This window comes from Carassius gibelio, chromosome A8 (assembly GCF_023724105.1).
Source record: "Carassius gibelio isolate Cgi1373 ecotype wild population from Czech Republic chromosome A8, carGib1.2-hapl.c, whole genome shotgun sequence".
Lineage (NCBI taxonomy): Eukaryota > Metazoa > Chordata > Actinopteri > Cypriniformes > Cyprinidae > Carassius > Carassius gibelio.
The window spans coordinates 27421106-27565284 of record NC_068378.1 but is presented as its reverse complement, the minus strand read 5'-3'; the positions used below and the strand labels follow the sequence as shown (position 1 = coordinate 27565284).

At 42.9% G+C, this 144179-nt stretch overlaps 4 protein-coding genes across 6 annotated transcripts in view; all 4 read left to right on the top strand.

Annotated features, from left to right (window-relative positions):
• LOC128019104 (phosphatidylinositol 4-kinase alpha) overlaps positions 1–13868 on the top strand; it is a 152436-nt gene extending 138568 nt beyond the window's left edge. Inside the window, exon 56 of the mRNA XM_052605110.1 lies at positions 13723–13868. The gene's annotated coding sequence lies outside the window, so the exon portion shown is untranslated. The remainder of the gene's footprint in view (positions 1–13722) is intronic.
• Positions 13869–15158: 1290 nt separating this feature from the next.
• LOC128019103 (thyrotropin-releasing hormone receptor) lies at positions 15159–20572 on the top strand. Of its 2 annotated transcripts, XM_052605107.1 has the most exons (4): positions 15159–15316; positions 16014–16832; positions 18153–18413; positions 20169–20572. In XM_052605107.1, the coding sequence occupies exons 2-4, from the start codon at positions 16062–16064 to the stop codon at positions 20262–20264; spliced, it is 1128 nt and encodes a 375-aa protein (XP_052461067.1). In that variant the 5' UTR covers positions 15159–15316; positions 16014–16061; the 3' UTR covers positions 20265–20572. The 2 variants fall into 2 exon arrangements, with proteins under 2 accessions (XP_052461067.1, XP_052461066.1); XM_052605106.1 differs by lacking the exon at positions 20169–20572 and having other exon boundaries at positions 18153–18576.
• A 9108-nt stretch (positions 20573–29680) lies between these two features.
• On the top strand, positions 29681–107082 carry LOC128019166 (fibroin heavy chain-like). The gene is made up of 16 exons (XM_052605219.1): positions 29681–29768; positions 30655–30742; positions 30866–32583; positions 32758–32961; positions 40849–41004; positions 42593–43180; positions 45083–45286; positions 56175–56450; positions 64027–64266; positions 64615–64770; positions 72559–73008; positions 81111–81386; positions 81507–81704; positions 81771–81992; positions 85033–85293; positions 106184–107082. The coding sequence occupies exons 1-16, from the start codon at positions 29681–29683 to the stop codon at positions 106903–106905; spliced, it is 5847 nt and encodes a 1948-aa protein (XP_052461179.1). The 3' UTR covers positions 106906–107082.
• An 8976-nt stretch (positions 107083–116058) lies between these two features.
• Positions 116059–144179, top strand: part of LOC128019101 (E3 ubiquitin-protein ligase DTX1) — a 29435-nt gene continuing 1314 nt past the window's right edge. Inside the window, exons 1-10 of one of the 2 annotated variants that reach the window (XM_052605105.1) lie at positions 116059–116283; positions 117730–118437; positions 126455–127169; positions 132015–132076; positions 133068–133229; positions 134563–134624; positions 134752–134910; positions 136600–136761; positions 140570–140659; positions 140765–144179. The exon at positions 140765–144179 is cut by the window's right edge and continues 1314 nt beyond it. In XM_052605105.1, coding sequence (XP_052461065.1) covers positions 118182–118437; positions 126455–127169; positions 132015–132076; positions 133068–133229; positions 134563–134624; positions 134752–134910; positions 136600–136761; positions 140570–140659; positions 140765–140989 — 1893 coding nt within the window. In that variant the 5' untranslated portion in view covers positions 116059–116283; positions 117730–118181 and the 3' untranslated portion in view covers positions 140990–144179. Of the gene's footprint in view, positions 116284–117726; positions 118438–126454; positions 127170–132014; positions 132077–133067; positions 133230–134562; positions 134625–134751; positions 134911–136599; positions 136762–140569; positions 140660–140764 lie in introns of both variants that reach the window. The other variant, XM_052605104.1, reaches the window with a different exon arrangement.

The following is a 144179-nucleotide window of genomic DNA, read 5'->3' as shown; positions in this document are numbered from 1 at the left end:
CTCACAGAGACTGTAACATCCTATATTAGTTTCTGTGAGGATGTTTGCATTCCTACCAGGACTTATTTAACATTCAACAACGATAAGCCATGGTTTACAGTAAAACTCAGACATCTTCGTCAGGCCAAAGAGGATGCCTACAGAAATGGGGACAGGGTCTTGTACAATCAGGCCAGGAACACACTGAACAAAGAGATCAGAGCGGCTAAAAAGACCTACGCTAAAAAGTTGGAAGACCAGTTTTCTTCCAACGACTCAACTTCAGTTTGGAGAGGACTGAGGGCCATCACTGACTACAAGACACCATCCCCTTGCACTGAGGCTAATCAACGGCTTGCTAACGACCTGAATGAGTTTTATTGCAGATTTGAAACCCCCAACACCCATTCTGACCATCTCCCTGCACAACCATTAACACCTCCTGCAATCCCCCTCTCCATACCTACTGCTCTTCAAATCTGTGAAGATGATGTGCGCCAGGTCTTCAAGAAGAACAAAAGAAGAAAAGCACCAGGCCCAGATGGTGTTACACCAGCCTGTCTGAAAATCTGTGCTGACCAGCTGGCCCCCATCTTTTCACAGATCTTCAACAGATCCCTGGAGTTGTGTGAAGTACCTTCCTGCTTCAAACGCTCCACCATCATCCCGATCCCAAAGAAACCCAAGATAACAGGACTTAACGACTACAGACCTGTGGCTCTAACGTCTGTCGTCATGAAGTCGTTTGAAAAACTGGTTCTGGGTTATCTGAAGGACATCACTGGACCCTTACTGGACCCCCTGCAGTTTGCTTACCGAGCAAACAGGTCCGTGGATGATGCAATCAACATAGGATTGCACTTCATCCTGCAACATCTGGACAAAACAGGGATCCTGTTTGTGGACTTTAGTTCGGCTTTCAACACCATCATCCCAACAACCCTCCAGACCAAACTGACCCAGCTCTCTGTTCCTAGCTCTATCTGTCGGTGGATCACCAGCTTTCTGACAGATAGGCAACAGTTAGTGAGACTGGGGAAATTCACATCAAACAGCTGCTCCACCAACACTGGCGCCCCTCAGGGATGTGTTCTCTCCCCTCTGCTCTTCTCGTCGTACACCAACGACTGCACCTCTAAAGACCCCTCTGTCAAGCTCCTGAAGTTTGCAGATGACACTACAGTCATCTGCCTCATCCAGGACGGTGATGAGTCTGCTTACAGACAAGAGGTTGAGCAGCTGGCTGTCTGGTGCAGTCTTAACAACCTGGAGCTGAACACGCTCACTTTAGGAGAAACCCACCTGCACTTTCCCCACTCACCATCATGAACAGCACTGTGACTGCAGTGGAGTCATTCAGATTCCTGGGAACCACCATCTCTCAGGACCTGAAGTGGGACAATCACATTGACTCCACTGTAAAAAAGGCCCAACAAAGGTTGTATTTCCTTCGCCAGCTGAGGAAGTTTAACTTGCCACAGGAGCTGCTGAAACAGTTCTACTCAGCCGTCATTGAGTCTGTACTGTGTACTTCTATAACTGTCTGGTTTGGCTCAGCAACAAAATCGGACATCAGAAGACTACAGAGAACTGTTCGGACTGCTGAAAGGATTATTGGTGCTCCTCTGCCCACCCTTCAAGAACTGTATACATCCAGAGTGAGGAAAAGGGCTCATAAAATCACTCTGGATCCCTCACATCCAAGTCCATTTTTGAACTTTTGCCATCTGGCCGGCGTCTCAGAGCCGCAAATACCAGAACAGCAAGGCACAAAAACAGTTTCTTCCCCCAGGCAATCTACCTCAAAACAGTTAAATGTTCCCCACTTATGCTTATGCAAACAAAAGTGCAACATCCTTATATTTATTTGTTACCCCCTCCATCCTAGTACATCCCTGCATCTTTTTCAATCCTATCCCATTATCATTTATAGCACAATTGTTTATACACTTATTTATTTGACTACATTTTTTTTTTTTTTTTGTCTGTGTGTTGGTGTCTCTGTGTACTGGAAGCTTATGTCACAAATTCCTTGTATGCGCAAACATACTTGGCAATAAAGCTCTTTCTGATTCTGATTCTGATTCTGACAACATCTCCAGGACACTTCGCTCCATGTGACTAGTAAGACAATTCTCAAATAACTATTATGATGACTTTCGTTCCACCCGCTTAAATGATAAAAGTACTTGCGCTGTAAAAACTATTAAGACTGTGTCTGTTCCCCGAATAGTGAGGTATAAATATAAATATAATGTAGGATCTAGAAAAAATCTTATCTTGATTAAACCAGAAACATGTAAAGTAAATGAACAAAAACAATTTTTAAAGTTTGGGCTCACTCACACCCAAAGCAGTTATTGTAAATGATATGATCACAGTTAATAGTTTTGATTTACTCTGCTTGATTGAAACCTGGCTAAAACCAAATGATTATTTTGGTCTAAATGAGTCTACTCCACCAAACTACTGTTATAAGCATGAGCCCCGTCAGACTGGTCAACAATATATAGTGATATTCTCAATGTTACCCAGAAAACGGGATACAGGTTTAACTCATTCGAAATACTTCTGCTTAATGTTACACTGTCAGACATGCAAAATAAATCTAATGTATCTCTTGCTGCCTTAAAGGGATAGTTCACCCAAAAAGGAATATCCTGTCATTTACTCTACCTCATGTCTGTCATCTTGCATGGTGCCGTCTCAGCTTCCCCTGCGGTCTGTGTTGTCCTGTCTGTTCGAAAGCTCGTGGTCGGAGCAATCAGCGCTGATCGTGGTGGGGTTGTGCAGATCATGAGCGGATTCTTCCCCAACTATCGCTCGTTTCCCCACTCCCTTGTATGTCTCTGCTTTTCTGTCTGTCATCGTGAGTAGATTGTTTTGTCTTTGCCCAGGTTTTGTATGGTATCCAAGTCTCAGTCTCACCTTCTGTTTTCCTGTCTAAGGATCCATAGTTCGGAGATCTGGCAGCGTGAGTGGTCCGCAGGGTGGGGAACGGCCATGTAGTAGAGCCCTGCACGGGCCTCAAATCTAGGCCCGAGCCCGTGTTTTTATTTATTTATTTATTTTATTACACAGCAGAAGCCTGTCCTATTTGCAGCAATTAAAAAAGGGGCCAGTTTTGTGTTATGTTTCTTTTCATTTCTTTATCAAGTTAGTTTAGAAAAATGTTTGAAGCATTTAAAAAAAAAAAAGACAATTAACATTAAACAGCCGAGCCGACAGCAAGTAGCCTAAAACATATTTAATCAATTAAGGCTCTCAAATTAAGCTAATACTTTACTTGGCTACAATAAAATCCATAGATCTAAAACACTTCAAGCATATCACACATACAGTTAGTTTAATACATGATTATTTATTAAACCACAGTGGAAAAAAAAGTTAAATACTGAGGAAGGCTCGCAACAGCGCTCGCAAACGAAAGGAGAAAAAAGCCTACAATCAAAACAAATTAAATTAATTTAAAACAAACTTGCAGGTTATCTTACCTCAAACATGCACCACAGAACATGTCCATTCTTTTTTCCATTAGTTTCCAACAGTTAAACGAAAATAAAGTCCAGTCAAATGAAAAGTTAGAACAGTCTCTTACAGAGCATCGTGGAGAAAATGAATAGGCTCCAGAGTGTAAGGTTTTAACCCCGTCCTCCTCTCTTCCCGCTGCGCTGAAGACACGTTCGCTGCTGCTGCTGGCGGGACACTAAACACAGAGCGAGCCAGCCTTGACAGTCGCAGGGTCTCGTGCTGTTTCCACCATAGCAGTACATCTCGTCCATCACCTTCCATGTTGTGATTGAGGCGCATATATTGCTGTACATCATCGTCGTCATCCTCGTCCTGCCCCACAATGTTTTCAAACTCGGCCAGCGCTCTCTTCTTTGCTGCGTGGCCCGCAGCAGTAGGTGCAGACGCAGAAATGCATGCTCGCCGCTACATGGGCTGAAATGCAGGGCTTTTACCATGTAGACAGCAAAAGCATGACTGTTGTGCGTCGTTTGAGGCATTCTCGAAGGAGCTGTGCAAGGTGTTTGACCCGCCAGCACGCGGTATTGAAGCAGCACGAGCGTTGTTGCTGCTTCAGCAGGGAGAGCAGTCAGTGTCCGGTTACTGCATTCAGTTCTGCACGCTCGCCGCGTCCTGCGGCTGGAATGAGAAGGCTCTCTGGGATCACTTCCTCCATGGCCTGGCTGAGCAGGTGAAGGACGAGATCTATTCACTAGAGCTTTACTCTCTGTCTGGTCTAGAGTGGGAAGCCATGGAGGTATATACATGATTCTCTGGTAGAAGGCATTATCCGTCTCTTGTCCTCTCCAGCCGGGGTGGGGTTCTTCTTCGTGGAGAAGTAGGATTGATCGATAGTCAATGCAGTGCCCCTGCATTGACTAACGGGGGTTGAATGACATCACGGTAAAGAATCCTTTGCCGTTGATGTCATCGGTCTTCAAGCTCCTTCAGGGGGCAACCATCTTTACGAAGTTGGACCTTCGCAGTGCTTATCACTTGGTTTGGATTAGGGAGGGGACGATTGGAAGACAGCCTTTAACACCCATACAGGGCATTTTGAATATTTAGTTATGCCATTTGGGCTTTCCAACACCCCGGCGGTCTTTCAGGCACTCGTCAACGACGTGCTCCGAGACATGGTCCCGAGATGAGGGGAGGCTCTGGTAGTTCAGATGAGACGAGTAGAGGCCATCGGTCTCTGTAGTCTCCTGTGTTTATCCTGAGCTGGAATTGACTTCGGCCTCTGTAAAGGAAGAGAACGAATATGAGCGATCTGAGACTGTGGCTGTGACACTCCTGAATCAAGCATACTCACCTGTCTATGATCCAATCCCCTGTGTGCATCGTACTGCCTGCACTTGTAAACACGGAGTATTCACCGAACACTTGAATCACTGATAAACACTGTGTACTGAATTCACCTACCTTTGACTCCTGTGCATGTCCTGACAAAAACATTATCAAAAATAGTTCCTGTTAATATCATTAAATGGAAGGTGAGCTACCATGAGCTAACAATGAACAGATGTATTCATTACTAATAAATTAAGTACTCATTTTTAATGCATTAATGGGAACTCATAATAATCTAAATCTAAATTTGTAAGTGAGAGCATGAGCTCAATGCACACGTCTTTTCCAGTTAAACTCAATAGTTAAAAGTCCAGTTAAATGACAAACCTACGGAAATAACTAATGCTTTTCTCTGTTTTTGTTTGTTTTGTATTTTGTTTACTTGAACCTTTTTTTTATGTTCAAATAAATAGAGGGCAGTATATTAAACTGGAAGTATTTGTAGTTTGTTTGACCTCAGTGATAAGTCCTTTTGTTTATACATTTTATTCTTTAAAAATGTTAATAAAAATGTTAATCTTTGTCTAATATAATAAAAAGTGCTTTATCGTTCCTAAAAAAAGGAAAATTCTATGTATTAAAAAAGAGAGCATAATTAACAGGTTGAAGCAGGTTTCCGGTAAATGTTCTCCCTTCAAAGAAAACGAAACTGTTGTTTTTCTTTTTTTATTCTTCTGACGTCAAATCACCTGAGATCTCTAAATTGTCATTGGTGCTTCATCGTTTCTGAAAAAAAGGAAAAGCATTCTATGCATCTTGTATTAAGAAAAGGAGCATAAATAACAGAGTGAAGCATGTTTCCTGTAAATGTTCACTCTTCAAACAAAATGAAAAACAAAACAAAAGAAGTGTTCCTTTACTATTCCTTTTTTGTTCTTCATCTTCTGATGTTAAATCACCTGAGATCTTCAAATTTTCATTGGATGTTGTGTACGCTTGCAGGGATGACATCATGAGATTGTCAGAGTGTACAGCTGCAGGGATGACATCATTTTGGATTGAAAATGTTCTGCTTATTGTGGGCGGACACAAGAGCACGGAGGAAGTGGGCGGGGACAAGCTCACAGAGGAAGTGGGCGGAGACAAGCTCACGGAGGAAGTGGGCGGAGACAACATAAATCTGTAAACGCGTCCTACCCTCGCTCATTTGGACTCTCCATCTGCAGGGAGAAAGAAGCCAGGAGTGGTTCAGCTGCTTGTAGAAATTTCTAGAAAACTTAAATAATTTACAGAAAGTCGTCTCGAGTTCACTGAGATAAAAGATATGTCATTGCTAATCAGAATTAAACCTGACTTGGTTACTACAGAAAAGTCACCTGCTTGGCCTTTGGCAAAAATCCGGCGATGGTTTGGACGTTTGAGAGAAGCAGGAAAGCCACTCGAGTCTCTGTTCCAGTTTACTGAACAAGTGTTCCAGATTGGTTCAAGTCTATTCGACTTGGTTAAGATTTTGTCAGCTGGGCTCAGCTGGCTCAAGTTGGCATCGGCTGTTTGCCAAATTATTTCGGGTGTCAACAGATTGATTGAGAAATGGGGAGAGAAAACTGAAACTACCCAAGGAACCAATTACCAATTACCAACCAATTACACTGAAACTATCCGGTGAACTGCCTGAAAATGTCTTGAAAACTCTGAAACCATCCAATGAACCCCTAAAAGGGTGATGAGTGGTGATGAGTGGGCAGACTAAATTGACAATTATTTTAAAATAAAAGAAAACTCTTCTTGTGAGTTTTTGTTCACTCAAGTGTGTGTGTATCTTCTCTGGTGCGGTTGACTTCAGTACAAACTTCAGTATCAAAGACCTTCAACAGGTGAGGAGAAGATCCTTCAGCTTGTTTGCTCTGAGAACAAGCAAAGTCATAATTTATTTGTCTTCAAGAGAGATGGAGTTGCTCTCGAGTTGTGTTTACAGAAGGTTCTTGGGCCATTCGAGATTGAGCTGTTGAGTCCAACTCTTTTGGACATTAGTTCATGTGTGATGTGGGATAAAGCATATTCAGCATCACTGATTTAAAAAAAGAGCAATAAAGAATAGAGTGAAGCAGGTTTCCTGTAAATTTTCTCCCTTCAAAGGAAACGAAACTGTTGTCAGATGATAGGGGAACTCCAGTTTTTTTTTATTTTTTTTATTCTTCTGACGTCAAATCACCTGAGATCTCTGACTTGTGATTGGATGTTGTTGAACTCTCTGGCACATGTTCAGATGGCAGGTGGCTATGAACGGCCGAGTTTGCGTTGAGCTGCACTGAACTGACTGTGCTAGCAGAACTTTACTGCCCCACTGACGTTGTAAGTTCTGTCAAATTTGACGAGCCTCGGGTCAAACCTCTGAGCGTACATCTTCAGGACTGACATCATGAGGTTGTTGGAGCGTACAGCTGCAGGGTTGACTCCATTTTGGATTGAAAAGCCCTTTTAATGGCAGCTGCTGTCCTCCTGTGCCACAGCTCATAGGTTTGGACAGCAGTCAGTGTTTAATGTGAGTGTTTTTTCTGAACTGCTTCAGTGAGGAACACTAGGCACACTTGAACTCTCCAGAAGCTTCTGTGATTGTCAGCAACCAGAACGTCTTGAAGAGCGTTAAGTAGGAAGGAGATCATCAAACGGTAACTAAACCCAATTTGCTTTGCTCTGTTATTCAGTCGGTCTGTCTGTCTCTGTGTTTATGGTTTAAGAGATCATTGGTTCTCTTTTGGGTCCAGCTAAAGATTTCCACCAGCAGATTTGACTCGCCAGTTTCATGGGCATTATAAAGTACTAGAAACACTGAAATCCAGTGAAATCAGAGCAAAAAGCAGCTCAGACCATCATCCTGAATCCCATCATCCTTTTCAGTCCCCATTTCCCCTCCATTACACTGTTCTCAGTAACATTCAGACCATTATCCAACAAAATCTGACATTAAAGATACAATCCTCCATTAAAAAGTGTACCTGCAAGCACAATATGACTCATGTCTCAAATAAACCTGTTCTACAGGTTTTCCCTAAGATCCCAGTTCAAACACACCCTGTTCAGCCCAGTCCCGCTAACCAGTGTTTGATCCATCAGTTAACACACACTCCTGTCTGTTTCAACACAAGCACTTCATTCAGAACTAGGGGTTCATCTGGTTATTGTGCTTATGCTAACGAGACATCCTCCCTGTTCTTAAACCCCATTTATTTGTAAAACGGATTATAACAAAAGGTCCTGCAAATGAAAAATATATTGCACAATGAAAAGATTTATATATATTGAAAGTATAATTTGACTACTCCACCTCCTAAAAAAGGCAGGAGGAGCCTCTATAAATCCCCAAACTCTATTATAAATAATCAAACTGAGAATTTAGCAAATATACTTTTATTGTCCTGAAATAAAAACATCTGTTTGCCAAAAATAAATCCATAAAAGTATGGATTCTCTCTCTTCAAGACTGAAAGAAGGGGTGGGCCTGTTCTCACACACATTCAGTCACCAGTAAATGACAAAAAGGAGATTAACACACAGATAACAAAAGACAAATAACACAAACAATATTTAATATTATCCAAAGAAATCAAATATGTAATCAAAATAAAATAAAAAACAGATAAAATACAGAAAAAACTTAAATGTACAAGAAACAGTGACAGGTCTGCCCTTTTAAAAAAGGAAACAAAAAACAAGTTATTTACCAGTCACCTGAAGTTTTAATTTACATGAACAACAAGACACAACATGCTTCAGCGAAAGTACACTGCAGTAAACCAAACCATTTGTACAGTACACAATCTCGGTGCTCAGTCCCAAAGCCAATCTCCAAATACAGAGAAAATACTCTACGCCAAAGACACCATTATTAACCACATCGACAATGAACATTTAGTGTAGCAGTTACTTAAATCTCATAACTAATCAACTTCAATGAAACAGGCTTATTTAATTTAATGATTGTTCAGAGCTTATACACAGCCATCATAACACTACTGAGGTACCACAATAGTAGATATTTTTCTGCCTCACTTCCCCCAATTTGAGTAGAACCGCTGTCAGTAAATCACCCTAAAAAGCATCATCACATAAGCAGGAAGTTGTGGGCTCAGCATAAACAAATCATACCGTTAACCCACATCCTGTATGTATATATATATATGTTTGTGTGTGTGTGTGTGTGTGTGTGTGTAAAGACTATTCTATCTGTTTTCTTTTTATTTATTATATTATTTAAAATCCCATGCTACGTGTACTGTGTTAAGCTAACTGAGACTTGTTATAGCACTTATATATCATTGCTCTTTTTGTTGTTTTTGATTGCTTCCACTGTCCTCATCTGTAAGTCGCTTTGGATAAAAGTGTCTGCTATATGAATAAATGTAATGTAATGTAAATGTAAGAGAGATAAAAGGCTGCATGTTAAGCACAACTTCAGTAACAAACCAGAATTCACCATGTGTCGCCGTGACCATGGACCACAAAACCAGTCTAAAGTATTCGTTTTTCGAAATTGAGATTTATACATCACAAGAAAGCTGAATAAATAAGCTTTACATTGATGTATGTTTTAAGATAGGATCATATTTGGCATATTTGCTTTTGTGCTCTGGGGTAACACAGATACCCACAACTGAAATGAATTTATCCCCCTCACACATTTATATTTTTAGATGACAAAAAATTAAAAACATCAATTTTTTTTATTACTTATTTTAATGTTTGGAGGTTACACTGTTAAATACATTAAACATTGTAACTGACATTATATTGTGTATAATATACAGTATATACACACCTGGATTGCTTGTCCTATTTGTAAGTTTCACAAGCACATGTTGGTGTTGTTTTTAATTTAGGGCAAATTCATTTAATTTAGGCAAAGATCAGTCAAAGGACTGGCATTAAAGAAAGGCGTCACTTCCTGTTTGTTGTTGGCATCTGTCCTGTGTTTGAGCACCGTCACTATATTCTTTTTATCGACTATTTTTAACTTTCAAATCAATTTTATACATCATCGTTTCAGTTTATATAACGTGTGAATATATCCTCTATTGTATTCTACAGCAATAACAATCAGAGTGCCTCGCTATCACTAGTTTTATTTTGATCTCCCGGGTCTGCTATTAGCTTATAGCCCGTTAGCATCAGCAAGCGTGGTTGTTGCTAAACGCGCTTACATTTCTTATACTCTATTCACACACATTACCATTGCTGTTATCCATGAATTTTCAAATGTACTGTTTTATAAGAAAAAATAGTAAAGCATAGGAAATCACAAGTATGTATTACAAGCACAACTAATGTGTGGTTAAAGAGATGGTGTACCCAAAAGGTAAATGTTCCCCTAATCCCATCCTCAACCTTAATCCTGGAACATACCTGTAGGATGTTTTTGGAACATAGGAACAAAGAAGGACTTTGTTCCAATCCCATTTGACTCCTGTTCAATGAAGGTGACTCGTTTATCTTAAGTTCTTCTTACGTGGTATGGACTTTAATCTTATTACCTTTAACTTTATTATTCTTAGGTAAGGTAAATCAGTCAATTCCGGCCTATATTTTAAGCCTTTTAAATTGCTTACAATTTGGTCAGAAGAATCCCTGCACTTCACTCAAAACAAGTTTAATCTTGCTAGCAGCTTAAGGCTTTAAAACACGTCATGTTAACGCCCCATATTTCCCCCCACCTCAAATGTCTCATTTTCTCACACAGTAATTCTGTGTTTAAAAAGCAAACTTTCTTTCATTAAGAAAGATACACAGGGCATGTTTTTTTGGAAGATTTTCTAAATTTTTTTGTTTCAGATAAATATGATGTAATAGTGTCTGTGAGCTCATCTGCACCCTGACAAGATTGGAAGAAAATGTCCCAGTTAGTCTAATAGAAGCAGTCCCTTAGTTGCTCTTTACACCTATCAGAGCACACCTGAATTTCCTTGAGAACAGAATTCACTCTCTTCACAGCCTCATATTGGAGCAGGACATGAATTACATTGTGTCTAATGTCTTTGATTTCATTTCAATAAAATTTACAATGTAACTCAATTTTGCCATTTTACAAAGCATCATAATACATTTTAGTTGTTTCCAAAACACCAAAAGATTAAATGTATGGTAGCAAACATTCCAGATTATTGTTCTGCACTATGGAAAAATTCATGACATTTGTGTTTTGAACTGGCAGTCTGTATTGTGTAAAGTGCTACAGAAATAACGCTGATTTATGACAAACAGAAATTTTGGAATGGAATACGTTTTTTTAAATCTAAATTTATAGGAGGCTCATACCATCACATGACACACTGAACTTTTTCCAGTTTAAACAATAATTTCGACAAGCTAATAATTCCTTTGGAAGGATAAACAGAGAAAACATTAACAGCAATCTCTGTTTTTTAATGTTTATGTTTGCATTATTGTCCATGTTATATTTTTTATTTTAAATTATTCAAATGAATATAAGGCAGTGTATTGAACCAATATAAGTATTTGTTTAAGGTTCACGAGCATAAAAGTGGTGTTTTTAAAGTTACTGTAATTCCAATTTAATATCGGACTAGTAGAAAATAAAGTATTTGCTAAAGTGTTTTTCCAAAAAAACAAATTGCTTGATCATTGATGGAAAGAGCTAGAAGAATGACATCAAACACCTATCCTGCAAATGTTTTCTCTTCCATGAAAATGAAAGTTATTTTGGTGTTGGACTGGAATTTTCCGCCTTCTGACGTCAAATCAGACGTCACTCTATCATCTTTAAGAGCGAGGCCTATGAGGAATGGGATGGGATTGTTTTACAGTTGGAGTTCCAGAAGGTTCCATAGCCTGATAGTTCTTGAGTCATTGAGACTGAGCTGTTGGATTCACTTTGGGCTGGAAAACCCCTTCTAAAGATGGTTGATTCAATCCTTGTGCTGTAACATGTTTGGACAGCACTCAGCGATTAATGTGGCTTGCCTCATGCTCATGGTGATCGAGTTCATTGGTATGAACAGAAAAGAAAAGAAAAGAAAAGAAGGAAGATGCTTCTCATCAAATCTGTTAGCAACTTTCTTCTGTGGAATACAAAAGAACATTCACCAAACACAGATTTATCACTCGTTATCACAGCAAAGTTTCAATTGAAGTATTCAATTAACTTTAACAAACATTTGGCACATAATGTGTTTCTCTGTATGCATGAATGAGGTGTGTGTGTGTGTGTTTCTGCTTCAGTTTTCCAGAAACTTCTGTAAGGCATCGCCCAGACACGTCACAAAACCTCTTGAAGAGCATGAAGCTGGAAGGAGTTTGCCAGAGACCGTAAGTAAACCCCATGTTGAAGATAATTGGTGATATTTGCTTTACTCTTCTGTTCTGTGGGATTTGTGTTTTCTCTAGCTGACAGTTGAGAGCAGCTGGAGCACTTGGTTGAAGAGATCATTGGTTCTGTCTCAGATCCAGCGAAGGATTTCTACCTGGGTGCATTTGACTTCAACATCTCAGTCATTAAAAAGTGTTAGAAACACATAGTGCACAAACAGACTCAGACCATCATGTATCCCACTGTCCCCTTGCTTCACTGTCAGACCGACATCCAACAAAATCTGACAATATGGAGACATTCCTCCAACAGTAATTGTGTCAAAACATACAAGCACAACATGACTCATTCAAAACAGGTGTGTCCCCTTATCATAAACCTGCCATAAAGTTATGTTATGAATTCCCCTTAGATCTGAGGCTGTATAAAACATTGTCATTTCAGCCCATTTACACTAACCAGTGTTAAGTCCATTAGTAAAAATACAATCCTGCCTGTTTCAACACCAGCACTTTATGCACAACTCAAATAATGCTTACTCTTGCTATGGTGTGCTAATGCTCTATGAACATTTTGTGTATAAAGTACTTTAGTTACATCATCGCTGGCCCGGCCCTCTGCCATTCATTTATTGAACTTTCCAACATTCTTCAAAATATTTAAAGAAACTCATACAGGTTTGGAAAATACATGAGGGTGAGTTAAAGTAATTTTTTAGGTGAATTAACCCTTTAATTTTGTGGCCATTTGTTTGTGTTTTTGGCCTATACTTTGTTCTTTAGCTGTAGCATGTTATGCTAGGTGAGTTTTTCAGCTACTATTAGTGAGGTGGCCCCCTCTTGTAGCTGGAGAAGTTTACTACATTTAAAATGTGCTAAATTCAGGTCATCATATTTAAGATCTGGGTCTCATATATTAAAGTATCTACAGATTAACTTAAATTATTTACCTTTTATGAAGTCTTGGTAGTTTCTCTGCAGTTCTGAGAATTACTATCTTTGATCATGTCTGTATTAGTAGTTAACTCTTGCCTTGTTTATGACCTGAATGTAAAAAAAAAAAAAAAAAAAAAAGAGAAATGCTGCCTTAAAGGGATAGTTCACCCAAAAAGGAACATTCTGTCATTTACTCGCCTCGTGTCGTTCCAAACATGTATGACTTTCTTTTTTTTTACTGTAAAAAACAAAAGATGACGTTTTGAGGAATGTTTCACTGAATGGAAACAACAACAACACTGTGATATGTGTTTCATTGTACAATTAAAGTCATGTGGGTTTGGAAAATATGAGTCTGAGTAATTGATGACAGAATATTATGAAGAAGCACTTGGTATGTTGCTCCTTATTAAACATTTGTTTACTTAAATTAATAGTATTTAAGCAGAGTATGTTTAAAATGATGTCCACTCACATGAGATGAAGACATCTATGACCCAGTGATTATTTTAGGGGGAGCAGATCAACTCATGAGGTTCAGGGTTGCCCAATTTGAACCCCCCCGCCAAATTATAACCCACCTCGTTACCTGATTGTTCCAGGAGCAAAACGTATGACATGATCCAGTACTATCAGAACCAGATTCCCTACTGAGTGTGTGTGTGTGTGTGTGTGTGTGTGTGTTTCTCTTACTGTCTCTTAATGCTAAGTTGCACTGTTGTCTCGGTCTGGTGTGTTTGTGCACTTTATACACCTGATATGTGTTTGCATGGATTTATTCGCACTGATTTCAGCACTTATGAGATGTTTTCTGCACACGTCACACTGTCTGCTGCGGTGTGTGACTGTTTATTGATCGGTTGATCGTACAGTTTGACTAATCTTTGTTTATACAGATCGATTTTCTGCCTCTCTTTCTGTTCTACTCTGTTAGTTTGGATTATTTATTCTGTGTGTGTGTGATATTTAATAAATCCCCATAGTAGTTCCCTGTACACATTTGTAATGCTTATTCACTGACATTTAGTACGTTACAATATTACATTTAATGTAAAAACAGTGCTTTCAATATCAAACTCATTTGAGCTGCTCAATCACTTCCTTTAATCAGTCAGTCCCAGCGGGAACCTTGATGCTGAAGAAACAAACATTAACATCAAACACTGATGTCAAAAATGCAAATCAAACCTTTTCACATCCACACACTGATATAAAAAGCCTATGCTATGAAAGACAATTTCTTGAAACTTCAATAATAGAGATGTAAATTCAACATGAAATGCACCTATTCTGATCTCAATCTGAATTGTCTGTGCAACGCTACTCAAAATTGGCCAAATTCTGTAACATTCTGCATTATACAGCAACCCATGGCTTTATTCCTGGATGATAAAGGACGTGTGTGTGGATGTATAATGTACATCGAGTTTCTGATTTGGATATTTGTGTTCTGACATCAGTGTTTGAAGTCGATTCAGAGTTCCCAGTGGGATGGTGGACGAATGCACATCAATGTGTGGATATTAAATGCACATCAAGTTTCTGACGTCAGTCTGATCTGGATATCTGACCTGTGTTTTGACGTCAGTGTTTGATGTCAATATTTAAGGTCTTTTGAACCTCATTTGTCCACTAGGACACGTCTCAAAGGGAAATGCGGAAAATGCATGCTGTTCAAGTCCACATTTAAGAAAAAAAATTGAAATAAACTTAATCAGGCTGACAAAGAATTCATATTATGCAATAAATAAATATCAATAAAAAACACACAAATCACAAATGTAAATGTGATCTGAAATCCATTTGATGTCTAAAGCATGGCACTTATTTTAGTACGTGTGCATCAGGAGAAAACAAGTCAAATAAACGGTTAATGACCACCTGGATAACAAATGAGAAAATTCAGATATTAAGAATAAATTCCAGTAAATAAACGAACAGATAATCTGCTGCACTGAACTCTGAACTATAAAGAGTCTCAAATATGACAATATTTATTTGAAAATCTGGAATCTGAAGGTGCAAAATAATCTAAATATTCTCCAAAAGACACTCTTTTCTGATTGGGCTAATAAAACGTTGGCTTTGTTTGCTGTTGTTTTATGCAATGTAGATTCATGTCGTTTAAAGAGAGGGAGATTGAAGAGGAGGAGAGAGAAGAGAAGAAGAGGACTGATGCTGGCTCTCAGCAGATGCTGCAGATCTCTGGAGAAGAAACACCTTTCGTTCGTGAACTGTAACTGAAGATCCATCGTCTGGAAGATCATCCAGCTTCACGGTGAGGGACATTTCATGCATCTGAGAGCACATGCGTTCATCTGTCCACGAAATATGTGAAACAACTGCATTCATTTCTTAAAAGTTAGATTTTCAACTGTGTATAAAGGCTTTGTCCTAAGTAACTGTTTTAATTTATGTTTTGCATGAAATGTCGCAGTGGAAGTGATGCAGCTCATTAAAAAAAGTGTCTGTGATAAGCCTTCAGCCTGTATTTTTCAGTTAATGTATAAAATGATCTGTACATATTATGGAATTGTGTATCAGGGTTGACTGAAAACAGACTAAAATAACATTTTAAAATAAAATATAAATAAAATACACTTTAATTGAAACAAAGTTAAATATAAAAAGGCATTTTAAAATATATATTAATTTTTATTTATTTATTTCCACTATTTATTTATTTTCCGCTATGCATATTAAAAATATATTTATTCTCTTTCCACTATTAATTTTTTTTTATGTTATTTTATTTAAACTATTTTATTTCTCATTTTCGGAACTTGATGTACTAAAAGGAGCAAAACTAAAATAAATAAAAAATATAGAAATAAAAAACACAATAAAAATACTAAATTTTAACTAATTTTAAAAAAAATAAATATGAATAATATTAATAAAAATTCTGAAGAAATCTAAAAACTCATGAAAGAAATGGTGTGCATTTTTCTGAATTCTTCTCTAACTTTCTCCAGGAGTTTTGTTGAGATGGGTATGATAAGGATATCTTGAGAAACTCCACGATGGACAACAGCACTGACAGAAACTCCAGCGCCGGTCAGACTCTGACCACGATGCCGGAGAACTCTCTGGAGGTCCAGGCGGTCACCATCTCTCTGTCGCTGCTCATCTGTGGCGTGGGAATCGCTGGGAACGTCATGGTGGTCCTGGTGGTGATCCGTAGCAAACACATGATGACCGCGACCAACTGTTACCTGGTGAGTTTAGCCATGGCTGATCTGACCGTGCTGTTGGCCGCCGGTTTACCAAACATCTCTGAGGTTGTGTCTTCGTGGATCTACGGTTATGCCGGCTGTGTTTGCATCACGTACCTGCAGTATCTGGGAATCAATGTCTCCTCCTGCTCCATCACGGCCTTCACCATCGAGCGCTACATCGCCATCTGCCACTCCATCAAAGCCCAGTTCATCTGCACCGCATCGAGAGCCAAGAAGATCATCGCCTGCGTCTGGATCTTCACATCTCTGTACTGCATCATGTGGTTCTTCCTGGTGGACACCAATGAGACGGTTTATTCTGACGGCGTCGTGGTTCGCTGTGGCTATCGGGTGTCCAGGAACCTCTATATGCCCATCTACTTCCTGGACTTCACCCTGTTTTATGTGGTTCCTCTCGTCGTGGCTTTGGTTCTTTACGGTCTGATCGCCAGGATCTTGTTTCGAGACCCGCTGCCAGTGAATCTGTCCGAGCAGAAGCTCTCCGTCCATCGGAGCCGTCGACACAGCTCTGTTAAAGTGTCCTGCAGAGCAAACGCAGCGTCTTCCAGAAAACAGGTGCGCTCTGTCAATCATCTACATCCTAGAAATCATAAAGAAACAAACTATTCTTTTTATTTTATATATTCATGTGAGTCTGGGTAATATATACATATATTTTTTCATTTGTTTTTATGAATAATTTCTAAAGAAAGAAATAAGTATATATTTATGTATTTGTTCGTCTTCCAATGTAGCTTATAGTGTAGAAGAAAAATCTATATATATTATATAGCTTTTTTTTTTTTTTTTTTTTTTTAATAGTTTAAATTATTTTTTATTTTTATTTTGTTTTTGTTGAAGTTGTAGAATTTTTTTGTGGTATTGTTTTTATTAGATTTTTATGTTTATATAGATTATTAAAAAATGTTATTTCAGTAATACTCATTTTAGTTTAACTAAATAAAAATGTGAAGTTTCTTTGGGAACTAGTTAAAATAAGTTTAATGGTTTTAGTTAACTATAATAACTCTGATATATACATTATGAATACTGTGTGTGTGTGCGTGTGCGAGTGCGTGAGTGTGAGTGCGTGTGTTCGTGTGCGAGTGTGTGAGTGCGTGTGTGCGTGTGCGTGTGCGTGTGTGTATATATGTATATGTTTAAGGGTCAAAAATGAGATGTCAACATAAAATTAAGTCCGCTAAAGTAATTTTTTATACACACACACAAAAAAAAAAAACATGTTAAATGCAAGTAAACAGGCTACTTTTATATTTCAAATGACTTTGGTTAAAATATGTCAAAATATGGGGAAAATAATATTCCGAAGTGTTCCACATATATAATTCATAAAAATTGTTTATGTATATTTATTTATATATTGTCATACAAATATGAAAGTGACCTTTAGATTACAAGTCTGTCTCTCAAACCACTGTTTATTATGTTTTTTATGATCCATAATTAAAGCCATAATTTATATTATTATTATTTTTAGGGAGATAATGTTCTGTATCATCTTACAAAAATATGATTTTTACATATATAATCAATAATATGTCAGCAGGAGTGTTTTTGAGACATGTAGACTGTCGCTTTTACCTGACAGATAAATATAAAAGGCTAAAATTCACATTAAGGAGGATCTGAGCAATTTTTTAGAGACCAGCATTATCAGAGAGAGTCCAATCAACCTCCAAAAACTTCAAGCTTCATGTTGCGATTTCCATATTTTGAGAATCAAAGCGCAACTCGCATTTCTTCAGAAAGTGTCAAACTTATGCAATCGTGTGCAACTGCTCTGCATTTAAAAGTAAATACACCAAACCAACGCAGCAGCTCATATTTCTATTTTCTTCTACTCTATCGTATTAATAAAGCAGACTTGTGTTGCAGGTCACAAAGATGCTGGCGGTGGTGGTGGTTCTGTTCGCTCTGCTCTGGATGCCGTATCGGACTCTAGTGGTTGTGAATTCCTTCATGGATCCGCCGTATCTCAACACCTGGTTCCTGCTCTTCTGTCGCATGTGCATTTACACCAACAGCGCCGTCAACCCCATCATCTACAATGCCATGTCGCAGAAGTTTCGTGCTGCTTTTAAGAGGCTCTGCGTCTGTAAACGCAGGTCAGATCAGAGCCGAGCCAGCAAAAGCACTGTAAGTGTTTATTACAGCGTCATAAAAGACTTCTCCGGTGAGAGCAGTATGAAGAAACACGGCAGTGTGAAAACAGACACGCTTAGCCCTGCTTGATCTGAGCACATTAAAGGAATAGTTCAGCCAGAAATGAATATGTGAAGAATATGAGAATGCATCATTGCATCAGTGTCTCATCAATGGATGCTCTGGAGTGAATGGGTGCCGTCAGAATGAGGGTTCAAAGACGCAGCTTTCATCTTCTCCAGATGTTAACTGATGGACTGGGGTGCTGTGATGTTTTTATCTGACTCTCATTCTGACGGCACCCATTCACTGCAGAGCATCCTTTGATGAGACACTGATGCAATGCTACATTTCTCCAAACCTGATGAAGAAACAAACTCACCCTGATCTTGAATAACCTGAGGGGGTGAGGAGATTTTCAGTTTTGGGTGACTTAGAAAAGTAATTTTTACAGTGTATATATTTCTGTATAAAGCGTGGTGGTGTCACAATAATATTACAGTAAAGTTTAATACAGTTATTGCATGTAAATGGTGTATTAGCATATGTCCAGTGCTTTAAGTGCTGTGCTTTTATGCACAGTACTCAGTACCGCCACTTCCAAATATAGCTCTTGAGTGTACCACCACCTCTCCATGCGCCCAGAACGTGCTTTTAGCATACCAGTATGTTCACAATTCTTCCTAGTTCGGAGTATGGAGCGTGAATCATTTGAACCAGTTCGGGAGTTCGGAGCGGGATCGCGATTCATTTGAGTCAGTTCGGGAGTTCAGAGGGGCTTTGCGGATCATTTGAATCAGTTCGGGAGTTCAAAGCGGGTTCGCGAATCATTTGAGTCAGTTTGGGGATCGCGAATCATTTGAATTAGTTCGGGAGTTCGTAGCGGGTTCGCGAATCATTTGAGTCAGTTCGGGAGTTCGTCGCGAATCATTTGAATCAGTTCGGGAGTTCAAAGCGGGTTCGCGAATCATTTGAGTCAGTTTGGGAATCGCGAATTATTTGAATCAGTTCAGGGGTTCGGAGCGTGATTCATTTGAGTAAGTTTGGGAGTTCGGAGCTGGTTCGCGAATCATTTGAGTCAGTTTGGATGTTTGAATGCAGTGATGCAGTAGCTCTTTCTAAGGGTATTTTTTCAAAATCATTTTGCACATTTTATTTATGTTCAGTAGTTCTTTCTAGCTCAAGCAAATCCACAAACTAATACAAGGATTTGTTATTAAGGTTGCCTGTTGACTGCTGTATATAAAACCCCTAAATATAGTTGTTGTTACCTCAGGGGATGAGGGGAGTCATCAAAAAATTTCATTTTTTTTTTTGGCTATAATAGAGTACCGGCACCTCTTTGGGGCCACTTAAAGCACTGCATATGTCACTGTGCTTTTAGTGTTCACTAGTGAGTAGATCCATGGAAAAACAGTATAGTAATGCTGATAAATAGGAGAATAATTCAGTTTGTTCGCATGCCTCTCTGCTGTTTATGAATTCAAACTATTAATAAGAAACTTTAATAGTATCTCAGTGATACTAATATGATAGTATAAAATTGTCAGTGATATGGCTGTTTATTGAACTTGTTCTTCAGTCTCTGTTTCGTTGTATTTTTTGTAATTTTCATCTAAATGCACTGATATCCTGAAAAAAAGGAAAATGCAAAAAAAAAAAAAAAAAAAAAAAAAATCAGAAAGTAAATTTAGCTTGGTGCTTCTTGAATCCTTTACTGGTTTCATCTGTCATTCTGCTTCATTTTAGGATTTCATTCCTGACAGTCACCAGGTAAAAATAGCTGTTTCATCACTCCCAGTGGGAATACAAGCACACGTGTGTCTCTATATCCACCGCATCTGATCAAACACATCTACAGTTCACATTCCTCTGAACTGAAGCTACATCAGAAGCTGCATCATCTCCCGCTCTGTTTTTAGTTATTTGTGTTTGCTTGATTTGAGCTATTTTAGTTCATGCTTTAATTTTTTCACTCTGTTTTGCATTCTGTCATGCTCTTCACGTCAGCGATTGGTTATTCCTAAATAGCACTCTTGTGTTCCCAGAATTCACCTTTTTCACTTTTTACTTGCACTAAATGTTTCAAAGTTTGCAACACTCAAACTTAAGCCTGGTAAACAGACAAACTACTGTCTTTCTGCCATCCATAGATCTCGTCTTGCTTCATGGAAATAATAAATTATTGTTCAAACATTTGGGGTCTTTTGTTGTTGTCTCTCATGCTAAGAAAGGCTGCATTTATTTGAAGAATAATAGTTAAAGAAAAACAAAAAAGCAAATAGCTGTTTTCTCTGAATATATAGTCAAATGTAATGTATTTCTGTGATGCTCCGCTGTATTTTCAGCATCATTCCTCCAGTCTTCAGTGTCACATGATCTTCAGAAATCAGAATAATACATTTCTGATTATTAGCAATGTTGAAAACATTTTTTTATTTTTGTGGAACACTGTGATACATTTTATTTTTCAAGATTCTTTGATGAACAGAAAGTTCAAGAGAACAGGATTCATTTGAAATAGAAATATAAATGCCTTTACTGTCACTTTTGATCAATGTAATGAATAATAATTAACAAAATCTTACCAACCCTAAACTGTTTACTTAGTGTAGATACTCAGTAGATGCATTCTTCATTTTGGTTTGTTTCGATTTCTAATTTACATTTATGCATTAAACAAATACTTTTATTCAAAGTGACTAACAAAAGAGAATAAAAAAACTATTCACAACACACACACACACACACACACACACACACACACACACACACACACACACACACACACACACACAGAGATACTTTTGTTTAAAGAACACACAAAATCAAAACTGACCCCATTTGGTTAAATGCAATTCATAAAAAAAAATAAGTTTGTCTTAAAGAGTCTTTAATCACTATCTAACAACTTGCTCCTTCTCTGAAATTACTGTTCAAGAATAGCTGAAGCCTGGCAGCTCAGAGGTCAGTTTCTCTCAAGACGGTAGGCGGAGATTATTATGCAAAGTGTTCCTAGTGAAGTACATAGAGATGGGCAAAAGATTTGAAATCTATAACGACTCATTTCAGCGATTCAGAGTCGACTCCTTACTTTAGAAGCCAATAACTTTATAAATCATGTACTTTTTGGTTTAATTATTTGCACATTGTTTACACTGATGGACAGCTACATCACACACTGTAATACAGGTAATTTTTGATTTCCCATCTGTGTGGCTCTTTAAGGGACAGTGAACTTTTACCATGTATATAATTATATTATAGCCAATGTATTCCTGTATTTGTTTTGTAAAAGGTCAATCTGGGAGCAGATATGACACCACTATAAATGATTTACAGTTACATAAAAATCTTATTTAGGTTATTTTTTCATACACATTATATCCTCATTTTTTCAGATTATATGAAAACTAGAGCTGGTAAGCGATTAATTATGAAGGGTGAGTAAATTATGACTATTTCATTTATTTTTATTTTTTTGTGAGTTAAAAGCTAAATTCTCGAAAATCCTTCTTGACTCAGGGTCATATTCTGAACTATGTCACCTTTTTGATCTCTTGTGAGTTTGCAGGTATGAAATAATACTAGATAATAAAATTTTTTTAAGTTTAGTTAAATTAAGCATTCTGGTGCGCTCTGACAAGAAAATAAAGGAAAAAGACAACATATGCTTCAAGTAAAAAGAGCACATTATTCCACAAACTATTTTGGACACCTGTGTTCATGCTTCTCTTTGTGAGCAGTGAAGTAATTTATTTTTGCAATTTTTAATGTTCGCATTAGAGTGTGCATACGATTATCAAACTCCCATCTTTTCACTGCAGAGGAAACAGATGTATTTAAACAGGAGGTGGATAAATGCATTTACAACACAGAATTTCAAATGCATAATTTAATAAGATTAATGTTTTAAATATTTTTGAACATACAAGTAAAATATATTGGGAAAAATGCTGTACTTATAAATATGAAACCAAACCACCAGTAGATGATGAAGAATGACTGTTTTTCTTTGATAAATTTTGCGATTGTGACACACACCGATATGCTTTTACAGTCATAAATGCATTCAAGATTAATTTGAAACATATTTCCAAAAGAAGACCAATTAGAGGTTTATCAAAAAGTTGTAACGTCTCTAGAACAGACATAAGTCAAAATTATCACTGTAATAAAGATCAGTGCTTTAAGTGGCCCAAAAGGGGTGCCGGTACTCTATTATAACCAAAAATTATTTTCAGTTTTTTTATTTTTTTGATGAGTCCCCTCATTCCCTGAGGTAACACAACAACTATATTGAAGGGCTTTTATACACAGCAGTCAACACTGGGTCTCGGCCCTCTGTGGGCGCCATCTCCGGCCCCCTGGGGTGCATCGGCAGCATCCTTAATAACAAATCCTTGTATTAGTTTGTGGATTTGCTTGAGCTAGAAAGAACTACTGAACATAAATAAAATGTGCAAAAGGATTTTGAAAAAATACCCTTAGAAAGAGCTACTGCATCACTGCATTCAAACTTCCAAACTGACTCAAATGATTCGCGAACCAGCTCCGAAATCCCGAACTGACTCAAATGAATCACGCTCCGAACTCCCGAACTGATTCAAATAATTCGCGAACCCGCTACGAACTCTCGAATTGATTCAAATGATCGGCGAAGCCGCTCCTAACTCCCGAATTTATTCAAATGATTTGCGATCCCCAAACTGACTCAATGATTCACGAACCCGCTCCGAACTCCCGAACTGACTCAAATGATTCGCGATCCCGCTCCGAACTCCCAAACTGACTCAAATGATTCGCGATCCCGCTACAAACTGCCGAACTGATTCAAATGATTCATGATCACCAAACTGACTCAAATGATTCGCGAACCCACTTGAACTCCCAAACTTGTTCAAATAATTCGCACACCCGCTCCGAACTCCCGAACTGACTCAAATGATCCGCGAAGCCGCTCCGAACTCCCGAACTGGTTCAAATGATTCGCGATCCCGCTCCGAACTCCCGAACTGGTTCAAATGATTCACGCTCCATACTCCTAACTAGGAAGAATTAGTAAGCGTGCATTGTGAAGGGCGCTCTGAAAAGCAGCAGTGCAGGCAAAGGATTATAAACCTTTATTAAAACAGATGTCCAAATGAACGTACTGGTACACTAAAAGCACGCTCTGGGCGGTACTGAGTACCGGTGCATACCTGCCCACTTAAAGCACTGGTAAAGATGTAACAAAATATATATAGACTTATGGCAAAAAAAAAAAAAAAAAAAAAATCCCATGTCCGTTTCTTTTTATTTTTTTGCCATGCAATGTTTATAGAGCTCATTAATTGTAGCTGTGCCTCAAGTGTTTGCAGTGTGTATAGTATGTGTATGCGGTCAGCAGCGAGAGCGCATAAATATAACAAGAAAGCACATTAAAATAATGCAAGAGCGCACGCATATTTCCTTTGCGCTGTCACAAAACCAGACGTGCTTTATCAGATACACGCTGCTCTGCGTGTGCTTACTTAAATATATATATATATATATATATATATATATATATATATATATATATATATATATATATATATATATATATATATATATATATATTATTATATTTTTTTTAGAGGACTAGCAGGCGGTGTGAGCGCTGAGTAAGAAGCAGTAGGCTAATGTTAATGTGTGGTCTTTGAAACTCGAAAAAGATGGATGAAACAAAAAAGCTCTTGGGGGCTAAAAATAGAAAAAGAATGAGGGAAAAGGAGATGACATGTCAAGGGATGCGACAGCAGCTAAATAAGTGATTGGTGAAAGGCAACAGGTAGGACTTAAAATGTGACGTCTTTGCAGTGCCGGCCAGTGCCAGTGTTCTGTCGATTTGTCCTACGCTGTCAGATTTTCCTACCTCCCACCAAAACAGTGGGTAGTACAATTCCACAACAAAAATTCTACTGTAAAGTTATGGTTTATTAACGTCTACACCTACCACAACCCTAATCATACCCTTACAGTACTGCAAATACAGTAATTATGTGTTATATTCATGGTTGTAGCTAAAATGGATACAGTTACAGGAAACCAACAATAAATATTATTTTCTACCAATTAGATTGCGTTTTTATTAAAGTCTACAACTACCCCATTTTTTTTACATATATATTTTTTTATAATAGGCTACTATTTAAAAACCATTAATTCCAAATACTACCAAAAAAAAAAGTCTGGCTTTTCAATCTTCCCCCGCCCTTCGAGTGCTTGAAGTGCGTCAGAAACAGAGCGCGCGCACGATCAGTTGTTGGTAATTTGTTGTGTAGCGTGCTCGACGCCGCATCCAATGTAGACAGCACTGCTTTTGTTAACACACAGCTCGTAGAAACGGGCCTGGCAGCTCGCGCCAGTTCTAGACACGGTGAAAGTTTCCTGATTGTGACGGAAGGCCGAATTTACATGACACATTATAAATGAGCATAGTCTGCGATAGATACAGTGCCAAAAAGAAGAGAAGAGGATAAAGACAGAGGTAAAGAGATGTAGTGAAAGAACAATTTATTGCATAGGAGTAAGATACTATAATTTCATGACTATAATACTCTACAGTTGTGCAGTTTTGGGGGGATACAGTACAGGCCAAAAGTTTGGAAACATTACTATTTTTAATGTTTTTGAAAGAAGTTTCTTCTGCTCATCAAGCCTGCATTTATTTGATCAAAAATACAGATTTGTTTGTTGATTTGTTTTCAATTTATTATACTTTAAATTATACTTTTATTTAATTTTACTTTAAATTATACTTTTATTTAATTTAATTTTCAGCATCATTACTTCATTCTTCAGTGTCACGTGACATCCAGTCTATCACCTGATCCTTTAGAAATCATTCTAATATGAGATGATTTATTATGAGTGTTATAGTGTTATATATATATGCTAAATCATGAACACAATGACAGGGTGAAATGGGCTGTGATGCATGGGGCGCCAGGTAAAATCTTGCCAGATAAAAAAAAATTGAGCGTAAACTGGTGTAAAAACAGTGAGAAGAAGCACATAAAATACAATTTCAATATTTAAGTGTATACATTTTTATTGCCTGTAACAAACTCAACATGTAGGCCTAATACATGTGTACAAATATTTAATCAGATTAAAATTTGGAAGGAGGAGGAGACCTTTTTTTTTTTGCATGAATTAGTGGGATGGATAATCGATTGATTATTTAATGAAACATGCTGAATGTGGCCTTATTTTCTCTCACATATCACACAAGTATGTCTGTGATCATGGGCATCATCACATTTATTAAATCAAGTATTAATACCACACAAATAAATAATGTATTATGTTTAGCGAAACATACCTTTACTTTGAGCCTGCTTTTCTTCATCTGTTTTCTCTTCTTTCTTTTTTCGGCTCAGGAAAGATATCGTATAGCATCAATGTGCATTGCATAAATTAGAAATACGTCGATAAAAATAGCAACCAGACTTATGACGTTATATAACTTTAGACTTATTTAAGACACTTTCTCGAGGAATTTACAGAGTTATGGCAGAGTTATGGCTAAGTGGAATATGTGGAATCTGTAGACTCATAGGAATACGTTACAACATTCTAGTTCACCCAATAGCCCTTTGTGGGAGGTGTTATGCTAAATAGAGTGTGGTGCTGATTTGCATGTTTCTAATCTTTTTTTCCGCTTTTATTTAGACAGTTTATTATTATTATTATTATTATTATTATTATTATCATTATCGTTTTCAGCTATTTGTCATGTGTGAATAATTCAGAGATAGTCTTTTAATAAAATATGTTTTGTATTTTGCTCACCATCATTGTGAATTGTATCGTGTTTAATCGGGTCTGTGCATTACAAAAGCGCTGTAATTGACACATAATCATTCATACTATATGTGGACATTTGAAAAAACAAAATAATTATAAATGCGTGACATCATTCGCGGGGCCCTCAAATGAAAGAGGGGCCCTAGGTGACCGCCTGTTGGACGGGCCGGCACTTCGTCTATGTTCGGAGAATAGAACTGAAATATGAGCAGTCATTTATTACGTCATCACCCGGGTGCTGATAGTGCGCACAGAGGAGACCTAAACAGCACACGTTGATATTTGTGTTTAAACTAAACTAATTTTAACTTTGTCCGTTAAAAACATTTAAGAGGCAGAGTACGCGAGCTCGCGCGCGCAGTGAGAAGTTTGTGCATGCGCTCATCCGAAGCGCGCAAACAGAAGCGCCTCAGAACGCGCGCAAATATAATCTCTCTCTGAAGTATTTCATTTAAATGGACAAATTCAGACAAAAATTATGTCAACATGCCAGTTTTGGTAAGTAGGCCTATCCTACAGCAGACATACCCGCCTGAACGGAGGCCAGTGTATCAGTGCATTATCTTAAAGTGACAGTCTTTATATTAATCGAACAGCAACAACAAAGAAATCACTCACTGCTCTTGATTAAAGAGCTTTTGTAACAGATGTGGAAATCTATGATATCTGAAGTTGTAACTCTAGAAAGATTGAGGTATTGTCGCAATGGTAAATCGCTCCTGTTTAATTAAATTTCTAAAGATTAAATGGTCATAAACAAAAACTGGATAAAATTTAGGTAACTATCCCCTCTAACACTGGATAGTTGCGCCCCTGGCTCATGTGTTAGATATGAATTATTTTCGAGCATTTTATTTCTAGCCTTTTATTGTGTGCAGTGTGAATACTCTGATCCGTTAACATGGGCTCGGAAAAAAGGCGCATCACAGACAGAGTTTGATCCTGGAGTGACAGGCATATGCCCAGTCTGTTCTGTTCTTGCACTAGGCACAGTGCATTCTGATTGGATTGGAGAGCATACTATGGGAGGCCGTATTTATGTAAGATAAATTGGTGGTTTAAACCAATCAGCGAGCTAGAATACTGGAAGCACAGTAACAGTTTAATATATATTTTTTAATATATTTAATTATATATATGAAATGATGTTATGTTATGACTTAGACATTTTTACATTAACAATATTATTTCTTTTAATAGTAATTGGCTCTAAATAATAAACTAAAACTGCCAGTAGGTGGTGGTAAATATCTTAATGATTAAGTCATCGAGTCATTTATTGATTCATTGTATTTGTTTAAATGGCTGATTCATTCAGGATTGAAGAAGATGGTTCTTTATGAATTGTCCATTGGATCCTTAGGCTTCGATTCGAATCCAAATCCAAAATTGATCAATAAGTCATGCACTCTTAAAAGAGTTATTTTTTCATGCATTTTTTGTGTGTGTTGTTTTGTGATAAACGTGTTAAAAATTAAAAAGTTCAATGCAGTGGGTCCAACATAAAAAATGTTATTTATCAGCCAATCACATTGCTGCTTGCATCATTTCATGAACCGCTACTCCACTCAAGAGAAAGTTTATTCACGCTTCAATGAAATTTACAAACCCGATTCCAAAAGAATTTTGGACACTGAACAAATTGTAAGTATAAAAGGAAAGGAATTAAATTAACAAATCTCATAAACTTATATTTTATTCACAATAGAATATAGATAACATATCGAATGTTGAAAGTTCGACATTTTGAAATGTCATGCCAAATATCATTTTGGATTTTATGAGAGCTACACATTCCGAAAAAGTTGGGACAGGTAGCAATAAGAGGCCGGAAAAGTAAAATGTACATATAAGAAACATCTGGAGGACCAATTTGCAACTTGCTAGGTCAATTGGGAACATGATTGAGTATAAAAAGAGCCTCTCAGAGTGACAGTGTCTCTCAGAAGTCAAGATGGGCAGAGGATCACCAATTCCCCCAATGCTGCAGAGAAATATAGTGGAGCAATATCAGAAAGGAGTTTCTCAGAGAAAAATTGCAAAGAGTTTGAAGTTCTCATCATCTACAGTGCATAATATCATCCAAAGATTCAGAGAATCTGAAACAATCTCTGTGCGTAAGGGTCAAGGCCGGAAAACCAGACTGGATGCCCGTGATCTTCGGGCCCTTACACAGCACTGCATCACATACAGGAACGCTACTGTAATGGAGATCACAACATGGGCTCAGGAATACTTCCAGAAAACATTGTCAGTGAACACAATCCACCGTGCCATTCACCGTTGCCAGCTAAAACTCTATAGGTCAAAAAAGAAGCAATATCTAAACATGATCCAAAAGCGCAGGTGTTTTCTCTGGGCCAAGGCTCATTTAAAATGGACTGTGGCGAAGTGGAAAACTGTTCTGTGGTCAGACGAATCAAAATTTGAAGTTCTTTTTGGAAAAATTCGACGCGATGTCATCCGGACTAAAGAGTCATAATATTGTGTATGTTAGTTGCACTAACCTGAGTATTTCCATTTTGAAGTGTATGAAATATGTTTTAAAAGGGAATGTGCAACAGTACATTATTGACTTAGGCCTGTAATTGACTGATTATTGAATTTATATATGAATAATAAGCCTGTGGAAATACTTAATGTTATTTTACTGTTGAAAATGTTCAATTATAGTTGATAGTTTGTGTAGTTAAATATTTTGCTAGTGCTAACAGGCAACAAAGAATCTCAAAGTAGAACTTACATTGTGGCCTTGTTTTTTCATAATTTTTTGCAAGTGGTTGATCGGATTACATTTGGACTTTGGATGTAATCTTGGGCTTGAAAAGGTTGGTGACCACTGGTCTAACTCATAGTGTAAAATAGTCTAACTGATTGTTTTGAGCTGCCCATAACTCCTGGTCTAGGATCTGTTTTCTTAGTAATAATAGCATGATGAAATCTATTTGGAAATTAATCCAGTGTATCTGCCCTTCTGTTTTGGAAAGCGTCATATGATTTTATGAAGCATTTTCACAGAGGGCAGCAAAGTAGCCAATCACAGACATGTTTGTTTACTTCTACAAAGCATTGTATTTAGGTTGGAAACCTGAGTTAAATCATGCTCATAACAAAAAATGAATTTAAAAAAAACTTTCATTGTGTAGACATTTTAAGTGAGTAAAAACACATTGTGTAGACACATTGGTTAACTTTGTGAGGTTGTGATGAAAGAGTGACCTTTTTTAATACATTTAAAGGGAGCGCTCTTTCCATGCTATATACCAGTGGTTCCCAATTCTGGTCCCGGAGAACCTCCAACACTGCACATTTTAGATGTCTCCCTATTCAAATGCACCTGATTTAACTCATCAACTCATTGGTGAAAACTCCAAGACCTCAAATGTGTGCATCAGATAAGAGAGACACCAAAAACGTGAATGGTTTGAATGCAGCTCACCTCATACAACCGCAATCAAACACACCTGAACAAGCTAATCAAGGCTTTCCATTTAGTTACTAGAAAGCTACTGGCAGGTGAGTTTGATCAGGGTTGGAGTTGACCTTATCTCCTTGGATCTTTAAAACCCCATTTACAGAAGTGGCTGTTACAACAACAACACATTTATTTGTTTTAGTTTTATGCCCTTTGGCTGTATTTAGCTATCTGCTTCTTCTGACACGCCAATTCAGCAATTCAATTTTCCAGCAGAGGCCATTGTGAGATTGTAGGCTGGGAGGATGACCGCTCGAATGTATTGCTCGTTTGGTGCGGTTTTATTGTGTCTGTTTGGAAACTTGAACATAACAGATGCTACTCTAGGTGAGTGATCTGTTGACTTCATTACGCAGCCTGAAGAAACCCAAAAAATAAGTGACCCTTCATCTTTGTGTGTAGGATAAGGAATGGGTAGTAGATCTTTTGAAATGCTTGATTTGAAGCAGATAAATCTGTAATGTTGTATTAAGGTATTGGCGGTCTGAGGCTGAAAGACTTGCTATCCCATCGAGGATGTTCTTCTGATAGACCCTGCTCTGGAAGACAATACTGCTCTGAAAGACCTGGCTGCTCTCGATTTCAATGTGATCCTGTTTCCAGTCAGCCTGGTTCAAGTGAGTTACCGTTTATAATCGATGCTAGGGGTCCTCCAAAAAAATAAATAAAAATCTAATGCATGTGTGGGTTTTTTTTTTTTTTTTTTTTTGATTAGAAAGTTACATTTTTGCCTTCTGTTACTCTTGTCTAGATTTAGGTTTGAATTTCTCCTTTTTAGGATGGTTTAAAACCCTGGATGGCTTTACAAAATACACTGGAATAATTCTTGGAATAAAATTCACTCTGTGGCATAAGTCTTTTGCTGTATATTGACATGGCATACAGTCCATGCTCATGAACTAAAGCTGACTGTCTTTGTCCATGCAGTGAAACCCGGTCAATGTCCTGACCCAAAGAACATTCCACTGTCTGCTAAAAACTGTGTCCATGATGGTCAGTGTCCTGCCACACAGAAGTGTTGCCCAACCACCAGTGGCCATGGATGCAGTGAACCAAGCCGACAGGGCCAGGGAAGCTGTCAGAACACGGGCCAGGGCGCCGGACAGGGCAAGGGAAGCGGCCAGGGCAGCGGCCAGGGCCAGGGCAGCGGACAGGGTGCCGGACAGGGCGCCGGTCAGGGAAGCGGACAGGGTGCCGGACAGGGCGCCGGTCAGGGAAGCGGACAGGGTGCCGGACAGGGCGCCGGTCAGGGAAGCGGACAGGGTGCCGGACAGGGCGCCGGTCAGGGAAGCGGACAGGGCGCCGGACAGGGCCAGGGAAGCGGACAGGGCGCCGGCCAGGGAAGCGGACAGGGTGCCGGACAGGGCGCCGGTCAGGGAAGCGGACAGGGTGCCGGACAGGGCGCCGGTCAGGGAAGCGGACAGGGCGCCGGACAGGGCCAGGGAAGCGGACAGGGCGCCGGACAGGGCCAGGGAAGCGGACAGGGCGCCGGACAGGGCCAGGGAAGCGGACAGGGCGCCGGACAGGGCCAGGGAAGCGGACAGGGCGCCGGCCAGGGAAGCGGACAGGGCGCCGGCCAGGGAAGCGGACAGGGCGCCGGCCAGGGAAGCGGACAGGGTGCCGGACAGGGTGCCGGTCAGGGAGCCGGACAGGGTGCCGGTCAGGGAAGCGGACAGGGTGCCGGACAGGGCGCCGGTCAGGGAAGCGGACAGGGTGCCGGACAGGGCGCCGGTCAGGGAAGCGGACAGGGTGCCGGACAGGGCCAAGGAAGAGGACAGGGTGCCGGACAGGGCGCCGGTCAGGGAAGCGGACAGGGTGCCGGACAGGGCCAGGGAAGAGGACAGGGTGCCGGACAGGGCGCCGGTCAGGGAAGCGGACAGGGTGCCGGACAGGGCCAGGGAAGCGGACAGGGTGCTGGACAAGGCGCCGGACAGGGCCAGGGAAGCGGACAGGGCCAGGGAAGCGGACAGGGTGCAGGACAGGGACAGGGTGCCGGCCAGGGAAGCGGCCAGGGTGCAGGACAGGGCCAGGGAAGCGGACAGGGTGCCGGACAGGGCCAGGGAAGCGGACAGGGTGCCGGACAGGGCCAGGGAAGCGGACAGGGTGCCGGACAGGGCCAGGGAAGCGGACAGGGTGCCGGACAGGGCCAGGGAAGCGGACAAGGCGCCGGACAGGGCCAGGGAAGCGGACAGGGCCAGGGTGCCGGCCAGGGAAGCGGACAGGGTGCAGGACAGGGCCAGGGAAGCGGACAGGGTGCAGGACAGGGACAGGGAAGCGGACAGGGTGCAGGACAGGGCCAGGGAAGCGGACAGGGTGCTGGACAGGGCGCCGGACAGGGCCAGGGAAGCGGCCAGGGTGCAGGACAGGGCCAGGGAAGCGGACAGGGCGCCGGACAGGGCCAGGGAAGCGGACAGGGTGCAGGACAGGGCCAGGGAAGCGGACAGGGTGCAGGACAGGGCCAGGGAAGCGGACAGGGTGCAGGACAGGGCCAGGGAAGCGGACAGGGTGCTGGACAGGGCGCCGGACAGGGCCAGGGAAGCGGACAGGGCCAGGGTGCCGGCCAGGGAAGCGGACAGGGGACTGGTTTTGGTCAGGGAAGCGGCTATGGCCAGGGATCTGGTAGTGGACAGGGAGTTGGCCAAGGAAGCGGCTACGGCCAGGGAAGCGGCTATGGCCAGGGATCTGGTAGTGGACAGGGAGTTGGTCAGGGAAGCGGCTACGGTCAGGGAAGCGGCTATGGCCAGGGATCTGGTAGTGGACTGGGAGTTGGTCAGGGAAGTGGCTTCGGCCAGGGATCTGGTAGTGGTCAGGGAAGCGGCTACGGTCAGGGAAGCGGCTACGGCCAGGGATCTGGTAGTGGTCAGGGAAGCGGCTACGGTCAGGGAAGTGGCTACGGCCAGGGATCTGGTAGTGGTCAGGGAAGCGGCTACGGTCAGGGAAGCGGCTATGGCCAGGGATCTGGTAGTGGTCAGGGAAGCGGCTACGGTCAGGGAAGTGGCTACGGCCAGGGATCTGGTAGTGGACAGGGAGTTGGTCAGGGAAGCGGCTACGGTCAGGGAAGCGGCTATGGCCAGGGATCTGGTAGTGGTCAGGGAAGCGGCTACGGTCAGGGAAGTGGCTACGGCCAGGGATCTGGTAGTGGACAGGGAGTTGGTCAGGGAAGCGGCTATGGCCAGGGATCTGGTAGTGGACAGGGAGTTGGTCAGGGAAGTGGCTTCGGCCAGGGATCTGGTAGTGGACAGGGAGTTGGTCAGGGAAGCGGCTATGGCCAGGGATCTGGTAGTGGACAGGGAGTTGGTCAGGGAAGCGGTCTGTGATGTGGTCAGGGAAATTCAGTGCTATGTTCATAAGGATTTTTCCCTTTTTGCTCTAACATTTCAGAAAGACCATCTCTGCCTCCTTCCCTTAAATAAAAAGAAAATTGCTTTATTTGAAAGTTGTGGTGTTTGACTTTCTCACATAACCCAGTTCTGGCATCAGTGCTTTGTGTAAGTTCCTCTCCATGAGACCTGGATATTTGCAGTATTAGACAATTTTTGAGACCAAATATACCACATGTCATGGGGGCTCAAATGGCACCAGCTGTTTTCTGCACCTTCTGCAAACTTTTTTTTTTTTTTTTTGTCTTAAAACAAGCCTATGAATGCCTGAGGTCAGGATCTCATTAATTCTGAATTAAAACTCCCAGTGATGGAGAAGAGCATGCTTTTGTGCATCTGCATTATAAATCAGTGTCATGAGCCTTTTGCACAGGCTGAATAAAGCAAACCAGTAAAGTTCAGATGGATGATGGTTGTAATGGGGGTATAGTTGATTATGGTCGTGTGTCTGGCAAGTGTTTTATAATGGACACTCCCTGAAGAAGTGTGCTATTATAGGAGTTGGCTGCAGTCAGTGGTGTTTATATACATATGAGCAATAACACTAGCTCTGACAGAGTACTGGTCACTGTTGATGACAAGCTGCCTTCAGATCAGCATGTTCGACAAATTAGGGTTTTTTATTTTTGCGCTCTGTTTAATAATTTGCAATGGCTCGGTGTATAAAAAGTCAGGTTAAGGTGACTGGTATAGTGGTCTGTTTGCGTCTCTGTGTGGTCTTGTTTGGTATTGCAGCTTGATTTGTAGTTATTTCTATACTGTCCATAGTTTGAATGTCAGAATCAGAATGCAAATATTTTTTTAATAGAATACTGTTGTCAAAGATGCCATTAGAAGCTAATGAATTTGATTTAAACAATCGTCCTACATACTGTAATATTCACATGCAGTTCATAGGGGACATATTGTATTAGCCCTGCAGTTACAGCATGAAATGGACTACTATTTAAACCTATAACATTAAGGCAACCTATTTTATCTCACAATTCTGACACTTTTTTTTCTCACAAATGCAAGTTTATATCTCTTGTTTTGCACAACTCAATTTAACTCAACGATTGCAATTGTGTCAATTCTCAGAGGGGTAAAAAGCCAAGTGTTGGATATAAATTCATGATTCTGAGTCGAGGGGAAAAGAGAGAATGATGAGTTGATTTTATCAGAAATGTGAAATATAATCTAGGAAAATTACCTTTTTAAATTTTTTTTCCATGGCTACCATATAGACCGCCATACAGCAAGCAATTTTGGCCCAGATCTGGTCCACATTTGGCCCACGTGTGGGCCGGTTCTGGGCCGAAATTGCTTGCTGTCTGGGCTGCTACTTAAAAAAAAAAGGCTTTGTGTTGCCCTTTAAGAAATGTAAGTTTCAAATATCAGCTTTAATTATTTTTGGTAAATATTTTAAAGTGAAAATGTGAAGTTCATATTTACTTTTTCTTTGTCTAACTCATTTGTAAAAATTATATCTTTTGTTTCTTGTGATGAAGTCACTTCCTGTTTAGTCACTTCCTGTTAGTTAAAACAATGAGACAGACATGGTGTGCTCTCTCTGATAATCCGTTGCATCCACTTAAAAGAATCATAGAGGCAATGCCGTAAATTCATTAATATGACACTAGAAAGGCAGAGGATCACCAATTCCCCCAATGCTGCAGAGAAATATAGTGGAGCAATATCAGAAAGGAGTTTCTCAGAGAAAAATTGCAAAGAATTTGAAGTTATCATCAATCAATCAATCACCTTTATTTATATAGTGCTTTAAACAAAATACATTGCGCCAAAGCACTGAACAACATTCATTTGGAAAACAGTGTCTCAATAATGCAAAATGATAGTTAAAGGCAGTTCATCATTGAATTCATTGATGTCATCTCTGTTCAGTTGAAATAGTGTCTGTGCATTTATTTGCAATCAAGTCAACGATATCGCTGTAGATGAAGTGACCCCAACTAAGCAAGCCAGAGGCGACAGCGGCAAGGAACCGAAACTCCATCGGTGACAGAATGGAGAAAAAAACCTTGGGAGAAACCAGGCTCAGTTGGGGGGCCAGTTCTCCTCTGACCAGACGAAACCAGTAGTTCAATTCCAGACTGCAGCAAAGTCAGATTGTGCAGAATAATCATTTGTTTCCTGTGGTCTTGTCCTGGTGCTCCTCTGAGACAAGGTCTTTACAGGGGATCTGTATCTGGGCTCTAGTTGTCCTGGTCTCCGCTGTCTTTCAGGGCAGTAGAGGTCCTTTCTAGGTGCTGATCCACCATCTGGTCTGGATACGTACTGGATCTGGGTGACTGCAGTGACCCTCTGATCTGGACACAGACTGGATCTGGTGGCCACGGTGACCTCGGAACAAGAGAGAAACAGACAAATATTAGCGTAGATGCCATTCTTCTAATGATGTAGAAAGTACGGTGTTATGTGAAGTGTTCCGGTTCCAGTTTACCTAATTAATGCAGCCTAAAAATCCTTTAACGGATTTGGATATTAAAAGCATATTAGTATGTTATGTGTATGCCAGGTTAAAGAGATGGGTCTTTAATCTAGATTTAAACTGCAAGAGTGTGTCTGCCTCCCGAACAATGTTAGGTAGGTTATTCCAGAGTTTAGGCGCCAAATAGGAAAAGGATCTGCCGCCCGCAGTTGATTTTGATATTCTAGGTATTATCAAATTGCCTGAGTTTTGAGAACGTAGCGGACGTAGAGGAGTATAATGTAAAAGGAGCTCATTCAAATACTGAGGTGCTAAACCATTCAGGGCTTTATAAGTAATAAGCAATATTTTAAAATCTATACGATGTTTGATGTTATCATCATCTAGAGTGCATAATATCATCCAAAGATTCAGAGAATCTGAAACAATCTCTGTGCGTAAGGGTCAAGGCCGGAAAACCAGACTGGATGCCCGTGATCTTCGGGCCCTTACACAGCACTGCATCACATACAGGAACGCTACTGTAATGGAGATCACAACATGGGCTCAGGAATACTTCCAGAAAACATTGTCGGTGAACACAATCCACCGTGCCATTCACCGTTGCCAGCTAAAACTCTATAGGTCAAAAAAGAAGCAATATCTAAACATGATCCAAAAGCGCAGTTGTTTTCTCTGGGCCAAGGCTCATTTAAAATGGACTGTGGCGAAGTGGAAAACTGTTCTGTGGTCAGACGAATCAAAATTTGAAGTTCTTTTTGGAAAAATGCGACGCGATGTCATCCGGACTAAAGAGTCATAATATTGTGTATGTTAGTTGCACTAACCTGAGTATTTCCATTTTGAAGTGTTTGAAATATGTTTTAAAAGGGAATGTGCAACAGTACATTATTGGCTTAGGCCTGTAATGGACTGATTATTGAATTTATATATGAATAATAAGCCTGTGGAAATACTTAATGTTATTTTACTGTTGAAAATGTTGAATTATAGTTGATAGTTTGTGTAGTTAAATATTTTGCTAGTGCTAACAGGCAACAAAGAATCTCAAAGTAGAACTTACATTGTGGCCTTGTTTTTTCATAATTTTTTGCAAGTGGTAGATCGGATTACATTTGGACTTTGGATGTAATCTTGGGCTTGAAAAGGTTGGTGACCACTGGTCTAACTCATAGTGTAAAATAGTCTAACTGATTGTTTTTAGCTGCCCATAACTCCTGGTCTAGGATCTGTTTTCTTAGTAATAATAGCATGACCAAATCTATTTGGAAATTAATCCAGTGTATCTGCCCTTCTGTTTTGGAAAGCGTCATATGATTTTATGAAGCATTTTCACAGAGGGCAGCAAAGTAGCCAATCACAGACATGTTTGTTTACTTCTACAAAGCATTGTATTTAGGTTGGAAACCTGAGTTAAATCATGCTCATAACTTCATAAAAAATGAATTAAAAAGAACTTTCAATGTGTAGACATTTTAAGTGAGTAAAAACACATTGTGTAGACACATTGGTTAACTTTGTGAGGTTGTGATGAAAGAGTGACCTTTTTTAATACATTTAAAGGGAGCGCTCTTTCCATGCTATATACCAGTGGTTCCCAATTCTGGTCCCGGAGAACCTCCAACACTGCACATTTTAGATGTCTCCCTATTCAAATGCACCTGATTTAACTCATCAACTCATTGGTGAAAACTCCAAGACCTCAAATGTGTGCATCAGATAAGAGAGACACCAAAAACGTGAATGGTTTGAATGCAGCTCACCTCATACAACCGCAATCAAACACACCTGAACAAGCTAATCAAGGCTTTCCATTTAGTTACTAGAAAGCTACTGGCAGGTGAGTTTGATCAGGGTTGGAGTTGACCTTATCTCCTTGGATCTTTAAAACCCCATTTACAGAAGTGGCTGTTACAACAACAACACATTTATTTGTTTTAGTTTTATGCACTTTGGCTGTATTTAGCTATCTGCTTCTTCTGACACGCCAATTCAGCAATTCAATTTTCCAGCAGAGGCCATTTTAAGATTGTAGGCTGGGAGGATGACCGCTCGAATGTATTGCTCGTTTGGTGCGGTTTTATTGTGTCTGTTTGGAAACTTGAACATAACAGATGCTACTCTAGGTGAGTGATCTGTTAACTTCATTACGCGGCCTGAAGAAACCCAAAAAATAAGTGACCCTTCATCTTTGTGTGTAGGATAAGGAATGGGTAGTAGATCTTTTGAAATGCTTGATTTGAAGCAGATAAATATGTAATGTTGTATTAAGGTATTGGCGGTCTGAGGCTGAAAGACTTGCTATCCCATCGAGGATGTTCTTCTGATAGACACTGCTCTGGAAGACAATACTGCTCTGAAAGACCTGGCTGCTCTCGATTTCAATGTGATCCTGTTTCCAGTCAGCCTGGTTCAAGTGAGTTACCGTTTATAATCGATGCTAGGGGTCCTCCAAAAAAATAAATAAAAAATCTAATGCATGTGTGGGTTTTTTTTTTTTTTTTTTTGTTTAAAAAAAATTACATTTTTGCCTTCTGTTACTCTTGTCTAGATTTAGGTTTGAATTTCTCCTTTTTAGGATGGTTTAAAACCCTGGATGGCTTTACAAAATACACTGGAATAATTCTTGGAATAAAATTCACTCTGTGGCATAAGTCTTTTGCTGTATATTGACATGGCATACAGTCCATGCTCATGAACTAAAGCTGACTGTCTTTGTCCATGCAGTGAAACCCGGTCAATGTCCTGACCCAAAGAACATTCCACTGTCTGCTAAAAACTGTGTCCATGATGGTCAGTGTCCTGCCACACAGAAGTGTTGCCCAACCACCAGTGGCCATGGATGCAGTGAACCAAGCCGACAGGGCCAGGGAAGCTGTCAGAACACGGGCCAGGGCGCCGGACAGGGCCAGGGCAGCGGCCAGGGCAGCGGACAGGGTGCCGGTCAGGGCAGCGGACAGGGTGCCGGTCAGGGCAGCGGACAGGGTGCCGGACAGGGCGCCGGTCAGGGAAGCGGACAGGGTGCCGGACAGGGCGCCGGTCAGGGAAGCGGACAGGGTGCCGGACAGGGCGCCGGTCAGGGAAGCGGACAGGGTGCCGGACAGGGCGCCGGTCAGGGAAGCGGACAGGGCGCCGGCCAGGGTGCCGGACAGGGAAGCGGACAGGGTGCCGGACAGGGTGCAGGACAGGGCCAGGGAAGCGGACAGGGTGCAGGACAGGGCGCCGGCCAGGGAAGCGGACAGGGTGCAGGACAGGGCCAGGAAAGCGGACAGGGCGCCGATCAGGGAAGCGGACAGGGTGCCGGACAGGGCGCCGGTCAGGGAAGCGGACAGGGTTCCGGCCAGGGAAGAGGACAGGGTGCCGGACAGGGCGCCGGTCAGGGAAGCGGACAGGGCCAGGGAAGAGGACAGGGTGCCGGACAGGGCGCCGGTCAGGGCCAGGGAAGCGGACAGGGCCAGGGAAGCGGACAGGGCCAGGGAAGCAGACAGGGCCAGGGAAGCGGACAGGGTGCAGGACAGGGCCAGGGAAGCGGACAGGGTGCTGGACAGGGCGCCGGACAGGGCCAGGGAAGCGGACAGGGCCAGGGTGCCGGCCAGGGAAGCGGCCAGGGTGCAGGACAGGGCCAGGGAAGCGGCCAGGGTGCAGGACAGGGCCAGGGAAGCGGACAGGGCGCCGGACAGGGCCAGGGAAGCGGACAGGGTGCAGGACAGGGTGCAGGACAGGGCCAGGGAAGCGGACAGGGTGCAGGACAGGGTGCAGGACAGGGCCAGGGAAGCGGACAGGGTGCAGGACAGGGTGCAGGACAGGGCCAGGGAAGCGGACAGGGTGCAGGACAGGGTGCAGGACAGGGCCAGGGAAGCGGACAGGGTGATGGACAGGGCCAGGGAAGCGGACAGGGTGCAGGACAGGGCCAGGGAAGCGGACAGGGTGCTGGACAAGGCGCCGGACAGGGCCAGGGAAGCGGACAGGGCCAGGGTGCCGGCCAGGGAAGCGGACAGGGTGCAGGACAGGGCCAGGGAAGCGGACAGGGCCAGGGTGCCGGCCAGGGAAGCGGCCAGGGTGCAGGACAGGGCCAGGGAAGCGGACAGGGCCAGGGAAGCGGCCAGGGTGCAGGACAGGGCCAGGGAAGCGGACAGGGCGCCGGCCAGGGAAGCGGACAGGGTGCAGGACAGGGCCAGGGAAGCGGACAGGGTGCAGGACAGGGCCAGGGAAGCGGACAGGGTGCTGGACAGGGCGCCGGACAGGGCCAGGGAAGCGGACAGGGTGCAGGACAGGGTGCAGGACAGGGCCAGGGAAGCGGACAGGGTGCAGGACAGGGCCAGGGAAGCGGACAGGGCGCCGGACAGGGCCAGGGAAGCGGACAGGGTGCAGGACAGGGACAGGGTGCAGGACAGGGTGCAGGACAGGGCCAGGGAAGCGGACAGGGTGCAGGACAGGGTGCAGGACAGGGCCAGGGAAGCGGACAGGGTGCTGGACAGGGCCAGGGAAGCGGACAGGGTGCAGGACAGGGCCAGGGAAGCGGACAGGGTGCTGGACAAGGCGCCGGACAGGGCCAGGGAAGCGGACAGGGCCAGGGTGCCGGCCAGGGAAGCGGACAGGGTGCAGGACAGGGCCAGGGAAGCGGACAGGGCCAGGGTGCCGGCCAGGGAAGCGGCCAGGGTGCAGGACAGGGCCAGGGAAGCGGCCAGGGTGCAGGACAGGGCCAGGGAAGCGGACAGGGCGCCGGCCAGGGAAGCGGACAGGGCGCCGGCCAGGGAAGCGGACAGGGTGCCGGTCAGGGAAGCGGACCGGGTGCAGGACAGGGCCAGGGAAGCGGACAGGGTGCTGGACAGGGCGCCGGCCAGGGAAGCGGACAGGGCCAGGGTGCCGGCCAGGGAAGCGGACAGGGGACTGGTTTTGGTCAGGGAAGCGGCTATGGCCAGGGATCTGGTAGTGGACAGGGAGTTGGCCAGGGAAGTGGCTTCGGCCAGGGAAGCGGCTACGGTCAGGGAAGCGGCTATGGCCAGGGATCTGGTAGTGGACAGGGAGTTGGTCAGGGAAGTGGCTTCGGCCAGGGATCTGGTAGTGGTCAGGGAAGCGGCTACGGTCAGGGAAGCGGCTATGGCCAGGGATCTGGTAGTGGTCAGGGAAGCGGCTACGGTCAGGGAAGTGGCTACGGCCAGGGAAGCGGCTATGGCCAGGGATCTGGTAGTGGTCAGGGAAGCGGCTACGGTCAGGGAAGTGGCTACGGCCAGGGATCTGGTAGTGGTCAGGGAAGCGGCTACGGTCAGGGAAGTGGCTACGGCCAGGGATCTGGTAGTGGACAGGGAGTTGGTCAGGGAAGCGGCTACGGTCAGGGAAGCGGCTATGGCCAGGGATCTGGTAGTGGTCAGGGAAGCGGCTACGGTCAGGGAAGTGGCTACGGCCAGGGATCTGGTAGTGGACTGGGAGTTGGTCAGGGAAGTGGCTTCGGCCAGGGATCTGGTAGTGGACAGGGAGTTGGTCAGGGAAGTGGCTACGGTCAGGGAAGCGGCTATGGCCAGGGATCTGGTAGTGGACAGGGAGTTGGTCAGGGAAGCGGTCTGTGATGTGGTCAGGGAAATTCAGTGATATGTTCATAAGGATTTTTCCCTTTTTGCTCTAACATTTCAGAAAGTCTATCTCTGTCTCCTTCCCTTAAATAAAAAGAAAATTGCTTTATTTGAAAGTTGTGGTGTTTGACTTTCTCACATAACCCAGTTCTGGCGTCAGTGCTTTGTGTAAGTTCCTCTCCATGAGACCTGGATATTTGCAGTATTAGACAATTTTTGACCCAAAATATACCACATGTCATTGGGGCTCAAATGGCACCAGCTGTTTTCTGCACCTTCTGCAAACAGCTTTTTTTTTTTTTTTTTTTTTTTTGGTCTTAAAACAAGCCTATGAATGCCTGAGGTCAGGATCTCATTAATTCTGAATTAAAACTCCCAGGGATGGAGAAGAGCATGCTTTTGTGCATCTGCATTATAAATCAGTGTCATGAGCCTTTTGCACAGGCTGAATAAAGCAAACCAGTAAAGTTCAGATAGATGATGGTTGTAATGGGGGTATAGTTGATTATGGTCGTGTGTCTGGCAAGGACAGGGCGCCGGTCAGGGAAGCGGACAGGGTGCCGGACAGGGCCAGGGAAGCGGACAGGGTGCAGGACAGGGTGCCGGCCAGGGAAGCGGACAGGGTGCCGGCCAGGGAAGCGGACAGGGTGCCGGACAGGGAAGCGGACAGGGTGCCGGACAGGGTGCCGGACAGGGAAGCGGACAGGGAAGCGGACAGGGTGCAGGACAGGGCCAGGGAAGCGGACAGGGTGCCGGTCAGGGAAGCGGACAGGGCGCCGGACAGGGCGCCGGTCAGGGAAGCGGACAGGGTGCAGGACAGGGCCAGGGAACCGGACAGGGTGCTGGACAAGGCGCCGGACAGGGCCAGGGAAGCGGACAGGGCCAGGGAAGCGGACAGGGTGCAGGACAGGGCGCCGGACAGGGCCAGGGAAGCGGACAGGGCCAGGGTGCCGGCCAGGGCCAGGGAAGCGGACAGGGTGCAGGACAGGGTGCAGGACAGGGCCAGGGAAGCGGACAGGGTGCAGGACAGGGCCAGGGAAGCGGACAGGGTGCTGGACAAGGCGCCGGACAGGGCCAGGGAAGCGGACAGGGCCAGGGTGCCGGCCAGGGAAGCGGACAGGGTGCAGGACAGGGCCAGGGAAGCGGACAGGGCCAGGGTGCCGGCCAGGGAAGCGGCCAGGGTGCAGGCCAGGGAAGCGGACAGGGCGCCGGACAGGGCCAGGGAAGCGGACAGGGCGCCGGACAGGGCCAGGGAAGCGGACAGGGCGCCGGACAGGGCCAGGGAAGCGGACAGGGTGCTGGTCAGGGAAGCGGACAGGGTGCAGGACAGGGCCAGGGAAGCGGACAGGGTGCAGGACAGGGGACTGGTTTTGGTCAGGGAAGCGGCTATGGCCAGGGATCTGGTAGTGGACAGGGAGTTGGCCAAGGAAGCGGCTACGGCCAGGGAAGCGGCTATGGCCAGGGATCTGGTAGTGGACAGGGAGTTGGTCAGGGAAGCGGCTACGGTCAGGGAAGCGGCTATGGCCAGGGATCTGGTAGTGGACAGGGAGTTGGTCAGGGAAGTGGCTTCGGCCAGGGATCTGGTAGTGGTCAGGGAAGCGGCTACGGTCAGGGAAGCGGCTATGGCCAGGGATCTGGTAGTGGTCAGGGAAGCGGCTACGGTCAGGGAAGTGGCTACGGCCAGGGATCTGGTAGTGGTCAGGGAAGCGGCTACGGTCAGGGAAGCGGCTATGGCCAGGGATCTGGTAGTGGTCAGGGAAGCGGCTACGGTCAGGGAAGTGGCTACGGCCAGGGATCTGGTAGTGGTCAGGGAAGCGGCTACGGTCAGGGAAGTGGCTACGGCCAGGGATCTGGTAGTGGACAGGGAGTTGGTCAGGGAAGCGGCTACGGTCAGGGAAGCGGCTATGGCCAGGGATCTGGTAGTGGTCAGGGAAGCGGCTACGGTCAGGGAAGTGGCTACGGCCAGGGATCTGGTAGTGGACAGGGAGTTGGTCAGGGAAGCGGCTATGGCCAGGGATCTGGTAGTGGACAGGGAGTTGGTCAGGGAAGTGGCTTCGGCCAGGGATCTGGTAGTGGACAGGGAGTTGGTCAGGGAAGCGGTCTGTGATGTGGTCAGGGAAATTCAGTGCTATGTTCATAAGGATTTTTCCCTTTTTGCTCTAACATTTCAGGAAGACCATCTCTGCCTCCTTCCCTTAAATAAAAAGAAAATTGCTTTATTTGAAAGTTGTGGTGTTTGACTTTCTCACATAACCCAGTTCTGGCGTCAGTGCTTTGTGTAAGTTCCTCTCCATGAGACCTGGATATTTGCAGTATTAGACAATTTTTGACCCAAAATATACCACATGTCATTGGGGCTCAAATGGCACCAGCTGTTTTCTGCACCTTCTGCAAACAGCTTTTTTTTTTTTTTGGTCTTAAAACAAGCCTATGAATGCCTGAGGTCAGGATCTCATTAATTCTGAATTAAAACTCCCAGGGATGGAGAAGAGCATGCTTTTGTGCATCTGCATTATAAATCAGTGTCATGAGCCTTTTGCACAGGCTGAATAAAGCAAACCAGTAAAGTTCAGATGGATGATGGTTGTAATGGGGGTATAGTTGATTATGGTCGTGTGTCTGGCAAGGACAGGGCGCCGGTCAGGGAAGCGGACAGGGTGCCGGACAGGGCCAGGGAAGCGGACAGGGTGCAGGACAGGGTGCCGGCCAGGGAAGCGGACAGGGTGCTGGCCAGGGAAGCGGACAGGGTGCCGGACAGGGAAGCGGACAGGGTGCCGGACAGGGAAGCGGACAGGGTGCCGGACAGGGTGCCGGACAGGGAAGCGGACAGGGAAGCGGACAGGGTGCAGGACAGGGCCAGGGAAGCGGACAGGGTGCCGGTCAGGGAAGCGGACAGGGCGCCGGACAGGGCGCCGGTCAGGGAAGCGGACAGGGTGCAGGACAGGGCCAGGGAACCGGACAGGGTGCTGGACAAGGCGCCGGACAGGGCCAGGGAAGCGGACAGGGCCAGGGAAGCGGACAGGGTGCAGGACAGGGCGCCGGACAGGGCCAGGGTGCCGGCCAGGGCCAGGGAAGCGGACAGGGTGCAGGACAGGGTGCAGGACAGGGTGCAGGACAGGGCCAGGGAAGCGGACAGGGTGCAGGACAGGGCCAGGGAAGCGGACAGGGTGCTGGACAAGGCGCCGGACAGGGCCAGGGAAGCGGACAGGGCCAGGGTGCCGGCCAGGGAAGCGGACAGGGTGCAGGACAGGGCCAGGGAAGCGGACAGGGCCAGGGTGCCGGCCAGGGAAGCGGCCAGGGTGCAGGACAGGGCCAGGGAAGCGGACAGGGCGCCGGACAGGGCCAGGGAAGCGGACAGGGCGCTGGACAGGGCCAGGGAAGCGGACAGGGCGCCGGACAGGGCCAGGGAAGCGGACAGGGTGCTGGTCAGGGAAGCGGACAGGGTGCAGGACAGGGCCAGGGAAGCGGACAGGGTGCAGGACAGGGGACTGGTTTTGGTCAGGGAAGCGGCTATGGCCAGGGATCTGGTAGTGGACAGGGAGTTGGCCAAGGAAGCGGCTACGGCCAGGGAAGCGGCTATGGCCAGGGATCTGGTAGTGGACAGGGAGTTGGTCAGGGAAGCGGCTACGGTCAGCGAAGCGGCTATGGCCAGGGATCTGGTAGTGGACAGGGAGTTGGTCAGGGAAGTGGCTTCGGCCAGGGATCTGGTAGTGGTCAGGGAAGCGGCTACGGTCAGGGAAGCGGCTATGGCCAGGGATCTGGTAGTGGTCAGGGAAGCGGCTACGGTCAGGGAAGTTGCTACGGCCAGGGATCTGGTAGTGGTCAGGGAAGCGGCTATGGCCAGGGATCTGGTAGTGGTCAGGGAAGCGGCTACGGTCAGGGAAGTGGCTACGGCCAGGGATCTGGTAGTGGTCAGGGAAGCGGCTACGGTCAGGGAAGTGGCTACGGCCAGGGATCTGGTAGTGGACAGGGAGTTGGTCAGGGAAGCGGCTACGGTCAGGGAAGCGGCTATGGCCAGGGATCTGGTAGTGGTCAGGGAAGCGGCTACGGTCAGGGAAGTGGCTACGGCCAGGGATCTGGTAGTGGACAGGGAGTTGGTCAGGGAAGCGGCTATGGCCAGGGATCTGGTAGTGGACAGGGAGTTGGTCAGGGAAGTGGCTTCGGCCAGGGATCTGGTAGTGGACAGGGAGTTGGTCAGGGAAGCGGTCTGTGATGTGGTCAGGGAAATTCAGTGCTATGTTCATAAGGATTTTTCCCTTTTTGCTCTAACATTTCAGGAAGACCATCTCTGCCTCCTTCCCTTAAATAAAAAGAAAATTGCTTTATTTGAAAGTTGTGGTGTTTGACTTTCTCACATAACCCAGTTCTGGCGTCAGTGCTTTGTGTAAGTTCCTCTCCATGAGACCTGGATATTTGCAGTATTAGACAATTTTTGACCCAAAATATACCACATGTCATTGGGGCTCAAATGGCACCAGCTGTTTTCTGCACCTTCTGCAAACAGCTTTTTTTTTTTTTTTTTTTTTTTTTTTTTTGGTCTTAAAACAAGCCTATGAATGCCTGAGGTCAGGATCTCATTAATTCTGAATTAAAACTCCCAGTGATGGAGAAGAGCATGCTTTTGTGCATCTGCATTATAAATCAGTGTCATGAGCCTTTTGCACAGGCTGAATAAAGCAAACCAGTAAAGTTCAGATGGATGATGGTTGTAATGGGGGTATAGTTGATTATGGTCGTGTGTCTGGCAAGTGTTTTATAATGGACACTCCCTGAAGAAGTGTGCTATTATAGGAGTTGGCTGCAGTCAGTGGTGTTTATATACATATGAGCAATAACACTAGCTCTGACAGAGTACTGGTCACTGTTGATGACAAGCTGCCTTCAGATCAGCATGTTCGACAAATTAGGGTTTTTTATTTTTGCGCTCTGTTTAATAATTTGCAATGGCTCTGTGTATAAAAAGTCAGGTTAAGGTGACTGGTATAGTGGTCTGTTTGCGTCTCTGTGTGGTCTTGTTTGGTATTGCAGCTTGATTTGTAGTTATTTCCATACTGTCCATAGTTTGAATGTCAGAATCAGAATACAAATATTTTTTTTAATAGAATACTGTTGTCAAAGATGCCATTAGAAGCTAATGAATTTGATTTAAACAATCGGCCTACATACTGTAATATTCACATGCAGTTCATAGGGGACATATTGTATTAGCCCTGCAGTTACAGCATGAAATGGACTACTATTTAAACCTATAACATTAAGGCAACCTATTTTATCTCACAATTCTGACACTTTTTTTTTCTCACAAATGCAAGTTTATATCTCTTGTTTTGCACAACTCAATTTAACTCAACGATTGCAATTGTGTCAATTCTCAGAGGGGTAAAAAGCCAAGTGTTGGATATAAATTCATGATTCTGAGTCGAGGGGAAAAGAGAGAATGATGAGTTGATTTTATCAGAAATGTGAAATATAATCTAGGAAAATTACCTTTTTAAATTTTTTTTCCATGGCTACCATATAGACCGCCATACAGCAAGCAATTTTGGCCCAGATCTGGTCCACATTTGGCCCACGTGTGGGCCGGTTCTGGGCCGAAATTGCTTGCTGTCTGGGCTGCTACTTAAAAAAAAAAGGCTTTGTGTTGCCCTTTAAGAAATGTAAGTTTCAAATATCAGCTTTAATTATTTTTGGTAAATATTTTAAAGTGAAAATGTGAAGTTCATATTTACTTTTTCTTTGTCTAACTCATTTGTAAAAATTATATCTTTTGTTTCTTGTGATGAAGTCACTTCCTGTTTAGTCACTTCCTGTTAGTTAAAACAATGAGACAGACATGGTGTGCTCTCTCTGATAATCCGTTGCATCCACTTAAAAGAATCATAGAGGCAATGCCGTAAATTCATTAATATGACACTAGAAAGGCAGAGGATCACCAATTCCCCCAATGCTGCAGAGAAATATAGTGGAGCAATATCAGAAAGGAGTTTCTCAGAGAAAAATTGCAAAGAATTTAAAGTTCTCATCATCTAGAGTGCATAATATCATCCAAAGATTCAGAGAATCTGAAACAATCTCTGTGCGTAAGAGTCAAGGCCAGAAAACCAGACTGGATGCCCGTGATCTTCGGGCCCTTACACAGCACTGCATCACATACAGGAACGCTACTGTAATGGAGATCACAACATGGGCTCAAGAATACTTCCAGAAAACATTGTCGGTGAACACAATCCACCGTGCCATTCACCGTTGCCAGCTAAAACTCTATAGGTCAAAAAAGAAACAATATCTAAACATGATCCAAAAGCGCAGTTGTTTTCTCTGGGCCAAGGCTCATTTAAAATGGACTGTGGCGAAGTGGAAAACTGTTCTGTGGTCAGACGAATCAAAATTTGAAGTTCTTTTTGGAAAAATGCGACGCGATGTCATCCGGACTAAAGAGTCATAATATTGTGTATGTTAGTTGCACTAACCTGAGTATTTCCATTTTGAAGTGTATGAAATATGTTTTAAAAGGGAATGTGCAACAGTACATTATTGGCTTAGGCCTGTAATTGACTGATTATTGAATTTATATATGAATAATAAGCCTGTGGAAATACTTAATGTTATTTTACTGTTGAAAATGTTCAATTATAGTTGATAGTTTGTGTAGTTAAATATTTTGCTAGTGCTAACAGGCAACAAAGAATCTCAAAGTAGAACTTACATTGTGGCCTTGTTTTTTCATAATTTTTTGCAAGTGGTAGATCGGTTTACATTTGGACTTTGGATGTAATCTTGGGCTTGAAAAGGTTGGTGACCACTGGTCTAACTCATAGTGTAAAATAGTCTAACTGATTGTTTTTAGCTGCCCATAACTCCTGGTCTAGGATCTGTTTTCTTAGTAATAATAGCATGACGAAATCTATTTGGAAATTAATCCAGTGTATCTGCCCTTCTGTTTTGGAAAGCGTCATATGATTTTATGAAGCATTTTCACAGAGGGCAGCAAAGTAGCCAATCACAGACATGTTTGTTTACTTCTACAAAGCATTGTATTTAGGTTGGAAACCTGAGTTAAATCATGCTCATAACTTCATAAAAAATGAATTAAAAAAAACTTTCATTTAGTGCTGTCAAAATTAGCGCGTTAACGCATTCGATTAATTTGAAATATTTAACGCGTTAAAAAAAAATAACGCAATTAACGCGGTTGCAGTTTTTTTTATTTCTGGTTGTGGCCATGTGTGTTCAACGTGCAAAGAAATATGGATAAGACCAAGGAAGGTCTTTTAGACGGAAAGTTTCAGTATAAAACTCTGCCGGATTACTCTTCAGTCTGCCACAAGAAACATTACTCTTCATTTAGTCTGCCACAAGAAACAGCAACATTAAAATCATGAACTCAAATGTCATTGTTTAAAAAAAAAACAAAAAAAAAAAACAATGACTGTAACAGTGCGTAAATCAGACCTTTCTGTAACGCTAACGTTAATAAGCTTAAACGAAAATAACGAAATAATTGTGTAGCGGAGTAGGGGAGACCGGGGATGGTTGTAACACTTTTTTCTTCAACGCCTAAAATTACCTTTTTCTTTTGGCTACAAGTCTAAAACTTCTAGGCAAAGTACCCACATGTTTATACTACAAATGGCAACAATTTAAATGTATTCAACTATATCACAGACTTTGTGAGATGATGACAAATACAAGGTGGTCCTTTGTTACAACCTACCCCACTACTGGGGTAGGTTGTAACACATACTGGGGTAAGTTGTAACAGGTAGACAAAATATACAAAAACTAAGGGTACTCCAAGTGATTTGACACAAAAACAGTTTTATTTTAAATGAATGACTGCAACAATAAATATGTGTGAATATGGGGAGTGTATGAGCATATTGTGTGTTTTTGTGCATGTGTGCCTTTTGTGTGTGTGCATGTCTGTACGTGCACATTCATGTGTGTGTGTGTGTTCTTGTTTTTGTGTCATATCAGGACACAACTCTGTATAATGACATGTGTATGACACAGGTATTACAAGGAGAGGGTGACTTATGAGGACATAACCCATGTCCCCATTTTTCAAAACACTTATAAATCATACAGAAAAAGTTTTTTTGAGAAATTAAAAATGCACAAAGTTTCCTGTGAGGGTTAGGTTTAGGTGTAGGGTTGGTGAAGGGCCATAGAACATACAGTTTGCACAGTATAAAAACCAATACACCTATGGGATGTCCCCACTTTTCACAAAATGTGTGTGTGTGTGTGTTTGTGTGTGTGTGCGTGTGAGCAAATTAACAGACGTATGTTTATCCCCACTCCAGAGAATGAACAAATGAAATGCATTCTTTACCAGTCACAAGTTCTAGTAATTCTGTAGAATTGTTAAAATCACAAAAATGTTCTTGGTTGTATGTAAGGGGATGGTTGTAACACTTTCAAAACACGTGTTACAACCTACCCCTTCACTGTCACCCAATGTTTAGCAAGCTGAATTAGCAAGGTGCTTTGAAATTGGCAGAAGGTTGATACACCATTCTTTACTAGAGAAACTACAGTTTGACCTGATATAACTCATACAACATTATCTACAACGGTAGAAGTACTAAACAAAATATTATCTTGTTATTTTTTTTTACTTTCTAACCTCAGAATTAGATTTTCTGCTGTAGCTTCAGGAGAGATAGCAACACAGACTGGAAAACCTCCATGTGGGATTGTAAAGGAAGCCTGATGAAACTGAAATTGTCACATGACTCCTATCTTGCCCCTGATTCATGGAATTGGTAGTGTTACAACTCTCCCCGTGTTACAACCATCCCCGGTCTCCCCTATTTTTTGTACACAGTGCCGCGAACTGTCAATCACTCCTGTGCGCGTGCATCACTGTCCTCCTCAGCTGCAGCAAGTTGCGCTCTCTCTCTTCATCAAGCTTTAAAACAAAAAGGGGACAAAAAGATCATATTGTCTTTGTGCATAGGCTATAGATTAATTAGATAAATGAATATCTAAATTTGTGCCTTGCCGTCTACGGTATTTTTTTAGAACTTAGAAAAAAGATGCTGCAGCCAATGAGCAGCCAGCGGGGGCTGCAGGACGACTCAACCTCCACAGACAGTTTTTAATGTTTATCAGACAATAAATACTCAAGATTTTGCTTTAGTATAACTCACAACGAGTTTCACACACCTTCTCCGGCCACGTTGAGTTGTTGACACTTAACAGTGGGAAAAGCGACACATGCGCTATTCACTTGTGTAACTTACGGGTGAATGGGTAATGTAGTTTCTGCTCTGGGTGGGATGAATTAGGAAGCTTGCATTGTGAAGGGCGCTCTGAAAATCGGCAGTGCAGGTAAAAGATTAAAACCTCTATTAAAACAGATGTCCAAATGAGCGTACCAGTACGCTACAAGCACGTTCTGGGCGCACGGAGTGGCGGTATGCTCAAGAGCTATATTTGGAAGTGGCGGTACAGGTGCATACTGGCCCACTTAAAGCACTGGCAATGACTATACTTTGGAATTTTTTTGCAGTCTACTTAGAATTCAACATGGAAATCATTTTTGTTTTTTATTGGCATTGATTGTTTTGAAATTCAAATGGTACTTACATGTAGAGATGTTCCGATACCATTTTTCTCTTCCCGATACCGATTCCGATACCTGGGCTCAGGGTATCGGCCGATACCGAGTACTGATCCGATACCTGGGTGTATATCTGTATATACAGCTGTATATACTACTAGCCCTGTGTAAATTGCTAGAATTTTTTTATGGTGTGCTTCAGACAGATCCCTCAATAAAACATGAACAAATACATGGTGAACTACTGTATTTATTACAGTATTTTTATTATCTAACATGAATTTGACAGTATTATTTATTTTCTTATGCAAAAAAGAACTTCAAATGCAGCCAAAAATCTAACACCGCAAACTAAAAAAGGTATTTAAGTTTTACAATATAACTGTATAAAAAAACTGCAACAAATAAGTCTAGGAATATAAAAAAAGATCTATTAATCAGATAATCTCTAACAAGTAAAAAACAAGTAAAAAACAAGCAACCATCTAGGCATAATTATTATTATTATAGAGATGTATTATTATTACTGTAGGCTACAACAGTAGCTTTATATATTGTCAATTTACTCATGTAAACCAAACATTTATTTTAATGGGCTGCCATGAAGATCTTTGAGTGTCTGTGTTTATGATATGACAGTATTCTCAAATGAAACGGTAAATTCTCATGAAGTGACGGTTTATGCGTTCGTGTCCTCATGACACACAGCAGAGACTACAAAACAGCGAGCTCTCGCGCATCTGTGCCAGTCACCCACAGAGATGTAGATTTTGCGGGAGTAATATTTAAATAGTATTTTGCAGTTTAATATTCACAGACACTAGTATATATTCGGCTACTGTCTGGAGCCCTGCGCTTTGACTTACACGGAAGCGACTGAACGCAGTTGCCGGTACTGAATATACTCGAGAGTCTGTAACTACCGGTACTACAGAGACATACTGCTAACCACTGATCTATAATATAGTAGCGGCTTCACTGTCTTTTGGCAGTTTAGAATGTGATGAGTGATCCAGTCATATATAGATAAGGGCTGCTAACGCGTTTTCATTTCTTCTTCGCTGCTCTAAACAGGGGTTGCTTGTGGCAACACAGCACAACTTCCTGTGTTTTCAATGCATTTTGAGCAGCGAAGAAGAACCGTGCAGCGGTTAGGCAAAGCTTGCGGTCATAACTAGGTCTTTTTTAAGAAAATGGTATCGGATCGGTATATGGGTTCATGTACTCGCCGATGCCGATGCCAGAATTTGTTGTGGTATCGGAGATATTTCCGATACTAGTATCGGAATCGGAACAACTCTACTTACATGCCTGTGTTTTTATTTCTGTAATAAATATGGCTTTCAAGCCAACAGTTAATTTGGAGGATATTGATGGTTTATTGCAGGTATGTTGTTTACATGAGAAAATCTGTGTTACAAGTTAAACAAAAATTCCAATAAACAATCATATTTTGAATTTAAATAGTTTCTTTATCTTGAGTTTACATTAATTATTTACATTTTACATTTACATATCCAAAAAGTTTCAGTCTTTTAATTGTGATTAATCGCGATTAATCGCGATTAATTTTAAAAAATTGTGCGATTAATTAGTTAATTTTTTTTAATCGATTGACAGCACTACTTTCATTGTGTAGACATTTTAAGTGAGTAAAAACACATTGTGTAGACACATTGGTTAACTTTGTGAGGTTGTGATGAAAGAGTGACCTTTTTTAATACATTTAAAGGGAGCGCTCTTTCCATGCTATATACCAGTGGTTCCCAATTCTGGTCCCGGAGAACCTCCAACACTGCACATTTTAGATGTCTCCCTATTCAAATGCACCTGATTTAACTCATCAACTCATTGGTGAAAACTCCAAGACATCAAATGTGTGCATCAGATAAGAGAGACACCAAAAACGTGAATGGTTTGAATGCAGCTCACCTCATACAACCGCAATCAAACACACCTGAACAAGCTAATCAAGGCTTTCCATTTAGTTACTAGAAAGCTACTGGCAGGTGAGTTTGATCAGGGTTGGAGTTGACCTTATCTCCTTGGATCTTTAAAACCCCATTTACAGAAGTGGCTGTTACAACAACAACACATTTATTTGTTTTAGTTTTATGCCCTTTGGCTGTATTTAGCTATCTGCTTCTTCTGACACGCCAATTCAGCAATTCAATTTTCCAGCAGAGGCCATTGTGAGATTGTAGGCTGGGAGGATGACCGCTCGAATGTATTGCTCGTTTGGTGCGGTTTTATTGTGTCTGTTTGGAAACTTGAACATAACAGATGCTACTCTAGGTGAGTGATCTGTTGACTTCATTACGCAGCCTGAAGAAACCCAAAAAATAAGTGACCCTTCTTGTGTGTAGGATAAGGAATGGGTAGTAGATCTTTTAAAATGCTTGATTTGAAGCAGATAAATATGTAATGTTGTATTAAGGTATTGGCGGTCTGAGGCTGAAAGACTTGTTATCCCATCGAGGATGTTCTTCTGATAGACCCTGCTCTGGAAGACAATACTGCTCTGAAAGACCTGGCTGCTCTCGATTTCAATGTGATCCTGTTTCCAGTCAGCCTGGTTCAAGTGAGTTACCGTTTATAATCGATGCTAGGGGTCCTCCAAAAAAAAAAAAAAAAAAAAAACTAATGCATGTGTGGTTTTTTTTTTTTTTTTTTTTTTTTTTTTTTTTTTTTGATTAGAAAGTTACATTTTTGCCTTCTGTTACTCTTGTCTAGATTTAGGTTTGAATTTCTCCTTTTTAGGATGGTTTAAAACCCTGGATGGCTTTACAAAATACACTGGAATAATTCTTGGAATAAAATTCACTCTGTGGCATAAGTCTTTTGCTGTATATTGACATGGCATACAGTCCATGCTCATGAACTAAAGCTGACTGTCTTTGTCCATGCAGTGAAACCCGGTCAATGTCCTGACCCAAAGAACATTCCACTGTCTGCTAAAAACTGTGTCCATGATGGTCAGTGTCCTGCCACACAGAAGTGTTGCCCAACCACCAGTGGCCATGGATGCAGTGAACCAAGCCGACAGGGCCAGGGAAGCTGTCAGAACACGGGCCAGGGCGCCGGACAGGGCAAGGGAAGCGGCCAGGGCAGTGGACAGGGTGCCGGACAGGGCAGTGGACAGGGTGCCGGACAGGGAAGCGGACAGGGTGCAGGACAGGGCGCCGGTCAGGGAAGCGGACAGGGTGCAGGACAGGGCCAGGGAAGCGGACAGGGTGCAGGACAGGGCGCCGGTCAGGGAAGCGGACAGGGTGCAGGACAGGGCCAGGGAAGCGGACAGGGTGCCGGACAGGGCGCCGGTCAGGGAAGCGGACAGGGTGCCGGACAGGGCGCCGGTCAGGGAAGCGGACAGGGTGCAGGACAGGGCCAGGGAAGAGGACAGGGTGCCGGACAGGGCGCAGGTCAGGGAAGCGGACAGGGTGCAGGACAGGGCCAGGGAAGCGGACAGGGTGCAGGACACGGCCAGGGAAGCGGACAGGGTGCTGGACAGGGCGCCGGACAGGGCCAGGGAAGCGGACAGGGCCAGGGTGCCGGCCAGGGAAGCGGCCAGGGTGCAGGACAGGGCCAGGGCAGCGGACAGGGCAGCGGACAGGGTGCCGGACAGGGAAGCGGACAGGGTGCAGGACAGGGTGCCGATCAGGGAAGCGGACAGGGTGCCGGACAGGGTGCCGGTCAGGGAAGCGGACAGGGTGCCGGTCAGGGCGCCGGACAGGGCGCCGGTCAGGGAAGCGGACAGGGTGCCGGACAGGGCGCCGGTCAGGGAAGCGGACAGGGTGCAGGACAGGGCCAGGGAAGAGGACAGGGCGCCGGTCAGGGAAGCGGACAGGGCCAGGGAAGCGGACAGGGTGCAGGACAGGGCCAGGGAAGCGGACAGGGTGCTGGACAGGGCGCCGGACAGGGCCAGGGAAGCGGACAGGGCCAGGGTGCCGGCCAGGGAAGCGGCCAGGGTGCAGGACAGGGCCAGGGAAGCGGACAGGGCGCCGGACAGGGCCAGGGAAGCGGACAGGGTGCAGGACAGGGCCAGGGAAGCGGACAGGGTGCAGGACAGGGCCAGGGAAGCGGACAGGGTGCAGGACAGGGCCAGGGAAGCGGACAGGGTGCTGGACAAGGCGCCGGACAGGGCCAGGGAAGCGGACAGGGCCAGGGTGCCGGCCAGGGAAGCGGACAGGGTGCAGGACAGGGCCAGGGAAGCGGACAGGGTGCTGGACAAGGCGCCGGACAGGGCCAGGGAAGCGGACAGGGCCAGGGTGCCGGCCAGGGAAGCGGACAGGGTGCAGGACAGGGCCAGGGAAGCGGACAGGGCGCCGGACAGGGCCAGGGAAGCGGACAGGGTGCAGGACAGGGTGCAGGACAGGGCCAGGGAAGCGGACAGGGTGCAGGACAGGGTGCAGGACAGGGCCAGGGAAGCGGACAGGGTGCTGGACAGGGCGCCGGACAGGGCCAGGGAAGCGGACAGGGCCAGGGTGCCGGTCAGGGAAGCGGACAGGGTGCCGGACAGGGCGCCGGTCAGGGAAGCGGACAGGGTGCAGGACAGGGCCAGGGAAGCGGACAGGGTGCTGGACAGGGTGCAGGACAGGGCCAGGGAAGCGGACAGGGCCAGGGTGCCGGCCAGGGAAGCGGCCAGGGTGCAGGACAGGGCCAGGGAAGCGGACAGGGTGCTGGACAGGGCGCCGGACAGGGCCAGGGAAGCGGACAGGGCCAGGGTGCAGGACAGGGCCAGGGAAGCGGCCAGGGTGCAGGACAGGGCCAGGGAAGCGGACAGGGTGCAGGACAGGGCCAGGGCAGCGGACAGGGTGCAGGACAGGGCCAGGGAAGCGGACAGGGTGCTGGACAGGGCGCCGGACAGGGCCAGGGAAGCGGACAGGGCCAGGGTGCCGGCCAGGGAAGCGGCCAGGGTGCAGGACAGGGCCAGGGAAGCGGACAGGGCGCCGGACAGGGCCAGGGAAGCGGACAGGGTGCAGGACCGGGTGCAGGACAGGGCCAGGGAAGCGGACAGGGTGCAGGACAGGGTGCAGGACAGGGCCAGGGAAGCGGACAGGGTGCTGGACAGGGCGCCGGACAGGGCCAGGGAAGCGGACATGGCCAGGGTGCCGGCCAGGGAAGCGGACAGGGGACTGGTTTTGGTCAGGGAAGCGGCTATGGCCAGGGATCTGGTAGTGGACAGGGAGTTGGCCAAGGAAGCGGCTACGGTCAGGGAAGCGGCTATGGCCAGGGATCTGGTAGTGGACAGGGAGTTGGTCAGGGAAGTGGCTTCGGCCAGGGATCTGGTAGTGGTCAGGGAAGCGGCTACGGCCAGGGATCTGGTAGTGGTCAGGGAAGTGGCTACGGTCAGGGAAGTGGCTACGGCCAGGGATCTGGTAGTGGTCAGGGAAGCGGCTACGGTCAGGGAAGCGGCTACGGCCAGGGATCTGGTAGTGGACAGGGAAGCGGCTACGGTCAGGGAAGTGGCTACGGCCAGGGATCTGGTAGTGGACAGGGAGTTGGTCAGGGAAGCGGCTACGGTCAGGGAAGCGGCTATGGCCAGGGATCTGGTAGTGGTCAGGGAAGCGGCTACGGTCAGGGAAGTGGCTACGGCCAGGGATCTGGTAGTGGACAGGGAGTTGGTCAGGGAAGCGGCTACGGTCAGGGAAGCGGCTATGGCCAGGGATCTGGTAGTGGTCAGGGAAGCGGCTACGGTCAGGGAAGTGGCTTCGGCCAGGGATCTGGTAGTGGACAGGGAGTTGGTCAGGGAAGTGGCTTCGGCCAGGGATCTGGTAGTGGACAGGGAGTTGGTCAGGGAAGCGGCTATGGCCAGGGATCTGGTAGTGGACAGGGAGTTGGTCAGGGAAGCGGTCTGTGATGTGGTCAGGGAAATTCAGTGCTATGTTCATAAGGATTTTTCCCTTTTTGCTCTAACATTTCAGAAAGACCATCTCTGCCTCCTTCCCTTAAATAAAAAGAAAATTGCTTGATTTGAAAGTTGTGGTGTTTGACTTTCTCACATAACCCAGTTCTGGCATCAGTGCTTTGTGTAAGTTCCTCTCCATGAGACCTGGATATTTGCAGTATTAGACAATTTTTGACCCAAAATATACCACATGTCATTGGGGCTCAAATGGCACCAGCTGTTTTCTGCACCTTCTGCAAACAGTTTTTTTTTTTTTTTTTTTTTTTTTATTTAAAACAAGCCTATGAATGCCTGAGGTCAGGATCTCATTAATTCTGAAATAAAACTCCCAGTGATGGAGAAGAGCATGCTTTTGTGCATCTGCATTATAAATCAGTGTCATGAGCCTTTTGCACAGGCTGAATAAAGCAAACCAGTAAAGTTCAGATGGATGATGGTTGTAATGGGGGTATAGTTGATTATGGTCGTGTGTCTGGCAAGTGTTTTATAATGGACACTCCCTGAAGAAGTCTGCTATTATAGGAGTTGGCTGCAGTCAGTGGTGTTCATATACATATGAGCAATAACACTAGCTCTGACAGAGTACTGGTCACTGTTGATGACAAGCTGCCTTCAGATCAGCATGTTCGACAAATTAGGGATTTTTATTTTTGCGCTCTGTTTAATAATTTGCAATGGCTCGGTGTATAAAAAGTCAGGTTAAGGTGACTGGTATAGTGGTCTGTTTGTGTCTCTGTGTGGTCTTGTTTGGTATTGCAGCTTGATTTGTAGTTATTTCTATACTGTCCATAGTTTGAATGTCAGAATCAGAATACAAATATTTTTTTAATAGAATACTGTTGTCAAAGATGCCATTAGAAGCTAATGAATTTGATTTAAACAATCGTCCTACATACTGTAATATTCACATGCAGTTCATAGGGGACATATTGTATTAGCCCTGCAGTTACAGCATGAAATGGACTACTATTTAAACCTATAACATTAAGGCAACCTATTTTATCTCACAATTCTGACACTTTTTTTTCTCACAAATGCAAGTTTATATCTCTTGTTTTGCACAACTCAATTTAACTCAACGATTGCAATTGTGTCAATTCTCAGAGGGGTAAAAAGCCAAGTGTTGGATATAAATTCATGATTCTGAGTCGAGGGGAAAAGAGAGAATGATGAGTTGATTTTATCAGAAATGTGAAATATAATCTAGGAAAATTACCTTTTTAAATTTTTTTTCCATGGCTACCATATAGACCGCCATACAGCAAGCAATTTTGGCCCAGATCTGGTCCACATTTGGCCCACGTGTGGGCCGGTTCTGGGCCGAAATTGCTTGCTGTCTGGGCTGCTACTTAAAAAAAAAAAGGCTTTGTGTTGCCCTTTAAGAAATGTAAGTTTCAAATATCAGCTTTAATTATTTTTGGTAAATATTTTAAAGTGAAAATGTGAAGTTCATATTTACTTTTTCTTTGTCTAACTCATTTGTAAAAATTATATCTTTTGTTTCTTGAGATGAAGTCACTTCCTGTTTAGTCACTTCCTGTTAGTTAAAACAATAGGTGTGTTCGACATCGGCTGCGGCTGGATGCAACCGATCGGCGAGAGTAGCCGCGTGCAGGTGGGGAGGAGCTGAAAACGGAGATATGAAGCCGGACACGTTGTAGGTGTGTTCGACATCGGCTGCGGCTGGATGCAACCGATCGGCGAGAGTAGCCGCGTGCAGGTGGGGAGGAGCTGCAAGCGGAGATATGAAGCCGGACACGTTGTGGCTCCCGTAGTTTGCTGCAATTACGTCAGTCATGGCAGATCACGTGGCGATTGCTTACTTGATCGCGTTTAAATGTGTGTATAAGTGGTGTTTTGAAAAAAATAAAAAAATAAAAAGTGGTGTTTTGGAAGGGTGCCTTCCAAAACAAGATACCATATTGGATATATACTTTATCAGTATGACATGGGTGTTTCTGCTTATACAAAATGATAAAAGTAACCTATAAAAAAAATTCCCTGGTGGGTATGTGTTTTTCAAGAAGGTTTCAGCAACAAGATTTACAGTGCCCTCCTGCTGAGCTTTTTAACATTTTAAACATAACACCACTGATTTTCATATACAGAAAAGCACAATTCTGTTGGATTTATATTGTGATTTAGACCAACTATTTGAAAGTGAACAGTGTTGTCAAGTTGAAGTTACAGCAAGTTGTTAGCAGTTTGCTAACCACATGCAGGTGAAGTATAAACACAGCTAAATAAACTAGAGAATATGAAGAAACCAAACAAATGGAGGAACATAATGTATTATGTATCATTTGTATAGGAGCATTTATGACCACATTAGATTGTATGCTTTTTAGATTAACATTTTAGTTCTTAAAAATGCTCATTTGAATAGGTTATGCTGCTGAATACTGTAAAAGGTCTGTATAAAAAAGAAAGTCATGCAAAATAAACATACACAAACTTTATATTAACAATAAAGTAAATACAGTAAAACAATATTTAATAAATATGATTTATAAGATGAAGACGACATAAAAACGTATTGAACTGTTTTTAAAGTCCATATGAGAATTTCTGAAACTGAAGCCGACTCGCAATAAACTTGAAACGCACGTCATCGGTGTCATCAGTGAATCCAGCCAATCGTGGATCAGTTGTGTCGTCATCAGAACCTGTGCAGCCGCTCTTCAGAAGCTGCGCTGGCTGAGTTCTCCGGCTACTCTCGAATCGCTCTCGTGGTACTTTGACGGCACACGTCACAGTCACGTGGCGTCAGCGCTGTATCAAGTCGGACAAAATTTCTAACCGGCATGCACTGCTTCAAGTCAGCCGACGATCGGTTTGCGCAAAACTGCATGAAGTCGAACAAGCCTTGTGGCTCCCGTAGTTTGCTGCAATTACGTCAGTCATGGCAGATCACGTGGCGATTGCTTACTTGATCGCGTTTAATGTGTGTATAAGTGGTGTTTTGGAAGGGTCTTGAATGTTGTTAAGTTGAAGTTACAGCAAGTTGTTTGCAGTTTGCTAACCACATGCAGGTGAAGTATAAACACAGCAAAATAAACTAAAGAATATGAAGAAACCAAACAAATGGAGGAACATAATGTATTATGTATCATTTGTATAGGAGCATACATTTATGACCACATTAGATTGTATGCTTTTAAGATTAACATTTTAGTTCTTAAAAATGCTCATTTGAATAGGTTATGCTGCTGAATACTGTAAAAGGTCTGTATAAAAAAGAAAGTCATGCAAAATAAACACACACAAACTTTATATTAACAATAAAGTAAATACAGTAAAACAATATTTAATAAATATGATTTATAAGATGAAGACGACATAAAAACGTATTGAACTGTTTTAAAAGTCCATATGAGAATTTCTGAAACTGAAGCCGACTCGCAATAAACTTGAAACGCACGTCATCGGTGTCATCAGTGAATCCAGCCAATCGTGGATCAGTTGTGTCGTCATCAGAATCTGTGCAGCCGCTCTTCAGAAGCTGCGCTGGCTGAGTTCTCCGGCTACTCTCGAATCGCTCTCGTGGTACTTTGACGGCACACGTCACAGTCACGTGGCGTCAGCGCTGTATCAAGTCGGACAAAATTTCTAACCGGCATGCACTGCTTCAAGTCAGCCGACGATCGGTTTGCGCGAAACTGCATGAAGTCGAACAAGCCTAATGAGACAGACATGGTGTGCTCTCTCTGATAATCCGTTGCATCCACTTAAAAGAATCATAGAGGCAATGCCGTAAATTCATTAATATGACACTAGAAAGGCAGAGGATCACCAATTCCCCCAATGCTGCAGAGAAATATAGTGGAGCAATATCAGAAAGGAGTTTCTCAGAGAACAATTGCAAAGAATTTGAAGTTATCATCATCTAGAGTGCATAATATCATCCAAAGATTCAGAGAATCTGAAACAATCTCTGTGCGTAAGAGTCAAGGCCAGAAAACCAGACTGGATGCCCGTGATCTTCGGGCCCTTACACAGCACTGCATCACATACAGGAACGCTACTGTAATGGAGATCACAACATGGGCTCAGGAATACTTCCAGAAAACATTGTCGGTGAACACAATCCACCGTGCCATTCACCGTTGCCAGCTAAAACTCTATAGGTCAAAAAAGAAGCAATATCTAAACATGATCCAAAAGCGCAGTTGTTTTCTCTGGGCCAAGGCTCATTTAAAATGGACTGTGGCGAAGTGGAAAGCTGTTCTGTGGTCAGACGAATCAAAATTTGAAGTTCTTTTTGGAAAAATGCGACGCGATGTCATCCGGACTAAAGAGTCATAATATTGTGTATGTTAGTTGCACTAACCTGAGTATTTCCATTTTAAAGTGTATGAAATATGTTTTAAAAGGGAATGTGCAACAGTACATTATTGGCTTAGGCCTGTAATGGACTGATTATTGAATTTATATATGAATAATAAGCCTGTGGAAATACTTAATGTTATTTTACTGTTGAAAATGTTCAATTATAGTTGATAGTTTGTGTAGTTAAATATTTTGCTAGTGCTAACAGGCAACAAAGAATCTCAAAGTAGAACTTACATTGTGGCCTTGTTTTTTCATAATTTTTTGCAAGTGGTAGATCGGATTACATTTGGACTTTGGATGTAATCTTGGGCTTGAAAAGGTTGGTGACCACTGGTCTAACTCATAGTGTAAAATAGTCTAACTGATTGTTTTTAGCTGCCCATAACTCCTGGTCTAGGATCTGTTTTCTTAGTAATAATAGCATGATGAAATCTATTTGGAAATTAATCCAGTGTATCTGCCCTTCTGTTTTGGAAAGCGTCATATGATTTTATGAAGCATTTTCACAGAGGGCAGCAAAGTAGCCAATCACAGACATGTTTGTTTACTTCTACAAAGCATTGTATTTAGGTTGGAAACCTGAGTTAAATCATGCTCATAACTTCATAAAAAATGAATTAAAAAAAACTTTCATTGTGTAGACATTTTAAGTGAGTAAAAACACATTGTGTAGACACATTGGTTAACTTTGTGAGGTTGTGATGAAAGAGTGACCTTTTTTAATACATTTAAAGGGAGCGCTCTTTCCATGCTATATACCAGTGGTTCCCAATTCTGGTCCCGGAGAACCTCCAACACTGCACATTTTAGATGTCTCCCTATTCAAATGCACCTGATTTAACTCATCAACTCATTGGTGAAAACTCCAAGACATCAAATGTGTGCATCAGATAAGAGAGACACCAAAAACGTGAATGGTTTGAATGCAGCTCACCTCATACAACCGCAATCAAACACACCTGAACAAGCTAATCAAGGCTTTCCATTTAGTTACTAGAAAGCTACTGGCAGGTGAGTTTGATCAGGGTTGGAGTTGACCTTATCTCCTTGGATCTTTAAAACCCCATTTACAGAAGTGACTGTTACAACAACAACACATTTATTTGTTTTAGTTTTATGCGCTTTGGCTGTATTTAGCTATCTGCTTCTTCTGACACGCCAATTCAGCAATTCAATTTTCCAGCAGAGGCCATTGTGAGATTGTAGGCTGGGAGGATGACCGCTCGAATGTATTGCTCGTTTGGTGCGGTTTTATTGTGTCTGTTTGGAAACTTGAACATAACAGATGCTACTCTAGGTGAGTGATCTGTTGACTTCATTACGCAGCCTGAAGAAACCCAAAAAATAAGTGACCCTTCATCTTTGTGTGTAGGATAAGGAATGGGTAGTAGATCTTTTGAAATGCTTGATTTGAAGCAGATAAATATGTAATGTTGTATTAAGGTATTGGCGGTCTGAGGCTGAAAGACTTGCTATCCCATCGAGGATGTTCTTCTGATAGACACTGCTCTGGAAGACAATACTGCTCTGAAAGACCTGGCTGCTCTCGATTTCAATGTGATCCTGTTTCCAGTCAGCCTGGTTCAAGTGAGTTACCGTTTATAATCGATGCTAGGGGTCCTCCAAAAAAATAAATAAAAATCTAATGCATGTGTGGGTTTTTTTTTTTTTTTTTTTTTTTTTTTTGATTAGAAAGTTACATTTTTGCCTTCTGTTACTCTTGTCTAGATTTAGGTTTGAATTTCTCCTTTTTAGGATGGTTTAAAACCCTGGATGGCTTTACAAAATACACTGGAATAATTCTTGGAATAAAATTCACTCTGTGGCATAAGTCTTTTGCTGTATATTGACATGGCATACAGTCCATGCTCATGAACTAAAGCTGACTGTCTTTGTCCATGCAGTGAAACCCGGTCAATGTCCTGACCCAAAGAACATTCCACTGTCTGCTAAAAACTGTGTCCATGATGGTCAGTGTCCTGCCACACAGAAGTGTTGCCCAACCACCAGTGGCCATGGATGCAGTGAACCAAGCCGACAGGGCCAGGGAAGCTGTCAGAACACGGGCCGGGGCCAGGGCGCCGGACAGGGCAAGGGAAGCGGCCAGGGCAGCGGACAGGGTGCCGGACAGGGCGCCGGTCAGGGAAGCGGACAGGGTGCCGGACAGGGCCAGGGAAGCGGACAAGGTGCAGGACAGGGTGCCGGCCAGGGAAGCGGACCGGGTGCCGGCCAGGGAAGCGGACCGGGTGCCGGCCAGGGAAGCGGACAGGGTGCCGGCCAGGGAAGCGGACAGGGTGCCGGCCAGGGAAGCGGCCAGGGTGCCGGCCAGGGTGCCGGCCAGGGAAGCGGCCAGGGTGCCGGCCAGGGTGCCGGCCAGGGAAGCGGACAGGGTGCCGGACAGGGTGCCGGCCAGGGAAGCGGACAGGGTGCCGGACAGGGTGCCGGCCAGGGAAGCGGACAGGGTGCAGGACAGGGCCAGGGAAGCGGACAGGGCCAGGGCGCCGGACAGGGCAAGGGAAGCGGCCAGGGCAGCGGACAGGGTGCCGGACAGGGCGCCGGTCAGGGAAGCGGACAGGGTGCCGGACAGGGCCAGGGAAGCGGACAAGGTGCAGGACAGGGTGCCGGCCAGGGAAGCGGACAGGGTGCCGGCCAGGGAAGCGGACAGGGTGCCGGCCAGGGAAGCGGACAGGGTGCCGGCCAGGGAAGCGGACAGGGTGCCGGCCAGGGAAGCGGACAGGGTGCCGGCCAGGGTGCCGGCCAGGGAAGCGGACAGGGTGCCGGACAGGGTGCCGGCCAGGGAAGCGGACAGGGTGCAGGACAGGGCCAGGGAAGCGGACAGGGCCAGGGAAGCGGACAGGGCGCCGGACAGGGCCAGGGAAGCGGACAGGGCGCCGGACAGGGCCAGGGAAGCGGACAGGGCGCCGGACAGGGCCAGGGAAGCGGACAGGGCGCCGGACAGGGCCAGGGAAGCGGACAGGGTGCAGGACAGGGGACTGGTTTTGGTCAGGGAAGCGGCTATGGCCAGGGATCTGGTAGTGGACAGGGAGTTGGCCAAGGAAGCGGCTACGGCCAGGGAAGCGGCTATGGCCAGGGATCTGGTAGTGGACAGGGAGTTGGTCAGGGAAGCGGCTACGGTCAGGGAAGCGGCTATGGCCAGGGATCTGGTAGTGGACAGGGAGTTGGTCAGGGAAGTGGCTTCGGCCAGGGATCTGGTAGTGGTCAGGGAAGCGGCTACGGTCAGGGAAGCGGCTATGGCCAGGGATCTGGTAGTGGTCAGGGAAGCGGCTACGGTCAGGGATCTGGTAGTGGTCAGGGAGTTGGTCAGGGAAGTGGCTTCGGCCAGGGATCTGGTAGTGGTCAGGGAAGCGGCTACGGTCAGGGAAGCGGCTATGGCCAGGGATCTGGTAGTGGTCAGGGAGTTGGTCAGGGAAGTGGCTTCGGCCAGGGATCTGGTAGTGGTCAGGGAAGCGGCTACGGTCAGGGAAGCGGCTATGGCCAGGGATCTGGTAGTGGTCAGGGAAGCGGCTACGGCCAGGGATCTGGTAGTGGTCAGGGAAGCGGCTACGGTCAGGGAAGCGGCTATGGCCAGGGATCTGGTAGTGGTCAGGGAAGCGGCTACGGTCAGGGAAGTGGCTACGGCCAGGGATCTGGTAGTGGTCAGGGAAGTGGCTACGGCCAGGGATCTGGTAGTGGACAGGGAGTTGGTCAGGGAAGCGGCTACGGTCAGGGAAGCGGCTATGGCCAGGGATCTGGTAGTGGTCAGGGAAGCGGCTACGGTCAGGGAAGTGGCTACGGCCAGGGATCTGGTAGTGGACAGGGAGTTGGTCAGGGAAGTGGCTTCGGCCAGGGATCTGGTAGTGGACAGGGAGTTGGTCAGGGAAGCGGCTATGGCCAGGGATCTGGTAGTGGACAGGGAGTTGGTCAGGGAAGCGGTCTGTGATGTGGTCAGGGAAATTCAGTGCTATGTTCATAAGGATTTTTCCCTTTTTGCTCTAATATTTCAGGAAGACCATCTCTGCCTCCTTCCCTTAAATAAAAAGAAAATTGCTTTATTTGAAAGTTGTGGTGTTTGACTTTCTCACATAACCCAGTTCTGGCGTCAGTGCTTTGTGTAAGTTCCTCTCCATGAGACCTGGATATTTGCAGTATTAGACAATTTTTGACCCAAAATATACCACATGTCATTGGGGCTCAAATGGCACCAGCTGTTTTCTGCACCTTCTGCAAACAGCTTTTTTTTTTTTTTTTTTTTTTTGGTCTTAAAACAAGCCTATGAATGCCTGAGGTCAGGATCTCATTAATTCTGAATTAAAACTCCCAGTGATGGAGAAGAGCATGCTTTTGTGCATCTGCATTATAAATCAGTGTCATGAGCCTTTTGCACAGGCTGAATAAAGCAAACCAGTAAAGTTCAGATGGATGATGGTTGTAATGGGGGTATAGTTGATTATGGTCGTGTGTCTGGCAAGTGTTTTATAATGGACACTCCCTGAAGAAGTGTGCTATTATAGGAGTTAGCTGCAGTCAGTGGTGTTTATATACATATGAGCAATAACACTAGCTCTGACAGAGTACTGGTCACTGTTGATGACAAGCTGCCTTCAGATCAGCATGTTCGACAAATTAGGGTTTTTTATTTTTGCGCTCTGTTTAATAATTTGCAATGGCTCTGTGTATAAAAAGCCAGGTTAAGGTGACTGGTATAGTGGTCTGTTTGTGTCTCTGTGTGGTCTTGTTTGGTATTGCAGCTTGATTTGTAGTTATTTCTATACTGTCCATAGTTTGAATGTCAGAATCAGAATGCAAATATTTTTTTAATAGAATACTGTTGTCAAAGATGCCATTAGAAGCTAATGAATTTGATTTAAACAATCGTCCTACATACTGTAATATTCACATGCAGTTCATAGGGGACATATTGTATTAGCCCTGCAGTTACAGCATGAAATGGACTACTATTTAAACCTATAACATTAAGGCAACCTATTTTATCTCACAATTCTGACACTTTTTTTTCTCACAAATGCAAGTTTATATCTCTTGTTTTGCACAACTCAATTTAACTCAACGATTGCAATTGTGTCAATTCTCAGAGGGGTAAAAAGCCAAGTGTTGGATATAAATTCATGATTCTGAGTCGAGGGGAAAAGAGAGAATGATGAGTTGATTTTATCAGAAATGTGAAATATAATCTAGGAAAATTACCTTTTTAAATTTTTTTTCCATGGCTACCATATAGACCGCCATACAGCAAGCAATTTTGGCCCAGATCTGGTCCACATTTGGCCCGCGTGTGGGCCGGTTCTGGGCCGAAATTGCTTGCTGTCTGGGCTGCTACTTCAAAAAAAAAGGCTTTGTGTTGCCCTTTAAGAAATGTAAGTTTCAAATATCAGCTTTAATTATTTTTGGTAAATATTTTAAAGTGAAAATGTGAAGTTCATATTTACTTTTTCTTTGTCTAACTCATTTGTAAAAATTATATCTTTTGTTTCTTGTGATGAAGTCACTTCCTGTTTAGTCACTTCCTGTTAGTTAAAACAATGAGACAGACATGGGCTGTGTCCAAATTCAGGGTCTGCATCCTCCTTAGGATCCTTCCTACCCGGTTGAAGGAGGATGGGTCCTCCGACGAACGCAAAAACCGGAAGTCGGTGTTTGTGAATTTGGACAGCCTACCCTTCTTTCAGTTCCCTCCCTTAACCGTTGCTCATATTCCGTCGCCTAGCAACCGTGACAGCGCCAAGCAAGACGCGGGTGAAGAGCTCATCGTACTCTCCCCAGAGCTTTATAAACACTTCTGTCTGCTCTTTCGTCCTTAGAAGCGTTAAAAACAGCTTCAATCACTAACAAATAAGCTGTGTGTAAGGGGATATTCACACAGGCAGTAAGGAAGAAGCTAATTTACGAAAGTAAACTTTTTTTTTTTACATATACACGTACAAATGTAAAAAAAAAAAAAAAAAAGCTTAACGCTAAAACAAAATGCCTAACTAGAAAACCACTGAAAATATATATTTTTGAAAAGCCAGTTTTTAAAAAACATCGAAAATAATACTCCTCCCCCACTCCGCTACAGCTCGCTTCGTCCTGCCGAAAAGAATCATGGGATAGGTAGGACGTGAAAGGATCCACCACACCCATCCTTCCAATTCGGGGAAAAGGAGGACGCATTTGTGGGCCGCATTTGAAGGATCCTACGAATTTGGACAGCCTTCGTCGCGGCGCTGTGACGTAACATCCTTCAAATGCGTCCTCCGAAGGATGTAGACCCTGAATTTGGACACAGCTCAGGTGTGCTCTCTCTGATAATCCGTTGCATACACTTAAAAGAATCATAGAGGCAATGCCGTAAATTCATTAATATGACACTAGAAAGGCAGAGGATCACCAATTCCCCCAATGCTGCAGAGAAATATAGTGGAGCAATATCAGAAAGGAGTTTCTCAGAGAAAAATTGCAAAGAATTTGAAGTTATCATCATCTAGAGTGCATAATATCATCCAAAGATTCAGAGAATCTGAAACAATCTCTGTGCGTAAGGGTCAAGGCCGGAAAACCAGACTGGATGCCCGTGATCTTCGGGCCCTTACACAGCACTGCATCACATACAGGAACGCTACTGTAATGGAGATCACAACATGGGCTCAGGAATACTTCCAGAAAACATTGTCGGTGAACACAATCCACCGTGCCATTCACCGTTGCCAGCTAAAACTCTATAGGTCAAAAAAGAAGCAATATCTAAACATGATCCAAAAGCGCAGTTGTTTTCTCTGGGCCAAGGCTCATTTAAAATGGACTGTGGCGAAGTGGAAAACTGTTCTGTGGTCAGACGAATCAAAATTTGAAGTTCTTTTTGGAAAAATGCGACGCGATGTCATCCGGACTAAAGAGTCATAATATTGTGTATGTTAGTTGCACTAACCTGAGTATTTCCATTTTAAAGTGTATGAAATATGTTTTAAAAGGGAATGTGCAACAGTACATTATTGGCTTAGGCCTGTAATGGACTGATTATTGAATTTATATATGAATAATAAGCCTGTGGAAATACTTAATGTTATTTTACTGTTGAAAATGTTCAATTATAGTTGATAGTTTGTGTAGTTAAATATTTTGCTAGTGCTAACAGGCAACAAAGAATCTCAAAGTAGAACTTACATTGTGGCCTTGTTTTTTCATAATTTTTTGCAAGTGGTAGATCGGATTACATTTGGACTTTGGATGTAATCTTGGGCTTGAAAAGGTTGGTGACCACTGGTCTAACTCATAGTGTAAAATAGTCTAACTGATTGTTTTGAGCTGCCCATAACTCCTGGTCTAGGATCTGTTTTCTTAGTAATAATAGCATGACGAAATCTATTTGGAAATTAATCCAGTGTATCTGCCCTTCTGTTTTGGAAAGCGTCATATGATTTTATGAAGCATTTTCACAGAGGGCAGCAAAGTAGCCAATCACAGACATGTTTGTTTACTTCTACAAAGCATTGTATTTAGGTTGGAAACCTGAGTTAAATCATGCTCATAACTTCATAAAAAATGAATTAAAAAAAAATTTCATTGTGTAGACATTTTAAGTGAGTAAAAACACATTGTGTAGACACATTGGTTAACTTTGTGAGGTTGTGATGAAAGAGTGACCTTTTTTAATACATTTAAAGGGAGGGCTCTTTCCATGCTATATACCAGTGGTTCCCAATTCTGGTCCCGGAGAACCTCCAACACTGCACATTTTAGATGTCTCCCTATTCAAATGCACCTGATTTAACTCATCAACTCATTGGTGAAAACTCCAAGACATCAAATGTGTGCATCAGATAAGAGAGACACCAAAAACGTGAATGGTTTGAATGCAGCTCACCTCATACAACCGCAATCAAACACACCTGAACAAGCTAATCAAGGCTTTCCATTTAGTTACTAGAAAGCTACTGGCAGGTGAGTTTGATCAGGGTTGGAGTTGACCTTATCTCCTTGGATCTTTAAAACCCCATTTACAGAAGTGGCTGTTACAACAACAACACATTTATTTGTTTTAGTTTTATGCCCTTTGGCTGTATTTAGCTATCTGCTTCTTCTGACACGCCAATTCAGCAATTCAATTTTCCAGCAGAGGCCATTGTGAGATTGTAGGCTGGGAGGATGACCGCTCGAATGTATTGCTCGTTTGGTGCGGTTTTATTGTGTCTGTTTGGAAACTTGAACATAACAGATGCTACTCTAGGTGAGTGATCTGTTGACTTCATTACGCAGCCTGAAGAAACCCAAAAAATAAGTGACCCTTCATCTTTGTGTGTAGGATAAGGAATGGGTAGTAGATCTTTTGAAATGCTTGATTTGAAGCAGATAAATATGTCATGTTGTATTAAGGTATTGGCGGTCTGAGGCTGAAAGACTTGCTATCCCATCGAGGATGTTCTTCTGATAGACCCTGCTCTGGAAGACAATACTGCTCTGAAAGACCTGGCTGCTCTCGATTTCAATGTGATCCTGTTTCCAGTCAGCCTGGTTCAAGTGAGTTACCATTTATAATCGATGCTAGGGGTCCTCCAAAAAAATAAATAAAAATCTAATGCATGTGTGGTTTTTTTTTTTTTTGATTAGAAAGTTACTTTTTTGCCTTCTGTTACTCTTGTCTAGATTTAGGTTTGAATTTCTCCTTTTTAGGATGGTTTAAAACCCTGGATGGCTTTACAAAATACACTGGAATAATTCTTGGAATAAAATTCACTCTGTGGCATAAGTCTTTTGCTGTATATTGACATGGCATACAGTCCATGCTCATGAACTAAAGCTGACTGTCTTTGTCCATGCAGTGAAACCCGGTCAATGTCCTGACCCAAAGAACATTCCACTGTCTGCTAAAAACTGTGTCCATGATGGTCAGTGTCCTGCCACACAGAAGTGTTGCCCAACCACCAGGCGCCATGGATGCAGTGAACCAAGCCGACAGGGCCAGGGAAGCTGTCAGAACACGGGCCAGGGCGCCGGACAGGGCAAGGGAAGCGGCCAGGGCAGCGGACAGGGTGCCGGACAGGGCGCCGGTCAGGGAAGCGGACAGGGTGCCGGACAGGGCGCCGGTCAGGGAAGCGGACAGGGTGCCGGACAGGGCGCCGGTCAGGGAAGCGGACAGGGTGCCGGACAGGGCCAGGGAAGCGGACAGGGTGCCGGACAGGGTGCCGGACAGGGTGCCGGACAGGGAGCAGGACAGGGTGCCGGACAGGGAAGCGGACAGGGAGCAGGACAGGGCCAGGGAAGCGGACAGGGTGCAGGACAGGGCGCCGGCCAGGGAAGCGGACAGGGTGCCGGACAGGGTGCCGGACAGGGTGCCGGACAGGGTGCCGGACAGGGTGCCGGACAGGGTGCCGGACAGGGTGCCGGACAGGGAAGCGGACAGGGAGCAGGACAGGGCCAGGGAAGCGGACAGGGTGCAGGACAGGGCGCCGGCCAGGGAAGCGGACAGGGTGCAGGACAGGGCGCCGGCCAGGGAAGCGGACAGGGCGCCGGTCAGGGAAGCGGACAGGGTGCCGGACAGGGCGCCGGTCAGGGAAGCGGACAGGGTGCCGGACAGGGCGCCGGTCAGGGAAGCGGACAGGGCGCCGGTCAGGGAAGCGGACAGGGTGTTGGACAGGGCGCCGGTCAGGGAAGCGGACAGGGTGCAGGACAGGGCCAGGGAAGAGGACAGGGTGCCGGACAGGGCGCCGGTCAGGGAAGCGGACAGGGTGCCGGACAGGGCCAGGGAAGAGGACAGGGTGCCGGACAGGGCGCCGGTCAGGGAAGCGGACAGGGTGCAGGACAGGGCCAGGGAAGCGGACAGGGTGCTGGACAGGGCGCCGGACAGGGCCAGGGAAGCGGACAGGGCCAGGGTGCCGGCCAGGGAAGCGGCCAGGGTGCAGGACAGGGCCAGGGAAGCGGACAGGGCGCCGGACAGGGCCAGGGAAGCGGACAGGGTGCAGGACAGGGTGCAGGACAGGGCCAGGGAAGCGGACAGGGTGCAGGACAGGGCCAGGGAAGCGGACAGGGTGCTGGACAGGGCCAGGGAAGCGGACAGGGTGCAGGACAGGGCCAGGGAAGCGGACAGGGTGCTGGACAAGGCGCCGGACAGGGCCAGGGAAGCGGACAGGGCCAGGGTGCTGGCCAGGGAAGCGGACAGGGTGCAGGACAGGGCCAGGGAAGCGGACAGGGTGCAGGACAGGGCCAGGGAAGCGGACAGGGTGCAGGACAGGGCCAGGGAAGCGGACAGGGTGCAGGACAGGGCCAGGGAAGCGGACAGGGTGCTGGACAGGGCGCCGGTCAGGGAAGCGGACAGGGTGCCGGACAGGGCGCCGGTCAGGGAAGCGGACAGGGCGCCGGTCAGGGAAGCGGACAGGGTGCAGGACAGGGCGCCGGTCAGGGAAGCGGACAGGGTGCAGGACAGGGCCAGGGAAGCGGACAGGGTGCAGGACAGGGCGCCGGTCAGGGAAGCGGACAGGGTGCAGGACAGGGCCAGGGAAGCGGACAGGGTGCCGGACAGGGCGCCGGTCAGGGAAGCGGACAGGGCGCCGGTCAGGGAAGCGGACAGGGCGCCGGTCAGGGAAGCGGACAGGGCGCCGGTCAGGGAAGCGGACAGGGTGCCGGACAGGGCGCCGGTCAGGGAAGCGGACAGGGTGCCGGACAGGGCGCCGGTCAGGGAAGCGGACAGGGTGCCGGACAGGGCCAGGGAAGCGGACAGGGTGCAGGACAGGGCCAGGGAAGCGGACAGGGTGCTGGACAAGGCGCCGGACAGGGCCAGGGAAGCGGACAGGGCCAGGGTGCCGGCCAGGGAAGCGGACAGGGTGCAGGACAGGGCCAGGGAAGCGGACAGGGTGCAGGACAGGGCCAGGGAAGCGGACAGGGTGCTGGACAGGGCGCCGGACAGGGCCAGGGAAGCGGACAGGGCGCCGGACAGGGCCAGGGAAGCGGACAGGGTGCAGGACAGGGCCAGGGAAGCGGACAGGGTGCTGGACAAGGCGCCGGACAGGGCCAGGGAAGCGGACAGGGCCAGGGTGCAGGACAGGGCCAGGGAAGCGGACAGGGTGCAGGACAGGGCCAGGGAAGCGGACAGGGTGCAGGACAGGGCCAGGGAAGCGGACAGGGTGCAGGACAGGGCCAGGGAAGCGGACAGGGTGCAGGGCAGGGTGCAGGACAGGGCCAGGGAAGCGGACAGGGTGCTGGACAAGGCGCCGGACAGGGCCAGGGAAGCGGACAGGGCCAGGGTGCCGGCCAGGGAAGCGGACAGGGCGCCGGACAGGGCCAGGGAAGCGGACAGGGCCAGGGTGCCGGCCTGGGAAGCGGCCAGGGTGCAGGACAGGGCCAGGGAAGCGGACAGGGCGCCGGACAGGGCCAGGGAAGCGGACAGGGCGCCGGACAGGGCCAGGGAAGCGGACAGGGTGCAGGACAGGGTGCAGGACAGGGCCAGGGAAGCGGACAGGGTGCTGGACAGGGCGCCGGACAGGGCCAGGGAAGCGGACAGGGCCAGGGTGCCGGCCAGGGAAGTGGACAGGGGACTGGTTTTGGTCAGGGAAGCGGCTATGGCCAGGGATCTGGTAGTGGACAGGGAGTTGGCCAAGGAAGCGGCTACGGCCAGGGAAGCGGCTATGGCCAGGGATCTGGTAGTGGACAGGGAGTTGGTCAGGGAAGCGGCTACGGTCAGGGAAGCGGCTATGGCCAGGGATCTGGTAGTGGACAGGGAGTTGGTCAGGGAAGCGGCTACGGTAAGGGAAGCGGCTATGGCCAGGGATCTGGTAGTGGTCAGGGAAGCGGCTACGGTCAGGGAAGCGGCTACGGCCAGGGATCTGGTAGTGGTCAGGGAAGCGGCTACGGTCAGGGAAGTGGCTACGGCCAGGGATCTGGTAGTGGTCAGGGAAGCGGCTACGGTCAGGGAAGCGGCTATGGCCAGGGATCTGGTAGTGGTCAGGGAAGCGGCTACGGTCAGGGAAGTGGCTACGGCCAGGGATCTGGTAGTGGACAGGGAGTTGGTCAGGGAAGCGGCTACGGTCAGGGAAGCGGCTATGGCCAGGGATCTGGTAGTGGACAGGGAGTTGGTCAGGGAAGTGGCTTCGGCCAGGGATCTGGTAGTGGACAGGGAGTTGGTCAGGGAAGTGGCTTCGACCAGGGATCTGGTAGTGGACAGGGAGTTGGTCAGGGAAGCGGCTATGGCCAGGGATCTGGTAGTGGACAGGGAGTTGGTCAGGGAAGCGGTCTGTGATGTGGTCAGGGAAATTCAGTGCTATGTTCATAAGGATTTTTCCCTTTTTGCTCTAACATTTCAGGAAGACCATCTCTGCCTCCTTCCCTTAAATAAAAAGAAAATTGCTTTATTTGAAAGTTGTGGTGTTTGACTTTCTCACATAACCCAGTTCTGGCGTCAGTGCTTTGTGTAAGTTCCTCTCCATGAGACCTGGATATTTGCAGTATTAGACAATTTTTGACCCAAAATATACCACATGTCATTGGGGCTCAAATGGCACCAGCTGTTTTCTGCACCTTCTGCAAACTTTTTTTTTTTTTTTTTGTCTTAAAACAAGCCTATGAATGCCTGAGGTCAGGATCTCATTAATTCTGAATTAAAACTCCCAGTGATGGAGAAGAGCATGCTTTTGTGCATCTGCATTATAAATCCGTGTCATGAGCCTTTTGCACAGGCTGAATAAAGCAAACCAGTAAAGTTCAGATGGATGATGGTTGTAATGGGGGTATAGTTGATTATGGTCGTGTGTCTGGCAAGTGTTTTATAATGGACACTCCCTGAAGAAGTCTGCTATTATAGGAGTTGACTGCAGTCAGTGGTGTTCATATACATATGAGCAATAACACTAGCTCTGACAGAGTACTGGTCACTGTTGATGACAAGCTGCCTTCAGATCAGCATGTTCGACAAATTAGGGTTTTTTATTTTTGCGCTCTGTTTAATAATTTGCAATGGCTCGGTGTATAAAAAGTCAGGTTAAGGTGACTGGTATAGTGGTCTGTTTGCGTCTCTGTGTGGTCTTGTTTGGTATTGCAGCTTGATTTGTAGTTATTTCTATACTGTCCATAGTTTGAATGTCAGAATCAGAATGCAAATATTTTTTTAATAGAATACTGTTGTCAAAGATGCCATTAGAAGCTAATGAATTTGATTTAAACAATCGGCCTACATACTGTAATATTCACATGCAGTTCATAGGGGACATATTGTATTAGCCCTGCAGTTACAGCATGAAATGGACTACTATTTAAACCTATAACATTAAGGCAACCTATTTTATCTCACAATTCTGACACTTTTTTTTCTCACAAATGCAAGTTTATATCTCTTGTTTTGCACAACTCAATTTAACTCAACGATTGCAATTGTGTCAATTCTCAGAGGGGTAAAAAGCCAAGTGTTGGATATAAATTCATGATTCTGAGTCGAGGGGAAAAGAGAGAATGATGAGTTGATTTTATCAGAAATGTGAAATATAATCTAGGAAAATTACCTTTTTAAATTTTTTTTCCATGGCTACCATATAGACCGCCATACAGCAAGCAATTTTGGCCCAGATCTGGTCCACATTTGGCCCGCGTGTGGGCCGGTTCTGGGCCGAAATTGCTTGCTGTCTGGGCTGCTACTTCAAAAAAAAAGGCTTTGTGTTGCCCTTTAAGAAATGTACGTTTCAAATATCAGCTTTAATTATTTTTGGTAAATATTTTAAAGTGAAAATGTGAAGTTCATATTTACTTTTTCTTTGTCTAACTCATTTGTAAAAATTATATCTTTTGTTTCTTGTGATGAAGTCACTTCCTGTTTAGTCACTTCCTGTTAGTTAAAACAATGAGACAGACATGGGCTGTGTCCAAATTCAGGGTCTGCATCCTCCTTAGGATCCTTCCTACCCGGTTGAAGGAGGATGGGTCCTCCGACGAACGCAAAAACCGGAAGTCGGTGTTTGTGAATTTGGACAGCCTACCCTTCTTTCAGTTCCCTCCCTTAACCGTTGCTCATATTCCGTCGCCTAGCAACCGTGACAGCGCCAAGCAAGACGCGGGTGAAGAGCTCATCGTACTCTCCCCAGAGCTTTATAAACACTTCTGTCTGCTCTTTCGTCCTTAGAAGCGTTAAAAACAGCTTCAATCACTAACAAATAAGCTGTGTGTAAGGGGATATTCACACAGGCAGTAAGGAAGAAGCTAATTTACGAAAGTAAACTTTTTTTTTTTTTACATATACACGTACAAATGTAAAAAAAAAAAAAAAAAAGCTTAACGCTAAAACAAAATGCCTAACTAGAAAACCACTGAAAATATATATTTTTGAAAAGCCAGTTTTTAAAAAACATCGAAAATAATACTCCTCCCCCACTCCGCTACAGCTCGCTTCGTCCTGCCGAAAAGAATCATGGGATAGGTAGGACGTGAAAGGATCCACCACACCCATCCTTCCAATTCGGGGAAAAGGAGGACGCATTTGTGGGCCGCATTTGAAGGATCCTACGAATTTGGACAGCCTTCGTCGCGGCGCTGTGACGTAACATCCTTCAAATGCGTCCTCCGAAGGATGTAGACCCTGAATTTGGACACAGCTCAGGTGTGCTCTCTCTGATAATCCGTTGCATCCACTTAAAAGAATCATAGAGGCAATGCCGTAAATTCATTAATATGACACTAGAAAGGCAGAGGATCACCAATTCCCCCAATGCTGCAGAGAAATATAGTGGAGCAATATCAGAAAGGAGTTTCTCAGAGAAAAATTGCAAAGAATTTGAAGTTATCATCATCTAGAGTGCATAATATCATCCAAAGATTCAGAGAATCTGAAACAATCTCTGTGCGTAAGGGTCAAGGCCGGAAAACCAGACTGGATGCCCGTGATCTTCGGGCCCTTACACAGCACTGCATCACATACAGGAACGCTACTGTAATGGAGATCACAACATGGGCTCAGGAATACTTCCAGAAAACATTGTCGGTGAACACAATCCACCGTGCCATTCACCGTTGCCAGCTAAAACTCTATAGGTCAAAAAAGAAGCAATATCTAAACATGATCCAAAAGCGCAGTTGTTTTCTCTGGGCCAAGGCTCATTTAAAATGGACTGTGGCGAAGTGGAAAACTGTTCTGTGGTCAGACGAATCAAAATTTGAAGTTCTTTTTGGAAAAATGCGACGCGATGTCATCCGGACTAAAGAGTCATAATATTGTGTATGTTAGTTGCACTAACCTGAGTATTTCCATTTTAAAGTGTATGAAATATGTTTTAAAAGGGAATGTGCAACAGTACATTATTGGCTTAGGCCTGTAATTGACTGATTATTGAATTTATATATGAATAATAAGCCTGTGGAAATACTTAATGTTATTTTACTGTTGAAAATGTTCAATTATAGTTGATAGTTTGTGTAGTTAAATATTTTGCTAGTGCTAACAGGCAACAAAGAATCTCAAAGTAGAACTTACATTGTGGCCTTGTTTTTTCATAATTTTTTGCAAGTGGTAGATCGGATTACATTTGGACTTTGGATGTAATCTTGGGCTTGAAAAGGTTGGTGACCACTGGTCTAACTCATAGTGTAAAATAGTCTAACTGATTGTTTTTAGCTGCCCATAACTCCTGGTCTAGGATCTGTTTTCTTAGTAATAATAGCATGACGAAATCTATTTGGAAATTAATCCAGTGTATCTGCCCTTCTGTTTTGGAAAGCGTCATATGATTTTATGAAGCATTTTCACAGAGGGCAGCAAAGTAGCCAATCACAGACATGTTTGTTTACTTCTACAAAGCATTGTATTTAGGTTGGAAACCTGAGTTAAATCATGCTCATAACTTCATAAAAAATGAATTAAAAAAAACTTTCATTGTGTAGACATTTTAAGTGAGTAAAAACACATTGTGTAGACACATTGGTTAACTTTGTGAGGTTGTGATGAAAGAGTGACCTTTTTTAATACATTTAAAGGGAGCGCTCTTTCCATGCTATATACCAGTGGTTCCCAATTCTGGTCCCGGAGAACCTCCAACACTGCACATTTTAGATGTCTCCCTATTCAAATGCACCTGATTTAACTCATCAACTCATTGGTGAAAACTCCAAGACCTCAAATGTGTGCATCAGATAAGAGAGACACCAAAAACGTGAATGGTTTGAATGCAGCTCACCTCATACAACCGCAATCAAACACACCTGAACAAGCTAATCAAGGCTTTCCATTTAGTTACTAGAAAGCTACTGGCAGGTGAGTTTGATCAGGGTTGGAGTTGACCTTATCTCCTTGGATCTTTAAAACCCCATTTACAGAAGTGGCTGTTACAACAACAACACATTTATTTGTTTTAGTTTTATGCCCTTTGGCTGTATTTAGCTATCTGCTTCTTCTGACACGCCAATTCAGCAATTCAATTTTCCAGCAGAGGCCATTGTGAGATTGTAGGCTGGGAGGATGACCGCTCGAATGTATTGCTCGTTTGGTGCGGTTTTATTGTGTCTGTTTGGAAACTTGAACATAACAGATGCTACTCTAGGTGAGTGATCTGTTGACTTCATTACGCAGCCTGAAGAAACCCAAAAAATAAGTGACCCTTCATCTTTGTGTGTAGGATAAGGAATGGGTAGTAGATCTTTTGAAATGCTTGATTTGAAGCAGATAAATATGTAATGTTGTATTAAGGTATTGGCGGTCTGAGGCTGAAAGACTTGCTATCCCATCGAGGATGTTCTTCTGATAGACCCTGCTCTGGAAGACAATACTGCTCTGAAAGACCTGGCTGCTCTCGATTTCAATGTGATCCTGTTTCCAGTCAGCCTGGTTCAAGTGAGTTACCGTTTATAATCGATGCTAGGGGTCCTCCAAAAAAAAAAAAAAAAACTAATGCATGTGTGGTTTTTTTTTTTTTTTTTTTTTGATTAGAAAGTTACATTTTTGCCTTCTGTTACTCTTGTCTAGATTTAGGTTTGAATTTCTCCTTTTTAGGATGGTTTAAAACCCTGGATGGCTTTACAAAATACACTGGAATAATTCTTGGAATAAAATTCACTCTGTGGCATAAGTCTTTTGCTGTATATTGACATGGCATACAGTCCATGCTCATGAACTAAAGCTGACTGTCTTTGTCCATGCAGTGAAACCCGGTCAATGTCCTGACCCAAAGAACATTCCACTGTCTGCTAAAAACTGTGTCCATGATGGTCAGTGTCCTGCCACACAGAAGTGTTGCCCAACCACCAGTGGCCATGGATGCAGTGAACCAAGCCGACAGGGCCAGGGAAGCTGTCAGAACACGGGCCAGGGCCAGGGCGCCGGACAGGGCCAGGGCGCCGGACAGGGCCAGGGCGCCGGACAGGGCCAGGGAAGCGGACAGGGCGCCGGTCAGGGAAGCGGACAGGGTGCCGGTCAGGGCCAGGGAAGCGGACGGGGTGCAGGACAGGGCGCCGGTCAGGGAAGCGGACAGGGTGCAGGACAGGGCCAGGGAAGCGGACAGGGTGCTGGACAGGGTGCCGGTCAGGGAAGCGGACAGGGTGCCGGTCAGGGAAGCGGACAGGGTGCCGGTCAGGGAAGCGGACAGGGTGCCGGACAGGGCGCCGGTCAGGGAAGCGGACAGGGTGCAGGACAGGGCCAGGGAAGCGGACAGGGTGCCGGACAGGGCGCCGGTCAGGGAAGCGGACAGGGAAGCGGACAGGGTGCAGGACAGGGCCAGGGAAGCGGACAGGGTGCAGGACAGGGCCAGGGAAGCGGACAGGGTGCAGGACAGGGCCAGGCAAGCGGACAGGGTGCCGGACAGGGCGCCGGTCAGGGAAGCGGACAGGGTGCAGGACAGGGCCAGGGAAGCGGACAGGGTGCTGGACAAGGCGCCGGACAGGGCCAGGGAAGCGGACAGGGCCAGGGAAGCGGACAGGGAAGCGGACAGGGTGCAGGACAGGGCCAGGGAAGCGGACAGGGTGCAGGACAGGGCCAGGGAAGCGGACAGGGTGCTGGCCAGGGCGCCGGACAGGGCCAGGGCGCCGGACAGGGCCAGGGAAGCGGACAGGGCGCCGGACAGGGCCAGGGAAGCGGACAGGGCGCCGGACAGGGCCAGGGAAGCGGACAGGGCGCCGGACAGGGCCAGGGAAGCGGACAGGGCGCCGGACAGGGCCAGGGAAGCGGACAGGGTGCAGGCCAGGGAAGCGGACAGGGCCAGGGTGCCGGCCAAGGAAGCGGCCAGGGTGCAGGACAGGGCCAGGGAAGCGGACAGGGCGCCGGACAGGGCCAGGGAAGCGGAACGGGTGCAGGACAGGGTGCAGGACAGGGCCAGGGAAGCGGACAGGGTGCTGGACAGGGCCAGGGAAGCGGACAGGGTGCTGGACAGGGCCAGGGAAGCGGACAGGGTGCTGGACAGGGCGCAGGACAGTGCAAGGGAAGCGGACAGGGTGCTGGACAGGGCAGGGTGCAGGACAGGGCCAGGGAAGCGGACAGGGTGCTGGCCAGGGCGCCGGACAGGGCCAGGGCGCCGGACAGGGCCAGGGAAGCGGACAGGGCGCCGGACAGGGCCAGGGAAGTGGACAGGGCGCCGGACAGGGCCAGGGAAGCGGACAGGGCGCCGGACAGGGCCAGGGAAGCGGACAGGGTGCAGGCCAGGGAAGCGGACAGGGCCAGGGTGCCGGCCAAGGAAGCGGCCAGGGTGCAGGACAGGGCCAGGGAAGCGGACAGGGCGCCGGACAGGGCCAGGGAAGCGGAACGGGTGCAGGACAGGGTGCAGGACAGGGCCAGGGAAGCGGACAGGGTGCAGGACAGGGCCAGGGAAGCGGACAGGGTGCCGGACAGGGCGCCGGTCAGGGAAGCGGACAGGGTGCAGGACAGGGCCAGGGAAGCGGACAGGGTGCTGGACAAGGCGCCGGACAGGGCCAGGGAAGCGGACAGGGCCAGGGAAGCGGACAGGGAAGCGGACAGGGTGCAGGACAGGGCCAGGGAAGCGGACAGGGTGCAGGACAGGGCCAGGGAAGCGGACAGGGTGCTGGCCAGGGCGCCGGACAGGGCCAGGGCGCCGGACAGGGCCAGGGAAGCGGACAGGGCGCCGGACAGGGCCAGGGAAGCGGACAGGGCGCCGGACAGGGCCAGGGAAGCGGACAGGGCGCCGGACAGGGCCAGGGAAGCGGACAGGGCGCCGGACAGGGCCAGGGAAGCGGACAGGGCGCCGGACAGGGCCAGGGAAGCGGACAGGGCGCCGGACAGGGCCAGGGAAGCGGACAGGGCGCCGGACAGGGCCAGGGAAGCGGACAGGGCGCCGGACAGGGCCAGGGAAGCGGACAGGGCGCCGGACAGGGCCAGGGAAGCGGACAGGGCGCCGGACAGGGCCAGGGAAGCGGACAGGGTGCAGGCCAGGGAAGCGGACAGGGCCAGGGTGCCGGCCAAGGAAGCGGCCAGGGTGCAGGACAGGGCCAGGGAAGCGGACAGGGCGCCGGACAGGGCCAGGGAAGCGGAACGGGTGCAGGACAGGGTGCAGGACAGGGCCAGGGAAGCGGACAGGGTGCTGGACAGGGCCAGGGAAGCGGACAGGGTGCTGGACAGGGCCAGGGAAGCGGACAGGGTGCTGGACAGGGCGCAGGACAGTGCAAGGGAAGCGGACAGGGTGCTGGACAGGGCAGGGTGCAGGACAGGGCCAGGGAAGCGGACAGGGTGCTGGCCAGGGCGCCGGACAGGGCCAGGGCGCCGGACAGGGCCAGGGAAGTGGACAGGGCGCCGGACAGGGCCAGGGAAGTGGACAGGGCGCCGGACAGGGCCAGGGAAGCGGACAGGGCGCCGGACAGGGCCAGGGAAGCGGACAGGGTGCAGGCCAGGGAAGCGGACAGGGCCAGGGTGCCGGCCAAGGAAGCGGCCAGGGTGCAGGACAGGGCCAGGGAAGCGGACAGGGCGCCGGACAGGGCCAGGGAAGCGGAACGGGTGCAGGACAGGGTGCAGGACAGGGCCAGGGAAGCGGACAGGGTGCTGGACAGGGCCAGGGAAGCGGACAGGGTGCTGGACAGGGCCAGGGAAGCGGACAGGGTGCTGGACAGGGCCAGGGAAGCGGACAGGGTGCAGGACAGGGCGCAGGACAGGGCAAGGGAAGCGGACAGGGTGCTGGACAGGGCACCGGACAGGGCCAGGGAAGCGGACAGGGCCAGGGTGCCGGCCAGGGAAGCGGACAGGGGACTGGTTTTGGTCAGGGAAGCGGCTATGGCCAGGGATCTGGTAGTGGACAGGGAGTTGGTCAGGGAAGCGGCTACGGTCAGGGAAGCGGCTATGGCCAGGGATCTGGTAGTGGACAGGGAGTTGGTCAGGGAAGCGGCTACGGTCAGGGAAGCGGCTATGGCCAGGGATCTGGTAGTGGACAGGGAGTTGGTCAGGGAAGTGGCTTCGGCCAGGGATCTGGTAGTGGTCAGGGAAGCGGCTACGGTCAGGGAAGCGGCTACGGCCAGGGATCTGGTAGTGGTCAGGGAAGCGGCTACGGTCAGGGAAGCGGCTACGGCCAGGGATCTGGTAGTGGTCAGGGAAGCGGCTATGGTCAGGGCAGCGGCTACGGCCAGGGATCTGGTAGTGGTCAGGGAAGCGGCTACGGTCAGGGAAGCGGCTATGGCCAGGGATCTGGTAGTGGACAGGGAGTTGGTCAGGGAAGTGGCTTCGGCCAGGGATCTGGTAGTGGTCAGGGAAGCGGCTACGGTCAGGGAAGCGGCTACGGCCAGGGATCTGGTAGTGGTCAGGGAAGCGGCTACGGTCAGGGAAGCGGCTACGGCCAGGGATCTGGTAGTGGTCAGGGAAGCGGCTATGGTCAGGGCAGCGGCTACGGCCAGGGATCTGGTAGTGGTCAGGGAAGCGGCTACGGTCAGGGAAGTGGCTATGGCCAGGGATCTGGTAGTGGACAGGGAGTTGGTCAGGGAAGCGGCTACGGTCAGGGAAGCGGCTATGGCCAGGGATCTGGTAGTGGTCAGGGAAGCGGCTACGGTCAGGGAAGTGGCTACGGCCAGGGATCTGGTAGTGGACAGGGAGTTGGTCAGGGAAGCGGCTACGGTCAGGGAAGCGGCTATGGCCAGGGATCTGGTAGTGGACAGGGAGTTGGTCAGGGAAGTGGCTTCGGCCAGGGATCTGGTAGTGGACAGGGAGTTGGTCAGGGAAGTGGCTACGGTCAGGGAAGCGGCTATGGCCAGGGATCTGGTAGTGGACAGGGAGTTGGTCAGGGAAGCGGTCTGTGATGTGGTCAGGGAAATTCAGTGCTATGTTCATAAGGATTTTTCCCTTTTTGCTCTAACATTTCAGAAAGTCTATCTCTGTCTCCTTCCCTTAAATAAAAAGAAAATTGCTTTATTTGAAAGTTGTGGTGTTTGACTTTCTCACATAACCCAGTTCTGGCATCAGTGCTTTGTGTAAGTTCCTCTCCATGAGACCTGGACATTTGCAGTATTAGACAATTTTTGACAAAATATACCACATGTCATGGGGGCTCAAATGGCACCAGCTGTTTTCTGCACCTTCTGCAAACCTTTTTTTGTCTTAAAACAAGCCTATGAATGCCTGAGGTCAGGATCTCATTAATTCTGAAATAAAACTCCCAGTGATGGAGAAGAGCATGCTTTTGTGCATCTGCATTATAAATCCGGAGAACCTCCAACACTGCACATTTTAGATGTCTCCCTATTCAAATGCACCTGATTTAACTCATCAACTCATTGGTGAAAACTCCAAGACATCAAATGTGTGCATCAGATAAGAGAGACACCAAAAACGTGAATGGTTTGAATGCAGCTAACCTCATACAACCGCAATTAAACACACCTGAACAAGCTAATCAAGGCCTTCCATTCAGTTACTAGAAAGCTACTGGCAGGTGAGTTTGATCAGGGTTGGAGTTGACCTTATCTCCTTGGATCTTTAAAACCCCATTTACAGAAGTGGCTGTTACAACAACAACACATTTATTTGTTTTAGTTTTATGCGCTTTGGCTGTGTTTAGCTATCTGCTTCTTCTGACACGCCAATTCAATTTTCCAGCAGAGGCCATTGTGAGATTGTAGGCTGGGAGGATGACCGCTCGAATGTATTGCTCGTTTGGTGCGGTTTTATTGTGTCTGTTTGGAAACTTGAACATAACAGATGCTACTCTAGGTGAGTGATCTGTTGACTTCATTACGCAGCCTGAAGAAACCCAAAAAATAAGTGACCCTTCTTGTGTGTAGGATAAGGAATGGGTAGTAGATCTTTTGAAATGCTTGATTTGAAGCAGATAAATATGTAATGTTGTATTAAGGTATTGGCGGTCTGAGGCTGAAAGACTTGCTATCCCATCGAGGATGTTCTTCTGATAGACCCTGCTCTGGAAGACAATACTGCTCTGAAAGACCTGGCTGCTCTCGATTTCAATGTGATCCTGTTTCCAGTCAGCCTGGTTCAAGTGAGTTACCGTTTATAATCGATGCTAGGGGTCCTCCAAAAAAATAAATAAAAATCTAATGCATGTGTGGGGTTTTTTTTTTTTTTTTTTTTTTGATTAGAAAGTTACTTTTTTGCCTTCTGTTACTCTTGTCTAGATTTAGGTTTGAATTTCTCCTTTTTAGGATGGTTTAAAACCCTGGATGGCTTTACAAAATACACTGGAATAATTCTTGGAATAAAATTCACTCTGTGGCATAAGTCTTTTGCTGTATATTGACATGGCATACAGTCCATGCTCATGAACTAAAGCTGACTGTCTTTGTCCATGCAGTGAAACCCGGTCAATGTCCTGACCCAAAGAACATTCCACTGTCTGCTAAAAACTGTGTCCATGATGGTCAGTGTCCTGCCACACAGAAGTGTTGCCCAACCACCAGTGGCCATGGATGCAGTGAACCAAGCCGACAGGGCCAGGGAAGCTGTCAGAACACGGGCCAGGGCCAGGGCGCCGGACAGGGCCAGGGCGCCGGACAGGGCCAGGGAAGCGGACAGGGCGCCGGTCAGGGAAGCGGACAGGGTGCCGGTCAGGGCCAGGGAAGCGGACGGGGTGCAGGACAGGGCGCCGGTCAGGGAAGCGGACAGGGTGCAGGACAGGGCCAGGGAAGCGGACAGGGTGCTGGACAGGGTGCCGGTCAGGGAAGCGGACAGGGTGCCGGTCAGGGAAGCGGACAGGGTGCCGGTCAGGGAAGCGGACAGGGTGCCGGACAGGGCGCCGGTCAGGGAAGCGGACAGGGTGCAGGACAGGGCCAGGGAAGCGGACAGGGTGCCGGACAGGGCGCCGGTCAGGGAAGCGGACAGGGTGCAGGACAGGGCCAGGGAAGCGGACAGGGTGCAGGACAGGGCCAGGGAAGCGGACAGGGTGCCGGACAGGGCGCCGGTCAGGGAAGCGGACAGGGTGCAGGACAGGGCCAGGGAAGCGGACAGGGTGCTGGACAAGGCGCCGGACAGGGCCAGGGAAGCGGACAGGGCCAGGGTGCCGGCCAGGGAAGCGGACAGGGTGCAGGACAGGGCCAGGGAAGCGGACAGGGTGCAGGACAGGGCCAGGGAAGCGGACAGGGTGCAGGACAGGGCCAGGGAAGTGGACAGGGTGCTGGCCAGGGCGCCGGACAGGGCCAGGGCGCCGGACAGGGCCAGGGAAGCGGACAGGGCGCCGGACAGGGCCAGGGAAGCGGACAGGGCGCCGGACAGGGCCAGGGAAGCGGACAGGGCGCCGGACAGGGCCAGGGAAGCGGACAGGGCGCCGGACAGGGCCAGGGAAGCGGACAGGGCCAGGGAAGCGGACAGGGTGCAGGCCAGGGAAGCGGACAGGGCCAGGGTGCCGGCCAGGGAAGCGGCCAGGGTGCAGGACAGGGCCAGGGAAGCGGACAGGGCGCCGGACAGGGCCAGGGAAGCGGACAGGGTGCAGGACAGGGTGCAGGACAGGGCCAGGGAAGCGGACAGGGTGCTGGACAGGGCCAGGGAAGCGGACAGGGTGCTGGACAGGGCCAGGGAAGCGGACAGGGTGCTGGACAGGGCCAGGGAAGCGGACAGGGTGCAGGACAGGGTGCAGGACAGGGCAAGGGAAGCGGACAGGGTGCTGGACAGGGCACCGGACAGGGCCAGGGAAGCGGACAGGGCCAGGGTGCCGGCCAGGGAAGCGGACAGGGGACTGGTTTTGGTCAGGGAAGCGGCTATGGCCAGGGATCTGGTAGTGGACAGGGAGTTGGTCAGGGAAGCGGCTACGGTCAGGGAAGCGGCTATGGCCAGGGATCTGGTAGTGGACAGGGAGTTGGTCAGGGAAGTGGCTTCGGCCAGGGATCTGGTAGTGGTCAGGGAAGCGGCTACGGTCAGGGAAGCGGCTACGGCCAGGGATCTGGTAGTGGTCAGGGAAGCGGCTACGGTCAGGGAAGCGGCTACGGCCAGGGATCTGGTAGTGGTCAGGGAAGCGGCTACGGTCAGGGAAGCGGCTACGGCCAGGGATCTGGTAGTGGTCAGGGAAGCGGCTACGGTCAGGGAAGTGGCTATGGCCAGGGATCTGGTAGTGGACAGGGAGTTGGTCAGGGAAGCGGCTACGGTCAGGGAAGCGGCTATGGCCAGGGATCTGGTAGTGGTCAGGGAAGCGGCTACGGTCAGGGAAGTGGCTACGGCCAGGGATCTGGTAGTGGACAGGGAGTTGGTCAGGGAAGCGGCTACGGTCAGGGAAGCGGCTATGGCCAGGGATCTGGTAGTGGACAGGGAGTTGGTCAGGGAAGTGGCTACGGTCAGGGAAGCGGCTATGGCCAGGGATCTGGTAGTGGACAGGGAGTTGGTCAGGGAAGCGGTCTGTGATGTGGTCAGGGAAATTCAGTGCTATGTTCATAAGGATTTTTCCCTTTTTGCTCTAACATTTCAGAAAGTCTATCTCTGTCTCCTTCCCTTAAATAAAAAGAAAATTGCTTTATTTGAAAGTTGTGGTGTTTGACTTTCTCACATAACCCAGTTCTGGCATCAGTGCTTTGTGTAAGTTCCTCTCCATGAGACCTGGACATTTGCAGTATTAGACAATTTTTGACAAAATATACCACATGTCATGGGGGCTCAAATGGCACCAGCTGTTTTCTGCACCTTCTGCAAACCTTTTTTTGTCTTAAAACAAGCCTATGAATGCCTAAGGTCAGGATCTCATTAATTCTGAAATAAAACTCCCAGTGATGGAGAAGAGCATGCTTTTGTGCATCTGCATTATAAATCCGTGTCATGAGCCTTTTGCACAGGCTGAATAAAGCAAACCAGTAAAGTTCAGATGGTTGTAATGGGGGTATAGTTGATTATGGTCGTGTGTCTGGCAAGTGTTTTATAATGGACACTCCCTGAAGAAGTGTGCTATTATAGGAGTTGGCTGCAGTCAGTGGTGTTTATATACATATGAGCAATAACACTAGCTCTGATAGAGTACTGGTCACTGTTGATGACAAGCTGCCTTCAGATCAGAATGTTTGACAAATTAGGTTTTTTTTATTTTTGTGCTCCGTTTAATAATTTGGAATGGATCGGTGTATAAAAAGTCAGGTTAAGGTGACTGGTATAGTGGTCTGTTTGTGTCTCCGTGGGGTCTTGTTTGGTATTGCAGCTTGATTTGTAGTTATTTCTATACTGTCCATAGTTTGAATGTCAGAATCAGAATGCAAATATTTTTTATAGAATACTGTTGTCAAAGATGCCATTTGAAGATAATGAATTTGTAATTGTAAGATAATGAATTTGATTAAAACAATCGTCCTACTTAAGCCCCTTTCACACTGCCATTCCGGCAAATACAGGGGTAAAGTGTTCTTGTAATTGGTCGCTAGATGTGGCACTTTCACACTGCCAGTGATGACCCGGTATATGTGCGTGCTTTCACACACAACCCTTGAAGATCTTGTAACGACACGTGACATCAGCGCGTGACGTGTAATGTACGAGTCGACAATGCTTGGCACGTTATACTTTAACTGAAGCAAGCAAACGATCTCGGTGTCAGCGCAGAAAGTGAGGAACTAACTGATCTCTGCTTCATCACAGTTTGCACATATGTTTTCGTCGCGAATGTTGATCTTCCTTCAAAACTGCCGGTAAAAGAGTCACGCGATAACGCGCGTCATCACTTCGATACGGAATTAGATCTGGCTTTTGTTCACACAGCGCTCGTTCTGGATCGATTACCGCAATGTTACTAGGTCCCCGACCCGGGTTCAATTCGGTTATCAATTCCGGGACGTGGTTGCTTTCACACAGAAGGCGACCAGGCAATGTTACGGGAATATTGCGGGTCCGACGTGCAGTGTGAAAGGGGCTATACAGTAATATTCACATGCAGTTCATAGGGAACATATTGTATTAGCCCTGCAGTTACAGCATGAAATGGACTATTTAAACCTATAACATTAAGGCAACCTATTTTATCTCACAATTCTGACTTTTTTTTTCTCACAAATGCAACTTTATATCTCTTGTTTTGCACAACTCAATTTAACTCAACGATTGCAGTTGTGTCAATTCTCAGAGGGGTAAAAAGCCAAGTGTTGGATATAAATTCATGATTCTGAGTCGAGGGGAAAAGAGAGAATGATGAGTTGATTTTTCTTATCAGAAATGTGAAATATAATCTAGGAAAATTACCTTTTTAATAATTTTTTCCATGGCTACCATATAGGCCGCCATACAGCAAGCAATTTCGGCCCAGATGTGGTCCACATTTGGCCTGCGTGTGGGCCGGTTCTGGGCCGAAATTGCTTGCTGTCTGGGCTGCTACTTCAAAAAAAAGTAATTGTGTTGCCCTTTAAGAAATTTAAGTTTCAAATATCAGCTTTAATTATTTTTGGTAAATATTTTAAAGTGAAAATGTGAAGTTCATATTTACTTTTTCTTTGTCTAACTCATTTGTAAAAATTATATTTTTTGCTTCTTGTGATGAAGTCACTTCCTGTTTAGTCACTTCCTGTTAGTTCTGCATGAAAAACAATGAGACAGACATGGTGTGCTCTCTCTGATAATCCGTTGCATCCACTTAAAAGAATCATAGAGGCAATGCCGTAAGTTCATTAATATGACACTAGAAAGGCAGAGGATCACATATTAGTGATGATTTTGTTAAAAAGATGTTTTGATAAGTTACTAAAAATTGTTGTTTACCATTGTGTACAAGATCTCAGCAATGTTATAGCCATTGAAATCGCTGCTACAAAGAGAACAGCAGTTTATGCTTATGTTAAAGTCATTTATAATGCTATGTTAGTCAAGACACTGGACACTGAATATTGCTGTATTGTTTTATTACAGTTTTCACCACAAATGTTAATGAGGAAGAGTGACCGTAAATTATCAACCTTACTACGACTCTTGTCTTAATTGGCTACAGTTTAACTTGGTGTTTAGGCAGAGTTTCAACACACTGCATGAGAACACTACAGTGAAAAGGCATAATTTGATGGTTAAGTGGTTAAGATGGCCACAAGCAGCAAGTCATCTGTGTGCAGTGCAAGAAGTGGCAAGTCATCTGCGTCATCGGCGAGAGCAGCCCGGGCCTGAGCCAGAGCTGAAGCCGCCAAAGTGGGAGCATCTTATGCCAGCTAAGAGGCTAAACTGAAAATGGGAAAGGCCACAAGAGAAGCTCAAAATCAGCTGGAAACAGTAAGAATAGACACGGAGTTGGAAGTGTTAACACTACAACGGGAAGCTGATGCAGCCGCTGTGGAGGCACAAGGTTGGTGTCGCTGTTGGACAGTGTTTTTCTCTACTGTTTTCTCTACTTCCTGTTGGCCTTCTGTAGCTAATCATAGCTCCGTGTAGCTGTTTTTATTTTATATTTTTTCTCTATAATCTTTCTTACTATCACTGTCTGTTTGTTTGTTTTTTAAGTTGTAAAATATAACTTAATTCACACCATATTTCTGATATTATCGATCAATCTTTTCAGATTAACTTTGATCTTCACTCTTCCGTGACTGCAGTACACCTGCAAAGCGTTAGCACTCGTTAGCTTGTCATTAGCGTTTTCTTTTCTCCTCTCCTCTCTCACGTTGCAGTTTTTCACAAGTTCATCAAACAACCGCAGTAAGAATATTTCATCAAGCACGGTGAGTAATGGTTTCTCCTGCAATTGTTATTTGCACCTCTTGCCACATGTACAGTTTATCTATCTCTGTCGCTGATGAGGGATTCACATGTGATAAATGCAGGGAAATAGTTAGGCTGACAGAGAAGATTTCAGAATTAGAGACACGCATCCAAACTTTAATTGAGGACAGTAAGAATGTTAGGGCTCTAGATACGGCTTTGGATGCGTCTAGCTCAGGGACTCCTGTACATTGTCCGGTTCCAGCAGAGCCCCTGCAGCAGGGCAACTGGGTGATGGTGAGGCAGCGTAGTCGTGGGTCAAAACACTGCTCTTCTGTTCCGATCAAAACATTAAACAGGTTCTCCCCACTCAGTGATGCACCCACTGAGAAACCTGATGAAAGTGCTCTAGTTATTGGTGATTCTATTGTACGGAACGTGAATATAGAGACACCAGCCACCATAGTCAAATGTTTACCGGGAGCCAGAGCACCTGACATCTTGGCAAATGTAAAAATGCTGGCTAATGCTGAACGTAAATACAGTAAGATTGTTATTCATGCCGGCGCTAATGATGTTCGACTTCGCCAGTCGGAGATCACTAAAAATAACTTTAAAGAGGTGTGTGAACTTGCAAGCACGATGTCAGACACTGTAATATGCTCTGGTCCCCTCCCTGCTTACCGTGGTGATGAGATGCATAGCAGATTGTCATCACTCAATGGCTGGATGTCTAAGTGGTGCCCACAGAATAACATAGGTTTCATAGACAATTGGACAAGCTTTTGGGGCAGACCTGACCTGTTTAAAAGAGATGGTCTTCATCCCTCCTGGGGTGGTGCTGCTCTTCTGTCTAGAAATATGGCAAATAGTCTTAGTGTTTATACTTGACTAACTGGGGCCCAGGTCAGGAAGCAGACAGACTGGCTAAACCGACCGTCTGCTAGCTGCCTCCCGTCACAGAGGTCAGTTAATTCTCAGCACATAGACTCTTTCACCTAGATATCACACTATAGAGACTGTGTCTGTTCCCCAAACTAGAAAATACAAAAAACATCCAAACCAAGTTAAGGTTAACAATTTAATTGAGGTTCAACAAATAAAAAACAAATGCAATATGGATAAACAAATGATAAAGCTTGGCTAATTGAATATCAGATCCATTTCTACGAAAACACTTTTTGTAAATAATATGATAACTGATCATAATATAGATGTGCTCTGTTTGACAGAAACTTGGCTAAAACCTGATGATTACATTATTTTAAATGAGTCCACCCCCCAAGATTATTGTTATAAACACGAGCCGCGTCTAAAAGGCAAAGGGGGAGGAGTTGCTTCAATTTATAACAACGTTTTCAGGATCTCTCAGAAGGCAGACTTCAAGTATAACTCGTTTGAGGTAATGGTGCTTCATATAACATTATCCAGAGAAACCAATGTTCATCTACGCTAATATTTGTCTGTTTCTCTCTTGTTCCGAGGTCACCGTGGCCACCAGATCCAGTCTGTGTCCAGATCAGAGGGTCACTGCAGTCACTCGGATCCAGTACGTATCCAGACCAGATGGTGGATCAGCACCTAGAAAGGACCTCTACTGCCCTGAAAGACAGCGGAGACCAGGACAACTAGAGCCCAGATACAGATCCCCTGTAAAGACCTTGTCTCAGAGGACCACCAGGACAAGACCACAGGAAACAGATGATTCTTCTGCACAATCTGACTTTGCTGCAGCCTGGAATTGAACTACTGGTTTCGTCTGGTCAGAGGAGAACTGACCCCAACTGAGCCTGGTTTCTCCCAAGGTTTTTTTCTCCATTCTGTCACCGATGGAGTTTCGGTTCCTTGCCGCTGTCGTCTCTGGCTTGCTTAGTTGGGGTCACTTCATCTAGAGCGATGTCATTGACTTGATTGCAAATAAAAACAGACACTATTTAAACTGAACAGAGATGACATAACTGAATTCAATGATGAACTGCCTTTAACTATCATTTTGCATTATTGAGACACTGTTTTCCAAATGAATGTTGTTCAGTGCTTTGACGCAATGTATTTTGTTTAAAGCACTATATAAATAAAGGTGATTGATTGATTGACAAGTGTTGGAAGATGCTGAATTAGCAAAGCATGCTGCAGTTGAAAGAGGAGGATCTGAATCGGAGAAAGTTAAAGTGAAAGTGAAGTGACATTCAGCCAAGTAAGGTGACCCATACTCAGAACATTTAACCCATCCGAAATGCACACAAACAGAGCAGTGAACACACACACTGTGAGCACACACCCGGAGCAGTGGGCAGCCATTTATGCTGCGGCGCCCGGGGAGCAGTTGGGGGTTCGATGCCTTGCTCAAGGGCACCTAAGTCGTGGTATTGAAGGTGGAGAGAGAACTGTACATGCACTCCCACCCACATGCCGTCCGGCTCGAGGCTAGAACCTACAACCCTTCGATTGGGAGTCCAACCCTCTAACCATTAGGCCACGACTTCCCTAGTACGTTAAAATTGAACGTACCAGTGAATTTGTCATTTCTCAAATTAACCTACAGGATCGTGCTCCCCCTCCACTCTTATCAGCCTTACCCGCCGCTCCTCCATTTCATGCTGACTCTGATACCAGCTTCGTAACATGGAGTCCAGCTGCGAAAGACACTTCACAAGCATATTCTATCAAAAATGAACCAAAGTCTGAAAATGGTGAAATGCACATAGCTGCAAAAACGTATCTGATCTGTCTTCAGGTGTGATTAAATCAGAAGTTGGGAGGACCACCCCCATCATGAATACACCTGATAAGCCTTACTTTGCTCAATACATTCCTCCAGCTAGCACACCACCTCAGGCAGAGCCTTTGACACACAGTATTTAGCTCGACGAGACCTCGTTAGTTCAGGACTATACCAAATTGACGATAAGCCTGAAAATTATCGGTCATGGTATTCCTCATTCACCAGTGCAGCTCGTGAAGTTCACCTCACAGCAACCCAGAAATTAGACCTCATGACTAAATGGCCTTGGAAAGGAATCTGGCGAAACGGAAAGTGGACCCGCTCCGTGCATGTCAGTAACCCCAATCTTGCTTTACACAAAGCATGGGAAAGACTACGTGAGTGCTATGCTGCACCGGAAATCATTGAAAGGTCACTGTTTCAGCTATTGGACAGTTTTCCAAGGATTTCAGCTAAAGACCACATTAAATTACTCGGGGATTATTTTATGGAAATCCAAGGTGCTAAAGAAGACTGTTATCTAACAGGTCTGTCATACCTTGACACTTCATGTGGAATCGCACCAATTGTAGATAACCTTCCATATGGGCTTTAGGACATGTGGGTGACTTCTGGGTCATGGTACAAGGAAGAAAGTCATGGTCGCTTTCCTCCCTTTGAGTATTTCTTTAACTCTGTGTGCTGTGAAGCAAAGAAGCGAAATGACCCTAGCTTTATGCATCAAAGCAGTGTTATGACAACTATGAAACCAGAAAGATCCATGGTAAAGAGTTTCCAAACCAACAAACCCATCACAGTTCAAAAAACAGATGTGTGTGCAACCAGTGATGACCCTAACAAAATATGAAAAATGCAGAAAAAATGCAGAACATTCAGAAACAAACTCCTCAATGACAGAAAGGCTTTCCTCAAGGAGAAAAGAATAGGTTTCAAATGTTGTACTGTTTCTCACCTTGCCAAGGAATGCAAGTCTTCTGTGAAATGCTCTGAATGCGGTAGCACCAATCTATCCAAAAGCTGGGTAGCTCCTTTACCATTCAGAGAACCACGCCAGCCCTTGCCAAACAATAAGGAACAAGTTGTTAATCGTTTCACATGCCTGCAACGGACCCTGAAGAGAAAACCTGAAATGCAGCAACAGTATGTGGGATTTATAGAAAAGATATTTACCAATGGACATGCTGAGGTAGCACCACTGAGAAAAGGGGATGACTGTTGGTATCTTCCTACATTTGGGGTTTACTATCCCCCAAAACCCAATCAGATCAGTGTGGTCTTTGATTCCAGTGCTCGATACTCTGGCGTCTCTCTCAATGATGTGCTTCTCACAGGCCTGGACCTCAATAACTCCCTTGACGGTGTCCTGCTATGCTTTCGGAAAGGGAAGGTTGCGATCCTAGCAAACATTCAACAGTTGTTCCATTGTTTCTTGGTGCATGAAGACCATTGTAACCTCCTCCGTTTTTTTAATGGCACAAGGACAATGACGTCAATAAGAAAATTATTGAGTATCGGATGAAGGTCCACGTCTTCGGCAATCGCCCATCTCCTGCTGTGGCCATTTATGGGCTGCGAAGAGCCATCAGAAAAGGTGCACAGGAGCATGGTGCTGATACCGTCAAGTTTGTGGAAAGACATTTCTATGTTGATGATTGTTTGGTATCTATACCATCAGAAGCTGAGGCAATTGATTTGCTCCAACGAACACAGGCTTCACTAGCTCAATCAAACATCCTTTTACACAAGTTTGCTTCAAACTCTCAAACAGTTATGGAAGCTTTCCCGCCTGAAGATTGTGCTCCTATAATCCAGGACTTAGATCTGAGTGGAGAAACCTCACCCACCCAACGGAGTTTAGGTCTGCTATGGGAGATAACAAACGACACATTCACTTACTCCACATCGACCACTACCAGACTATTTACCTTACGTGGATTCCTTTCCACTGTCAACAGTGTTTTCGATCCTCTGGGTCTACTGGCACCTGTCACGATCCAGAGAAGAACCCTTCTCAGGGAACGTATGTCTGAACAGTCAGACTGGGACACATTGCTTCCGGAGGGCAAACTAAACAAATGGGAAGCCTGGAGAGATTATCTCCAAGACCTACAACAGCTGCATGTTCCTCGTACATTTAAAACTACCTCACTAACAGAAGCAGTCGAAGTAGGATTTGTTATGGGCAAGGTGAAACTGGCACCCCTGTCTGAACCTACAATCCCAAGGCTTGAACTCTGTGATGTTGTATTAGCAGTAGAGATGGCAGTTCTCATTAAGGATGAGCTAGATCTAGTGTTGAATGACATTAAGTTCTTAAGGGACAGCAAAGTGGTGCTCGGCTACATTTATAACGAGTCAAAATTATTCTACTTGTATGTTCACAATAGAGTCCAACGCATAGACTCCGCCCACAAAAAACTCTATCACTGTTTGCAAACACCAAATTGGTCTATAATTTTTCTCCAAACAAATGTAAATAAATAAATAAATAAATCTCTGTTTTTGCTGTTGCACTCTATATATCAATTGTGAGTTATGAAAATAAATGAACATTTTTATTTTTTGGGGGGATAAAAGCTTGCAGAAAATATTTTTGTGTGAATTATCCTATATTTTACCTTGGTAGAAAATAATCTTTATTTAAAATGTTTCAAGTCGTATGACTTTTTTAATTTTGTTATAATGGGAAATATCATATATACACATCACATAAAAAAATCATGTATGTATATAAAAAAATACCACGACAACTGTGCGGGTGGAGTGCAAAAATAAACGCAAGAAATTCATTTGTGTCTTTCACATGACATGCAGACTTTTTTGCTCTAAGTTCAAATAGCGATATATGCTGTTTTCACTGTGTAAATTGCAATTAGATGCTATACACACTTAAGTGAAAATAGCATATTTTCTTACCAAAATATACTTTTTACACTAAGTGGAAATAGCAGTATGTTATTGAATGTATTCTATACATTTTCTTTGCAACGTGCTATTTACACTAAGTGCCACACGGGAGCACCACCCAAGTCTTCTCCTACCATTTCTACCAGTAATGCTTGTAGAGCTGTAACCAGGCCTTAAAAGTTAGGCCCGACAGGTTTCGGCCCCAGCCCGACAAGTAAATTTTGATTGACAGCTTTTTAAAAGGCCGAACCCATTTACATTATTCAAATGTGCACACGCACACAACTCTTTTTCCTTGTGTCAAGAATGAGTCATTTATACATGTTTTAACATAATTTATTCATAACTAACGTAGACTAGGCCACTTGGAAGTTGGAATAAAGAAATAAAATAAGTCCTCTGTGACATCTCAGCACTCTAAATAGGCATAGGCTCATTTAGCCTATAAATAAACCAATGCACCTATAAAATCGAGTCTTTTTAAACAAATTAAATTAAGATAAATTTTAAATTAAGTTGAGTTTAGTTGAGTTTCCAAACCAAATTATCTCAGTCTTACTTTAGTTTAAATGTAAAAAATTTGCTGACAATCCATAGTTTAAATCCATGCAAACAATAGATGTAATTGTCCTTTTGTCCTGTTTCTCCATGCCTTTTAAAAACAAACCTCAAGGGCAGCATAAGAACAAGATTGATCCAAGAATTTAACCCTGGGGAAGACCACAATTTGATGGAACAGTTTTAGAATAAGATTGCCTGATATTAACTGGAAAGATCCTATTAGAAAGAACTTATCTGAACCACTGAAGAAACATGCCTCAAATACCTACAGTCTTTTATAAATTAGTAATAAGAATATTGTGATCAACAGTATCAAATTCTACCCTAAGATCTAGTAATACAGACAGAGAATTAAAAGAACCAGGCACAATCTGATTTCTAATATCAATATCACAATAAATTATAATGGTAATATAGATGTCACAGTTAGGTCACATTTGCGTGTCTTGTGCGCGGCATATACTTCTTCAACGTAGGCGCGCGCACACCTTAGTGGGAACATTGATCACAACACTCATGTTTTTAAGTCAGTTTAATGTAATTAAACTTTAAATGACTTATACAGCTTGATTGATTGTATATTGTATATGGTATACATCAATTTGATTGTGGGATACTTAAAATTTTAAGCAACTTACCCCCCCCCCCCTTTTTTTACAGTGAGTAATTTTAGCAAGTGCCTGTTACTCGAATGAAAACAAGAATAAACCTTCAAGAAAAAGGTGAAATCTTTTACATCACAGATTAAGGCCAACATGATTTCGGCACACTGCTTCGGTCTGCGCAGCGCTGCCTGAAGTCAAACCCGGACCAGTGCCACTGGCTTTGCCCCCCCCCCCACGTACATCCCTGTGCCCCCCTTCCTGACTAATGGGAATGGCTAGACTTTAGTTTCGTGGGTATAATAGCCTAACTCAGTGTAAAATATTCTAACTGATTGCTTTTAGCTGCAAATAACTCCTGGTCTAGGATCGGTTTTCATTGTAATAATAGCATGACGAAATCGATTTGAAAAATAATCTAGTGTATCTGCCCTTCTGTTTTGGAAAGCATTTTCAAAGAGGGTAGCAAAGTAGCCAATCACAGACATGTTTGTTTACTTACAAAGCATTGGCCAAGGCCAATCAGAGGTGTTTAGGTTGGAATCCTGAGTTCAATCATGCTCATAACTTCATAAAAAAAAAGTTTCATTGTGTAGACATTTTAAGTGAGTAAAAACACATTGTGTAGACACATTGAACTTTCTGAGGTCATGATGAATGAGTGACCGTTTTTAATACATTTAAAGGGAGCACACTTCCCATGCTGTATACCAGTGGTTCCCAATTCTGGTCCCGGCATTCTTTAAGTGCATTCACGGGATTATTTAAATGCTTCTACTAAATTCTTTAAATGCTTAGTCAGGGGGCAAATTACAGTAGCATTTATGGTTAAAGGAACACTCCACCGTTTTTTGAAATAGGGCTTATTCACATTATTTCCTACATTTAGATAGGTGGGCAAATGCATTTTTGTGTCAGTGCATGCATTGTTTTAGTTTGACTGGGTCGGCGTTAGCTTAGCTTAGCACAATGAATGGAATCCTTTGTTGCCAGCTAGCATGGCCTGAGTAAAAGTGATCAAAAAAAATAAAAAAACCCCACCTAATTACTTCTTGTGGCCTGCGTATTCACAGCGAGTACAAATAGCAATCCAGATTAACACTAGGCGATTTCCTAGGCAGATATTGACTTGGGACTATATTATGGGGAAGCACAGGCGAAGCACTGCTGCTTAGGCGAAGCACTGCTACTTCGGCGCAGAGATATCACGCAACACATGAAATCCCACGACTTCCGTCAACATACCGGCGTGAATAGTAGCTGCCTGCCAATACAGGAATGGCGATGAACATGGCTGATTTTGAGAGAGACGAAGAGGGTGACTTCTCAGACAGTCAAGAACCAGAACCATACCTATTTGAACCAGAGTTTACAGAAGACGAGCTGCGTGCTTTGGAAATAGAACGACAGGAGGAGGAGGTTGAGATCGCTCAACAGCCTGAGGACGTGAGGATGAGAGCCAACATGAACTGGTGGTGTGAATGTGGGGGAATATGCCAATCTATGCCGACGGAAATAGAGTGTCTGTGCTGTAGAGAGTGGGACATGTTTTTGCCATTGATGACCAGGCTCAACACGTCAGATCAAGATGAGCGTGCCCGAAGTTGTGTCACATCTACAGAGGATTTCACGGCGCTGATCCATTCTGCAGTACTCGATTTTTTTTTCCGGTGTGACAAAGTGAACTGGAAAAAACGCCCCACGCCGAATGGACCAAATGGACAGCTGTCCACAGAGTAAGTGATTATTTTAATCATGACGCATATATAGATCGACCCATATTATACCTGTATTCACATAGAGTTGATGTTTTCATGTGTTGCGTGATATCTCTGCGCCGAAGTAGCAGTGCTTCGCCTGTGCTTCCCCATAATATAGTCCCAAGTCAATATCTACCTAGGAAATCGCCTAGTGTTAATCGGGATCGCTATTTGTACTCGCTGTGAATACGCAGGCCACAAGAAGTAATTAGGTGGGTTTTTTTTTATTTTTTGATCACTTTTACTCAGGCCATGCTAGCTGGCAACAAAGGATTCCATTCATTGTGCTAAGCTAAGCTAACGCCGACCCAGTCAAACTAAAACAATGCATGCACTGACACAAAAATGCATTTGCCCACCTATCTAAATGCAGGAAATAATGTGAATAAGCCCTATTTCAAAAAACGGTGGAGTGTTCCTTTAAAGAACCATAGGTTAGAAAAAAAAACAAAAAACTTTTGTCCATTGTTAAATGTTAGTTTAATGATGCGACATGGCATACATAAAAATGTATGTAAGCCAAGTTTTTAAAAAAAGAGCTTAAAGAGTATTATGTATAAGCTAACATTTTGTCACACCAGGGGCGTAGCCATAATTTCAGAAGTGACAGAAATGTCAAATACAATCATTTTATGTATGTAGCCTATATAATAATAATAATTATTATAATTATTTTATTTTTTTTACAAGGAATTATCTTCTTTTTTAATTACTTTTAATTAGCTGTAATAAATCAAATACAATGCTGGACATTAATCAATCATTTGTAATCAATATTTTTTTCCTAATGGCAATTTTATGATTGTTTTATATACTAGGCTACATTTAATTAGCAATTATTTAAATTTTCTGCACAGAATAAGGTAGAAAATATACTTTATAGTTTCTGTACTGTAATAAATGTCAATAAGCACTGCATTATTCATAAATTGTTTGTGTTTTTTTTTTTGTTTCATCAGTTCATTCTGCTTTTTCTGCAGTCTAGCTGCAGATATAGCCTGGCACGTCTATGAGAGTGAGATCGCTTCTCTTTCAGTGTGAAAACGTCTTCATCTCTATTTAACTTTTCCTCTCCATCAGCGAATGATTCTGAGAGAAAACGCGCCATATGTCTGTTTGCTAATGAAACAAACGCTACTTTCATGCATCTGATTATCAGATAAATCTCGCGCTCTTATTTCAAAGTCGTTGTTAATGCTGTGTTTAATTTTAAAAGTTTCCTTCATATATTCGGTTCATCCGCATTGTTTAAACACTTTTATCATTCAAGGGAACTGTGCGTATGATTTAGACACTTACATTCCTGCTCTGTCCATGCAATAATTTCAAATTTCTGTTCCTGTAGCTCAACTGGTAGAGCGTTGCGTTAGCAAGCAAGCTAGCGTAAGGTTGGGGGTTCGATTCCCCGGAATCACATGATAGGTAAAAATTGATAGCCTGAATGTACTGTAAGTCGCTTTGGATAAAAGTGTCTGCTAAATGCATAAATTAAATTTAAATACAGCTGTCGACGGCTCCGGTAACTCTGTTGGTAAGATGCAGAGAGCCACTGACAAACTACAGAAAAATAAAAGTACTTCACGCGAGCATTACTGGCAGCTGCGTCAGAGACAAACGGAGCGCGATCGCAATCCTGTGACAGTCTCAGGCGGTAAACAGTGGAGCGCGTGAAGGACAGATAAGAGGCACGATTCACGAACACTCTTCAAGGTCTCCATTAATTTGTGCGTGTAGTAATTTAATGTGTATACATTTTGAAAGCATTGAATTGCTATAGAAATCGCGATTAATTCGATTCTTAGCATTTTGAATCGATTACTGTCCAAGATCGGCGATTCACGATTCAAAAATCATGTTTCAAGATCGATGCATATGAATCGACAGGGTTTGTAATCGATGCATTGAGAAAACGAGTGAATCGTTACACCCCTAGTGTGAATGTGCAAGCAACATGTTTCCTTGTTCAGGAAATAAAGTATCCTGCACATGCGTAACACTGTCGATATGATTGTTTCATCAACATACGAGAGAGACGAGGTTGATTCCACACACTCCTAAAAATCTAAATTAAATAAATGAAAATTAAATAATTAAAATGTATTATTATGCTGTGCATAATAGCACCGAAATAGCCAACAAAATTATACAACTATGCTCAGTCGCATTGTGTTCTTCATGCGTTTTCCATTTGCGATGACGTAAGGTGACTGCAAACGCACCTGGGTTTGATACAACTATTGAGATAGCGCAAGAGATATAACAAAATTATACAACTATGCTTAGCTGCGTTGTGTTCTTCATGCGTTTTCCGTTTGCGATGACGTAAGGTGACTGCAAACGCACCTGGGTTTGATACAACTATTGAGATGGCGCAAGATGGCGCCGCACATGGCTGCTTCAGTGCTTGGCTCTCCAGTGTTTTTACTGTTTTTGTTCGTTTTTCCTGTTTTTTGTTTAACAAACACGATCAGTTTCACCAGGGATGAACTGCTGAACATTCGGCAGAACACACCACAGGATATTTTTCCGGATTTCTATTATACAGATGTTTTACTGAACATCGTTATCGGAGGAGCAGCAGCGCTGATCAAGCGCTTCAGGACGCACAGATGGGGAAAGCGAGCCGGAGCGCTCGTCAGACTCAGGAAGCGCGGATTTCGAACGCCGTTGCCTAGCATCCATCTCGCTAATCTCCGCTCTCTACCCAACAAAACGGACGAACTCCTTCTGCTCTCTCAGACAAATAAGGATTTCTCTCACTCTGCTGCTCTGTGTTTCACAGAAACTTGGCTGAATGACGCCATAACGGACAGCGCGCTCCATCTACCAGGCTTTCAGCTTTTTAGAGTGGATTGCGAAGCAGCTTTGGGACGTTCTGATCACTGACTGTTTCATCTTATACCGACCTACAAGCAGAAACTTAAATCTGCTAAACCCGTAGTAAAGACTGTGAAGAGATGGACCAGTGAAACAGAGCAGGATTTACAATCCTGTTTTGACCTCACTGATTGGAGTGTTTTTGAAGCTGCTACCACCGATCTGGACAAACCCACAGAGACTGTAACATCCTATATTAGTTACTGTGAGGATATATGCATTCCTACCAGGACTTATTTAACATTCAACAATGATAATCCATGGTTTACAGTAAAACTCAGACATCTTTGTCAGGCCAAAGAGGATGCCTACAGAAATGGGGACAGGGTCTTGTACAATCAGGCCAGGAACACACTGAACAAAGAGATCAGAGCGGCTAAAAAGACCTACGCTAAAAAGTTGGAAGACCAGTTTACTTCCAACGACTCAACTTCAGTTTGGAGAGGTCTGATAGCCATCACTGACTACAAGACACCATCCCCTTGCACTGAGGCTTATCAACGACTTGCTAACGACCTGAATGAGTTTTATTGTAGATTTGAAACCCCCAACACCCATTCTGACCATCTCCCTACACATCCATTAACAACTCCTGCAATCCCCCTCTCCATACCTCCTGCTCTACAAATCTGTGAAGATGATGTGCGCCAGGTCTTCAAGAAGAACAAAAGAAGAAAAGCACCAGGCCCAGATGGCGTTACACCAGCCTGTCTGAAAATCTGTGCTGACCAGCTGGCCCCCATCTTTCAAACACTCCACCATAATCCCCATTCCAAATAAACCCAAGATAAAAGGACTTAACGACTACAGACCTGTGGCTCTAACATCTGTCGTCATGAAGTCGTTTGAAAAACTGGTTCTGGCTTATCTGAAGGACATCACTGGACCCTTACTGGACCCCCTGCAGTTTGCTTACCGAGCACACAGGTCAGTGGATGATGCAATCAACATGGGATTGCACTTCATCCTGCAACATCTGGACAAAACAGGGACTTATGTGAGGATCCTATTTGTGGACTTTAGGCTTTTAACCCATCATCCCAACAGCCCTTCAGACCAAACTGACCCAGCTCTCTGTTCCTAGCTCTATCTGTCAGTGGATCACCAGCATTCTGACAGATAGGCAACAGTTAGTGAGACTGGGGAAATTCATGTCAAACAGCTGCTCCACCAACACTGGTGCCCCTCAGGGATGTGTTCTCTCCCCTCTGCTCTTCTCCCTGTACACCAACGACTGCACCTCTAAAGACTCCTCTGTCAAGCTCCTGAAGTTTGCAGGACGGTGAGTCTGCTGCAGACAAGAGGTTGAGCAGCTGGCTGTCTGGTGCAGTCTTAACAACCTGGAGCTGAACACGCTCAAAACAGTAGAGATGATTGTGGACTTTAGGAGAAACCCCCCTGCACTTTCTCCACTCACCATCATGAACAGCACTGTGACTGCAGTGGAGTCATTCAGATTCCTGGGAACCACCATCTTTACGGGGAAGTCGTGGCCTAATGGTTAGAGGGTTGGACTCCCAATCGAAGGATTGTGAGTTCTAGTCTCGGGCCGGACGGAATTGTGGGTGGGGGTAGTGCATGTACAGTTCTCTCTCCACCTTCAATACCACGACTTAGGTGCCCTAGAGCAAGGCATCGAACCCCCAACTGCTCCCCGGGCGCCGCAGCATAAATGGCTGCCCACTGCTCCGGGTGTGTGCTGTGTGCTGTGTGCTCACAGGGTGTGTGTGTGTGTGTTCACTGCTCTGTGTGTGTGCATTTCGGATGGGTTAAATGCAGAGCACAAATTCTGAGTATGGGTCACCATACTTGGCTGAATGTCACTTCACTTCACTTCATCTCTCCATTGTGAAAAAGGCCCAGCAAAGGTTGTACTTCCTTCGCCAGCTGAGGAAGTTTAACCTGCCACAGGAGCTGCTGAAACAGTTCTAGATCTCAGTGCTGCGTTTGACACTGTCGATCATAACATACTACTAGAGAGACTGGAAAACTGGGTCGGGCTTTCTGGGATGGTACTCAAATGGTTCAGATCATAGAAGGGAGAGGCTATTATGTGAGTATAGGAGAGCATAAGTCTAAGTGGACGTCCATGACATGCGGAGTCCCACAAGGCTCAATTCTTGCACCGCTCTTGTTTAGCCTGTATATGCTACCACTAAGTCAAATAATGAGAAAGAACCAAATTGCCTACCACAGCTATGCTGATGATACCCAAATTTACCTAGCCTTATCTCCAAATGACTACAGCCCCATTGACTCCCTCTGCCAATGCATTGATGAAATTAATAGTTGGATGTGCCAGAACTATCTTCAGTTAAATAAGGAAAAAACTGAAGTAATTGCATTTGGAAACAAAGATGAAGTGTTCAAGGGGAATGCATACCTTGACTCTAGGAGTCAAACAACTAAAAATCATGTCAGGAATCTTGGTGTGATTCTGGAGACAGACCTTAGTTTCAGTAGTCATGTCAAAGCAGTAACTAAATCAGCATACTATCATTTAAAAAACATTGCAAGAATTAGATGTTTTGTTTCCAGTCAAGACTTGGAGAAACTTGTTTATGCCTTTATCACCAGCAGGGTGGACTATTGTAATGGGCTCCTCACCGGCCTTCCCAAAAAGACCATTAGACAGCTGCAGCTCATCCAGAACACTGCTGCCAGGATTCTGACTAGAACCAGAAAATCTGAGCATATCACACCAGTCCTCAGGTCCTTACACTGGCTTCCAGTTACATTTAGGATTGATTTTAAAGTACTTTTACTCATTTATAAGTCACTAAATGACCTAGGACCAAAATATATTGCAGATATGCTCACTGAATATAAACCTAACAGAGCACTCAGATCACTAGGATCAAGTCAGTTAGAAATACCAAGGGTTCACACAAAACAAGGGGAGTCCGCCTTTAGTTACTATGCTGCCCACAGTTGGAATCAGCTTCCAGAAGAGATCAGATGTGCTAAAACACTAGTCACATTTAAATCTAGACTAAAAACGCATCTTTTTGGCTGTGCATTTATTGAATGAGCACTGTGCAATGTCCGAACTGATTGCACTATATTTTCACTGTTTTATTATTATTATTATTTTTTAATGTAAAATCATTTTCTAACTGTTTTTAAATGTTTTATTCATTTTAAAAGTTTTAAAATAGCTTTTTTCATTATAATTATTTTTATTTTATTTTTTATTTTTTTTCTTCGTTATTATTTTTCTTCATGATTATTTTACTTTCTTTTATGTCAAGCACAATTACCATTGTGTACGAAATGTGCTATATAAATAAACTTGCCTTGCTTTGCCTTGCCTTACTCAGCCGTCATTGAGTCTGTACTGTGTACTTCAATAACTGTTGGGTTTGGTTCAGCAACAAAATCAGACATCAGAAGACTACAGAGAACTGTTCGGACTGCCGAAAGGATTATTGCTGCTCCTCTGCCCACCCTTCAAGAACTGTATACATCCAGAGTGAGGAAAAGGGCTCAGAAAATCACTCTGGATCCCTCACATCCAAGTCACCCCATCTTTGAACTTTGGCCATCTGGCCGGCAAATACCAGAACAGCAAGGCACAAGAACAGTTTATTTCCCCAGGCAATCTACCTCATGAACAGTTAAATATTCCCTACTTATGCTTATAAATGTCCAATATCCTTATATTTATTTGTTAACCCTCCATCCTAGAACATTCCTGCATCTTACTCAATCCTATTCCATTATCATTTATAGCACAATTGTTTATACACTTATTTATTTGCCAATTTGTATTTTTTTTTGTCTGTGTGTTGTTGTCTCTTTGTACTGGAAGCTTATGTGACTAAAACAAATTCCTTGTATCCGCAAGCATACTTGGCAATAAAGCTCTTTCTGATTCTGAGTGTGAAAGCAGACCAACACTGCGGGCTTTGCCAGGAACAATCGCACTCGGACCTCAGCAAACGAGTCCAGTGTAAAAGTCTTCAGATAAGACAGACACCAAAAAACGTGAATGGTTTGAATGCAGCGTTCACCTCATACAACCCCAATCAAACACACCTGATCAAGCTAATCAAGGTCTTTCATTCAGATTACTAGAAAGTTACTGGCAGGTGAGTTTGATCTGGGTTTGAGTTGACCTAATCTCCTTGGATCTTTAAAACCCCATTTACAGATGGTGCTGTTACAACAACACATTTATTTTTGTTAGTTTTGTGTGCGCTTCACTGTTAGCTCTTTCTGGCACACCAATTCATTTTCCAGTGGAGACCGTTGTGAGATCGTAGGCTGGGAGGATGACATCTCAAGTGTATTGCTTGTTTGGTTCGGTTTTATTGTGTCTGTTTGGAAGCTTGACCATAACCGATGCTACTCTAGGTGAGATGATCTGTTGACTTCATTACACAGCCTGAAGAAACAAAAAATAAGTGACTCCGCCTTTATATCTAGGAATGGGTAGATTTTTAAAACGCTTGATTTTTGAAGCAGATAAACGTTATATTTGTATTAAGGTTTGAGCCGTATTGCCAAGCTGGTGAAGCTGACGGACGTGCTGTCCCATCAAAGATGTTCTTCTGATGGTCGTGGTTCAAGTGAGTTTCAGTTTATAATGGATGCTGGGGGTCCTCCAAAAAAAATTAAATGGGTTTTACCTTAAAATTATCTTTGTCAAATCTTTTGCTCTATATTTGACATGGCATACAGTCCATGCTCATGAACTAAAGCTGACTGTCTTTGTCCATGCAGTGAAACCCGGTCAATGTCCTGACCCAAAGAACATTCCACTGTCTGCTAAAAACTGTGTCCATGATGGCCAGTGTCCTGCCACACAGAAGTGTTGCCCAACCAACAGTGGCCATGGATGCAGTGAACCAAGCCGACAGGGCCAGGGAAGCTGTCAGAACGCGGGCCAGGGTGCCGGTCAGGGTCTGGGAAGTGGACAGGGTGCCGGCCAGGGAAGTGGACAGGGCCAGGGAAGCGGACAGGGTGCTGGTCAGGGCCAGGGAAGTGGAGAGGGTGCCGGTCAGGGTGCCGGCCAGGGAATCGGACAGGGTGCCGGACAGGGCCAGGGAAGCGGTCAGGGTGCCGGACAGGGTGCCGGACAGGGCCAGGGAAGTGGACAGGGTGTCGGACAGGGTAGCGGACAGGGTCAGGGAAGCGGACAGGGTGCCGGACAGGGTCAGGGAAGCGGACAGGGTGCCGGACAGGGTCAGGGAAGCGGACAGGGTGCCGGACAGGGAAGCGGACAGGGCCAGGGAAGCGGACAGGGTGCCGGACAGGGTAGCGGACAGGGCCAGGGTGCCGGCCAGGGTCAGGGAAGCGGTCAGGGTGCCGGACAGGGTCAGGGAAGTGGACAGGGTGCCGGACAGGGTCAGGGAAGCGGACAGGGTGTCGGACAGGGTAGCGGACAGGGTCAGGGAAGCGGACAGGGTGCCGGCCAGGGTCAGGGAAGCGGACAGGGTGCCGGCCAGGGAAGCGGACAGGGCCAGGGAAGCGGACAGGGTCAGGGAAGCGGACAGGGTGTCGGACAGGGTGCTGGACAGGGTAGCGGACAGGGCCAGGGAAGCGGACAGGGTAGCAGACAGGGTCAGGGAAGCGGACAGGGTGCCGGCCAGGGTCAGGGAAGCGGACAGGGTCAGGGAAGCGGACAGGGTGCCGGACAGGGTCAGGGAAGCGGACAGGGTGCCGGACAGGGTCAGGGAAGCGGACAGGGCCAGGGAAGCGGACAGGGTGCCGGACAGGGTAGCGGACAGGGCCAGGGTGCCGGCCAGGGTCAGGGAAGCGGTCAGGGTGCCGGACAGGGTCAGGGAAGCGGACAGGGTGGCGGACAGGGTCAGGGAAGCGGACAGGGTGCCGGACAGGGAAGTGGACAGGGCCAGGGAACAGGTAGTGGACAGGGAGTTGGCCAGGGAAGCGGCTACGGCCAGGGAAGCGGCTACGGCCAGGGAAGCGGCTACGGCCAAGGATCTGGTAGTGGACAGGGAGTTGGTCAGGGAAGCGGCTACGGCCAGGGAACAGGTAGTGGACAGGGAGTTGGTCTGGGAAGCGGCTACGGCCAGGGAAGCGGCTACGGCCAGGGATCTGGTAGTGGACAGGGAGTTGGCCAGGGAAGCGGCTACGGTCAGGGAAGCGGCTACGGCCAGGGATCTGGTAGTGGACAGGGAGTTGGCCAGGGAAGCGGCTACGGCCAGGGAAGCGGCTACGGCCAGGGATCTGGTAGTGGACAGGGAGTTGGTCAGGGAAGCGGCTACGGTCAGGGAAGCGGCTACGGCCAGGGATCTGGTAGTGGACAGGGAGTTGGTCAGGGAAGCGGCTACGGTCAGGGAAGCGGCTACGGCCAGGGATCTGGTAGTGGACAGGGAGTTGGTCAGGGAAGCGGCTACGGTCAGGGAAGCGGCTACGGCCAGGGATCTGGTAGTGGTCAGGGAAGCGGCTATGGTCAGGGAAGTGGCTATGGCCAGGGATCTGGTAGTGGACAGGGAGTTGGTCAGGGAAGCGGCTACGGTCAGGGAAGCGGCTACGGCCAGGGATCTGGTAGTGGTCAGGGAAGCGGCTATGGTCAGGGATCTGGTAGTGGACAGGGAGTTGGCCAGGGAAGCGGTCTGTGATGTGGTCAGGGAAATTGTGGTCTTTGAAACTTTTCTTCGAATTTTGCATAACGTCTACAGGAGATCTTTTCAATTCAGTGCTATGTTCATAAGGATTTTTCCCTTTTTGCTCTAACATTTCAGAAAGTCTATCTCTGCCTCCTTCCCTTAAATAAAAAGAAAATTGCTTGATTGAAAGTTGTGGTGTTTGACTTTCTCACATAACCCAGTTCTGGCATCAGTGCTTTGTGTAAGTTCCTCTCCATGAGACCTGGACATTTGCAGTATTAGACAATTTTTACGCAAAATATACCACATGTCATTGGGGCTCAAATGGCACCAGCTGTTTTCTGCACCTTCTGCAAACTTTATTTTTTTTGTCTTAAAAATAAGCCTATGAATGCCTGAGGTCAGGATCTCATTAATTCTGAAATAAAACTCCCAGTGATGGAGAAGAGCATGCTTTTGTGCATCTGCATTATAAATCAGTGTCATGAGCCTTTTGCACAGGCTGAATAAAGCAAACCAGTAAAGTTCAGATGGATGATGGTTGTAATGGGGGTATAGTTGATTATGGTCGTGTGTCTGGAAAGTGTTTTATAATGGACACTCCCTGAAGAAGTGTGCTATTATAGGAGTTGGCTGCAGTCAGTGGTGTTCATATACATATGAGCAATAACACTAGCTCTGACAGGGTACTGGTCACTGTTGATGACAAGCTGCCTTCAGATCAGAATGTTCGACAAATTAGGGTTTTTTATTTTTGCGCTCCGTTTAATAATTTGGAATGGATCGGTGTATAAAAGGCAGGTTAAGGTGACTGGTATAGTGGTCTGTTTGTGTCTCCGTGGGGTCTTGTTTGGTATTGCAGCTTGATTTGTAGTTATTTCTATACTGTCCATAGTTTGAATGTCAGAATCAGAATGCAAATCATTTTTATAGAATACTGTTGTCAAAGATGCCATTAGAAGCTAAACGCAGACATTTAAATGGACAGACTTTGGATGAAGCCTGCTATGATTACACTGATTTTATAGCATGAATTTGATTTAAACAATCGTCCTACATACTGTAATATTCACATGCAGTTCATAGGGGACATATTGTATTAGCCCTGCAGTTACAGCATGAAATGGACTACTGTTTAAACCTATAACATTTAGGCAACCTATTTTATCTCACAATTCTGACTTTTTTTTCCTTTTTCTCACAAATGCAAGTTTGTATCTCCTGTTTTGCACTTCATAACTCAATTTAACTCAATGATTGCAATTGTGTAAATTCTGAGAGGGGTAAAAAGCCAAGTGTTGGATATAAATTCATGATTCTGAGTCGAGGGGAAAAGAGAGAATGATGAGTCGATTTTTCTTATCAGAAATGTGAAATGTAATCACGGAGAACATTAATTTTTAATTTTATATTTTTAATTCTAAATCGCTGGATAAATTAGTTTCAATGCATGTAGGCTAATATTTAAAATTATGCTCTAGGCTATTCAACTTGTCAAATTTTTACATGGGCGATTTTGCTTATTAACCACCTTTTGCTTATTACTGTTACCTCTAGTAATTCTGTGTGTGTGTGTGTGTTTAACTTTCCAATTTATTTTTGGTTAATTTTAAGCCAGCAACAGTAATTTTCCAACAACCCAGCTGTTGGTTCAAACATTTAACACCAACCAGCTGGGTTTGTCCGTATTTGACCCAATGCTTTTTTGCCAAAATAACCAAAATTCGGTTGTTTTTAAACATTTTTAGACCGAGCAAAAGTCCCCAACCTGCTCCGGGTCCCGATCTGAATCAAAAGATTTGCAATCCTGCTCCAAAGTCCCAAACTGAATTAAAAGATTTACGAACCCAATCCAAAACCCAATCTGAATCAAATGATTCGCAAACCCACTCCGAAGCCCCGATCTGAATCAAATGATTCCCAAACCCACTCCGAAGCCCCGATCTGAATCAAATGATTCGCAAACCCACTCCGAAGCCCCGATCTGAATCAAATGATTTGGAAACCCACTCTGAAGCTCCAATCTGAATCAAAAAGATTTGCGGAACCGCTTCGAAGTCTCGATCTAATTAAAAAAAGATTTGCAAACCCAATCCAAAGCCCCGGTCTGAATCAAATGATTTGCAAAGCGCTCCAAAGTCCCAATCTGAATTTTTAAAAAGTTCCAAACCCGATCCGAAGCCCCGATCTAAATCGCTTTGGAGTCCCAGTCTGAATCAAATGATTTGTTTGTCATCTTATTATTTTACTTTCCAATATGGAAATTAATTTGATTTCTGATATTTGGTGTGTCTGTTCTTAATTGGCTATGTTCCTGTAGAGAAACATCAAGCTTGACATTTTTCAGTATAGGTTATTTGTTTCTGAGCCCTATCACTGTGAAGCAACAATATAGATATTTAATCATAGAACTATATGCAGTCTTCCATGCACACACATGCATTTAGAGTGATTACATGAACATCTGTTTAGCATGGGCTGTGGCAGAATTTTTTTTTCATGTCAGGGCAATTCAGTGAACCAGAAATTATGCTGAGTGCCTCTGCACAGCAGTGTGTCCTTCCTGAATACATTTGCTTTTTGAACAAATCGGGTGAGTCAATGATTTACTGATCCATTCATAAAATCATTTTCTTCCTTCCTTCCTGAATAAGTTGTTTTGAAAGAATTGATTGAATAAATGACCCCCTGCTGCCGTCAATCATATTTCTATATTCCAGTTTTTACGTTTAAAACATTAATCTCCTAACACTATAGCAATTTTTAAGTGTAGTGTACATGTGCATCTCAGTAAATTAGGATGTCGGGGAAAAGTTCATTTATTTCAGTAATTCAACTCAAATTGTGAAACCAGTGTATTAAATAGATCCAATGCACACAGACTGAAGTAGTTTAAGTCTTTGGTTCTTTTAACTGTGATGATTTTGGCTCACATTTAACAAAAACCCACCAATTCATGATCTCAACAAATTAGAATATGGTGACATGCCAATCAACTAATCAACTCAAAACACCTGCAAAGGTTTCCTGACCCTTAAAAACGGTCTCTCAGTTTGGTTCACTAGGCTACACAATCATGGGGAAGACTGCTGTCCAGAAGACAATAATTGACACCCTTCACAAGGAGAGTAAGCCACAAACATTCATTGTCAAAGAAGCTGGCTGTTCACAGAGTGCTGTATCCAAGCATGTTAACAGAAAGTTGACTGGAAGGAAAACATGTGGAAGAAACAGATGCACATCCAACTGAGAGAATCACAGCCTTATGAGGATTGCCAAGAATTTGAGTGAACTTCACAAGGAATGGACTGAGGCTGGGGTCAAGGCATCAAGAGCCACTACACACAGACGTGTCAAGAAATTTGGATACAATTGTCGTATTCTTCTTGTTAAGCCACTCCTGAGGCCTCTTACCTGGGCTAAGGAGAAGAAGAACTGGACTGTTGCCCAGTGGTCCAATTTCATTTGGAAACCAAGGTCCTAGAGTCTGGAGGAAGGGTAAGCCCAAGTTGTTTGAAGTCCAGTGTTAAGTTTCCACAGTCTGTGATGATTTGGGGTGCATGTCATCTGCTGGTGTTGGTACATTGTGTTTTTTCAAAACCAAAGTCACTGCACCTGTTTACCAAGAAATCTTGGAGCACTTCATGCTTCCTTCTGTTGAGCAGCTTTTTGAAGATGCTGATTTCATTTTCCAGCAAGATTTGTCACCTGTCCACACTGCCAAAAGCACCAAAAGTTGGTTAAATTACCATGGTGTTGGTGTGCTTGACTGGCCAGCAAACTCATCAGACCTGAACCCCAGAGAGAATCAATGGGCTATTGTCAAGAGGAAGATGAGAAACAAGAGACCAAACAATGCAAATGAGCTGAAGGCCACTGTCAAAGAAACCTGTGCTTCAGACCACCTCAGCAGTGCCACAAACTGATCACCTCCATGCCACGCCGAACTTAGACAGTAATTAAAGCAAAAGAAACCCCTACCAAGTATCGAGTACATGTACAGTAAATGAACATAATTTCCAGAAGGCCAACAATTCACACATAAAAATAAATAAATAAATAATTATTGGTTTTATGGCGTATTCTAATTTGTTGAGATCGTGAATTGGTGGGTTTTTGTTAAATGTGAGCTAAAATCATCACAATTAAAAAAACCAAAGACTTAAACTACTTCAGTCTATGTGCATCAAATTTATTTAATGCACAAGGTAAAATATTTGAGTTGAATTACTGAAATGAACTTTAAGACATTCTAATTTATTGAGATGCACATGTAAATGCATGTACAAGTGCTAAAAAAAACACAAAGTTTATGGAACCCTGCCTGATTCATTTGCCCTACTTCTGTTTTTTTTTTTTAAATGAAGCCATTTATCCAGTGAAACTTTTACATATACATTGTATGTACTGTATATATATATATATATATATATATATATATATATATATATATGTATATATATATATATATATATATATATATATATATATATATGTATATATATATATATATATATATATATATATATATATATATATATATATATATATATATATATATATATATATATATATACACACACAAGATGGATTTGTTTCCTACAAACGCAGCATCAGAATTTCTTTCCTTTGGTGTGAGGGGATGTTCATGTTTACTTCGTCTCCAGAAACTACATATTTTGGTGGGAAAACAACTGCACAAACCCACAAGTAAATGTCCGAGTCTGACAGGTATGTATTGCTGAAAGTCTTACATTTTGTGCTTTAATAATGCAATTCTATTCAGATTTAATTTGTATAGCTCTTTTCACAATACATATTGTGAAACACTAAAGTGTTTCAGTTGGACAATCAGGAAGTAATCTGTCAGAAATGTGTGTTTAATAGTACTGTAATAGTGTAATTAAATATTTCTTCAAATTTAAGGTCGTTCACACAGACACAGTTCTGCTTCTGTGTTCAGACCTTCAAAATGAGGCTCAAGTGAGTTTAAAGCACCTGTGTATTTTAGAAGCACAATAAATATCATCAGACACTAGAGGGCGATGTGACTGCTTATATTCTTTTATTTAACGTATTCAATGCAACATGCATTTATTTAAAAAGAACATTTCAGATCATTTGAGCTCTGAATGTTCAGTTAGTAATTTAAAGCTGCTGCTCACAGAGGGATTTTTAATGTCAGTGTCTGCTGAAATCATTCAGAATGGAAATTGTTAATACAGTGATCTCTGTGTGTGTGTGTGTGTGTGTGTGTGTGTGTGTGTGTGAGTGAGTTATATCTGAATCTGGAGGATTAAAGTATATTAAAGGCAGTAGAAGTTACAGTATAACTATCTGTTTTGAAGAAATATTGTAAAAGTGCTACACAAATCAATTTGACTTGATAAAAACATTTTTAGAGGTTTGATTTCCATACCAACATAAAGTCGTCTTGTCCCCCTGTTGGGATCCTAGCAAACCCAGTAATGTCTTTAAACAGACCCCGAATGTTCTTGCTGAAGGAAGTACAGTATGACAGCACTGGGATATTTCTCAGATCAGCGTGTGAGCGATGCTGAACTCAAGCGGAGCGAGAAACATCACTGTTTCTCTACCAGGCAGTGGAAAATGGAAAACCATACACTGTTATTTGATTTCAGACATTCAAAGCTTGAATCTTTGACATTTTCACTGGCGTAGAAGAAATATTGAAACTAACCAGCCATTTTTGACTGAAAAGTAAGTTACTATTAACTACTTTTTTATATAATTCAGTATCACATTAAATGCATGTTGTTGTTCTGAATATATCGTCATAAAATAGTTATTAAGTTATAAAAAATAACACTTTTCAATAAGGTTTAATTTGTTATCAAATGTTTTTAACATCATTTATTAATTTTAATACACTTTATTTTTAAAAATGCACTGGTAAATGTTGAAATTGTCGAACGTGAACTAAGATTAACCCTTTGTTTGGAAGTCATACCTTTTTTTTCTACAGGAAAATCTATGTAATATATTTTTGTTCAATAATATATTTTTGTTCAATAATATATATATATATAATTTTAGCGAGAGAGAATTTCATGTTACTAATTAATATTTGTAAATAATTATGATCATTTTTTTAAATAATAATTATAATACAATTCATATATATATATATATATATATATATATATATATATATATATATATATATATATATATATATATATATATACAGTACAGGGGTGGTTCTAGGGTGAGTGGAGATCCGGGGCTTAGCCCAGAAAAATCCATGTGTGTGACTTTTTATTTTAATAAATCAGAAAGATTTACCTTGTTTAAAATATACAAAAACAATAAAAACAAAAACAAATTTAAAACATTTTATTTAAAGTATTGAGGAAAATACATTTGTTTTTGCAAACAAAAATTAAGAATTGCAAAACAAATGAAACAGCGCGAAAGCAATGATTTTGCAATACATATTTTCCATGGTCATATCTATTAATTTACTTGCAACCCTGCTTTTATTTTGCGTGTCAGTCAAGTTTGAGCTTGTGATACCATTTTTCCTTTGCGCTTCACTTTTCTGCACGTCACTCTTTTTGGCACTGTTTTGACGTGGGGGCGGAGTCAAAGGACGGGGGCGTGTACAACATGCCTCTATGGAAGTGATGTCATCGGCCCAAGACGCAGCTCACTGATCCAGGTCCTGTCATCTGCTGTTCATTTCTCTTAATGTGCACACTTTTATAGCATTATGTGTATTGGGATCGCAAATCATTTGAGTCAGCTCGGGAGTTCGTAGCGGGATCGCGAATCATTTGAGTCAATTTGGGGATCGCGAATCATTTGAATAAGTTCAGGAGTTCGTAGCGGGATCGCGAATCACTTGAGTCAGTTCGGGAGTTCGTAGCGGGATCGCGAATCATTTGAGTCAGTTCGGGAGTTCGTAGCGGGATCGCGAATCAATTGAGTCCGTTTGAGGATCGCGAATCATTTGAATCAGTTCGGGAGTTCAAAGCGGGTTCCCGAAACATCTGAGTCAGTTTGGGGATCGCGAATCATTTGAATCAGTTCGGGCAGGGGCGTAGCCATCTTTTCAGAAGTGAGGGGGACAGAAATTACACACATATAAAACATTACGATATAACATTTCTGTAATCTTTATAGCCTACCAGTCAACAATTTTTTTAAAAGTACGATTTTTAATGTTTTAAAATAAATCTCTTCTGCTCATCAAGCCTGAATTTATTTGATCCAAAGTACAGCAAAAACTGTAATATTTTGAAATATTTATACTGTTTAAAATAACTGTTTTCTATTTGAACTTTAAAGGTAATTTATTCCTCTGATCAAAGGTGTATTTTCAGCATCATTCCTCTAGTCTTCAGTGTCACATTATTCAGAAATCATATGATGATTTGCTGATTATCAATATTTAAAACATATTAGTATTTTTTTCAGCATTCTTTGAGAACTAGAAGGATCCACAATTCAGCATTTATGTGATTTAAAAAAATTTTTTTTATAGAAATTCATACTTTTATTTAGCAAGGATTCTTTAAATTGATGTGATGATAAAGACATCATTTTACAATGATTTGTACATGATTACAGAGATTTCTATATCATGTAAATGTTGCTCTTCTGAACTATCCATCGGAGAAACCTGAAAAAATTCTACTCAGATGTTTTCAACATTATCATAATACATGTTTTTTTTTTTTTTTTTAAGCAGCAAATCAGTATATCAGATTTTTTTCAGAAAGATTCTGTGACTGGAGTAATGATGAAAAAGAAATCAGCTTTGAAATCTCAGTAAATGACATTTTGAAATATATTAATATAGAAATAAAGCTATTTTAAATAAGCTAGTAAAAATATTTCAAAATTTCACTGACTTGCAGTACTTGGATCAAATAAATGCAGGCTTGGTGAACAGAAGATACTTCTATATATATAAAAAAATAAGCTTACTGTTCAAAAACTTCTGACTGGTAGTGGATACTATATGTAACTTAAATTTTTCTCTAATCTCTAGCTTTTAATTGGTTTAGAAATATATAACTGCTGGACAATAAACATAATGATTTGTTTATATAGCTACTACAAACTTTGTATCACATAATAAGGCAGAATAGTTTCATAGTACATGTCCCTGCGTAATCTACGCCCCTAAGTTTGGGGTTCGTAAATCATAGCTGTATATGGACAGGCATTTTCAACTAATTTAGTAGCTAGTTATAATTACGTTTTCCACGCTTTTTTAGGTGTGAAATGTGAACTGGTATTTTTTGTTTTAATGATGTGCCTTTTAACAGCATCAAGTATATTCAAAAACTAAACAAATCATGCCTAAAAAGTGCTTTTTAGCATAAAAGGTTCTTTGGAGTTGAGTAAAGAACCCTATGGTTCTTTATAGAACCCCAATGATCCCTTTATTCTAACACTTTGTTGTCATATATATATATATATATATTATTATGCCTGGAGAAAATGCTAAAAATGTAAAATGCTTATAAATTATCTAGTTGTTTATCGACATAAATATTTATTTTTATTAAGTTGTGGATTTGGGTATATATTTAGGCATTCTCAAAGACAACTTTTTGTAAAGGTTTTTATATATATATATATATATATTGTACCATAGTGATTAGGTTTGACTAGTAAAAATCAATGCACAAACTGACATTTCAACCAATATTTCAACGTAACCTAATCACAGAAAGACATTTTGTTACATAAAACATCAAAGTTGAACAAAAATGAACAGAAATCCATATTGTTACAACCAGCTCATGTGTGTAATAGTGTGGCGTGTTTGTCTGTTTTGATATTTTAGTGTCACGAATTTCCCATTCATCTCCAATGGCGTCAACAGAAGTGCCACAGTTTTTTAATGAACATAAATTTTTTTCGAATCAAGTCCACGATATTTATTTATTTAGTTAGTTCGTTTTTGTGGTCACAAGCTAGTTTCGAACCATTCCGAGCTATTTTTAAAATGTCAAAACAACAAACATTCATTGTAAGTATATGTTTACTGTATTTATCTATCCGCTTCTCTTTATGGGATTTCTGAGTGGTGGAAGTCATGCACGAGTTCATCCGGACGGAAAATCTAGATTTTCTCATGCTGAAGCTGTTTCGGTAATAGAGCTGCATACACGCGCGCGCGCACGCGCACGCATAAGCAACAGTCGCGGCGGAGGATGCGCACAACACGAGCAACAGCCAACAGAGCTCATAAACAGCAGAACACGGTGAACTCCGACTCTCATCCTCTCGTTTAGACTCGGGAATGTGATCTGGGACATACTTCGCTCATTCAGTCTTTCGTTTTGGCGTCCTTCCTTTATTCTGGACCTCCGGTTCATCGTCACGGTTCGGCGGAGACGCTTCACATCACAGGTGACCGATTCCTCTTTCCTCCTCTCTGCGTCCACGCTGTGGCAACGAATTCGACTGTATGTGAGATGTCGTATTCAGAATGAGCCTGGAGAGCCTATATTAATTCATCATGGCTCACGTGCGTCCCATTTATTCCTAGAGATCCGTGAGCGCGCATATTCCCTGCTTTCCTATCTATCTCGCCGTGAATCCTCGCTTTGACCAGACCTGCGCGAAACGCTTTGCTGGAGAAAATCGTCCCATCTGATTCGGTGTGATGCACTGATGGGATTCTGATGAACGGATCGGATCAAACCCGGAGGAGACGCGGATCTGGAGCGCATATGGAGAAGAACGAGATCATTTGCTCGTAAATGAAGCTGATGTATGAGCAGAACCGACTCTTCCATCTTTTATAGCCGGACTTCAGACAGATGTTCGGCCAGAACTGGGTTATAATCGACCAGATCTGAGGCCACACGCGTTATCAGTCGCACCTTCTTTATTCTGCTTTGGGTTGCGCTCAAAACAGCAAGGGTTTGTTATGATGAGTTCAGCATATATCATCAGATATCTGCATTTATTGATCACTGATAAACGATCTTTCTTTAGGCTCATGCGTATACCAGGAGAAGAGGGATCTCTCTCTCTCTCTCTCTCTCTCTCTCTCTCTCTCTCTCTCTCTCTCTCTCTCTCTCTCTCTCTCTCTCTCTCTCTCTCTCTCTCTCTCTCTCTCTCTCGGTTATGTATAGGCTATTTGTGTATTTTCTACAGGTTTTCCGTGTGGTTTCTGTAGATGCAGTTCACAGTATAACCTGATGGCAAAAGTCAAATTGCGATAAAAAATTCTTGCAAACCCCTTTTTCTTTACAACCCCCCCCCCCCCCCCCCCAAAAAAAAAAAACCCTGCTAGGCTACTTGAAATAACATGATCTTATAACTAATATGTAAGTGTATTAAAAAAATTATGACATGAATATAAATGTTTCATAATTCATCAGTTAATTTTTTTAAAATATAAATTATATAGAATTTAAAAGTTAATAATATATACTTTTAAATTCAATAGTATTTATATAAAAAAGTTATATATATATATATATATATATATATATATATATATATATATATATATATATATATAATTTAGCATGGAATAATTAATATATAATAATTTATATATCAAATTATTAATATATTAATAATTAATATATAAAATAATTTAGCATGGAAGATTTTAATGAAAGTGATGTTAGTGCAACATAAAAAATGCCAAAAAAAGAATGTGCATTAGATTTATCTAGTTATAACACCATTGATGAAATAGCAGTCTGATAAATAAATTATAATTTTTAATGATAATTCTACAACTATTTACTGCGACCTTCAAATAAATTAAGTTTAATCATGTATTTTTTTCTGTGGGCTGATTTTCTCTCTTGTTCTGTCTGTTCTGTTACGCAGTAGTATTTCAGACCATCAGGCTGGGAGTCCTGATCTAGACCAGCATGTTCTCATTCAGCTGGATCTAGAGCAGAATACTGGACTTCAGGATCATCGGAGCATCACTAAAAGATATCCGCATATCTCAGATCATCAGTTTGGGATTATTCTTCTGAGGAGGAGTTTCTTTGGAGAGCATGATTACTTCCAGAGCTGGAATACTAGAGACTAATCTAGTTTTTGGTGGCAAATTTAATTACAGCGGCGAATCCCTCATGTGAACCGAGAAGAGTCTGATCTGTTCTGCTGCAGGACGTGCATTGACTCCTGCAGTTTCTGTGCTCGTTCTTTAGCGAAATCAAGAGTTCTGTGTGTTCACGATGTGTTTTCATTAAGAACTTTCCCTTGGAACGTTCTCCTCTCCATATATTGGGACGAAATCCATTGTGTTTGCTGTTGGTGTGGAGTTGAATCAAATGGCTCGACCCGGATCTGGGGTTCTGGTGTCGCTGGGAGGCGGATACTCGTCTCAGAGCATGGCTAGGGTGGTGGTTTGGGAATGGCTGAACGAACACGGCCGCTGGAGGCCGTACAGCGCCGCCGTTTGTCATCACATCGAAAACATCCTGAAGGGAGACGCACGGGGGACGGTCATACTGGGGCAGGTGGATCCGCAGCTCACGCCATACGTCATAGACCTGCAGTCCATGCATCAGTTCAGACAAGACACAGGTGAGACGTGTTTACTCATGCAATGCTGTTTTGTACGATTCAGAAACTCAACTTTTGGTGCTTTCAAGTTTGCAAAATTCGTAATTTTAAGTCGGGAGTCAGGTGTGTTGAAGCAAAGACGTAAGATATATTAAGAATAAGCCCTGCCTTCGAACTAAAGAACCAATCGCTTTAGACTGCATTAGCTCCCGCCCACTTTTTCAGTGCAGCTGGTGCCAAAATTAGGGATTTTTAAAAAGTCTTTATTAAATGGTTGTACGCCATGAACCGAACCAACCAGCGACGAGGAGAAAAACAACATCACAAACTTTGATTTGAAGCGTGAACGTATTTGAAAAGCAGAAAAAATGAGGGAAAGAACTACAATCCCATGAAACACTGCGAATAATATATGACAGAAAAATGTTAAAATATTAATTGAATGCTTTTGGTTGTATCTATATATAAAATGTATATTAAGGTTATTTCAAAATATGCATACGTGTGTGTGTGTGTGTGTGTGTGTGTGTGTATATACAAATATTTTAGTATTTTGAGAGTGTAGGTGATCAGCGCAATTACTAAGTTGCATATATACATAATATCATAGTACTATGCAATCCTGATAAAATACTGTGTATAATGATTCAATTTACAGCACCTTCAGATATAGAATAAATCCACATAAAAGTAAAAACACACATGGTGTGAATTCTTTATTCATAATTTTGTAGAAGTAGTTTACCAAATCCTAAATACGAACTTCCCAGGAGGACCTGAGCGCACTAAATGAATAGACTGCTATCTTACCACCTACTACAGTTCCCACACATCAAAAGCACACCTTTCAAGGTTAAACGTTCAGCAGAAGTGCATCAGCAGAGAGACTGGGAAGAACTCGTGTGATTGTGCATGAATGCATGTGTGATTGCGGTACGTTGCACATGAAGTCAGCTAGATGAACAAAGACAGCTTGAGGGTTTTTGGATTGTTTGGTAGAGCTGTGCAGTTCCTACCAAGAGCAGATACTCTCTGAAGACCGTCTCTCCCCACACACACACACATGCACACACACGCACACACACGCACACACACACACACACACACAGATTGGCGCGTCCCCAGGGCTCTCTGTTCATATGATGCCATTGCCGCAGGCCACTGTTTTCCCTTATGAGAGAACAAATGACCTAAAGTAGAATGGTTCAGGGTTAAATTAGGACACATGGGATGCTCTGTGGAAAACAGAGCTGTGTGTTATTTTGGTGCATGTTTGTGTTCATTACAGAACTGCTTCTGAGTGTGAACATTTCCATGTCTATGGCAATAACACCACTGAAAAGTTTTCAAAATGCATGTTTTCCTTCAGAATTTGGTCAGACACCGAGCTAGTCCTGACCTCTAATCTGCATAGTTTGAGTAAATGTTCCCGTATCCTGCATCGACTAGAAGAAGAGAAAGTACTGTGACGCCGTTGTCATGTGATCTGGATGCTGGTCGCTTCGAAACCGCACAATTACACTGCAAAGTGATTCTTTAAACAAGTGTTTTTCAGTAAAATCAAATGTGACTTTATTATGAATTGTGACAAAAAAGGGACTTTATGCTTTTAACAATAACAAACGGGTTAAGAAAACTAATACTTGTTTACTCTCTGAATTATGACTATTAATTTTGCTATTCAAAAAAAAAAAAGGGGGGGGGGCTACTTATTACCTTCTATCATAAATATTTATTTGATATAAAATGTTTAGATATTTGTACAAGTATTATAGGGTCTTCGAGATATATAGTAGTTTTTGTTAATATTTGTAAATAAATGATATTTTATTTATATATTTTCTGCTTTCATGTTAATTTTATTAAAGTTTTTTTTTATTATCGTTTTAAATATGTCTATATATATAATTTTTATACATTTTTGTTTTAGTACATCAAATTAAATGAAATTGAGAATTTTTTTTTATGTTTTCTTTTGTTTAATATCTATTTTTACTTCAAATGTTTTAGTTAACTGAAATAGCCCTGATTTGTACTGTAAAACAAGACAAAAATACTGAGTAAGAAAACTTCTAAACTAGTTTATGATCTTGAATTGTGTGTCTGTGTGTGTGTGTGTCTGTGTGTGTGTGTGTCTGTGTGTGTGTGTGTGTGTGTGTGTGTGTTTGATCTCTGGCCAGACTGAATTGATCTGTTTGTCTCAGGAGAGAGCCTGTGGTTTTCTGCAGCGTTGTAGACGTCTTCTCTTACACGTCTCACACAGATCTGAAAAGTGAAACTGTAATCACTTGTTTTGTTCAGTTGACTGGTGTGAAGTGTGTACTTTACAGCAGGTCAGAGATTGAAGCGCGTGTAGGATCCCCCAGTCTATATTAATAACACACACACACACACACACACACACCACTTCAACCTAAAATAAAAATTCATAAAGTTTTAAAAGGTTGATGCGAATTGGAATGGAAATGTCATGTAAACGCTATTATGATCTTCAGTCAACGGTGGAACAGATAAATTCACTAATATACTAATATTTCATAGTAAGTAAATCTAATAAAACATGCCATGGCAAACATATTCAAAATCAGTGATACTGTAATTCACTCATAATAGCCTGTGGTCCCTGGTTGGCCAGCCACTCGTGGGTCATGAATATTAATTAGGCTATGTGATATCTGATTGGCTGGAAGGCAGATGTTAGTAGGTGAGCTCTAGTCATAGATTAGCATTAGATTAGCTTTTATTTCAGTCCGGTGTTTCTGCTTGGTCATGAAGTTTGTTTTATACATCTGCCTGATTTTTGTCCTTCATGCTGCGGTCAAACAGTTTATCAGTCAGAAAACTGACGCTTAATAACCTCAGAGACGAACAGTTGTTTTCACCGTGAGAAACTGAAGTGTGAACTCTCAAAGGCTTGTGTATGTGGTGTGTGGTCACGAATGTGTGTGTGTGTGTGTTCTTTGAATACAGGTTTGTGTTGTGTAAGGTTTGTTTGTAAGACGTTTACGTGAATAGAGTCTCATACCTGTGTATTCTTACTGAGAACGAAACGTGTGAGTGTGACTGTATGTACAGGTAACGTGAAGAGAGCAGTTTACCAGAAAACAAAACAAGGCTTCGAAAGTTTGGGCTCTTTTTAGAAAAACTAATACTTTTATTCATCAAGTATGGATTCAGTTGCTGTTCTTTTGAACTTTCTGTTCATCTGTGAATCCTAACAAATAAAACATATCACATTTTCCACAAAAATATTCAGCAGCACAACTGTGTACAATGTTTTCTTGAGCAGTAAATCATCATATTTTCATGATTTCTGAAGATCATGTGACACTGAAGACTGGAGGAATGATGCTGAAAATACAGCGGAGCATCACAGAAATAAATTAGATTCGAATAGATATTCACACCGAGAAAAATAATTTTACATTCTAATAATATTTCTTATTTTTACAGAATTTTCTGTAAAAAAAACAAAACAAAAAATGCTTCTTGATGAACAGAAGACCCCTAAAATGACCCTAAACTTTTTATGTTGGAGCCGCTAAATCGTATTGTGAAAAATGATGATTGTTTCCTAACAGGTTTCTTTATTGCTCTTCACCTCATCTTCTATTCGTCATACACACAGATAGCCCCGCCCCCAAACCCATGTCATTGGCTGAGTCGGAACACACCAGAAGCCATCTAAACATCTCTCTCTCTCTCTCTCTCTCTCTCTCTGTGTGTCTCTCTCTCTCTCTCTCTCTCTCTCTGTGTGTCTCTCTCTCTCTCTCTCTCTCTGGTCAGCACTTGTCTTGTCTTGACTCGTGAGATTAATAATAACAGCCAGATGCTTTCTGGCAGCAGCTCCCCATGCGGCCGATCCAGAATGGAGTCGTGTACGACCTCAGTTTCCACTTTGCTCATTAATAATGACAGCCAAAGGTGCTCTTAGAAGGAACTGTGTCTCAAGGTGAATTTTAATCAGGCAGAACATGACACGTCCTTTAGTTCTATTCCACTTTCTGACACAAAAGTTCGAAACAGGTTTATTATGTTTGAATAAAATTAAAAACTATGAAAAATGTCTTACCTGACGATATAGACATTTTTTTTTAAATGAACACAAATGACAAATACAAAGCTTTTACTAAAATCAAAAAGAAAATGAAAATATATTTGCATTATAATTTATTATGAAAAATGAATAAATATACATAAGTAAACTGAAAGGAACATGGAAAATATAAAAATAAATTTTAATTAAAAATATTGTTTTTCAGTTTTATTCCATGTATTATATGTACAGTATATATTATATTAATGATATTAAAATAATAAAATAAAACTATTTTATAGATACTTCTTCTACAGCAATACAGCAATGGGAAAACTGGATTTATTTTATTTTATTTTTTTAAAAACATTTCTTAAATAAAATGCAAATGATGTTTTAGGATTTGATTAATATCACCCAGTGTTATTTTAGTACTGAGATCTATTTTTATTAGTTTGTGTTTGTGTATTTTCTGTTTTCATCTTAAAACTTGCTAAAACTTGTTTTCAAAGTTTTAGTAATTATTATATATTTTTTTAATATTTTTGCGTGTGTCGTTTTTTCCATGTTAATTTTTATAAACGTTAACTTAAAAGTTTTTTTTTCTTCTTTTGTTTCAATAGGTTTAGTCTTAGCTAAATAAATAACCCTTCCAATTCATCCGCTCATCTTAAATTAAAATCCTTCTCACATGTTTTGAAGGCATCAAAATGACAAGCTCTGTCCCTAAATAGTTCGATTGGAGGCTCCGCCCACAGATAATGTGTGAGAAAAGTGGAGGTGTTGAGCTGATCTGGTTTGTGACGGGGTTTTCCACTGAATACATGCATTAGCATCTGAGAGATAATGCATTTTGGTTTTCTCTTGCAGGAAATACAGTGGTCTTATCTGAAATATGTGCATCACTGCGAAGCATCTACCTCTGAGTTTACTGTAGGACTTTTACTGTGTGTGTGTGTGTGTGTGTTTACTGGAGTGGTCATAACAGACACTGATGCTCACTTGCTGGGTGTTCACAGGGGCAGTGGACACTTTGTTGTACCAGCTGCCTTTGGCACAGACGGTCACGATGCGTGTGTGTGTGTGTGTGTGTGTGTGTGTGTGTGTTTTCTGCTCTTATGGCTTATAGCTCGAGTCTTTTATCTGCATGCACTGCATTAAATCTCTTAACTAGCATCACAGGGTCAGTGCTGTTGCAATGGTGAAATCTTTCAGAAGGATTATAATATATCTTAATATCTACCAGATAAAATAATTTCAAGATTTGAATAACTATATAAAAGTATAAAATATTTTATTTTTGATGCATAATATATTTGAAGATCAAAATATAACAATATTATAATATGAAAAATACAACCCCAAATTTATTTAAAATAATATAATATAATGTAATATAATATAATTTCATTTGAAGAAAACAATGCAGCAATATTTGAAGCCGCTGTGACTTTTTTATTATTATTTTTTACAGTAATTTGTGATTTATTAATAAAAAAATATATAAAATGTTTAAAAATTTATAAAAATGCCCTTGGTGCTTTATAAATTTATGAATTTACATGATTTTTATATCCATTTTATTGATCCAAGTTTCAGTTGTTGAGGTTGTGAATTAAAATAAGATAAGAGTTTGTGTGTATATATATATATATATATATATATATATATATATATATATATATATATATATATATTAGTGCTGTCAAACGATTAATTTCCCCCAAAACAAATGTTTTTGTTTACCATTATATATTTATGAGTACTGTGTTGTGTTTATTTATTATACATATATGTATATATTAAAAATTATTGATGTATTTTTATACACACACATATATATATATATATAAAAAAAATTCTATCCAATATATACATCGTTGTGTGCGTATTTATGTACACATAATATATCTACACACACACACTCTTATTCAGTAAGGATGTATTAAATTGATAAGAAGTGATAGCAAATATTTATATTTTTAGAAAAGATTTATATTTTTAATAAATGCTGTTCTTTTTATCCTTAAAAAACAATTATGGCAGCACAACTGTAGCCAGCATTGATAATTCTACTAAATCAGCGTATTAGAATGATTTCCTCCTTCTAAGTGAGCAGTTTGAAAACTGCACATTGGTCCAGACTTCATTCTGTCCGTCAAAACTCTGATGTCATGAGAGAAAACGAGCTTCGGTCCAGGAAATACTGACAGGAAGAGAGAGCGCAAACCAGTGTGAGGGAAAGTGTGAGGTTTGGGTTCAGGGAAGAGGACAGATCAGGAGAAAATCATCGGAGGATACAGGAAGGGCAAGTGTGTGTGTGTGTGTGTGTGTGTGTGTGTGTGTGTGTGTGTGTGTGAGTGTGTGTGTGTGTGTGTGAGTGTGTGTGTGTGTGTGTGTGTGTGTGTGTGTGAGTGTGTGTGTGTGTGTGTGTGTGTGTGTGTGTGTGTGTGTGTGTGTGAGTGTGTGTGTGTGTGTGTCCGTTCCTTAACTCTGTGTTCAAGTCTCAGTGAAGTCTGAGAACAGAACATCCTGTTTTAGTTTTATTTGTGTGTAGTCTGATATTTCTCTCATATTGAAATGCGGAATCTAATAATGGGTTAATTTACAAGATAAAAAGGATATGGGCACCATCCCAATTGCTCAAAAAAAAAAAAAAAAACTTTTCACCATTCTCCCATCCGCCCTCGCGACCGCTCGCACCCGAGCACCAACCTCCCGCTCTCTCTCGTGAAGCCAATAAGGAAGTGACTAAAACTGTAATTCATGGACTTGAGGCTGGCTGCAGAAGAGAGTCAGTCCCATAGACTCCCCATGTTAAAATGCCCAACTTTACAGAAGTAAAAAAACATGTTTACAGCCTGGTGCAAAAAATTATATTATTATTCATTACGACTGTGAGAGGGATGATTTTTTTTTATAACTCATCCATTTAAATTATTTTAAGACTTAAAGTTCTGCATAATTAAGGGCGTGGCCACTTGAGTGACAGGTGGATTGCTGCTGCTGACTGCCGTCGCGCTAGGTGGGCGTGGCTTAAGCAAGTAGCTCCCGCCTTTTTTTGCCCATTTTTGATTGTCCGTCTCTAATGTTACATGCAGTATTGGTATACACTTTTCTAACGTCAGTAGCATTTGAGGAGAATGACTTACAGTCATAAAAACAACTGTAATTGTTCATCTAGGTGTCAGCTATAATGCACAATTGAATTGAATGTTTGATATTTAATTAAAATAATCTGTAAATCATATGTAAATTATGCTACTTTTACACATGTGTTCAAACGCAAATTTGAAGCTCAATAGCATTTGAGGAGAAAGACTTGCCGTCATAAAACAATAGTGATGTGTTCAGTTAGGTGTCAGCTACAATGCACACCTTATAGTTTCTATGAGACCTGTAAACCCCTGTCACTGGTTCTTACTCTCTATAGTGACACCAGCTCCATAACGGTTTGCCCAAGCATTGCAGTTATTTTACATGGAGCTAGAACTCAATCAAACGGCTTTCCTAACTTATTTTCGTGTGTGTCCTGTGGGTGGAATATTATTTCTTCTGCGCGGTCGCACACATGCACAGCTTAGAGGGAACATTGCCTCTGACCTAACCACTGCTGATGCTTTGAGGAACTGGCTGGATGTTGGTTAAATATTCACCACTTTAACATAACGCTCCAGATTTTGTGTTCTGGACTAACCAACCATCTACTGTCTTAGGATCCAGTGGGAAACTCTGAATGAATCTTACGTTACAAATCAATGCACCATTTTTTTTAAATAGAAATGACACACTGCAGATTTAAAAGTTCTTTATATTAGCATTTTTATGCATTTGGTGCATTGCACGTTTGTCCAAAGTGATTCATACAGTACGATGCACGAAGCACAATGCATCAAATGCATGTAAACGTAAGAACTTTGAAAGAACTACTCAGAAATGCAAAGGAAAATTTTTTTTGCATTGTATCAGTCCTTTATTAGTTTTCTCTCTCTGTCGCTATAGGCACAATGCGTCCCGTGCAGCGCAACTTCTACGACCCGTCCTCGGCTCCTGGGAAGGGCATCGTGTGGGAATGGGAAAACGACTGCGGCTCCTGGACGCTGTATGACATGGAGCTGTGCGTCAGCATCCAGAACGCCTACGAGAAGCAGCACCCCTGGCTGGACCTGAGCTCGCTGGGCTTCAGCTACCTGGTGGATTTCGACGGGATGTCCCAAACCAACCGGCAGAGCCAGAGGAAGCGGCGCATCCGACGACGCATGGACCTGGCGTACCCTCTCATCGCCGGATCCATCCCCAAATCCCAGTCCTGGCCGGTGGGCACCAGCTCGGGCACGCCGTGCACCTGTCAGCAGTGTCTGCTGGTCAACAGCACACGGGCCGCGTCCAACGCCATCCTGGCGCTGCAGCAGAGGAGGAAGCTGTACGGGACGGAGGGCGGAGCCACCGCAGCCGTCGTCAGGCAGAGCAACACCTTCGCTGGCACCTCCCTCTGGTCGCCCACGACGACTGTTGCCAAGAGACACCATAACAACATATCGCTGGGCGGCGGAGGAGGCGGGAAGCTGGACATGAACGGTGTGAAATTCCCATGCACCCCTGCGATCATGACGCTTCCGTCCAATCACGCGCTTACTATTAACGGACAGAACAATCTGAACCGGCCGGGAATGCAGCGGATCACGGGGACGGCCAGCCGAGGATCTGTCCCTCCGGGGTAAGATCTACCCATCCGTCTGTCTGTCTGTCTGTCTGTCTATCTATCCATCGTTCTATCGTTCTATTTATTTTTTAATATCATTCTATTTATCCATCCATTTATCCATCTATCAATCTACCGTTCTATCGTTCTATCTATAGTTCTATCATTCTATTTATTTTTTAATATCATTCTATCTTTCGTTACATCATTCTATTCTGTTATCTATAATTTTAAGGATGTATCTATCTATCTATTTTTATATCGATCCATCCATCCATCCATCCATCCAATCTATCCATCCATCCATCCATCCAATCTATCCATCCATCCATCCAATCTATCCATCCATCCATCCATCCATCCATCCATCCATCCATCCAATCCATCCATCCATCCATCCAATCTATCCATCCATCCATCCATCCATCCATCCATCCAATCTATCCATCCATCCATCCATCCATCCATCCATCCATCCATCCATCCAATCTATCCATCCATCCATCCATCCATCCATCCATCCATCCATCCATCCATCCATCCATCCATCCAATCTATCCATCCATCCATCCATCCATCCATCCATCCATCCATCCATCCATCCATCCATCCATCCATCCATCCAATCTATCCATCCATCCATCCATCCATCCATCCAATCTATCCATCCATCCATCCATCCATCCAATCTATCCATCCATCCATCCATCCATCCATCCATCCAATCTATCCATCCATCCATCCATCATCCAATCTATCCATCCATCCATCCATCCATCCATCCATCCAATCTATCCATCCATCCATCCATCTATCCAATCTATCCATCCATCCATCCATCCATCCAATCTATCCATCCATCCATCCATCCATCCATCCATCCAATCTATCCATCCATCCATCCATCCAATCTATCCATCCATCCATCCATCCATCCAATCTATCCATCCATCCATCCATCCATCCATCCAATCTATCCATCCATCCATCCATCCATCCATCCAATCTATCCATCCATCCAATCTATCCATCCATCCATCCAATCTATCCATCCATCCATCCATCCAATCTATCCATCCATCCATCCATCCATCCAATCTATCCATCCATCCATCCATCCATCCAATCTATCCATCCATCCATCCATCTGTCTGTCTATCTATCCATCGTTCTATCATCCATCCATCCATCGTTCTATCGTTCTATCGTTCTATTTATTTTTCAATATCATTCTATTTATCCATCTATCAATCTATCATTCTATCTATCATCCATCCATCCATCTATCATCCATCCATCCATCCATCCATCCATCCATCTATCCGTCATTGTTGTTTTGTTGTTCTATCGTTCTGTCTATTGTTTTCAACATTTCCACTTCATCGAATCGTTCCTATCTTTGTGTTAATGCCTTCAGTTGTGTAGAGATTGATCAGCTTGAACAGGTGAAGATAATCAATAGTGTCCTTTTGCACTGAGACACTTAATCAATCAAACACACACACACACACACACACATGCACGCTGCTGTAAAATTATCTGTAAATCTTGTCCTTTCCTATGAGCGTGTGAAAATCATTGTTTGAGAGCATCTTTGGTTGAGTTAAACCGCATATGTGTGTGTGTGTGTGTGTGTGTGTGTGTGTGTGTGTGTGTGTGTCTGTGTGTGTGTGTGACTTGGTTGTCGTCCAGCCTGTGATACACAAGGGGAAGATGAATAATGGATCAAGGCAAAACTGAGCCTCAGCAGACACACACACACACACACACACACACACACACACATAGTAAAGCACTTAAAGAAGGGTGTAAATCCTAGTACATGTGAAGTGGAAATGTTTTCTGAAACCACGAACACATTTCAGCAGAGCAGAGATGAAGAGACAGTAAGAGAGATTGTGAAGACAGATGCGTTTGCTTTGTTCCCAGGCGAGCGGTTCACACACACAGGATGAGTGTGGTTTACACACACACACAACACACACACGTCACACGACCTGTGCATGTGCATAAACATAAACACACTCCAACAGATACCGTAGTATTAACATGCACCACACATGCACAAAACAGCAGTGTTATAGCACGAACAAACCAGAAGATTCAGTGGTCTTCATATTAATGCAATCATATTTTCTATATATGGTGAGTTTCAGCAAACAGTTGACCCCTTTTACTGAGCCATGGGATATTTATTTAGTTTTATTTTATTTTAACTGGTTTGGTTTTATATTTTGATTCATATTTTATTTTATTTTAGATATATATTTTTTAATTTGTTACTCTGTTTTATTTTATATTTTATTTTTAATTTTTTTTTATCTGTTTTATTTTATATTTTATTTTTAATTTGTTACTCTGTTTTATTTTATATTTTATTTTTAATTTGTTAATCTGTTTTATTTTATATTTTATTTTTAATTTGTTATTCTGTTTTATTTTATATTTTATTTTTAATTTTATCAAGATTTTATTTTATTTGCGACTCTGTTTCATTCCTTCGGATAGTTCACTCACACCCTGATAAAGCCGATCTTTACTGCTCATGTTATTTTTTTAACGCAGAAGGAGACTGTATTGCTCTTTTACTGTAAGGCTGATTATTTTAGCACCACCACTAGAGGGCGGAGTCTGACTGACCCTGATGCCCCAAACAAACAGAGACAGACCTCTTACACAAACCTACTATGGTACACATCTGTAGCTTCCACCAAAATCCCATAGTTCAGTTCACTGTAGACGTCACTGGATCTCACTTCCGCTCATTTATTCAGTGGTTATGCTCTCATTAATCTTTTCCTCTGAACATTGACGTTTGTGCGATTTATTCCATCTGAACAGTTTTGAGGTTAAATTATTGACATTTTTCTTTTATGGTGCAAATTATATTTTTTTTTCATGTCCGTTCATTGATGTGGGCTTTGTGGATACAGTCAGGGCCGGATTGGGACCCTGGAGTTTCATGCATTAGACCGGCCCACTTTAGTTCACAACCGACTATATTAAAATAACGTAATTAAAACCTTACAATATAATTCCCTACAGCCTTTTAATTCATTGTATTTTTAAAAACATAATTTCCAATTCAGTGCAAAAACAATAGCCTAAGTTTTGCTTCATAGTAAAGATTTATTTATAATATATTTATATATTATTTATCTGTTCTGTTCCCCTTTACGCAAACATACTACAATTCTTGCGTAATTGCAGAGTTACTAAACGTATGATCAGAAATAGCGTGCGCAAGAAGCGTGGGAGTGTGAGAATAATTTTACTATGCTGGAGTGTAGCAAGAAATTTGTCCCTTTTTGCTTTCCTTACATCCAGGTGTGTTTGGTGTATTTGCATGCGGGAATGTTGCCAAATCCGCGGAATTTAGGCTACTTTGGGAAAATGTTTGATTAACTGTTTGGTTGGGTTTATTACACGGACCTGGCAACCCGAGCGGAAACAGACATTCAGAGGGGAACAGAATCGACTGCTGCACCGGCCTCGTCGTCTCTGTTTGTTTTTTTGAGGAAGAATGTGCTCAGCTTAGAACATTTGGTCGCGTCAGTTTCCAAAGCTTTCTTCTTATTTATTCTGGACTTTTCGGCGCCACATTTGCGCTTTCTGTTATCCATTTTTTATCTCACTTTTTTATTTTTATTTTATTTTTAATATATAATATATATTTCAACCCAGTGTCTTGACAACAAAGGCCCTCGCAGCCAAAAAAACATACCGGCCCACCGGGAATTTTCCCGGTGCTCCTGATTAGCCAATCCGGGCCTGGATACAGTAATTAATTTAGATGTGTAGAATAGTAAATGTTAATTTCACTGAATAAGGTAATAATTCCATAAATCAGATGTGCATATCAAATAAGCAGAATATTTAATTTAATTTAATTTAATTTAATTTAATTTAATTTAATTTAATTTAATTTAATTTAATTTAATTTAATTTAATTTAATTTAATTTAATTTAATTTAAATATAATTTAATTAAATTTCAATTTAATTTAATTTAATTTAATTTAAAAAAAAAATATTTGACAATTAATTGAATAATTTGTTTTATTATTAGTGGATCTTTTACATTTATGTGATATATATATATAATATTTTGTTCATTTTAATTTTAATTTAAGTAATTTAATTGTTTTTTGTGATGTTTATTACTTTTTTATAATATGTCTGTATAATTTTTATTTCAGTATATTAAAATTTGTAGTTATTTTATACAAGTTCAACTATTTCAGTTAAGATTTAATTCTAGGGACAAGAGCTTTTGGTTAATTATAATCCTATAATAAATAGCCCTGCATTGTTGGATCACATTTTCTTTTTTTCCAAAAAACGAACGGAAAACCACCTGGTTTCACCTTCTAATCATGTTTTATAATGCAGCATCTATCATCATCATCATGATCTGGCTTCACACTGGTCAGATCTAGAGGCCGAAGCTCTCAGGACTGAAATAAACAGGGTTTTTAAGTGAACGATGTGTTTCTCCAGACTTGAGATGAATGCATGTTTTCATGCAGGACCGGATGATCTTCTCTCCTCAGGGATGAAGAGTCTCATTAGTTGTTCTTCCTCATGTGGTCTAATAAGCTTTACCAAGTTACTTTAGCTCTGGCGTCTTCAGCTGTGTTTACATGTGTGACACTGGATCCTGATTGGTCAGATAAGAGCTTAATTTGATTGGACGGTCGCACTGGAGTGAACAGATAAAGAAGGCTGTGATTTTAAGGGTGGATTAGAGTCTGGATTGACTGCTTTGGGACGTTCATCTCTCCTCACCAGAGATTTGGATGGCTGTAAAAGCTGTAAATGTGCATCGTTGACTGTCTGATATCTGTTTCCTGTCATTTAGGGTTCCTGCACTTCCTGTGAAGAATCTCACTGGTTCAGGACCGGTCCATCCTGCATTAGCAGGTACTTCCACAAAATTCCTCAAATTCACTTAAAGAACTTCACTGGCATTTATTTTGTGTTCACTCTGTACAAAGGTTTATACAAATGATTTTAGTATGCAAGTAAACTAAGTAACAATTAATGATTTTAACAAAAATATATAGACTCATATTTTATAATTAAGAATTAACATACATTTTATTTTGTAATTAAACAGTTTAACTCTGTAAAAAGTGTATAGAAATAGTTTTCCTCGGTTTATTTTAGCATGCAAGTGAACAGCTTAACTTTGTACAAATATATATATCAATGATTTTGGTTTTATTTCATTTATTTTAACATGCATGTAAACTAAATACCAACGAATGTTTTAATTAAAAGATGTAAATTAATAATTTAGAATAAAGAAATAACATACATTTTAACTCTGCACAAAAGTAATTATTTTATATTATTTATTTTATTATTTATTTTAGATCCAAATAAACTGTGAACCAATTCATGTTATTTATTTATTTATTTATTTTACAGAAAGGTATTTAGGATGAAAAATTACCATACATTTTAACTTTGTAAAAAAGTGTATAGAAATAATTGTTATTATTATTATTGTTTATTTTACCAAGTAATTAAACAGCATAAATGTGTTCAAAGAAATATATAATGTATATAATTGTATTTAATTTTAACATGCAAGTAATCTATGTACCAGTGATTGAATTTTACAAAAATACATCAATTAAGAATTTAGGATTAATAATTACCATAAATTTTATTTTTCAAGTAAACAACTTGACTCTGTAGAAAATTAGTTATTTTATTTTATCATGTACGTAGCAAATACCAATGAAAGATTTGAACAAAAAGACATTATTATAATTTGATTTACATTAATGCATTTGGCGGATGCTTTTCTCCAAAGCGACTTGCATTGCATTGAAGGTGTACAGTTTATTAGTTCATGCATTCCCCGGGTCTGGAACCCATGACCACGTGTGTGTCTCTGAGTCAGGAATGACTGGGATCCTCATGTGTGCCGCCGGGTTCCCCGTGTGTTTGACTCGGGCTCCTAAACCCATCCTCCATCCACCGCCGGTCAGCAAGAGCGACCTGAAACCCGTGCCAGGAATCAACAGCATCCGGCGCAAGACCAAGAAGAAGCACCTCCGCAAAGGTGAGTGTGTTTGTCGTACGATTGATTCTGTGTTTGGGCTTTTGAACAGACTTTGTGTGACTCGAGCAACGAGTGAAAGTGACAAGGACACCATAGATCTGTTTAACTTTGTGCTGATAGATTTGTTTTTGTGCCTCTGTTCCTGCACAAATCAAGGAGCAGGAATCAATAGTGTTTTATAAGTCCAGACCGCAGGTGTGTGTTCATGTGTTAAACTATTAATGGTAGTGGTGTGGAATATGAAGGGATTTGTTTCATGTGGTTTCCCCGTCACATGGATCTTCAGAAACAAACCAGCTTCTGTCTGCAATCTTGAATGTCTTAGTAAAAGCCTAACCAGGGACATGTATCTGTATATCTTGATCTTATTTTTTTATTATTATTATTTTATTTTTATTTTATTTTTTGTGTATTTTATTTTTTATTGAATTTACATTCAAGTAAACAGCTTAACTTTAAACAAAGGTATATATAAATTGTTTTTTCTCTTTTACATTTTATTTTATTTTTGCATATTTCAGTTTATTTTATTTACATTCAAGTGACCAGCTTAACTCTATTCAAAGGTGTATAGAAATTGTTTTATTTTATATATTTTTTTCCACTTGTATTTTATTTTTTATTTTTGTATATTTTATTTTATTTTATTTCAAGTGAACAGCTTAACTGTACAAAGGTATATATGAATTATTTTCTTTTTTTTTCTATTCTTTTATTTGAATAATATTCCAGGGAAAAGCTTAACTCTCTACAAAGGTGTATAAAAATACTTTTATTTTAATTTTATTTTGTATGTTTTATTTCATTCTTATTTGTTATTTTATTTCTTTTTTTAATTTATGTAAACAAACCGCACAAAGGTGTATAGAAATGGTTGTATTTTATTTATTTATTTATTTTATTTACATTCAAGTAAATGGCTTAACTCTGTATAGAAATCATTTTCCTTCATTTTTATTTTCGTTTATTAAATTAACATTTAAGCGAATAGCTTAACTCTACAAATTTATATCGAAATGTTTTATTTTATTTTATTTTATTTTATTATTATTTATTTTTAAACATTTTAACTGTAAGATGTATAGAAATTATTTTCCTTTATTTTTATTTTCTTATATTTAATAAACAGCGTAACTCTATACAACTGTGCATAGAAATGGTTTAATTTTTTATAATTTTTTTTTAACAAGTAAGCTAAGTATGAATGATTTGAACAACAACAAAAAAGCATAAATTAAGTTTGGTTTAAGGGAAGAGTTTAAATGTTAAAATTAAATGCCACACAAATGCATGACTAGAGATCACTTTCTGTCCTTATTGTCTCTTTTTCCAGGCAAAAAACCAGAGGATGTGGTTCGGCGCTACACAGAGAAAATCAAAATGGCTCCGGATGAGGTGATTCCTGCGCACATGTGATTGATGAGCGTCATGTGACCAGCCAAGCGTTGTGTTGTTTACTAGCAGAGCTAATGAGTGAGGCAGCAGATGTCTGTCAGTGTTACTCACTGTTGATATCCGTCAGGACTGCACCATCTGCATGGAGCGACTGGCCACCGCGTCTGGATACGAGGGAGTGCTGAGCTACAGAGGCATCAAGCCTGAGCTGGTCGGCAAACTGGGAAAGTGTGGCCACATGTACCATCTTCTGTGTCTGGTGGCCATGTACAACAACGGCAATAAGGTCAGAAAACAATGACATGGAGACTGTGATCACACCGGTCTGTTTTATTGTACATAAGGGAGGATTTTAAACAAACCAACCAGATTCAAGATCAGTCATTAGCATACACAGACATTTTATTTGCTGCAAGAATGCATTTAAAAATCTTACGCAAAAAGACTTACTGTATGATCCTATGAAGCACTGCACATTATATAACAGAAGTACTTGAAGTCTCAAAACTCACGTTATGGCTTGTTTCAAAAGTCTCTTAGGGGAAAAATAATGGGATTTTAAAAAACTGGAAACTATTATTGAGTTCTGAAATTGACCTACATTGGTTTCCAAAAAACAGAAAAGCTCTACAGAGTTATTATTGTTAACCAAAATTCCCCATCTTTTGCTCTCACATTGACTATATCATGCTTGTTTGTTACATTAGAAGGGCCCTATGATTTCTGTGAGGCAGAAAACGTGGATGGAATCCATAAAAATAAAAAAGCAATTTACTGTCTAACGTGGAATTTCATGTTTTGATTTGTCATCAGACTTTTTTACTCCCTAATATCGGTATTGATATCGGCCACATATCGGTCAGGCTCTAATTTAATGTATATAATAGTGATGCACAGTTCAATTCAATAAGAAAACCAGTTCTTTTGGACAGTTGGGCTCAGTGAACCAGTTCAGAAAACCGATTTATCGGTTCCTTAAGTCATCATGCATTTGTTTTCTAACAAATCAGTGTCATATTATATCAGTCACGTAAAGATATTTTTTTAAATGGATTGCTAATTTATGCATTTCATTCACTTAATTGATATCTGTGGTCATAGTTTCAGACCATACATAGTAGCCTACATCTTGGATAAGTTTAGTAAATGTTTCAGTAAACAATCTGCAACTGTTTAGTAATTTAGATCCAAAAACACCTAACAGCCCAAAACAGCCTTTTTTGTCAGTTTTTTATAAAGAAACTGTGATTTTTCCTTGGACGATTCAGAAGACAAGTCTTCAATTTCAAAGTTAACTTTGAGCCTTAAATGTCATATTTGTGTGTTTGACAAGCTTTTATTTTTTTTCCTTGATTTTTTTGTGTTTTTCAAAGTGTTGTTTTTGCCGAATTGGATGGAAACCAATGGGCTTCAATTTGAGTTGGAACAAAATGTGTTCAGCCTTTCCAGAACACATCTATGCGTCTAAAACTTTGCATGGAAATTCAAAGCCCTAAATAATAAATATCCACCAAATTTGAGGAAGAAATTGTTAAAATAGTTTTACCAGGGTATCAAACTGTTTGAAAGTTGAATGTGGTCAAACTGTGCCAAACACATTTACATTAATTCATTTGGCAGATGCTTTTATCCAAAGCAACTTTCATTGCCTTCAAGGTGCATATTCAGTTCTTGCTTTCACTGGGATATAAACTAATGTCTTTGGCATTGCAAGTGCCATGCTCTAATGTTTGAGCTACAGGGTAAAAATAACAACTATATTTTAAATGAATCATGGTTGACAAACATACCTGTGGATAGAGTTCAATAACAAGTGTCAGTATTTCATTATTTACTCATCTTTAATGTATCAAACCGTTAAAGATGGACACAAACATTGGTGCGATTGTGGCTCTGAATGCTGCATCACGAGCTCTCCTCAGTTTTTTCTCGTTGTTGTTGTTGTTGTGTATAATGTGGTTAATGTTGGTCTCAGGACGGCAGTCTGCAGTGTCCCACCTGTAAGGCCATCTACGGGGAGAAAACCGGCACACAGCCTCCTGGGAAAATGGAGTACCATGTGATTCCTCATTCTCTACCTGGATACTCTGATACAAAGACTATCCGCATCGTCTATGACATTCCCTCTGGGATACAGGTATATTCAATCAAACATATTATTCTAAATAAATATAAGTAAAATAAATGCATAATGTTTTTCATTTTTTTAAAGTTATTAGAAACACATTTCTGAATATATATGAAAATAAAATTATTAGAAATCTTATTAGAAATATGTTTAATGCTGATATTTCTACAATAGTAGCTTGTGAGATGATATGTGTATGATGATTTGAGGTTTTTATTTACATTCTATTAATTAGCTTAACTGTACAAAGATCTATAGGAATGGTAAGCAAATAAATTAAATTAAACACTTTTATCCAAAGTGACTTACATTACATTCAGGCTAACAATTTTCTACTATCATGTGTTCCCTGGGATTCAAACCCCGAACCTTGTGCTTGTTAACGCAATGCTCTACCACTTGAGCAAAATAAATAAACTAAATAAATAAGCAGCTTAACTCTGTATGTAGATTCATTGTTTAATTTTATTGTATTTTATATAGTTGATTTCTTAACTCTGTACAGATATGTATAGAAATTGTTTAATGTTATTGTATTTTAATATATATTTATATTTTTAAGTAAACAGCTTAACTCTACAGAGATGTATAGAAATTGTTTTATTTTATTGTATTTTTATATATTTTTATTTTATTTTTGTTAATTAAATGGCTTAACTCTGTACAGATATGTATGGAAATGGTTTATTTGTATTTTAATATATCTTTATTTTATTTTTAAGTAAACCGCTTTACTCTATACAGAGTTGTATAGAAATTGGTGTATTGCATTTTTTATTTAAAAAAAAATATTTTTATTACGTAAACAGCTTATCTCTGGACAGATATGTATAAAAATGGTTTTATTTTGTTTTATTATATTTTATTTCATATATTTTTATTTTATTTTTATTAAGTAAACAGCCTAATCCTGTACAGAGATGTATAGAAGTGGTTTTATTTTGTCTATCAAATTGTGTATGTTTGCAAATAAGTTTGCACATGACTAAAGGCTAAAAAGATGCTTTCATAAAGGAAAAAAACAAGACAATATTTACTGTATTTTTGTGGAATAAAATGTGCCCATTCTAAAAGTGTACTATAGCATTTGTTCTTCGCTTCAGGCAGCTCAGTTTTCATAGAGAAACACTCTGCACCCATATTTAATATGTCAGACTGTTTCTGCAGAATGACCGTGGGATTGTTGCTTCTGGTCACTGGGTTTTCACCGTGTCTCACCATATGTGAGACAGGAAGTGGCTGCGTGGGGATTTCCTGCTCAATGGGGTCAGTGGTGCAGCTCATTCTGGGTCATCATTGCTCATGTACAGTACTTGCACACTGTTTTTGTAAGATCAGCCACCCACTCGCTTTCTGGGCTCTGACATCATAAGATTAGCTTGATTAAATTTTTTTTTAATAAAATATCCCATCACTTTCCTCAACATGGAAAGGAATGTGGTTCTATGTCAGTGTTATTTTAGTATTATTGAGATACTATTTAAGTTAATACATATATACATATATATATATATATATATATATATATATATATATATATATATATATATATATATATATATATATATATATATATATACACAGTGCTTTAAGTGGGCCTCAGTATACTCAGTACCACCACTTCCAAATATAGCTCTTGAGCATACCACCACCTCTCCATGCGCCCAGAATGTGCTTTTATACGTTCGTTTGGACATCTGTTTTGATTGAGGTTTTAATCCTTTGCACACAATGTATATTTATATGCATATATTTAGTAAGATTAGAAGTCTGTATTTTAAAGATACCTTTCTGTATTTACTGCTGTAGAAGTATCAGTCAGTGTTATTTTAGTATAATTGAGATTTACATTACATTCAGTAATTTTGCAGACGCTTTTACCCAAAGTGATTTACAATTGGGGGATACATAAAGCGATTCTTATTGAAACGAACAGACGAGGCAAACAGACACAGAAAGTGCTTGTAATACCAAGTTTTAGACATTGTTCAAATAACTACAAGCTAGAAAAATAAGGAATAAATAAAGAGAAAAGTTCCACCAGCCAGGAATGGTGAACGAGAATGTTCTGGAAAGTGATTTTGAGCCTCTCTGTGATGGTACCACGAGTCGTCGCTCACTGGAGGGGATGTAGATTCATAGTAGTGATTGGAAGTAGACAGGTGCTGTGTCTGTGGCTGTTCTATATGCAAGCATCAATATCTTAAACTTGATGCGAGCCGCAACCGATAGCCAAAGCAAGGAGATGAAGAGAAATGTAACATAGGCTCTTTTGGGCTCGTTGAAGACCAGTCATGCCACTGCATTCTGAATCATTTGTAGAGGTTTGATTGTGCTTGATGGAAGTCCTTCTAGAAGAGAATTGTAGTAGTCCAGCTAAGAAATGACAAGGGACTGGACAAGAAGTTGTGCAGCATGCTCCATTGGAAAGGGCCTGATCTTTCAGATGCTGTGCAATGGAAACCTGTGAGATTGAGTAGTCTTTGCAATGTGGTCTTTGAAGGACAGCTGGTCATCAAAGCTTACACCAAGATTTCTGACTGAAGTTGATGGGGAAATTGTAGAAGAGCCTAGCTGGATGGATAAATCATACTGTAGAGTTGGAGTGGCTGGGAACACAAGAAGCTCAGTCTTTGCCAGGTTAAGCTGTAGATGATATTCTTGCATCCATGGCGAGATGTTAGCCAGCCAGTTAGAGATCCATGCAGCTACTGTTGGATCATCTGGTTGAAATGAAAGATAGAGCTGTGTGTCATCAGCATACCAATTGTAAGAGAATCCATGTGCCTGCATGAAGGGACTTAGGGATGTTGTGTATATGGAGAAGAGGAGGGGTCCAAGAACTGATCCCTGAGGAACCCCAGTGACCAGTTGACGTGCTTTATATACCTCACCACCCTGAAAGACCTATCAGTAGGATATGATTCAAACCAATGAAGTGGAATCCATTTCTGAAACCTGACTGGTTAGAGTCCAGTTTGTTGTTCTGTGAAAGAAACAATGACGTTTTAGGGTTTTCGCTATGAATGGAAGGAGAGAGACAGGTTTATATATATACATATATATATATATATATATATATATATATATATATATATATATATATATATATATATATATATATATATATATATATATATATATATATATATATAACATTTTAGTAATTTAGTTGTTTTTTTCATTTATTTTTAATTTATTTACATTTTTATTCATTTATATTTCATTTATATTTCATGTTTTTTTTATTTATTTCAGTACATCAAGGTCAACTAAATTAAAATGTTACGTTTTTTAATACTTTAATTAATTTCAGTTAGTGCTTATTTTATTTCAAGTACAATTTTTTTATTGTTTAATATTAACAGATTCTGTTACAATTACACGATGACCTACTTACAGCAATAATGATGGTAATAAAAAAACACTGTTAATAAATAATGTGAGGTTGTGGATGTTCAAATGTAAGTCTATCAAACTAATTCAAAAGAGCAAGAAAATCCTTTTTTTCCGTGATATCTGCTCATTAATATTCCCAGCCCAGGCTTTGATTCCTGTGAGTGAATGTGTGTGTGTTTAATGAGATGAGAGGGATTGAGTCTACTGCTTCATTCTCTGCAGAAATGCTGTTCTGCTCGTCTGTCTTTCTTTGATCTGCATTTGTGAAGCTGTGGTGTGATCAGAGCGAGTCATGGCAGCAGATCTGAATAACAGCATGCCTCAGGCCTTCGTTAGTGTTTCCTCTCCGCTGTGTGCTAATTGAGCGAGCAGCGTGTGAAGTGTGTGACCGCGTGTGTTTTGTGTGTGTTTTGTCCAGACCACAGAGCATCCCAATCCCGGGAAAAAGTACAGCGCGCGGGGATTTCCTCGACACTGCTACTTACCTGATAATGAGAAAGGCCGGAAGGTGAGAATCAAGATCTGACGTGAATCACTATATCATGTTTAAAAACAAAAATATATAATATATATATATAATGTAGGTTCACATTGTTTTTATTGCTCATTTCAGGTGTTGAAGTTGTTAATCATGGCGTGGGATCGTCATTTGATCTTCACCATTGGGATTTCCAGCACCACAGGAGAGATGGACACGGTCGTGTGGAACGAGATTCACCACAAGACAGAGTTCGGCTCCAACCTCACGGGCCACGGTTACCCTGACCCCAACTATCTGGACAACGTGGTGAGAGAACTGGCCGCCCAGGGCGTCGGAGAGGACAACCTGAAGGACTGAGGGTCGGTCCGCTGCTGGACACACCAACACACACACACACACACACACACACACACCTCATTCAGAGGAGTTCCTGACCACTGGAGAGACCTTTGACCTCTCTGGGAACCAGGATCCTCGCTGACCCCGAGTCAGTGTAGGACTGTGTGATAGACGAGTAGATAATGGAGTGATGAAATCAGTCAAAATTACTCTAATATATTCCTCATTCACTGTCACAGCTTGCTTTCTCTCTCTCAATCTCTCCCGTGCTCTTTTTGAAGGCTACCCAGAATGCATCTGGGCTCAGAGTGGTGCATGTGGTAGTTGTATATACACACACATTAGTGGCTGACTGATAAGAGGTTATCAATGGCGATGCCTCTACAGATGGCAGATATAAGATGTTATATCTAGGGCTGTCAAGTGATTCAAATTTCTTTTATCTAATTTATTACACAGTGTGCAGATTTAACATCATTTTTGGCTGATAAATTTACCCCCAAAAGATAATTTAAAGCCATTATTGTGTTGAATGAGAAAAGCATTGCATAAACATAACAAAAAAAAAAAATAGCTTTAGAAATACATATTTTGATTCAGCATAAATGAGTCACTGAATCATTGACTCACTTGATTTGTTCAAACAGCTGATTCATTCAGTAATGAAGCCTTTATAAATTAGTTACTGAATCATTGACTCACTTGATTTGTTCAAACAGCTGATTCATTCAGTAATGAAACCTTTATGAATGAGTCACTGAATCACTGACTCGCTTGATTTGTTCAAACAGCAGATTCATTCAGTAATGAAGCCTTTATGAATGAGTCACTGATTCATTGACTCGCTTGATTTGTTCAAACAGCTGATTCATTCAGTATTGAAACCTTTATGAATTAGTCACTGAATCATTGACTCACTTGATTTGTTCAAACAGCTGATTCATTCAGTATTGAAACCTTTATGAATGAGTCACTGAATCACTGACTCACTTGATTTGTTCAAACAGCAGATTCATTCAGTAATGAAGCCTTTATGAATGAGTCACTGAATCACTGACTCGCTTGATTTGTTCAAACAGCAGATTCATTCAGTAATGAAGCCTTTATGAATGAGTCACTGATTCATTGACTCACTTGATTTGTTCAAACAGCTGATTCATTCAGTATTGAAACCTTTATGAATTAGTCACTGAATCATTGACTCACTTGATTTGTTCAAACAGCTGATTCATTCAGTATTGAAACCTTTATGAATGAGTCACTGAATCACTGACTCACTTGATTTGTTCAAACAGCAGATTCATTCAGTAATGAAGCCTTTATGAATGAGTCACTGAATCACTGACTCACTTGATTTGTTCAAACAGCAGATTCATTCAGTAATGAAGCCTTTATAAATTAGTTACTGAATCATTGACTCACTTGATTTGTTCAAACAGCTGATTCATTCAGTAATGAAACCTTTATGAATGAGTCACTGAATCACTGACTCGCTTGATTTGTTCAAACAGCAGATTCATTCAGTAATGAAGCCTTTATGAATGAGTCACTGATTCATTGACTCACTTGATTTGTTCAAACAGCTGATTCATTCAGTAATGAAGCCTTTATGAATGAGTCACTGAATCACTGACTCACTTGATTTGTTCAAACAGCTGATTCATTCAGTATTGAAACCTTTATGAATGAGTCACTGAATCACTGACTCACTTGATTTGTTCAAAAATGTGGATTAATTCAGTAACATAACAGTGCTGGAAAATGTTGAAGTTTGTAAACTCTGTTAATCTGACAATTAGTATCTGATGCTGATGATCGTAAAATCACCAAATATCAGATGATTCGTCCCATTTCTTGATGTTTTTCAAATCTGCTTCATTTTCAGACAGTTTTCCTGATGCTTTCTGCCTTGTTTTTCTGGCCTGCGTATGTATAACCGATTAAAGGAGGAAGCCTGCAGTCGTTGGCGTTTGTGGGGAAATCAGTGTAGATGGGTCCGTAAGCAGATTTTCGTGACAGTTTTTGATGTTTTTGCAAAAGCTGCATAAAATATCTGCACTTCAAAATATTCAGCTCTCCGGCTCGTGTGCTACTTTTGAACTTCAGAGCAATTAGCGGAGCTCAGAGCAAACGCTAAGTTTTGAGGATCGTTCTGTGTGTGCATTTAATCTTTTAGAATGAATAAGATGAATAGGATGTCTTCTTGAAATATGCAATGATTCATATCCCGTCTTGCTTTGTTTCTCTTTAATGTCATTATTCTGAGAGAGTGGCTTTCTGGTTGCAGACGGGTTTATCTGTGTTGTGTTTGGAATGAAATACTAGCATACTACTTTACTAGAATACTGCACAGTATACAGTGTGTACTGTTTTTAAAATGCAGGCGTTATTCCATGATAAGTATTTTAAATAGTTGTCCTTTTGAATTGCATGCAAGTGGTGTCCAGTTATGATGTTGAATAAATACGATGGTTGCCCATTTTTAATTACATTTTATGCACTAATGTGTGAATTTAAGGCAGTCAGTGATCAACTAATGAGGCAAAATAGTAAAAATTGTGGCTGATATTAATTTGTCACACTGGAAATGAAGTTGATGACATGGCAGTGATTCTTTTTAAAATAAAGATGTATCTCACTTTGATTAACTAAAAATGAAACCATCAAGAAATGTTACTTGGAATAAAATAAACGTTATATATATTATTACAGCTAGTTCCTAACGCAGAATTTCTCAAAAACTGAAATAAAAATAAATAAAACTATACCAATTATCGGTAAAAAACAAAAACAAACACTAAACACGCAATTTTCTTTAAAATGAAAAATACAGTATATATATATATATATATATGCCAAGCTCTAGAATATTTTATCAGGTACAAATAATTTAAATATAATAATAATAATAATAATAATAATAATAATAATAATTTTATCCTTAATTCTTAGTTAGTAAATCAGGAAAGAATGGACAATTAATTGGTTAAAACAGCTGGAAGCTTGAAGAAAATTAAACTCCTGAAACTTCTGCAATCCTGGAATTTAATTATTTAATATTTTAATCATTTAAACAGGAGTTTTAATCAGATTAAAATGCATCTTCAACATAGCATCTTCTTTAAATATTGTTGTGGTCAATGAGGGGCCTTAAGAGTCAAAAAGATTGAGAAACACTGGCATTTTGCGTATTTCATACAGTGTGCTC

Coding starts and splice junctions, on each gene's coding strand:
- LOC128019103 (XM_052605107.1), top strand. CDS start 16,062: ATGGACAACAGCACTGACAGAAACTCCAGCGCCGGTCAGACTCTGACC. Junction 16,833..18,152: donor CAGCGTCTTCCAGAAAACAG/GTGCGCTCTGTC, acceptor CTTGTGTTGCAG/GTCACAAAGATGCTGGCGGT. Junction 18,414..20,168: donor GCCGAGCCAGCAAAAGCACT/GTAAGTGTTTAT, acceptor GCTTCATTTTAG/GATTTCATTCCTGACAGTCA.
- LOC128019166 (XM_052605219.1), top strand. CDS start 29,681: ATGCAGCTCACCTCATACAACCGCAATCAAACACACCTGAACAAGCTA. Junction 64,267..64,614: donor CTTCGGCCAGGGATCTGGTA/GTGGTCAGGGAA, acceptor GTGGACAGGGAG/TTGGTCAGGGAAGCGGCTAC. Junction 85,294..106,183: donor CGGCTACGGCCAGGGATCTG/GTAGTGGTCAGG, acceptor GCCAGGGAACAG/GTAGTGGACAGGGAGTTGGC.